This window comes from Rhinolophus ferrumequinum, chromosome 19, assembly GCF_004115265.2.
Source record: "Rhinolophus ferrumequinum isolate MPI-CBG mRhiFer1 chromosome 19, mRhiFer1_v1.p, whole genome shotgun sequence".
Lineage (NCBI taxonomy): Eukaryota > Metazoa > Chordata > Mammalia > Chiroptera > Rhinolophidae > Rhinolophus > Rhinolophus ferrumequinum.
Window position 1 is genome coordinate 25,061,794 of NC_046302.1, and position 144,179 is coordinate 25,205,972.

A 144,179-nucleotide genomic window follows, 5' to 3' on the forward strand; every position below is an offset into this window, starting at 1 on the left:
CCAGACCATCAGCTCTAATGCGTCTTTTGTAGCAAAAATTAATATAAGACCCAGTATTTTATATTATGTTATATTATATTATATTATTATATTAAGACCCAGTCTTATTTTACTATAATATAATTTTTACTGTAATTTTTGCTCTGTAAGATGCAGTAGAGCTGATGGTCTGGCTAGGTCTTATTTTCGGGGAAATACGGTATCTATATATTTATATTTACATTCAAAATGTAGCCTTCAGACTGGAGGTCATGAGTGGTAGATAAGAATATCTTGATTTGTGATGTTTGGCTATAACTAGGGAACAAATAAAATACTGCGACTGAATGTAAATTAGTCAGTAGATGTATTTAGAGATCGTTTTGTGGTGTTTTATTGAGGAACATGAAGGAGGAATAAAAAGTGCAGGTCACAAGTATGTATCCATCAATTACAACATGAAATATTTTCATACACATTATACATCTATACAAACTGTGTGTTCATTCCTATAATTATTTGTTGTTTTAGAGATGAGAAAACTAGCATTTGCTGAGGTCAACTATTTAGCTCATGTGACAGAGTTTGTGAGTGGTGGAACTGGAAACTGAGTCTAAAACTCTAGAACTCAGGCATTTTCAAGGTTATACCCACCACGGTGCCTTTTGCAGAGTCAATATGCTAGAATATAAGCATTCTCTCTCAGGAAAGCCATTAAAAAACGTAAATATAACTAACTGCCTTAAGTTTATAGATGGCAAAAGATTGAAGAAGGATATCACAGCCTATGGTTAATGCTTCTCTCTAACAGTTGAAAATGTAAATCTACACAGGGGTGGCTGGAAACAAAGTTTTAAAAAAGACATGCATTTTAATTTCTAGATGTGTCCAGGATTATAAATTTAGCAATTTCTAATTTTTTCTGGAGTTTCCCTGAGCTTTCAACCACTATATTTTGCTCAGACTTGCTATATTTTTCTCAGTTTTGTTCAGTCCTTTTTCAATCCCTTTGACGAGTTAAAATGCTATATTACCACAAGAAAACTTCATTCTGAAGTCCACTTGTGAACGGCATTACAGATTTTTAAAGTGCTAAGTAAGCTGTTTGAACAACTTATTTTGTATTATGCTAAATCTATAGTTATTTATTATGTGTGCATTCTATGACCCACTAAGATGACAATATCATAGAGTACCGGGGCTAACTCTGACTGCTAATTAACACACTAGACACTTAAGAGGTACTCTTTCAACATTTTCTAATTTTAATGATACAGTATTTTGCAGTTTTACATTGTAAATTTGTCTACAAATTTAGGAGTCCAAAGTTTACAATTGAACTCTCCTTTTTTCTTACTTTTGACATTAAATTAAATTAAATATATCCTCTCAAGTAATTCATTCTCTGGAATATTACTATGATATGGTTTGTAACTGAATTTTAAAATGCTATTGCAGAATGATAGATTTTACTTTCTTTCAAGCATGTTCCTAAGGAACAAAATCAATAATGCAACTACAATCCATTAAATTAATACTGGGTCTCTTTTGTAATACTCTACTAAAATATTCCCTGTAATTTTACAATGTTACCATATCTTTTCAGGTTTATGTAATTGACTGCCCAAACTGCAGCATTTAGGAAAGTTTTCTGCACTTGGCACCAAGATATCTCAAGTTCATTTCATTTGTGACTTTTGAAAGTTAACAGTCAAGTCGTATCTTTTCAGCATAAGACTCTAAGGAATCGCACAGATAAAGAACTAAAAAGGAAAGGAACTTGAAAAGAGTCAAAAGCAAACAGGAGTAGAAGGGGATACAGGCAGCATAGAAACAGCAGAAGGTATAGCTTCAAAGTGGGATAGGTGGATTCTCATGGTACACAGAGATATCAAAAGAAAAACAAAGGATAACATTTTGGTATTCACCTTACCTTCAAAAGGAAGCCTCCAGGGAAACTGGAAAAAAGTATTTTAAGCAATATTTACGTGTGGGATTGAATTGTTGAAAAGATGTAGACTGAGATCAATAACATTCTTTTAGAATTTGATTCTATTTTCTACCTGTGAAAGTGGTGCTATATGTGGTCTTTATATACACATAGGCATACCCCTTTGTTTTCATGAAGGAAGTTGTGATTTTGGGGAGACTGTGGCATAGATTTTTAGATTAGAAATAGTAGTAGTATTGTTTCTTCACTTATATAAAATGCACTTGCTATAGTGAGTTGCATTTAGTGTATGCTTAACTAAAATTGTGTTTCAACTTATATATAACTTATGAAATTTTATTTCATGAAGACATTTAATCCTACCATAAGTCATTGTTTCCATTAGTTTTAATTGGGATTTCTTAAAACAGGTTTTGAGATATTCAAGCCAATCTTCATACCAAATTATCTTATCTGATAGATTCTTGTCTCAGTGTAAGAGCACTGTCCTTTATTTTTTGAACGGTAAGACAGTCTTCAGGCGTTGTTTGGAATACTGAGATTGAGAATCAAAATAGGTATTCTAATATAGCTTTAACTTAAAATTTTATGAAGCCAGGGAGTTGGGGAATTTAGTCTGAGTACAAAAAATCATTGACAGTACTAATGCTTAGAAATCACATGGAATGATGGTTTGTGCGTACAGACAGATAACAGAATCTGTTCCCAATCAAATCACTTCTTTCAAGGAGAATCTTCATTTTCTAATAAATTCAGTGCTCTATATACTTTTAAAGCCTATATACTAATAAAATAGATATATCTAACATGGTGGGATTTCTTTCTGATACAGTGAGTTCTTTACTGGTAGCATATGTATGTAAACAATATTGGAGCATTTAAGTAAATGACAGGAAGCTTTCTGAAATAAATCAATGGCAAAATAAAACTTTTAGTATTTTTCTAATTAAACAGAATTTTCTTCATATTAGTTGTGATCATCATTTTAATAGCAAAGTTACTTCCCCTAGGTGATTATATGTCTTCCTATTAAGGCTGAAAACTGTACATTAAAAATTAAATATGTATTAACTGCATTTTTTTTTTCAATAATAAAAATATATCTGGGACTTTATCACTGGCCAACATGGATTTAACCTCCTATCTGAAACAGTCCAAAAATGACCAAAATATAAGAAAAAAGTGTTTTCACATCAAAATTACAACTAAACTACAGAACAACCATCGTTGAGACTGACCTCAAGTTTAGTTGAACAGAAGTCCTATAGCTAAGGATAAACAGAAGAAACCACCTTGAGACTACTAGAAAGGGCAGAGATATGGAGCGGGTTGTTCCCACACCCATATGTGGCAGTTAAAAATCACAAGGGATGTTTTGGCTGTGGATGGCCCTCTTGAGGAGCAAGATCCCAGCCCCACATGAGGCTTCCCAGCCCAGGATTCCAGTGCTGGAAAGAGAAATCCTCAAAAATTCTGACTGTGAAAACCAGCAAAGATTGTGGCTAAGTAAGACAGAGGGCTGCTGGAGTCCCAAGCATTCCACTTAAAGGGTTCATGCACAGACTTACTCATTGACAGACTCACTCACTCTAAGCTCCAGTGCTGAGACAGCCGCTTGAAAGGGTTTGGAACATAGAAGGAGGAAATGAATTGTCTGGCTTCAGGGTAAGGATAGAGGGGAAGCTTTCTCCCAGACAGAAGTACTAGCAGAAGCCACTGTTCCTTTGTTGAACCCTCCCCTCATGCAGACATAGGCGGTAGCCATATCTGAAGCTCCATCAACCTAGCTAACACCATTTGTCCCACCCCACCTTGGTGATTCCTTGAGACACCACCCCAGGCAAATTGTCCATCCAACCTAGCGACTTCCAGTAGCTTTTGCATACAAGTGGCCTCTCTTGACTCATGTTATGGACTTTTGTAAAATCTCTCAAAGGTTCATGAACCCCAAATAAGTAGCATCTGGCCTTGGCCTGCTTAATACCTTTTGCTAAACAGCCTCAAGCTTGGCACTAGTGGCAGTCAGCCTCAGTTCACAGATTAGCCTCTCCCAGACACCTCCAGGATCAGTAAAAGGGGCAAATATTTGCAGATCACTTTTTAGCTCATGCCAAGTGGCCATGGGCAGGGTACAGGGAGAGGATGACCTTCACCTGCACCAGAGTTCTTCCCAATAGGTCCCAGAACCAACATACCCAGTGGCCAGCTTCAGACCACACCAGAGCAACACCCAACCACCTCCACAAATGGCATACCCAAAGGGCAGACTGGGAAGGCACCCGAGTCCTGCTAAAGTGAATCCTGCTTCGAAGGGTCAGCCCCTGCACAACAGCCCCCACACTGTAGTCATGCCCAGTCCTCACAACCAATTAACCAGAGGGTCAATCCCTCCAACTGATGTACAAACATCAATCAAGACTCAACTACAACAGGAGGGCACAAACAACCCACACAAGTGCCACACCTGGAACATACCTGAAATATGTTCACAGAGGGCCTCATTCTCTTGGGCAGACAAACAACTTCATGATTCACAAGGTATTAAAAACATGATTTAGAAGACTCTAGTAAAAATAGTGAGGAGCATTATTTAGAGACTAAGCTATGGTCTAATCTAATAAACCTTAAAAGAAATATGTGAAAGGACCAAAATATTTCCAAATAACTACACAAGGCAAAGCTCAAAAATAGTGAAAGGAATACAAAAGATATCCAACCAACAAAATATTGATAATATCTGGCATTCAAACAAAAATACTTTACATACAAATAAGCAGAATATTGTAGTTCATAATAGTGGGAAAAAATAAGCAATCAAAACAAACCCAAAAGTGACACAGATATTAGAACTAGAAGACCAGGGTATTAACAGAGCTATTTTAATTGTATTTCGTAAATTCAGAACCTTAAGTAGAGCACTAGAAATATTGAAAACACACACAAATTCTACTGCTAGCAATGACAATTACAATGGATATGATGAAAACTACACTATAGAAGAATAATGGTAGATTGGATATTGTATGGGAAAAAAAGTTACTGAAGTAATAGACAAAGCAAAAAGAAACTATAAACTATCCATAAAGCTAAAAGAAATCAATAGCTCTACACTACAAGAATATTACAGTAAGTCTTTTAGGCTGAGGGAAAATAATATGCAGTCAAAATATAGATTTGCACAAAGGGGTGTAGGGCAATAGAAATGTTAACTGTGTATATGAAGATTCAATTTTTTTATTAAGTATATCTTACTAAAAACATAATTCCTTAAACAGAAATGATAACAACACAGTGTGGGGTTACAATGTACATACAAATAAAATAGATGATACAAATAGCAAAAGAGAGAAATGTGGAAATGAAAATATGCAACTATAAATTTCTTATACTGTACTTGAAATGGTATAATATCACTTAAAGGTAGCCTGTAAGTTACAGATATATACTAAAGAAACCATTAAAATGACAAAATAAAGAATTATACTGACTAAGGTGGTCATAAGATTCTCTTCAACCGGATTTACGTTTTAGACAGGTTTCTTACTTATTATAGGTCCCTGACCTCCCTTTTCTTAGAGAATTAACTCTAGAAAACTTGCAAATGTAAATTCTTTTCCTGTCCTTTTGAGATGTAAACATTCTCCTGGTACCTTGCCAGTTTTACAACCCAGGAGTGTCTTTCTCAATTTCCTGGGACTCAATCCTTTGAAATACAATCATCAAAATGCTAAGCCCAATAAGTCAGATGGAAAAAGTCATGAACCACATGATTACAGTAATATGTGACATACAAAATTGAAAGCAACAAAACAAATAAGACAAACAAACAAACAAAACCTCATAGATACAGAAAACAGTATGGTGGTTACCAGAGGAAAAGGGGAGTAGGGGAAGGTAGAAAAGGGTAAAGGAGGTCAAATACACGGTGATGGAAGATTTGACTTTGGGTGGTGAACACATAATACAATACACAGATGATGTATTATAGAATTACATACTTTAAACCTATATAATTTCATTAAACAATGTCACCCCAATAAATTTAATAAAAAATAAAATTAAAGAAAAACATAAGATAATATCCTATTTTCCATTTTCTATGGAAGGGGATAGGAGCCTAACTTCTATTAGCACTATTCAGCAACACACAGATGGCCTAATTTCATTGATCAGAGACTCCCCGGCTCCCTGAAAGTCCTCCAGTACTTTTCCTAGCTCATCCCAGTGCTTAAAAGCTCTCTCACTATTTGTTTCAGTGGACTTCAGTTCAATCTTTCTTCCCTCTTGCAACAATCTTGACTAAAAATTCAATGCCTATTTCACTCCATCCAGTCAATTGGCTGACAATAATTAATATACCATATAAGGAGATAAAATTTATCATAAAAAGTATTTAATTATCTTTTTAAAAAGAGACAAATGGGAGAAAAGGAATAAGAACAAATAAAATATATATACACAAATAACAAGAACAGAATTAACTGACCTTACCAATATCCACTTTATTTAAAATAGGCCAATTAAAAGGCAGACATAATTAGTTTGAATTAAATAACAGACCAGTTATATGCTGCCTACGAAAAACACACTTCAAGTATAAAGACACACATGCTTTAACATTAAAAGTATTGAAAAAGATTATATCCTGGAAGCAAATTACCAGGGATAAAGAAGCTCATTTCCTAATGAAAAAGGGATCACCAGTTCATCAACAGGAAATAAGAATCCTAAATATTTATGCACCTAGTACTAGAACTTCAGATGTATGAATTAAACATTGATAAGATTTCAAACAGAAATAGACAAATCCATGATTAAAGAAACAAATGTCAATATTCCTCCCTCAATAACTGATAGAACAAAAAGACAACAAATCACAAAATACTGATACAGGAAAGTTAGCATATCCCTAGGTAGACAGGGAGGTCCCTGGTGGAATAAACGAAGACAGCTATATCCTAAAACTTCAGGTTTTGAAATCATTCCTTCACTCCAGGACATAATGTAACAAGGCCTTGAGGTTAATCATAAAATTCCTTTTGGCCCGACAAATGGAGCAGATCTGATAGATAAGAGTGGGTTACTTTGCTAATTCCTTTTGGATGGGCAAGCAGAACAAACCTGGTAGACGAATTTCATTAGAAGGCACCAGTTCCCTTCTTCAAACAAGTTCCCTTCTTCAGACAGCTCCCCTTCCCCAAGCAGGCAAGGGAAGGTATAAAAGTAAGAATTTTTGCCTCAGTCATGGAGCACCCCCTATTTGGGACACCCTCCTACTCGGGAGCTGCAAGTTTTTCTCCTGCCTCTAATACACTATCCTCTTTTTAAAACTTTTTGCCTCTCCCTGGTCCATGTTTTCATTCTTCAGCTTCAAGAGACAAGATCTGGGCCCACACTCAGAAACTGCTAGCAGATCCAACATCACCTTCATCATTTGCGGGCTCCTCGGGGATCACAGGAAAATATCACCTAAATCAAGGCCGTATGTCGAAGAAATGAATAATACCATCCCCCAACATGACTTACTTAACATTTACAGTATACTTCATCCAGCAACAACAGAAAATACCGGGAGTGCCAAAAAAATTTATACAAGTAGACAGTATGGTCAACGTTGCTAAAGCAATAGTTCACCGTAATCAGAAGTGTCTGGACTCTGATGGTAACCACTTTGAGCACCTCTTGTAATTGCATAAGTCAAATGGGATTTGTATTCATCTTTAGTTATCGATATATATTGAGTATTACAATTTTAATAGTTTTTCTCTTTCTTAAAATGTATATATTTTTTTGGCACCCTCTGTACATTTTCAATTGCACATGAAACACTTACCAAGATCACTATTTTCTGGGCAATAAAATGCAAGCCTTAAATTTAAAAAGATTCAATGATACAAAGTATGTCTTCTGAAAAATTAATAATCAATGGTGGAATGATCTCTAAAAAACTTTTCTAAATTCTTTGGAAAATACATAACACATTTCTAAATATACCATGAGCCAAAGGAAAACTAAAAAAAGATAAAGAGAAAGTTATTTTAACGTCAATGAAAATGAAAACACAATATATAAAAATGTAGACTAGAGCTATACTTAGTTAAAATTTATACAATAAAATGTCTATAATAGAACATAAAAGCAGGTATCAAATCAATTACCTCAGTTTCTAACTTAAGTAACTAGGAAAAGAACAGCAAATTACAAACAAAATAGAAGAAACAATAAGGAAACTGAGTGCTATGACTCATGGAAATGTATATTGGCCTCAAATCTCAGTAGAGCACTTCTTGAAATTTTAGCTGTTAGGAAAAAAAGACATCTACAAAAGTCTAATCTGAAAATGTTCTGTTGATACTTAATGTCCGTTCACTGAAATACATTATTTCTACAACTTGAGAGATAAGAGACAATTTGCTCCTCTCTATTGTCTTAGTTTATGATTTGTTAAACTTGAAACTTCAAATATTACAGTTGTATTGCTTTTCCTTTCCACAATTGACTTACTATTCTAATTAGTAAAGATTTAGGAGCAGAAGACAAGAAAACTATTAACATAGAAATACTATCTCTCTATACATTACAGAATATAAAAAAATTCACTCAACTAGCTTTTTTTCTGATTAGTTACTGAATATTATTTCTATTTTGAGTGTAATTATGTGGATCGCTTGATAACCTTAGTTATGCCAGAGCAAATTATTCTGTTGAAATCCACAAATATCTTATACATAAGGATCTACCACAATACAACATAAAATGAACAGGTATTGCTTTCAGTTTTTCAAAACTTGAATCAAGAAAAAAATAATTAATAACAACAACAATAATGCGTTTAAGCTCTTTAAAATGCTTCAAAGTCTCCTTCAATAAATGTAAAAATGTTTTCTTCCATCCCCTTATTCTCTTCTCATCAGGTTCTAGTCATTTCATATAAGCATCAAGATAAATTTAAAATGAGTTCTTATTACATTTTATTGTTTTTTCTAATTAGTAATACTGCGTAAGAGTTGTTTTCTCCTATGTTTTATTACCGCATTTTAGATTAAGTAATGATTTGGGAGCTAGTTTGAAAACATGAATACTCTTAATGATATGACTACTATGGGGAAGTATTTTCTATTTTCTAATACCTACTTATTAAAAAACTTTTGGAAAAGAAAAACATTTAAAAGTTTGTGAATATGTAATATATAGCAGGCATTGACAAAAACAGGAATTATTTACTTATTTATTTATAAAGTTTTTCCAGCTTTATTGAGGTACAATTGACAAATTGTATATGAAAAAAATTGTGCAGTTAAAGGGTGCAAACTTTCAGTTATAAAATGAGTAAGTTCTGAGGATGTAATGCACAGCATGGTGATTAGGATTAATAATACTGCATTATATACTAACTTTGTTCAGAGAGCAGATCTTAAGTGTTCTCACCATACATACATATACACACAAAGATAATGTGAGGGGAGGGATGTGTGAATTTAATTGTAGAATTCATTTTATAATATGTACTTATATTAAATCCTCACGTTGTAGACCTTTAAAAAAACCTTGTTGTGCAATCTATAATTGGAATTACATGTTTCAATGGATTTTCACATATTTTGGAATAACATCTTGATACACACAAGGTAAATATGGCCATTGGGATACTCCTGAGTCAACCAATACAGAAACAGAAACAAAGGGTACAAATACTTGACTACTAAGTACAAATACTTGTGTTTTTATTTATTTATTATTTTTTTTTTAACATACCAGACTCAAAGATTCAATGTCAAACGAAAATTTGAAAAACAAGGTCTGTGTACCTTCCTACAGAATAGATAAAATGGATCACAAGAAGTAGAAAATGGGAAGAAACCACGTAGACGGTAAAGCATGAGGTTGCAAAGCTACCAGATTCCACTAGATCAAATTTCACCCTTCTCCATCATTGCAGAACTACAGGGAGGTTGAGTCAACACTGCCATTTATAAGCTAGTAATCAAAACACTGGGGCCATTATGGGGAGTGATTGTTTTATCTATGGCTCACTCTATTTAGAAACACCTCTGCCTCAATGAGGCAATTCTATCTCTTGTACAACCTCCAGCACATATGTAATCACTACCTTCCCTCCAAATAAATTTAGAAGATTTACATACTTTAAGAAGTTAAGTTTAGCATGAGGGGAAAATCTTTATCTCACCAAGAAAGGTTTAAGAAAACCCAGTCAGAAATGTCCCAACTGAGCCACTAGAAAAGTGTAACACCCTTCCATGTCCAAACCCCTTCACCGACTATCCCAACTTACTTTCCAAATGTCATATTTTCATTAGGGAGCATTCATCCTGACCACTCTTTCATATGTGAGGCTCCGAGTAAAGGTTTTGTTCTTTAACTTCTCTATAGTTTTCAGCACACTATTTATGCAAAAGCTAGCCCAGGGTGTTGCATTTTCTCTTAGCGTTTAACAATTAGCTTTTTCCTTATTTCCGTTCTCACTGCAGTTTGCCTATTCGCTTATAGCACTCATCTAAAACACTGTAGTTTTCTTTTATGTGTATATCTTCTCCATTAGCCTGTGTGCTTAGCTCTGAAATGATTAATCGTAGCAAATACTCCTATATTCAAAACCATACCATGCACAGAAAAACCAGCATACCATGTGTAATGATATCTGTTCAACAATATTTCCTACCATTTTTTTTCGACGTAATCAGGACCCAATATCTTTGAACTTCTCTCCAGTATTTTTAATTCCTCTTTTCTAATTTACAGTAACTGACAAATTTTGATTTGTCTTTTTTTTTCCCCCTTACTGGGTTAGGTCCCCAGTGAAAAACATTCATTTCTTTATGCTTCCTTTATTTCAATATCTTCTGTTCTGATTTTGAAACTTTATCATAGCCCTCTATTACATGATGGCCTATTTCCCTACCATTTGACAGATTGACTACAAGACAGGATTAAAATGTGAGATTAATCAGTAAAAGAATGTAGCATATTGTAAGTACCCAGTAAATACTGGATACAAAAATTGGTGCAAGATTTGTTTAAGGAAACACAATTTATTTGTGGTAAGCCAAAATTATAAGCAAACGTCTGGACTTAATGGCTTTCTACTAAATAAAGTGGTATTAAACAAATAATTATTTCTAAGCACTCTATAAAAATCCTAGAAAATGCATCCCAAAACAGCAGCTGCCTCTACCTCTAGGCCATCTAGCTCTACAATAACCAAATCCTCATGGAACATAAAGACATAGGAAAACAGTTTTTTGCATGTGCTTTCCTCCCTTTTTACATCAAATTATATTCCAATGTGAAGGAAAACAGTTAAGAAATTCTTTTGTCAAACTCTTTTATTTTTTGCATGGAATGATTAATTGGACATCAAAATTGCATTAAAGTTCCCAAGGGCATTAAAGCAGTTCAGATGTACTATCTTATGAGTAGTTTGAGCCAAACTATCTTATATCATCATATGTCATATATCAACATAATTTATAACTACAGAATCTTATAGCATTTTTTACTGAAATGGGAAATCCACTTATTATGACCAAGTCCAAAAATGGTAAAAATACAAATCAAAGAGAACTCATAAATGGCAGGTTAGGATTGATTTTATTTTTTTTTCTTGTGTTCAATTATCCTTTAAGTGAAGCTGGGCTCCCAAAACTTGACCTTATTTTCCACTTTTACCCTGGTTTGCTCTTAATGCTTTGCAATTGATTTGTAGAACATTTTGTATTCTTGAAATAGATTTCTTCACAGAAAAACCAGTATGTACTTGTGTACTCAAAGTTTAAATAAACACTTACTGTTTTTAATAGCCAGGTTGACTGTATGGAACATTTTAAAGTTAAAGAAGTGATCTCACTCATGTATGGGATATAAAACTGAAAGCAATAAATGAACAAGGCAAACAAGCAAAACTCAGAGACACAGACAACAGTTTACTGGATGGGGGGAGAAGGGAAGTAGAAGAGGGTAAAGGAGGTCAAATATATGGTGACAGAAGATTTGACTTTGAGTGGTGAACACACAATGCAATATATAGATGACATATTATGGAATTGTACACTTGAAACTTACATAATTTTATTAACCAATGTCACCTCAATGAATTTAATAAAAAATGTAGCCACTCAAAAAATAAAAAAAAAAGAAGTGTATCTTACTCTCTTTCCCTTCATTCTCCTATTCCCTATCTTACCCACTATCCCACACCTATCTCTGGTAATTCATAAATGTATAGCTGGATAAGGGTTTCACATAATATCTTCACTCAGGACAGATTTATTTCCTTCATATCCAGTTTCTTCTCTTCTTCTTACCTGTAATATTTATCTGTGTAATTTACCAGTCAAAAACAATAAATTTTATATACCTATCTACATACATATAAAACTAAAATCTCAGCAGCAACTTTCCTCTCATCCAGTTTATTTAGGCTGAGAATATTTAGAATAATTATTGTGTCATCCCTTCCAGAAATTTTATCAATTACAAATCTCAACCAAGGAACTAAAGTCTGCATAAACATTAGTTTATTTACCTTGAATAAGTTAAAACTGACACAAGCTCCTATTCTACGGAGTTGGCAGAAATGTAACCTCAGTCATCATCTGGGGTTCCCTCTCTTCACTCTTCTGGAATCACGCATTGAATGAAGTAAGCCTTACAGAGAGCCTGGGACCAGGTATGGGTGGTTCTCCTAATCTCTACTCTATTTACTCTATACTGATATCCCCACCAGGAAGCAATTCCTCTCTGAAGTTTTACCATTTTCTCAGGTACTTTTAGAGTTCTATGCATAGTTCACATTATGTAAGTATGTTGGGGTCCATAAACTTGTGTATCTTCTCTGAGGACAGGATAACTAAGACCATTACTTTTACTATTACTATTACTGTTAATGCTTGTCAACAGTAAAATGATCTCAGTTTTCAGGAACAACCAGGACATATATATGTTTTTCAGAAAGAAGGCAAACTAGTTTTTTTTCCCCATTCTAAACTTTAAATTATCCTGAGGCACAGGGTACACTTGAGGGTTTAAAATATTATGTGTTAAAATGTGAGTAGTAGTACAGTGAGTAAAAGTAGTTTGGGGTACCAGTTTATATTTATGGTGCAATAACTGTTATCAGAGTAACCTATCTCTGTTGATAACAATTATAAACTCAGAAACCAAAAAGAAAGAAAATGTTTGAAGGCTTCAGGGAGGTACCAAAAGAAGGTAAGCCTGGAAGGAATATGACTTTTGAGAGAAAGTAAACATGATCGATGAGATCCACATTCATCCATCTTCTGAAGACACTCTTATTTTCAGGGTGTTTGGGGGATGAGGCTGCAGCAGAATGCAGCAGTCACACAGAGCAGAGGAGTCCGAGGTTACAGTTTGAACCTGCAAGAACAACTGAAAGTATGGAGCTGCAAAGCTGGGAGTCCCAAAACCTGCATAGAAGCATACCACACATCCTTCCTTGACACACGACCTGCAATTCTGTGGGGGAAGACTACAAGCACTCCAGCAAAATAGTACAAAACAGAAGACTAGAAATTCTTAGCAGAGGTTTCATTAGCAGCCTGCCGCTGGGAATAACCACATTTGAGGTTGAAGTCCTGCCAAGTCAGAGGGAGCTGGTAAGCACCTCAGGCTTGTGATTAAAAGTTAAGAAAGCCCACATGTTAGAAAATAGGATCACATCCCATAACTAAGGAAAAGTTTCACATTAAATGCTAAAAACAATCATCTATAACATTGAGATCTTACGGCACTTTATGTGCTTCGTAGAACAAAATTCAGCACTTCTCAGAACATTAAAGTCTTCCGACTTTCCCTACACGGTATGATTGACAATTTCTAGTTTGCAATAAAAATTAATAAACATGACTTTACAATAAACTGTGATCCACACATCAAGGGATAACAGTCAAAAGAAACAGATCCAAAATGACCCAAGTGCTGTGTGTTTAGCAGAAAATATTTTAAAATTACTGTGATAAATATGTTATAATATCTACAAAAGAAAGTTGAAATGAGTGAGCACGTAGGATATTTCAGGAAATGTATGGACAGTTTTACAGAAGTTTATAAATCTTAGAAGTGAAAAACTCAATACCAAACATTCTCTCTCTCTCTCTCTCTCACTCTCACTCACTCATACCACACCTCAGTGAAATGGATAACAGCAGAAGGAACATAATAGAAGAAAGGAACAATACAAATAAAGACAAATCAATAGAAACCGTAAAAATGAAGCACAGACAGGAAAAACAGTTAAAAAAAAATTAAAGGGTTTTTAAAGACCTGTACAGGGTCAAGTATCTAATATATGTGCATTGTAGTCCCCAAAAGAGAAGAAAATGAGAATATGACAGAATACCATTTGAAAAATGTGGGCCAATAATTTTCTAAATTTGATTAAAACAAGAAAAATATCCAACTACGTATACAGGAATTACAGCAAACTATCACAGAATAAATATAAAGAAAAGCATACCTAAAATGTTATATTTAAAATGATGAAAAACAAAGCTGTAGAAAAAATATTAAAAGCAGTTAGAGAAAAAAGGAGATTATATATAGCAGATCAAGTTTCACATTGATAGATGACTTTTTTATCATAAAAAATGGAAGGCAGAAGACAATGAAGCAATGCCATTAAAGTGATGAAAAGAAACAAATAAAACTATCAATCTAGATTTCTATATATAGTGAAATTATCTTTCAAAACTGGAGATAAAATAAATTCTACATCAAATAAGTTAATTTTGAAAAATTAGTACAATAAATGATAGAGAAAAAAATTTTTTTTTAAATTAAAGTTTATTGGGGTGACAATTGTGAGTAAAGTTACGTAGATTTCAGGTGTACAATTCGGTATTACATCATCTACAAATCCCATCGTGTGTTCACCACCCAGAGTCAGTTCTCCTTCCATCACCATATATTTATTTGATCCCTTTTACCCTCATCTACCACCCCTCTCACCCCTTACCCTTTGGTAACCACTAAACTATTGTCTGTGTCTATGCGTTTTTGTTTCTCATTTGTTTCTCTTGTTCTTTTGTTGTTTTTGGTTTATATACCACATATCAGTGAAATCATATGGTTCTCTGCCTTTTCTGTCTGACTTATTTCGCTTAGCATTATATTCTCAGGATCCATCCATGTTGTCACAAATAGTCCTATTTCATCTTTTCTTACCACCAAATAGTATTCCATTGTGTATATATACCACAACTTCTTTATCCATTCATCTATCATAGGACACTTTGGTTGTTTCCATGTCTTGGCCACCGTAAATAAAGCTGCAATGAACATTGGAGCACACGTGTCTTTATGGATAAATGTTTTCAGATTTTTGGGGTAGATACCTAGGAGTGGGATTGCTGGGTCATATGGTAATTCTATTTTTAATTTTTTTGAGGAACCTCCATTACTGCCTTCCATAGCGGCTGCACCAGTCTGCATTCCCACCAACAGTGTATGAGGCTTCCTTTTTCTCCACAGCCTGTCCAACACTTGTTACTATTTGTCTTGTTGATGATAGCCATTCTGACCGGGGTGAGGTGATATTTCATTGTGGTTTTTATTTGCATTTCTCTGATGATTAGTGATGTTGAGCATTTTTTCATATGTCTATTTGCCATTTGTATGTCCTCTTTGGAGAAATGTCTCTTCAGGTCCTCTGCCCATTTTTTAATTGGGTTGTTTGTGGGTTTTTTTGTTGTTGAGTTGCATGAGTTGAGTTGCATGAGTTGTATGTTTTGGATATTAGCTCCTTATCAGAGGCACTGTTTGCAAAAAACTTCTCCCATTCAGTTGGTTTCCTCTTTATTTTGTCGATGGTTTCTTTTGCTGTGCAGAAGGTTTTAAGTTTGATATAGTGCCATTCATTTATTTTAGTTTTCACTTCCCTTACCTTTGGAGTCAAATTCATAAAATGTTCTTTGAACCCAAGATCCATAAATTTAGTATCTATGTTTTCTTCTATGAAGTTTATTGTTTCAGGTTTTATGCTTAAGTCTTTGATCCATTTTGAATTAATTTTAGTACATAGTGACACATAGCAGTCTAATTTCATTCTTTTGCACGTGGCTTTCCTATTTTCCCAGCCTTTTTATTGAAGAGGCTGTCTTTTCTCCATTGTATGTTTTTTGCTTTTTTGTCAAAAATTATCTGTCGACATTTATGGGGTTTTATTTCTGGGGTCTCAATTCTATTCCATTGGTCTACGTGTCTGTTTTTCTGCCAATAACATGCTGTTTAGATTATTGCAGCCCTGTCATACAAGCTAAACTCAGGGAGTGTGATACCTCCAGCATTGTTCATTTTTCTTAAGATTGCTTTGGCTATTCGGGGTCTTTTTTGGTTCTAAACAAATCTGATTTTTTTTTTGTTTTATTTCTTTAAAAAATGCCATTGGGATTTTGTTGGGGATTGTATTAAATCTGTATATTGCTTTGGGTAATATGGTCATTTTTAGCTATGTTGATTCTTCCAATCCATGAGCATGGACTGTCTTTGCATTTCTTTGTGTCTTCTTCAATTTCTTTTACAAAAGTCTTACAGTTTTCATCATATAGGTCTTTCACTTCCTTCACTAAGTTTATTCCTAGGTATTTTATTCCTTTTTGCTGGAATTGCAAAAGGAATTGTTTTTTTTTCATTTCTTTTTTTGAGATTTCATTTTTAATATATGAGAATGCAATGGACTTTTGTACATTGATTTTGTAGCCGGCCACATTACTGTATTTGTTGATTATTTCTAATAGCTTTTTGGTGGAGTCTTTAGGGTTTTCTATATACAGCATCATGTCATCTGCAAAGGGTGACAAACTTCTTCATTCCCAATTTGGATGCCTTTTATTTCTTTCTCTTGCCTGATTGCTCTGGCAAGGACTTCCAACACTATGTTGAAAAGCAGAGGTGATAGGGGACAGCCCTGTCCTTTTCCTGAACATAGAGCAAAGGGCTTCCGTTTTTCACCATTAATTATGAGATTAGCTGAGGGTTTGTCATATATGGCCTTTATTATGTTAAGGTATTTTCCTTCTATACCTATTTTATTAAGTGTTTTAATCATAAATGGATGTTGTATCTTGTCAAATGCTTTTTCTGCATCAATTGATATAATCATATGATTTTTGTCCTTTATTTTATTTATGTGATGTATCACATTGATGGATTTGCGGATGTTGAACCATCCTCTGCCCCTGGGCTGAACCCTACTTGGTCGTGATGAATAATCTTTTTAATGCATTGTTGTATTTGATTTGCTAGAATTTTGTTTAGGATTTTTGCATCTATATTCATCAGAGATATTGGTCTGTAGTTCTCTTTTTTTGTGTTGTCCTTGCCAGGTTTTGGTATCATGGTAATGTTGGCCTCATAAAATGAGTTAGGGAATACTGTCTCTTCTTCAATTTTTTGGAAGAGTTTGAGCAGAATTGGTATTAGATCCTCTTTGAAGGTTTGGTAGAACTCACTAGTGAAGCCATCTGGTCCCGAACTTTTGCTTTTGGGAAGGTTTTGAATGACTGATTAAATTTCCTTACTGGTGATCCATCTGTTTAGATTTTTCCAGTTCTTCATGGTTCAGCCTAGGAAGGCTATATGTTTCTAAGAAGTTGTCCATTTCTTCTAGGTTATTGAATTTGGTGGCATATAGTCCTTCAGAGTATTCTTGGATGATGCTTTGTATTTCTGTGTTGTCCGTGATAACTTCCCCTTTTTCATTTCTGATTTTGTGTATTAGTGTCTTCTCTCTTTTCATCTTAGTGAGCCTAGCCAACGGTTTGTCAATTTTGCTAATCTTTCGAAGAACAAGCTCTTTGTCAGATTAATTTTTTCTATTGTCTTTTTGTTCTCTATTTCTTTTAGTTCTGCTCTGATGTTTATTATTTGTTTTCTTCTGCTGACCTTAGGTTTTATTTGTTCTTCTTTTCCTAGTTCTTTAAGGTGTAATGTGAGGTTATTTATTAGGGATTTTTCTTGTTTCTTGAGATAGGCCTGTAATGATATAAATTTGCCTCTTGAAATTGCTTTCGCTGCATCCCCAAAATTGTGGTAGAATGTATTTTCATTGTCATTTGTTTCTATGTATCTTTTGATCTCTCCTCTAATTTCTTCTTTGACCTGGTCGTTCTTTAAAAGTATGTTGTTTAATCTCCATGTATTTGTGTTTTTTCCTGCTTTCTTTTGCAGTTGATATCCAATTTCAAAGCCTTGTGATCAGAGAATATGCTTGGTATGATTTCAATCTTCTTAAATTTGCTGAGGCTGATTTTATGTCCCAATATATGGTCTATCCTTGAGAATGTTCCATGTACACTAAAAAAAAAAAAAAAGTATAGTCTGATGTTTTAGGATGAAGTGCTCTATATATGTCAATTATGTCCATTTCCTCTAATGTGTCATTTAGGGCTGCTATTTCGTTATTTATTTTCTGTTTGGATGATCTATCCATAGCTGTTAATGATGTATTTAAGTCCCCTAATATAATTGTGTTTTGGTCAATTTCTCCCTTTAGTTCTCTTAGTAGTTGCTTGGTATATTTCAGTGCTCCCTGGTTGGGGGCATAAATATTGATGACTGTTATGTCTTCTTGTTGTATAGTCCCCTTTACCATTATGAAATGTCCATCTTTGTCTCTTGTTACCTTTTTCACTCTGAAGTCTGTTCATCTGATATCAGTATAGCTACACCTGATTTTCTTTGGAAACCATTTACTTGGAGTGTCAATTTCCAACCTTTCACTTTGAGTCTATGCTTGTCCTTGTAGCTGAGATGTGTCTCTTGGAGACAGCATATGGTTGGGTTTAGTTTTTTTTTTTATCCAATCTGCTACTCTGTGCCTTTTTATTGGTGAGTTCAATACATTTACATTTAGGGTGATTATTGATATGTGAGGATTTCCTGTCATTCTATCTTTAGTTTTCTGGTAAGGCTGTGTCTCCATTATTTCTTTGCCTTTTTGTTGTCTATTATTTCTGTGTGGTCGTATTCTATGATGTTTCCCTCTGTTTCTTCTTTTATTACAGTATATATTTCAGTTTTGGATATTTTTTTGAGTGGTTACCCTTAAATTTATGTAAAAGAAAGTTTGATATTTAGAGTATTCCATTTTCTTCAGCACATTTACTTTCTCCATTCCCATATTCCAGTTCAGGCCTTTACTCTCCCCCTTTTTATGTTTTGATTGCCACAAATTGTCCCTGTTGATGGTGGTCGAATAGCCTCCTTTAGTATTTCTTGTAGTGCAGGTCATGTATTAGAAAATTCCTTCAGCTTCTGTATGTCTGGAAAGGTCTTTATTCCTCCTTCATATCTAAAGGATATCTTTGCTGGATATATTATTCTTGGCGCATAATTTCTCTCTTTCAATAGTTTGAATATTGGTTCCACTCCCTCCTGGCTTGTAGAGTTTCTGCTGAAAAATCTGATGATAATCTAATGGGCTTTCCTTTATAGGTTACCGTCTTCTTTTCCCTGGCTGCCTTGAGGATTCTTTCTTTGTTGTTGATTTTAGACAGCTTCAATACAATGTGCCTTGGAGAAGGCCTGTTGGGATTTAGGTAATTAGGTGTTCTATTTGCTTCTTGGATTCGAGGATCCAGTTCTTTCCACAAGTTTGGGAAGTTCTTATCAACGATTTGTTAGAATATATTCTCTGTTCCCTTCTCTTTTTCTTCTCCTTCTGGTATGTCCATTATTCTTAAATTGCTCTTTTTGATGGAGTCAGAAAATTCTTGTAGAGTTCTTTAATTTCTTTCAAGTCTCAAGTCTCTTTCTTCTTCCATCCGTGTCATTTCCAGGTTTCTATCTTCGATGTCACTGATTCTTTCCTCCATCTCGTCCACTCTTCTTCCTAAACTGGCTATTTCATTCTTAATTTCTTCTATTGAGTTCTTAATCTCCAGGAATTCTATTTGGTACACTTTTAAAATTTCAATCTCTTTGGTAAAATGCTCATGTTGCTCTTTGATTGTGTTTCTGAGTTCATTAAACTCACTTTCTGTATTTTCTTGCATCTCGTTGAGTTTTTTCAGAACTGCAATCTTGAATTCTCTGTCATTTAAGTCACATATTTCCATATCTTTAACTTCATTTTCTGGAGACTTTTCACTTTTTTCTGAGCTGTCTTGTTGCCTTGGTTATTCATGGCAATTAATGATTTTTTATTTCTCTCCCTAGACATCTACAGGAGTGGGTTCTGCAACAGGTTGATAGGAAGAGGTCTTTCTTTTGTTTTCCAGTACGTGTTGGTAGAATGTTTATTTTCTCTCCGACTACAGCCCTTTTTTCTCTCTTACACTGTAGTGTCACAATGGGGGGGATTCCCTGGAAGGCGGGCTTCTCCTCTGTTAACAGTTAACCTGGATCATAGGGCGCAGCGTCCCTGTGGGGAAGTACAGAGCTTTTGAAGTTCCAAAGCTCTTCCTGCACCAGATTCAGAGCCTGTGTGTTTCAGCAGTTCTGTTTACTCCTGCAGGGATCCACCCAGACAGGTGGGGACAGGGGTGGGGTGAGTTGTGAGAGGTGGTCTAAAGTAATGGTGGGGATCACCACCACCACAGCCAGTCCTGCTTCAACAGCTCGCTCCCCTTTGCTAGAACTAGTTGGGCTGCGAATCTGTGTCTGCGGACCACAGTCTCAGAACTGCAAATATTCTGTTCTTTTGATCTGACACTGCTACTGTTCTGCTTCTAGCACTGGGCAGGTGGGGGTGGGGCGAGCTCTGGGAGGTAGGGAGGGGGCGGCTAGTCTCAGTGCCTATGGCTTCTGTTCTCTGCTCGGCAGTGAGGGCTTAAACCACCGTTTTCAGCCTTCTTCCCTCAGTCTTTGCTCCAAGGTCTCTGCCCTGAGCGTTGGGTTCAGCCGTGTTATATGCTGTCCCCTCAGCCCTGTGGTCCATAATCGGAGCCCTAGAAGTCCAAGTTCTTCCCTCTCCCACAGCTGTCGTAGTTCCGGGATGCAGCAAGGTCGGAGCCCTGAGCTAGGTCTGCGTCCTGCGCCCACGCGTCTTCGTCTCCGCACTTTTTCCTTTCCTCTTCCCCTGCTTGGGCAGTTTGCCCACCTTTAGGTGAATTCAGTAGCGAGCCTCGTCGTCTTGCTGTCTGCTGTGCAGGGAGTCCTTTGTGAAGTTATAGGTGTTTAATTTGTTGTAAATTCCAGGGGAGGTTTCCAGAGGCTCACCTCACACCACCATTTTGATGATGTCTCTTTGAGAAAATTCTTTATGTTGAATGAAAATCAACATATGCAAATTCAGATCTACAGCATGAAAAAAATACTAGTGTAAATGGTACAAATGTGAATAGCTTTTTAAAAGTATTTTTCTTTCTTTCTTCAAATATTTAATAGTTGATTTACAAAGGCAAATATATAATAATATACTACAGGGTTCCTAGCATTTTTAGAAGTAAAATATTTAACAAAAATAGCACAATGTACTGCTGGGGTTATAAGTAGAAGTAAACTGTATACAATTGTGTGATTCATATTATTTGAAATTCTGTAAGATGAATTCAAGTAGAGCACAGTAAGTTAAGAATGCATTGTATGTTATCTAGATCAACTATTAAATAAAAATACAAAATATTGTATTTTAAAACCAGCAGACAAGAAATAATATATTTTAGTATACTAAGATGTATTGGATTTACCTAAATGAAGATAGAGAAAAATAATAATAATAATAATAAAGGATACAATTAGCAATATGGTCACATATCAATATAATTAAAATGGACAACATCCCCCAAAAAGTAATTTTATTTTTTTTCTAATTTGGTGACAAAGCTTGAGTTAAATATATGGTGCTAACTACAGACTCAATTTAAATACAAAGATGCAAATATGTTGAAAGTCTGGAATGGAAACTTATGTTCCTTTTAAAAAAATAGCATGTCTACATTAATATCAGGCAATATAAACTTAAAAGGATTATTATTAGAAATGTAGAGTATATTTTATAATCATTAAAAGGTATGTCCAAAAAAAATCTTTGAAATTTGTATAAACTAATAATAGAGCTTCAGAATATTTGAAGATAAAATTGTCAGAACTCAAAAGATAAATTAGACAAATGCACAATTATATGTGGATATACCTTTCTCCAATAATTAGTAAAACAAATAGACAAAATCCTCTGAAAACTAGGAATAGATGGGAACTTTCCAAATATGATGAAGGGTGCCTTTGAAAACCATCAGGTAACATCATACTTAACGATAAAAATATTGAATAATTTCCCACTATATATTATATAATGTAGCCATTCCACTCCGAAGTATTTATTCAAGAAAATGAAAGCGCATCTACATACTTGCACACAAATTATCATGGAAGTTTGACTGGTAATTGTCAAAATCTGAAAATAATCCATGATTTTCAAAAACATTTGGATAAATAAACTAGGTATAGCCATATAATTGAATATTACTCAGTAACAGAAAGAAATGAACAACTGATATACACTACAAAATGGGTGAATATGAAATTTTTTCTAAGTGAATAAAGCTACTTCAAAAAGTACATACTGGCCTTTTGAGCCTCTTCTTTTGCTCGGCCCACTCTAAACCCTTTGGAGTGTACTTTTTCTCCTAATAATGCCACCTTGGGCCCTTGAGCCATTCCCTACTGCTCGGGTCCGCTTCTGTTTCTTTGAAGTACACTATCTCTTCTAATAAACTACTCTTTCACCACTTAAAAAAAAGTACATACTATATGATTCCATTTATATAATAGTGAAATAAATGTGCACTAATGCACAGTGACAGAAAAACTAGTTGTTGCCTGGGGATGGGGACATGAGGTAGAGGCATGAGGGATGAAACTTTTGGAGAGGATTAATATGTACATTACCTTGATTGTGGAGGAAATTTCATGGTGTGTGTGTGTGTGTGTGTGTGTGTGTGTGTGTTCGTGAAAAACTTAATTCATGATAGCCTTTTAAATACATGCAATTTACTGTGTTCCAATTATTCCTCAATAAAGATTATAAAAATATATATGGGTAAATTTATTAGGAAAAGTGCAAGATCTATAATTGCAAAGTAGAAAACTGTTGAGATAAGAAAAAGACCTGATTAAATGGAGAGACACTACAGTGACAATTAAATGGAAAACTCAGTATTTTTATGATATGAATTATTCTCAATTGATATAGAGTGGTGAAATCTCAATAAAATAAGCATAAAAACAGCATCCTGTTTTTAAAATTTATATAGAAATGCAAAGAAACTGAAATACACAAGAAATCTTTTAAAAGGTGAAAATTGAAGTACTCATACTACTTATTTCACATTACTGTGAATCAATTGTAATTAATAAATGTTGTGCTATCATCAGGTAGACATGTATGTCAATAGAACATATCAGAGTCTAGAAATAAGTTGTCATACATACAAAGGCAGTTCAATAGAGAAGGAAAAAGGTTTTCAAGTAAAGATACTGGAGAAATTAAGTGGAAAGTATGAACCATTACCCCATTTAATACCACAAACAAAAATTAATTTGAAAGCTATCATATACATATATATAAAGGCTAACCTTCTAAAGCTCCTAGGGGGATAAAACAAAAACAACAACAACAACAACAACAACAACAAAAAACAGAAGAAAAAATCTTAAATCTGTGGTAAGGAAAGATTTCTTTGACAAGACATAAAACAATTCATTCATATATTGGTGAGAATGTGAAATGCTACAACTCTGGAAACAGTTTAGCAATTTCTTATAAAACTAAACAGCAATCCTCAGATATCCCAGTAATTTCATTCTTTGGCATTTATCCCACAGAAATGAAAACTTATATTCATATAAAAAGTTATACATAAATATTCATAGCAGCTTTATTAGTAATTGTCAGAAACTGGAAACATCCTCAGTATCCTTAATTTGGTGAATGGTTAAACAAACTGTTAAACATCCATATAATGGAATTCTATTTATCACAGGAGCAAATTATTGATACATAAAACAATTTGAATGGATCTTTGGAAATTATGTGAAAAAATCAATCATATAAAAATCATACACTGTATAATTCAATTTTTAAAATGTTTGTGAAACAACAAAATTATAGAGAGGGTAGACAGAAGTGGTCCAGGGCATAGGGATGGTAGTGATAGGTAGTGGTTTCTCCTAAGCAAAAGCATGAAAAAGATTCTCTCTGTATCTTGATTATGGTGGTGGTTACATAAATCTACACAAATGATATAACCACATTGACCAAAACAGACAGACAGACACACACACACACAAGTGCAAGTAAAACCAGTAAAATCTGAATAAGCCCTGTGAACTGTACCAATATCAATTTCCTGGTTTTGATACTGTACTGTAACTACAAAAGGTATTTTCAGTGGAAGAAAGTAGATGAAAGGTACATGGGAGCACTCTACAAATTTTTCCAATTTTCTGTGAACCTATAATTATATCAGAATTTAAAAAAAAGGTTTAAAAAGCACTAAATAAAAATATGATAAATTAAATTCACCAAAATTAAACTATATGTTCATCCAAAGACAGTATTATTACATGATATGGCCAACATGGACATTAAAAATGTTCAAAATTATTATTCTTCAAGGAATTACAATAAATAATCTCAGTGAGGTAAACCACATTCTTCAGAATGGTTAAAATAAAAAAGCCAAACGATACCAAAAGTTAGCAAGGATGCAGAACAACCACGATTTGCATATATTGTCGTTAACTTATAAAATGATGCAACTACTTTCCAAAAATGTTTGGCAGTTTCATATACGAATAAACACTCATTTAATCTCATACATTTACCATGAAATAGACTCATCTATCCCATCCAAGAGAAATAAAAGTGCACATGTATACTAAAAGACTTTTATTAGATTATTGATAGTGAGTTTATTCATAATAGCCAAATGTTGTTATTCATATGTTATTCATAGTCAAATGTTTATTTGTAATAGTCAAAAGTATAGTTGTTGTATTGATATAAAGAGATTGGGAAGAAAAAACTGAGTTTCTGGTGTGATGGAAACATTCTATATTTTGATTGGAGTAATGGCTACATAGACATATAAAACTCACCAACTCTACATTTAGAAGTACGTATTTTACTAGATGTACATCTCGATTTTAAAAACTGATTTATTCAAAACAAATTTAGATGTAAAATTTTGGCATTTGATCAATGGTTCTCAACCCTCTCCACCTATTATAGTCACCTGGTTATTTTTTAAAGACTACTGATTATACCATGATTCCACCCCAAAAATATTTTACAATTTTTTTGTGCCAAGTCCTTGACATTGGAGATTCTTAAAATTTCCATGGTGACTATTATGGGCTAATAAGATTGAGAATCTTGAATGACACAGTGTTTAACATATCTGCTAGCAATAAATTTCAAGAACTCTTAGAACAAATAGCTTGGAAATAAATTATCTAATCATAATAAAATGTTACTTTTTTAATAGCTTGAATATTATCATAAATTCCAATAATTTACAGAAAATGTTTTCCATATCGTTTCTGTACCTGGTTCTATTTTTTAATAAATAATTAATTTTGCAAATAGTCCTTAAACATATGAAAACATATTTATCCTCATTTACTAAATGTAAAAGGCAAACTAAACTGAAATATCAATTATCAAATATTGGATTTGGAAAAGATCTAAAAGTTTGAATAAACTGTTGGCAAGGCAATATTAAAAATAGACTCAAATTGCTGGCTAATGTGCAAATTGGCATAATGATATATAAGCTAATTTGTCAGTGTATTATAAAGCTACATGTACATTTTCAACTGTAAGAAATCTAAACAAATACAAAACAATATAGTCAATGGTTATTCATAATGGCACTATTTTTAATATTATCAATTTGGAAATTACTCATGTATATCAATAAGGGATCATAAATACTTTATGAAATATCCACAAAATGAAATTGTATATATGTATGTCTAAAATAATGAGTAAAGTCACTATGTATTAATATGGAATGATCTCCAGGATATATCGTTTCAGGAAAATATCTAGGGGTAAATTATTATATATACTACACTACCTTTTTTAGCTGCGTGCATGAACACACATATGTGATATTTCAGTGGATGAAGGTAAGATAGACAAGTATAATTTATATTAAACATTCATAAATACATATATATTAAATATGTATAATTTACATTACATATAAATAATATAAAAATAACTACATTTTTTATTTGTTGCAGTTTTATATTTTTTCAACTTTTTCTTTTTGTTTAAGATTTTAATTAAAATATAGCTAACATACAACATTATATTATCTTCAGGTATATACCATAGTTATTCAACATTCATATACCTCCAAAAGTGATCACCATGATAAGTCAAGCAACCATCTGACACTGTACCACGCTATCACAATATTATTGACTATATTCCCCATGCTGTACATTACATCCCCAAGACTTATTTGCTTTGTACCTGTAAATTTGCACCTTTTATTCCCCTTTACCTTTTCTCACTTTTAAAATTTGTCAATTAAAGTTGATATTCAATATTATTTTATATTAATTTCAGGTGTACAGCACAGTGGTTAGACATTTATATAATTTAAGAGGTGATCCCCTTGACTAGTCTAGTACCCACCTATCACTATACATAATTACTACCATATTATTGACTATATTCCCTGTGCTTTACTTTACATCCTTATGACTATTTTTGTAATGGCCCATTTGTATTTTTTAATCCTTTCACCTTTTACACCCTGCTCCCCAACCTCCTCCCATCTATCACCCCGATAATCTAGTATCCACCTGACATCATACATAGTTATTACAATATTACTGACTATATTCCTGATTCCCATATATACTACTACATCCCCATGAATATAGTGTAACAACCAATTTGTACTTCTTAATCCCTTCCCCTTTCTCATCCATTCCCAAATTCGCTCCCACATGGCAACCATCAAAATGTTCTCTGTATCTATGAATCTGTTTCTGTTTGTTTGTTCATATTGTTCTTTAGATTCCATATACACATGAAATAACTTTGCTTCTGTCTTTCTCTGTCTGACACACTCCACTCAGCATAATACACTCCAGGTCCGTCCATGCTGCAGCATGCAGATGGCAAGAACCAATTCCCTTCCATGGCCGAGCAATATTCCATTTATACATATGAACCACCTACTCCTATCTGTTCATCCACCCACAGACACCCATGCTTGCCTCCATACCTTGGCCATTGTAAACTATCTTGCAATGAACATATGGATGCACATATTGCCTCAAACAAGCATTTATAGGTTTCTTCAGATAAATACCCAGAAGTGGGATTATTAGGTCCTTCTTTCTCTCTTGTAATAGCCTTGGATTTAAAGTCTATTTCATTTGGTATGAGTCTTGGTCCCCCAGCTCTTTGTTCGTTTCCATTTTCATGAAATATCTTTTTCCATCCCTTTACTTTCAGTCGAGTGTGTCTTTTTTTTTGAAGTGAGTCTTGTAGGCAGCATATGAATATGTAAGGGTCTTGTTTTCTTATCCATTCAGCCACCCTATTTTTTTAAGAAAATTGAAACATTTAATCCATTTACATTAAAAGTTACTGTCGATACATATATAGTTATTGCTATTTTATTATTCATATTTTTTTATCTTTTTTTTTTTCCTCTCGTATTAAAGAAATTCCTCTAAGATTCCTTGTAATACTGGTTTGGTGGTGATGAACTCCTTTAGCTTTCTCTTCTCTGGGAAACTTATTTCTGTCCTTTGATTCTAAATGATAGCTTGGCTGGGTAATCTTTGTTGTAGTTCCTTACTTGTCATCCTTTTGAGTATTTCCTTCCATCCCTTCTGGCCTGCAAAGATTTTGTTGAGGAATCAGCTGACAGTCTTCTGGTAGTTCCCTTGTAGGTAACTAACTACATTTCTCTTGTTGCTTTTAAAATTCTCTCTTTGTCTTTAACCTTTGGCATTTTAATTATATGTCTTGGTGTGGGCCTCTTTGAGTTCATCAGGACTCTGTACTTCCTAGGCTTGAATATTCGTTTCCTTCACCAGGTTAGGGGAGTTTTCTGTCATTACTTCTTCAGATAGGTTTGATGCAAATGTTGATATTCTTGATGTCGTCCCAGAGGCCCCTTAAACTGTCCTCATTTTTTCAGAATTCCATTTTCTTTTTGTTATTTTGTTTGGGTGTTTTCTTCTACCTTACCTTCTAAGTCACTGATTCCATCCTCTGATTCATGGAATCTACTGTTGATTTCTTCTAATGTATTCTTCAGTTCAGTTATTGTATTCTTGATTTCTGACTGGTTCTTTTTTTTTTATGTTTTCTGTCCCCATTTTTATGTTTTCTATATCTCTGTTGAATTTCTCCCTGAGATCATCGAGCATCCTTATAACCATTGTTTTGGACTCTGTATCTGGTAGATTGTATCCATTTTGTTTAGTTCTTTTTCTGGAACTTTGTTCTGTGCCTTTATTTGGGACATGTTTTTTTTGTCTCCCCATTTTGGCTGCTTCCCTGGATGTCCTTCTTTGTATTAGGTAGGACTGCTATGTCTCCTGGTCTTAGTAGAGTGGCTTTATATAGGAAGTGTCCTATGTGGCGTAGTGGCACAGTCACCTGAGCTGGGTGCTCCAGGTGTGTCCTTATGTGGATTATGTGTGTCCTCCTGTTGTAGTTGAGCCCTCATTGCTGTTTGCATGTAAATGAGAGGGGCTGCCCCTTGGATTGATTGGTTGTGAGGACTGGCTATGACTACAATGGTGGAGCTGTTTTGCAGGGGCTAACCATACAAAGCAGAATTCACATTAGCAGGACTGGTACCTGCCCAGTCTTCCCTTTGGGTGTGTCATCCTTGGAATCAGCCAGATGATGCCCCAACTTGGTCCAAAGATGTCCACATGGTATGCCAGACCCAGGGCCTCCTAGGAGGTGCTCCACAACAGGCCAAGTTCAGCCTTCAACTATGACCTGCCCAGGGCCACCTGGCACAAGCTACTAAGAAATCCACAGATGGCTACCACCTGTGTTCTGCTTGGAGGTGCCTCAAGAGGCCAAGCCACAAACCGAGGATGGCTATTGCTAGTGACAGGCTTAGGGCTGCTCAGCCAAAGGTGTAGGGCATGACAAAGTCAGAAGCTGCTTGTTTGGGCATTGTAAACCTTTGAGAAGTATAAGGAAAGTCCGCAGCATGAGTCAAGACAGGTTGTTTATATGGAAAAGCCATAGGAAGAGTCTAGGGTGTATCCTAAAATTGGGTGGGGTGGTGTCTCAGAGTCACCATGGCAGGGCGAATGAATGGTGTGACCCATGTTGATAGAGATTCAGATATGGCAGCTGCCCGTTTCTGAACACTTGAAGGTGGGAGGGCTCAAAAAAGAAACAATGACTTCCGCAAGCTCCTTCATCTGGGAGAAAGCTGCCTCTTCAGTCCTCGCCCTAAGGCCAGATAACTCAGTTTCTTCGTATATGTCCCTGGTTCCTTTCAAGCTGCTGCCCCTTCACTGGAACCCACAGCGAGTGAATCCATCAGTGAGTATGTCAAAGCACAGTCCCTTTAAGAGGAATACCTGGACTCCAGCAGCCCTCTGTCTGACTCAGCCACAATCTCCACTGGTTTTCACAGCTAGAAGTTATTGGGACTTCTCTCCTCAGCACTGAAACCCTGGGCTGGGGAGCCCAGTGTGGGGGCTGGGACACCTCACTCCTCCAGGATGGTGGGGCACCTCGGCAGCCAGGATATCCCTCCTGATATTTTTTCTTTTGATTTTTAATGGTCACATCCAGTTGCAGGACTAGCCTGTTTTACCTCTCTGACTTTCCTAGCAGTCTCAAGGTGACTTCCTCTGTATGTCTTTAGTTGTAGGGCTTTGGATCAGCTAGACTTCAGGCAATTCTCAACGATAGGTGTTCTGTGGTTTAGTTGTAATTTTGATGTGGTCGTGAGAGGAGGTAAGCAGTGTGTTTACCTACTTTTCTATCTTGACTGGAAATCTTACATTCTTAATATAAATTATGATTTGTATATTTATACATTAGATATATCCATATCCATGTTCATAGCAATAGCCATATATATATATATATATATATATATATATATATATATATATGAGGTCTGACAACTAAGTTCATGAACTGTTGCAATGATGTTGCTAATGTTTTTGATATCAGAGATTTACTCATTATGAATTTCTACCAACTGGAGAAACAGTTAAACAAGTTTACTATTTAGAAGTGCTGAAAGTTTACTATTTGGCAGTGCTGAAAAGGCTGCGTGAAAAAGTTAGACAAAAATGACCTGAACTTTTCAACAACAATTCATGGCTCTTGCATCACGACAATGCACCAGCTACATGGCACTGTCTGTGAGGGAGTTTTTAGCCAGTAAACAAATAACTGTATTGAAACACCTTCCCTACTCACCTGACCTGGTCCCCAATGGCTTCTTTCTTTACCCGAAGATAAAGGAAATACTGAAAGACATTTTGATGACATTCAGGACATCAAGGGTAATATGACAGAAGCTCTGACGGCCATTCTAGACAAAGAGTTCCAAAATTGCTCTGAAGCGTTAACTAGGCACTGGCATCAGTGCATAGCTTCCCAAGGGGAATACTTCCAAGGTGACTGTAGTGATATTCAGCATTGAGGAATGTAGCACTTTTCCTAGGATGAGTTCATGAACTTAATTGTCAGATCTTTGTATATCTACGTTTATATCTATTTCTATATCTATATCATCTACATCTACATCTAATCTATATCTATAATCTATGTATATTTATACTGAAATTGATACGAAGAAATGACACATCAGTAATAGTCACACTTTACATAAAGATGTTCATTTCACTAAAGTAAACTAAGGGTCTTTGGAGAAATTACTTATTGTAGGCCACTAGCAGGTATATTTTGTCAGGGCTGAAAGAAAAGAACATAAATACCAAGAAAATCTGGGCAAGTATCCATGAGCTAGCTTGAGGGGATTTCTCCTAGCTAAATTTGAGATCATCTGAACAAAAATTAAAAAAGGATTGTAACTAATTATATCATTTTGAATAAATAACAGTCATGAATCTATTGTTATATTCCCTAATCGATGTGGAGGGGGGAATCACTTAAATGCTATCATTAGAGGGATGGCTATTAAAATAATCCATTGTACTAAAAATTTGTAATACAAGAGAATAAAGTAACCATTTCATTCTGTTTTCTAGGAGCCATAGCACTCCTAGAAGTTGATGGAAAAATGTGTGTGTGTGTGTGTGTGTGTGTATGTTGTTTTTATTTATTTTTTTTTTTAGTGAAAATGAATAGAGTTTTTTAAAGCAATATTTTGGAATAATTGTTACTCTGTGCTTGATTTTTAATAACAATTTTGTTTAATTCACTGTTGGGACATACGTGTAAGATGAAGATTTCTTCTGACATTTCATCACTGATGACCTTAAAATGATGGGAATATATTGCCCATTAAAAAGAATTGCAAACTAATGTTTGGAAAGACTTTTTGTTACCAGAGCCATTTTCCCAGAAATAGTAATATGGTATTGATCTTCATTGTATTATAATGCTTAAGTCTCTTTTCCTATTTATGAGTATTACTGACTTTACCGATGCAACATTTAAAAATATATTTGTGTACTAAGTGGTTAGATGGTATATTATTGAGTATTTTGAATTCAACATGAATGCTAATGGTGTTATTTCCAACCACTTTTTATAGTTTTTATTTGATAAAACTTTTATACTGAAGAAATATTCTCAACCATAGGACCACTGCCTCTTGAATAAGTTCAGGTTTCAGCCTCTCCAACATTCAGTGTGAACTTCACTGAATGTACGCATATAAATATTTAAAAACATTAAAATCAAAAGTTCCTGAAAATACACAATTCAAGGTGAGGAAAAGCACCACACAAAAATTAAAGGGAGAATTTTCTGGAACTACCAAAGGTCAGGGACATTTCTATTTCCATCATTAGAATGGAGTATTTCATAACTGAAAGGACTTCAGGTAGTTTACTCAAAAGGGAGTTGCCTTACTGATGGGGAATATTGGCCAAAATTGAAACCTTCACTTGTTTCACCTAACAAAATTAAAATCAAGACTCAATTGCTGTTTTCACATAGCATAACTGCTTCTAAAGAAAGTGCAAAAGTATTTCTAGGAGTATAAAAATATTCATGATTCAACAAGGTAAACTTGGCATAACTTTGCACCCAATCCAAAATTACTGGTCATGGAAAAAAAACTGGAAATTATGATTCATAATTTAAAAAAAATAATAATCCATCAAAAATTGACTCAGCAATGACAAAGATATTAGAATTGATACAAGAGGACATTAAACCAGTTATTATAAGTATGACAGAGGTTTACGAGAAAGAAAAGATTGAACATGTTACATAGATGGAGACATAGAAGATATTAAAACATCCCAAATTGTATTTTTTTCAGAAAAAGAAACCAATAACCAAAGAAACACTCCAATTAATGAAAACAGAATCAATTAATTTATTATTGTGTAAAGCAAATACCTTAAATGTGGCATGAGTTGAATTTGATCCCCCCAAAAGTTGTTGAAGTCTTAATCTCAATACCAGCTCATATGATCTTATTTGGAAATAGGGCCTTTGCAGATGATCCAGTTAAGATGACATAATTAGAGTGGGCCTAATCCAACATGACAGTATCCTTATAAAATGAAGAAATTTGATGCAGAGACAGATAGACTTTACATGGTGTACAGGGAGAATACCATGTAAAGATGAAAGAAGAGATCTGGTTCATGCATCTACAAGCCAAAGAATTGCATACATTGTCAGAAACCACCAGACGCTAGGAGAGGGACATAGAACAGATTCTCCCTCTCAGCTCTCAGAGGGAACCAAAACCTGCTGACACCTTGATCTCAGAATTCCAGGCCCTAGAACTATGAGGCATTTTGATTGTTCTAAGCCACCAATTTTGTGGTACTTTGTTACAAAAGCCCTAGGAAACTAATATAGTCAACAAGTGGCTACAAAACTAGATTTTTAAACTCAATGGATATGGAATTAAAGCTACAGTTGTTTTGCATCATCCTGCTTTTAGGAAACAGCAGATATTCAATTTATGTTAGAACATATATCGAGCATATTTCGATATCCTGTTTTTCATTATTCATTATCAGGCTTAGTCTGACCTTGCGTTCTTTATAATTCTTTGTCAGTATCTCCAATAGTTGACTCTGACAGTATATCTAGCATGTATGATTTATCATATCCTTCATCCTTCCTTAGTAAGGTTACATTAACTTCATTTCCACACAATTATTCCTTTTTGATATTTTTCTATAGTTTCAGATTCTCCACAAATTCGCATTGCACTGTTGATTTTGCTTTAAACTATTCTTAATTTTCTATGTACCCCACAATTCCAAAGCAATATACATAATGAAATAATGACTAGTGATATGATAATATGAAACAAAAGTTTTCAAAGGATATTATTTTTAGGTAAATAGCCTTTGAAAATATTACCAGTAATATGTAGTTAAAGCACCTTCTTAATTAGCTACATGTAAGAATTGTTTTTCATCACATAAACAGCCTTCGAAATAGTTGATTGGTTTTAGTAGCTTATTTTTCTGAATGCTTTACAATTTGAGAATTATTCTTTTGTTCTAATCTTAAATTTTCCCAACATACCTCATGCATAATCAACATAGTCTAGGGAACATAGACAACCTAAATCTTTGATTCAAAATTTTTCCTGCATGGCTCAATATATTTTCTATAAATATTCACCAATTATGTGAATTTTTTTCTATTCTTACAGATTAAATCAGGGCCAACAGAAATAGTGCATCTCCCCAAATAATATTTTCAATATATGATAGGCACGTTGCAGCAAGCACATTATCCATTATTGAAGTTCCTTCGGGGATATTTATTGGAAGGTACGTTCAGAATTGTTGAAATGTTAGAAACAGAATTTAGTTTGTTCCAAATCTTAGGAACTAACTGTCCAACTGGCCATTTCTTATATCTATCATTGTCAATAGTAACATATGATTTGTAGCCAATTAAATCTCTTTGAATGTCTAGCATTCATCTGACATATTTGTTACATATCTTTATAGAAAAAAGCATATGACCTTTAATAAAATTCTGTTGGTTTGACTTTACACAAATTTCAGCTCTTCTATGTGTGTAATATGATCAACCTTCTTACATCATCTTTTAATCTTTCCATAGACAGTACCATGCCCAATATCCAATGTGTTGCTTAAGGAAGTACACTCATGTAGTTCAATACTAGTAAATATGTCCTGTGGTTTTTGCATAGCTATTTGTTCTATTGTTACAGAGCTGAGGGCTTGTGACAATTCTTGAGCTATATTTTGTTGCAACAGGATTTCATTTCAAGCTGTCCTATTCCTCTATTGGAATCTAAATGTTCAAGAAATTTAATGTTTGGGATGATATAATTCAGTAAGGCCTTGATCACCACTTGAGCTTCTGCGTTAATTAATGGGAACAATTCTGGCCATGTAGACAACATGCATACCCTTACTAACCAGTATTTCTCAATGGTGAAAGCTCTATAAAAGCCATCATCTCTCAGGTAATGTTGACCTTAATGGGCTTCCATGACTTATGTTACTGATAAAGAATTTATTTGACAAACAGCACACATTTCTATTGTTTCCAGAATTATTAGATTCTTATTATATATGTGGTAAGATTCCAAGACTTTCAATACATTCCTTTTGTTTGAGTGAGCTTTTAGTGGCATTAAAAAGCCATGCAGATATACAATTTAGGTACAATAAAAATCTCATTGGGTTACTCTCATGACTCCATGGTTCTCCTCAGCATTTGACAAAATCAAATTTTTATTTCCTATCTAAATTCTTAAAAGAAACAAATAGAAAATAAACTAATGGGATTACATCAAACTAAAAAGTTTTGCACCATCAACCAAACAAAAAGACATCCTACTGAATGGGAGAAGATATTTGCCAATAATACACCTCATAAGGTGTTAATATCCAAAATCTATTTAAAAACTCATACAACTCAATACCAAAAAAATCAAACAATCCAATTAAATAAAGAGCAGAGGACCTGAACAGACATTTCTCCAAAGAGGACATCCACATGGCCAATAGACATATGAAAAGATGCACGGTGTGACTAATAATCAGATAAATGCAAATTAAAACCACAATGAGATGTCACCCTCCTCCTGTCAGAATGTCTCTCATCAATAAATCAACAAAGAACAAGCGTAGGCAAGGCTGTGGAGAAAAGTAAACCCTCATTCATTACTGGCTGGATTACAAATTAGTGCAGCCACTATGGAAAACAATATGGAGGTTCCTCAAAAATTTAAAAAATAGAACTTCCTTCTGACCCAGCAATTCCACTGCTGGGTATTTATCCAAAGTAATCCAAAACACTAATTTGAAAAGATATATGCACTCCTATTTCACTGCAATGTTCTTTACAATAGGCAAGATATGGAAACAACAAAAATGTCCATCAATAGATGAGTGGATAAAGAAGACATGGTACATACATACAATGAAGTATTACTCTGACATAAAAAAGAATGAAATCTCACCATTTGCGACAATATGGATGGACCTAGAGGGTCCATGTTTAATGAAATAAGTTAGACTGAGTAATACAAATGCCATATGATCTCACTTATATGTGGTATCTGAAGAACAAAATAAATGAACAGACAAAACAGAAACTGACCAACAGATAAAAACCTGAGGGTTACTAGATGGGAGGGGGGTTGGGGAGTGGGTGAGAACCGTAAAGGGATTAAAAAGTACAAATTGGTAGTTACAAAAGAATCTTGGGGATGTAAAGTACAGTATAGGGAACATAGTTAATAATATTGTAAAAACTATGTATAGTGTGTGATGGGTACTAGACTTATCAGGGAGATCACCTCATAAATTATATAAATGTCTAATCACTATGCCATACACCTGAAACTAATATAAAATAATACTGAATGTCAACTGTAATTAAAAAAAATATTCACAGAAATATCTAGTACACTATAGGGAATACAGTCAATAATATTCTAATAACTATGCACAATGACAGATGGGTAATAGACTTACTGGGGTTATTATTTTGTGAAGAATATAAATGTCTAATCACTATGTTGTTTTGTACACCTGAAACTAATAAAAAATATTAGGAATAGAATTAAACTTGATGAACATTGCAAAGGACATCTACAAAAAAACTATAGCTGTTCAAGTCTGAAGGTACTCCCCCTAAAACCAGGAACAGGCATAAAATGTCTAATTCCACACTGAACTGGATGTTTTACTCACTTCGATAAAGAAAGAAAAAGATTAAATTAAATCTATCCAAATCAAAAATAAACTGTAAAATTGCTTTCCAAAACAGTTTTACCATTTCTATTTCCATTAGCTCTGTATGAGAGAGTTTCAGTTTTCAACAATCTTACCAAAATCGTGCCGCTATATTAATAATAAATGTGTTGTGGTATCTCATTGTGGTCTTGTATTTCTTTAATAACCTATGACCATGAACATCTATTCATGTACTATTGGCTATTGATATTCATTGGTGAAATATCTTTCAGAAATTTTTGTTCTTTTAAAAATTTTGTTTCTTTTTTTATTGTTCAATTTTTAGCATTCTTTTATATATTTTAGACGTAAAACTTGATCACGTAATGCTTTGCAAAGATGCTATCTCTGGCTGTTGATTGTCTTTTCATTTTCTTAATAGGGTATCTCAAAGAGCAGAAATTTTCTTTTTATGAAGTCTAAATAATCATTTCTTTAATGAATCTTGATTACATAGCTAAAATTGCCTAAGTCTAAGTCACAAATATTTGTTTCTAGAATTTTTATAATTTTTATATACAAGTATTGTTAATTATTCATATAGTGTGACTGTGGATGGATCAAAATTTTTTTTTATCTTCTTTGCATATGGACATCCCATTTTTCCAGATCCATTTGTTAAAAAGAGTGTACTTTTTTCCATCTCAGTGTACTTTCACCTTTGAGAAAAATCAATTACCCATTTAAATCTACATGTATTTCTGAATTGTCTCGTCTGTTCCACTGATCTATTTTATCTATCTACACAAATATATTATACTTTTAATATTTACAGAATTTGCAGTGATGTCACCAATCCATTCCTGAAATTGGTACTGTGTCTTATTTCTATTACCCATTGATTACTCTGGTTAAAGTTTTATCCATTTGATTGATCTTCTCACATACCAGTATTTTAAAAATGAATTTGCTCTGGTGCTTTTATTTTTCTATTTTCTATTTCATTGATTTACCATCTGATCTCTTTTATTTCCTATCTTCTACTTATTTGGGGATTTATTTGCTTTTCATTTTCTAGTTTCTCAGGTTGTAACTTGAGGTCATTGATTTAAAATAGCTCTTCTCTTTCAATGCAGGATTTTAGTGCAATAAATTATCCCCTAAATAATGTTTTACATTAAATTTATTACATTTTTATATTCTGTGATTTATTTTATTTATCGACTCAGATTTTATAGTAAATGTTTTGAAATTGTCAGTCTGTCTTCAAATGATATCTTAATGGCTCATGTTTAATATAAGTATAAAGTAGTATAGTTCCATTTATTATCTCCCAAACTTTCTGTTATTGTTATTATTAATACTCTGTTATAAAACTCAGAGTACATCTTTATCATTTTTATGTAGAGCGTCAATTACATTTTTATACATATAATTATTTTTACCTGTGCGCTTTGTCCCTTTGTATAGATTCATATCTTCTTGTGGGGTAATTTTCTATATACCTGAAGTATTTCAACACCTCTTGCTGGTTAGGAATCTCTTGGCCTTTATATATCATAAAAGTCTTTATTTTGATTTATTTTTGAATTATATTTTCACTTAATATAAAATTCTCAATTGATAATATTTTCCTTTCAGTACTTTGAAGATGTTACTCTAATATCTTCTCACTTTCATTATTTCTAATAAGAAACCTTCTTTCATCCTTATCTTTGATGCACTGTAAATAAAGTTTTCTATCTCTGATGATTTGAACTATTCTCATTTGAACACTACAGTTAAAACATTTTTGCCCTAATTTCAGGGTTTCCATTACCAAGTGTATTGGACTCTTGAAGTTTCCCCATAGCTTATTGATAATCTATTTGTCTGTTTGCTTGGTTTTTTGTTTTTGAACCGGTCTTCTCTCATTTTGAATTGTACTGCTGAGTATTCAAGATTGCTAATCTTTTATTCTACAATACCCAATCTATCCTTAATCCTCTCCGATTATTTTTATCTTGGCAATTGTAGTTTTAATTTCTAAAAAAAATATTTGCACCTTTTTAATAAGGCACTTGTCCCTATTTAACTTTTTGAATGTATAAAAACATTTTAAATAACTGTGCTAATGTCATCACTCAATTCTACTATCTGAGTCAATTCTAGATTGATTTCTGTTGGTTGGTTTTCTCCTTATATAGATAGTATTTTCCTGTTCTTTCCCTGCATGTTTTTTGTTGTTGTTGTTATTGTTGTTTTTGTTTTTGTTTATTTTTTGTTTATTTTTGGTACTGTTTTTAGATGCCAGACATTATAAATAGCTAATTGGGTGCTGGAGATTTATAATTACTACCATTAATTTTCTTGAGCTTGATTCTGGAATGCAGTCAAATTACTTGGAGAGCGTTTCATTCTTCCAGAGATTTCTTTTAATATTTGTTAAGTAGTACCAGAGCATTGAAATTCTAGAGAAAATTATTCCCCAATACTAAGGTAAGAAACTTCTGATTATACTATTCAATGTCCTGTAAATCATGGACTTTCCATTCAGAGCAGGGGGAACAAGTATTGTTTTCTTGGATCTGTGTGACAGCCAGACACTGTTAACTCTTTACAGATAGTTCCTAAGTCTGTCTCACAAGCATGTGCTAATCAGTAACCTTTGAATATGTGAGGGACACTCCCCTGCAGGTCTACGGCACTCTCTCTCTCCTCCCCAGTACTCTGTCCAGAAAACCTTAGACATTTTGGTCTCCCCAGACTCTCAGCTTTGCCTCCTCAATCAGGGAGTTTGCTGGACTTTTCCTGTGTTATCATCCCTTACTGACAGCCAAAATTAACCTTATGGTAGGAAGCTAAGCATTCATAGGGCCGAACTTATTTGTTTCCCATTTTTTTAGGAAAACTCTGTACTTCATTATCTAATATATAGTTTATTGAAAACCAGTATTTCAAACACATTGTCCATCTTTGCTTGTTTCAGTTTTTTTGTAAATTATAAATCAGAATATGTCCTCCTACATCTATAAATCTCCGTTACATTTTGTTTGGCCAGAGAAATATTCTATATACCTATAATATTGAGAGAAATTGTCTGGTAACATACTGAACACTCTGCTCTACCAGCAGTAATAATTTTAGGCTGAAATTGATGATCAAATACATTAGACACAATATGTTCTACCTCAGAGATGTTTATCTAACTTTAAAAATGATTTAGAATAGGTAACAGTAGGAATAGCAACAGCATACCAAAGTTCTGGTGACTCTCTGGCACAGTTTGCAATGTTCTCCACTTTGTACATGGGATGGGTCAGGTCAAAAGTCACAAAACTTGTAGGGTGCAGATGACCTCTAGTTCAGGAAAATAATAAACTCCAGTGTCCTTTGAGCTTTTGTATTTCCCCAGAGGTATGTGAATAGTACCCATTTTCTAGTGTAGATTCATATCATTAGTTATGTTATTAATAAATTACCACTTTTCCAACAAGCAATCAGAAATGAACTACATGCTCTTTTTCAGCACAGAGTATTTATCTTACACCTAATTTACTCTTTTAAATCCCTTGAGTTAGGCTGCAAAAATGATTCAGTGAAGGACTTTTCAATGAAGCTAAGGGTAGGGTCATAGAGCACCTGTTCACATTTCCCTTACAGACATCTTATCCAATACTTTCCTATTAGACTACTTATTCTATATGGATTCATTCATATTTAATCATTTCACGCTGAACAGTCTGTACCTAGCCGTATACACAAAATAAAGGAATACTTAAAGCAAGGGCTAAATGGTGGTAGTTGAAATGAAAATGGAAGGTGGAGTCATATTATTATGACTTCATGGATGTCTATATTAATGTCCTTGGAAATAACTTCCTACATGCACTGAAATGACAATGTATGTCATTTTGTGACTCTGAAAATTGGTAATCCATACTCTCCATTGTTTAGAAGATACAAATCATTTCAGAATACCAACAACTCAATTTTCTAACAGTATCACACACTTGAAGATCACCTGTTATGCATAAGGCATTGTACTCTACATATATCTGGTTAGGTAAATTAAAAATAATTAACAAGGCTACAGTGACTTCTTCCCATCTGACATAGACAGAGTAGCATACTGTCCAATGGAACTGAATTGACCCATATCTGTATTGTTCATCATGTACACATTATTGAATGTAATAACCTCATTCTATTTGATGGATGGTAAATACATTTGGAGACTGAGGTCTTTTGTAATTAATATAAATATAACCAGAATTTATTTGCTATTACACCAATTGAGATTTCTCTGTTAGATGTAAAATGAAAACAGTAACCCCTATGCATGTCCAGAACACAAACTGATGTGTTAAACAGAGGAAATTGAGTATATGAAAGAGCACTGTAAACTTACTACCCCTTCTTAAACGAAGGAAGAGCCAAATAACTATAAGGCTGTTTCTAGACAATTATCTATATTATTCAAGGATGAAAGTCTAAGGTTTTTAATTATCTTTATCAGATTCTTTAATTTTTAAATAGGCATAAATAATCTGATCCCACCTCAACTTTAAATTAATTACTGCTCTATGACATATTGATCCTATAGGATTACTATTCAATATTATATAATTTAAAACAAACTTAAACCATTTAATACTAAAAATATGACAACGTTATATGAGCTTTCACATAAATTTATATAATCCAAGAGCACTAGGAAAGCTAACATAAAAGAGAACAAAATGTTGGCTTTATATCTTGGAAATTAGTTGTAATTCAAAGCATGCTGTTGCAGAATAGAGTTATAGAAATATTAGAAATAAAAAATTCATGGTTGAATTATATTAAACAGAGAATGAATTAGCTGCAAAATATTTTAAAGTTAATTTTATATATAAATCAGAAGAAAATTATAGACAATTTCTATTTCCCTAGTAGGTATTCTAACTTTATTAGTTTCAAATTCATTACAAATGACAATCATTTGCATCTTTCAGCTTCATTAGAATTTATAATCAAATTTCATGCACTTGTGGCAAGTTTATCTTATGTGAGTTTATAAATTAAATTTATTTCTATACTGCAAATGATTCAGTTTCAAAATACTTCATTGATTATTTGTATTAATATTCACTTAGCAAACATCTATTGACACTCCCCTAGTATGTGCCAAACACCATACCAGAAAATGAGAAGACAAAGAGAAAAGAGTTTTGAGTTAAATTAATCCAGACTCTCCTCATATTCACAATGTTGCAATCAACAGAATATTGTTGAAGACACAAAACATGTATAAGATATTGGATGTGTCCTGAGGACACGTAAGACCTGAGAGCAGGTGGAGGCATACACGTGAAATTAATGGTAAAAATACAGTTTTGTAAGAATGTAAAACAAAGTTCAATGATTTACTCTCCATGCAATTAATTATAATTCTTTCAGGTGTAATTCTTTCTAGATATTCTAGAATTTAAGTGTGTTATTAGATTTAAGAGTAAAGCTTGCCTAAACACAGAAGAGCCAAGATCTCACGATCACTTTTTGTTTAGAAAGTACAGGACTCACCGACAGACATACTCAGTATGACACTGGGTCTAATCCTTGGCTAAAGCTGGTGGTCCTCGTGGTCCTTACCATGGGCAGGACAGATCAGAAATTGCCTTTCACTGAACTCTGACTAATGTAAGTAGTAAAGCCATGAGTAGCTTTAAATTAGTTTTTAAATATATTTTGCCCACATGTGTGAAATCATAAAACTGAAAGAAACCAATGAACAAGACAAGCAAACAAATAAAAACTAATAGACACAGACAACAAACAGTTTAGTAGTTACCAGAGGGTAAGGGGGAAGGAGGGTGGTAAAAAAAGGGTAAAGGGATTCAAATATATGGTGATGGACAGAGCACTGGCTCGGGGTGGTGAACACACAATGCAATATATAAATGATGTATTATAGAAATGTACACTTTAATCCTATCTATTTTTACTAACATATATATATAAATATGTATATGTTTCATTAACTAATATATATATAAAGGGTGAATATATATATATATATATATATAGTCACTTTTTCAATTATATATACCGTGTTTCCCCAAAAATAAGGCCTAACTGGAAAGTAAACCCCAGCATGATTTTTCAGGATGACATCCCCTGAACATAAGCCCTAATGTGTCTTTTGGAGCAAAAATTAATATAAGACCCGGTCTTATTTTTGGGGAAGCACCATATATATGTGTTCAAACAATAGGAGACTGAAAACCACTCTACAGCGAATCACTCTTTTTATACTATGTGTATTGAAATTGTATGAGGAAGGCTGAAGTGAATAGTCCTCTCTCTCTCTCTCTCTCTCTCTCTCTCTCTCTCTCTCATTCCTCCTAAATGGTGAACTACAGTAGTTCTTAAACCAGCAACTACGTGAATTTTTTTTAGACAAGATCTGGTAAACAACAACGAAACACTTTAAAAGGACATTCCACAAGGCATGGAGATGCCATCGATGGATTACTGTCTTCCACAGCTCTCTTGGATGTGGCCCTAATCAACATAGCAAGTCTTCAAAAATACCAGTAAAGTTAAGCAGTGTTTGACATACCCTGTGAATTTCTACCTTTGGTATTATAGATCTAATGAGAAATATCAACCTGACATTTTCCCTAATAATGTTTGCAGTAAAACCAAAAATCAATTATAGCTTTTTCAATATTAATGTGATATAGTAGTGCAGTGGTTAGAATAGTTGTAATAATGATTATAAAACTGACTAAATGCTTATACTCCAGGATGAAAATTTAGCAACATTTTGTATTAAAAAATAGAAAATGATGATGATAAATAACTACATTATATATTCATGTATATATATACGTGTATGTATATATCTATACCTATAGCTATATACGATATGTTTAGACTGACAATCTTCCTCTTGGATATGAAACTAAGATTCCTAGCTCCACTCAGTTTATTTTTCTGTGAATAAGAGGGCTGCATCATACATATAATTTCTAAGAGAAGATTACAAAATTCACTCTTTAAATTTAGATTATAAAAACAAAGATTAATAACCCAAGTGATTATAAAGGAATATTTCAAAGAAATGAATTACTAGTGTGATGTGAAGAAGAATCTGTTGCTGCTGAACATTATTTCATACAATTATGTTGTCTAATACTAATAAAACTAGGGTTGCTAATGTTAATTTCTATATTATTTATTTTAAATCTGAATGTATTTGAAAGAACCAGTGACACCTGACATGACACATTCTGAAAACATGAAAGACAATCTTATGATTAATTAAAAATTGCTTTCTGCTCAAAAATCTATAAGTCATTGTTTTAGGGAATAGCACCAAGTTGCAATTTCATTGTATTTGATTATGATAATGAATTACCATAATAGCATAAATATATATATCGACCTCTCAGGAAACAGTTAAAGAGATATTTCACTATCGCTCATTGTTTATTTTTTAATACATAAAGAAGTTTACTGAATGAACTAACAAAAACATAATGTACAAATTGGGCATGCACACATAAAAAAAATGTTTTCAGATGGCTTTAGCTATGCTTTCCATACATTATTGAAAAGATACATCCTATTTCTAGATAGTATACTTTACCATCAAAGGTATTCTGTTAGATTATTTAGTGCTTAATTTATATATTGTGCTAAAAAGAAATAAAAATTTCAGGTAGTACAGGGAAGCATACCATTGAAATATATGACCAAACTGACAAATTAATCTTCCCTGAAGAGAGGTACTTCTAAATGGAGCATCCCTCAGGAGCCGTCTGACTGACTGGCACTATTTCTTCACAGAGTTAACTGAAGGGAAGCATTTTTTTGGTGATGCTGGTGCCCCATCCATCTGTGCACAGCAGCTGCTAGGTAGTCTCTCCCAATGAACAACTTGTGACCCGTGTACCTAGAAATGACCCGTGCACTCAGCCGCTGTTGTTGGGTTAAGTTAGGAAACACACCTAAGAAAACTAGCTGGCGTAGAGAGATGAGGCAGAGGGTGTGACAGGAATTGATTCATTTTATTCATCATTAGGCAAAATTCTTGACTCACCAAGAAGAAAACATAACTGGGGTAAAGATTGTTTTTTTCCTTATGTACATGTTCACTCCTAGTTCTTAATAGAGTATTTTATGGGTAATTTCATTACCTAATATCCAATCATTCATAGTCATTAATACTAGTTCTCACAACTCTCATACGAGAATGGCAAATCTACCATTATCTTTCTGCGTTATTAAGGATGTTGCCCAGCTATGAATGGGGAACTTAAAATGCCTGTCAATGGGAGTGATTTTCATATTTGTTATCAATTTTGTTAATTATAACATTAAGTTTTTTAAAAAATAATTGTCTCATTGAATACAAGAAACCTTATCTCTTTTTAAAAAGTCTGTAAATATGGTAAGCTTAGTGTTCAGTAAAATATTTAATATAACGAACTTTGGAGTCAGAAACAATGTATTTGATTTTGCTGTTGACAATTTTAGCTGTACCATGTCAAGGAGATTCTTAACTTTCAGTGCTTCAGTTATTTTCCAATTTTTTTAAAAAAGAATAATAATAACTTGACCATAGATTTTTTTTTGTGATCAAATCAATTGGCAAAATAAATATTATTTGACAAACATAAATGTTTTTAATAGTAACTGGCATAGAGTAGGCAGTGACATAAACTGTATGTTTAATGATATCAGACATTTCCTGTTATTTCATCTAGTTCTTCCCTTTAAAATATTCTAATCTGGCAACCTAAAATAATTTTTTCCTCCTATTAAGAATGCCAAAAATATTTCTAAATATTCTCGCTCTCGTGATCAATAATGTCTATCAATATGCTCTGACTTGGTATATCATATCACACTGAAAACTACTCTTTAATCTGATATTTTTCAGACTCATGTTTTTTATGTCTTAATTTATTAATGATTTTTATAGACCTAGTGTTGCCAATAGTCAGAGAAGATGTGTTACTTCCCTTTCAAAAATATCTAGTATTTCCACCTCCAACAGAAAGGTGAAAGGCCAGATTACTATGCAAATATCTTACTCATATTTCTAACGTCTAGTCTTCATTCAGTTACTTTAGCTCTTTTGGACTGATGTTGGATTTCCTCACACCTTCGTCATCTAATACTCTGATATTCAGAAGTACAGAGATGAAAAAAATCCCCATTCCCTGCAGATGGTACTAATGCCTCCACCTTTGCCTACAGCGCTTTACTTTTTATTTCCAGGATATGTGAAAGCAAACCTTTCCACACTTTTGTGACTTGTGGTGGTTTCCATGTCTGAAAAGTTAATGAAGTAGAAATACTGATGGTGGAAAAGGAGGCATAGTAGCATGTAGCTCAAGATTGTTGTTGTTTAACACCCCACTCCCTCCTTGCCCTCTGGTAACCACTAAACTATTGTCTGTGAACACACAATGTGATATATATTAGGTTGATGCAGAAGTAATTGTGGTTTAAAAGGTTGAAAATTGCAAAAATCGAAATTACATTTGCACCAACCTAATAGATGATATATTACAGAATTGTACACCTGAAATCTACGTAACTCTACTAACAATTGTCACCCCAATAAACTTCAATTAAAAAAAATTCTAAACAGAAAACAAAAACAAAAAAGAAGATTGTCGTTGTTGACACTCTGGTTGCTATAGAACCTAATGTTGATGCGACTGATCCACAAGAACAGTGTGCATTCTTCTCTACTTTGTTTCAAGTTCATGGGTTTTCTCCATTTCATGGGACAAAACATGGATCTCTAGCCAAAGGCAGTAATCAGTCCAGTTATACTATCTCAATGGAATGAATTCTGTAACACTGAAGATAAGTAGAATGTTCAAAATAGTTTCTGATATCGCTATGAATATGTGTGATTTCTGAGTTTCGTCAGTATTTTAGGAAGGAGAAATTTCTTCTGAGATGAGTATATTGATGCTGTTTCAAACAAGAACAGTTCTTTGGCTGTCATTATAAAAACCATGAGTGATTTTTATTTTCCTCTGGTATCAATACCACATAAAGCTAAAAAGCTCTGGAAAAATCTGTGTGGGGTGTGTCTGTGTGTGCGTGTGTGTATGGCCTAAATGCAGTTTATTTTGGATCACCGTGAACATTTAAATGAATTTGCTCTTGTACATATATAATAATAATTTTAATCAGCACAAAAATAATGCATAACTGACATTGTGTTTTTCCTTTATTATGTTAGTATAATAAATGCTGATATATCAATATTAAAAGTTACAACTTTGATATTTGATGATTTTAGAGAAAATAAACATATTTGAAAATATGTTTTAGATGTGTTTCGTGCCAATTAAATTTTATTGGTGTAAGGATCATGGAAAAATAAATGGTGAAAACTTATTTGCACCAGGTATAATGGTAAACACAATCTTGCCACTATTGTTCTAGTAAATTTTTCATTTTTCTCTGCCTGATCAATAGCAGATTTGTGTTTTTTTTTGTTTGTTTGTTTGTTTGTTTTTTTAACCCCACTGATTTGGGTGGATGTATATTCTGAGAAGTCAGAATGAACTGCACTTAAAATAAAGGTAAATGGAGGGCGTGTTTTGAGAAGCTGCTGCTTGTCTTGGCTCTTTCAGCTTGATGCATACCATAGTCTCCTAAATTCTTATACTTTCTTCTCTTAGTTTCTAACAGCTACTGATCAACTGGGAGCGGTGTTCTTCAGACTTCTGTGGGAAGCAGTTGGTAAAAGGAGCATGTTCTGCATGCAAAATAACAAAATGTTTAAGTATATGGCCTTCAGGATCAGATAGACTGATTTTAATTTTTGGCTATGAAATTTATTGGGGATTTATTTTGTCCATATTTCAATTAACAAAGATCAGCTGCTGTTACCGTATTGTTTTTGTTGTGATAATTCTCTCTGATTGATTTTTGCCTGACTGAGATAAAAAGGGAATGGCTGGTATTATTCAATATCAGTATTTACATTTTTGCACACTATATGCCAGAAAGTATTACAAACATTTATTTAATTAATTTTACTTTGCCATGGTACTACCTCAAGCAGTAGTCAACACTACAAAATGTATGATGCATACTATGTATTCTGAATATGCAGTCCACAAAAAACCCTCTTCTTACAGAGAGCTGAGGAAGTTATAGAACTTTTAATTACAGCTTGGGCCTTATAGAAACTGCACTAAGCAACATCTCCCTTCAGAGTCATTGAATAATATGTGTATCACCTTTCAGTGACCTCACTACTTTGGGTGAGTCACATTACTGGGAAAGGCACTCTGAGCAAAAAATTATCTGATGGAACTGTCGTCTCTTTTAGAGGAAGAGGCTTGTAAGGCATGTGAGATCAACTGCCCCCTGGATTGAAACAGAGGCCCATTCCCATATTCTCCAAGCATAAATATTAATTTGAAAATGTATTGCATGATTCTGTTTTCCACTATTATACCCTCCTTGTTCTGTGAAGATAGCTAGTGTGTTTGTTAACAATTTCAGAAGTCTTAGAATAGTTGCAATAGGTAATAGCATAGACATCTGTTCTTGAATTCAACTGTTTGGCAAGATTGGGTCAGTGATAGCTGTGAGTTTGAATTTCTTAGAGATTATCTGGTTAATTAGGATTTGATCTCTCAGTCACTATATCTTGTGTGTATATATATATAGAGAGAGAGTACAAATAGAGTATAGAGTATATATATATATATATTTGTACTCTCATACAAGACAGCAAGAGCTGATGGGTACGCTTAGGTCTCCCTCATAAGGTTTCTACTCACCTTAGAGCCTTGGCTATTTTTATGTAATTGTTTCATATTTTAGGGTCCTCTCTACCTTAGTTATGAAGCATATATAAGAAATTTCTCGCACATACAGTAAAAAGGATCAACAAATAAGAACCACAGTTTTTTCTCAGTTTGGCCATTGTGACAAAAACAAAGATTATTTAACACTGTATCTACTGCCAGGAAAATTCTAAGAATCTTAAAGATTGGCTCAATAAAGTAAAATTCTTTCAGAAGCTTTATGAAATGACTCAGCATGATATAAGTCTATCCCATAGTAGACAGACTTCTTGCACAACTGAACATCATTCTGAGAGAGTTTGAAAACCATGAAGATAGCAAAGAGAATAAAATGTTCACTCTTATTTCTATTAAGTCATATATTTTTATTAGATACAACATTCTAAAATTATTGGCAGAATAGAGGATTTTATGTTTCCATGTAATTCAATTTCTAAAGAGGTTATATATGAGAAAACGGAGGTCTTTAACCTATCAGTTTTATGTTTAAGTCTCAGGAATTATATTTTTCTGAAAAAGGAAAGTTTGCAAAATTTCTGAGTTTGTTAACTTTTAGAAGTATCTATGTTGAGCCTTTAAGTGGATATGATTTTTTTTTCTTCCAGACATTAGGAGATCAGGAGACTAGTACAAATTGATAAGTTTACAAAAATGCAGTAACTGGAAAGCTACTGATGGGAATTTTAGGTATCTAAAAGTCTATTTGGCAATGCAAAGGGAAAACATATTGTGCCCATAGTGATACAAGAGAATGGAGTGAGATCTGAGCTCTGAGTAACCACAATTAAATAGATAAAAGTTTTGATACATCTTCTCAGTTTTATGATAAATAGCTTAACCATTGTATAGTTATTGGACAAATCATTGGACTCTGAACTCAAGTAATAGTAACTCCTAGTGACATTCCTTTATTTAAAAAATTATGTGCGAAATACATTTTAAGAAGAAATGTATTTTCTTCTTAAAATGAGAGAAAATTTTCTTCCTATAGTAATTATAATATTAGCCAAGGAACACTTCAAAACAACAAATCATTGAAAAAAATATTCCCAAAAGAAACAAACAAGACTGTGCTTTTAATTTCACCAACACATATAAAAATTAGAGTTACAAACAAAACTCAGTACTGATTTCCTAATGTTCTTGTTTTAAATAAAACTATTACTTGTTTGTGGTCATCTAAGTCTCAGTAATTTTTTTTTAATTGCATATCTTTCCCGCCCAAACAGACGTGTATGCAAAAATATATAGAAAAGGAAGTATAGTTTTATATTTTTCATTCTACAGTAGGAAGGTCTGAAAGAAGTGTTTGAGGATTTCTGGTCAGGACAAAATAGCTTAGACTCATCTCCCTGTTCCACCTGATTAAATACAACTATAGGCCCTGGAAAGAACCCAAGAGAAAACCAAAAGAGAACACTGAAAGGCAGTGAGAAAGTAAATTGATTTTGTTAAAGAGATACCTGAGAACAGCTGGAAGTTGTCAGCTAAGGCCTGGCATTTCCCAATCTCCAACTCAGCAACAGATGACAGCTTAGGTCAAGCAGGCTCATTTCTCTGCTGGATCAAATGGATTTCTGCTGACAGTACCAGAGAAGTATGGTAGAACCAGCATAGAAGTATCTATCAGAATTTCTGTTCACCATAAATGAACACAGTAAGTGAAGGGATAGTAGTTCGGTGGATTTCTTTAAGAGGATTATTCTTTTCTTTGTCAGGCAATTCATAGATATCCATTTCTTCTGAGTCAGTCACTGGAGTTTTAGTTTCCTTCAGTGGTGTCCTGTTTCCTTGAATCATGATTGTAGTACAGGAACTCAGCTCCCACTCCCCAAACAAGAACGCAGAATATGGTGAGGCCAAAAAGGAACAATAACGGAGCCATAGATAGGGGAGTCATACCTCTATATTCTCGGTGGTGGCTAGTCAAGACACAAAAGCAGACATCAGCCAGTACCCCAACAAAGGGTCTTCCTGCACCCCCATCTTGCTGGTGGCCAGGTGAGACACAGGAAACAGGGTCAACATGTTCTGAAATCTGCTGTCCGCAACTCTACCAGCCAACCAACTCCCTAGCGTAGCCACGGCAGTTATATGAGTGGCTAATGGCAAACCGGTAACAGCTGATGGCCACCGATCCACAGTGGATGGCCGTCTGATTACAGCTGAAGGCCATCTGATAACCAAGCCAGCACCTTTCCACATGAGGCCGAGAGCCTGGAAACTGCTCTCTGAGACTCTGTCCCCACAATGATCCTTGTGGCCTCCTCGCCTTGGGTAGGGTCTGCACAATTGAGGAAGTCGGTTCCTCTTCCAGTCTTTATACACTGGCTTCAGCAGGCAAAGCTCTTCACCAGAGAGGTCTCCAGAGATTCTGGTAGTGTCTAGGGCGTGGTTGCTGCTTGAGTCCTTGGACAGGTAGGTCTGGTGCTGGGGGTCAATAGATGAGCTGGCCTAGTGTTTTCATACATGGAAACGAGCCTGGAGCCTGGGTTCACTGGGATGGGCCTGGCACTTGAGTCTGTTATGATGGGTCTGGGACCTAGATGCTGGGTCCACAGGTGCCAACCAGGCACCAGAGACCATGGGTGGACCTGGCTTCTGAGTCTGCAGGAATCCATTGGGAGCATTGGTCCACAAGAGCTGTGGGAGCTTGCAGGTGCCTTAGTGGAACCAGGCCTGGGTTAGAGGAAATCCGGTAAGAACCTGCTGCTGAGGAAGCCACCTGGGGTCCCTGAGGCCATTTGTTGTTACTGGAGCCCACGGTGAGCTGGGGGCCTGTCCTCACTGGCTCTCTGGAAGCCTGGAACTGAGGAAGCCACCCAGAGCAGTGGAAACCACCTGTGGCCACTGGAGCTGGTAGGCACCTGGGTGAGCTGCCGGCCGGGGTTCACTGGAAACTGGAGAGCCTGGTGCTGAGAAGACGCCTGGAGCCACGTGACCCATATGAAGCTACTGGCAGCAGATGGCACCAGGGTGGGCTGGGGACCTGTGTTCCACAGAACACGCCCTATGGAAGCCTGGAGCTGAGCCAGAAGCTGCCTGGGCCGCTGGAACTGGTAGGCGCCTGCCTGAACCAAAAGCACTGCCTTTTGGGAAAAACACCGGAAGCAGTGCTGTGGGAGCAGCCTGATACCGCGAGACTTGCCTGGGGCCACTGTAGCAAGTCGCTAGCTACTGAGGTGAGCGGGGTTCTGAATTCACCAAAGTCCATGGCCTGGTGTCAACGACACTGTCTTGGTGCCTCGGTGCCTTATGTCACCGGGGGGGAGCCTGAGGACCTGTATTCGCAAAAGTTTGCTGGGATCCTGATGTCCTGTAGGCCGCCTGGGGCTCCCTAACCTTCTGGGGCTACTGGAAATGGCTGGCACCAGGGTGGGCTGAGGGCCTGGGTTCATGGGAGCCTGCTGTGGAAGTCACCTGGGGTCTTGGGTCTATAAGGCACTCAGGAGAACCAGCAGCTTGGGGCTGAGAGAGCCGGCAGGCTCTGGGTGAGCCAAGAGTCTGGGTTCCTGAGCCACCTTTGGCCAAAGCACTTGGCCTGGTGCTGGGGTGAGCTGGTTCCGGAGTTCGAGGTGGTTGTCTCGCGCTCACTTCACTCCCCTCACACCCTGAGTATGTCTCTCTATGCACCAGAAGGCCAGGTCTTGGAGCAGAGGGAGGCGAGGCGGTTGTGAATCTTTGTTTCCTATCCTCCTCAATACGTCCTTTCTTATTTCTGTTCTTTATCCAGGTGCTGCAATCCCTCACCTGCACTCCTTGGCTCCTGTGAAGGTAGTTGTTCAAATTGATATTTCTGGGGGAAGAAAGGGGGCTTGAAATCCCTATGCCTCCATTTTGGTCCATTTCTTTCTGAGTCTATTTTTTATTTTTAAGGAAATTTTCAATTTTATCTAAGTTACATTGGCATAAATGTGTGCATACTATTCATTTATCATGTAGTTAATCTTTGCTTTAGGTTCGGTTACATCATCTGTTTCATTCCTAGTTTCCCTCAGTTTTGCTAATTCTTTGTTTCTTCATCAACCTGAGAAAATTTAAGAATTTTATTGGATTATTTAAAGCAACTTTTGGCTTGGTTGTATTTCTATCTCATACACTAACTTGAGCTGTTATCCTTATGTTATTGTGTCTACTTTCTTTAGATTTATTTTGAGTTTCTTTCCCATTTTTAAATGTGCCATTTGATTACACGCTCTACAGATTGGTCCTGCACAATCTCTGCTTGCAAACCCCAGTCACCCTTTCAATCTAAGTGAGAATTTATCTCAACCACAAGCATCAGATTCATAAGCATAACTCTCAGTAAACCAATTATCTGCATCTTCTCCCCACTACATCCCCAAATCCCATGATCTAGTATTTTGGACATGAAAATTTGGGTATTTTCTTAGAATGGGATATAGAAAAATATTTACAGATAAAATATTTGTTTCTTTCTTTCACTGGAGCCTCTATCCTTACTGTAGCTTTTTAAAGAAATGTTGTTGTCGTCTTTTAATTTTTCAATTGCAGTTGTCATAATATTGTATTACTTTCAGGTGTAATATGCACTGATTAGACATTTGTATAACTTAGACATTTGTATAACTTATATCACCCTAATATACTTAGTACCCATCATACATAGTTATTACAATATCATTGACTATATTCTTTATGTTATACTTTACAGCCTCATGACTATTTTGTAACTACCATTGTGTACTTATTAATCCCCTCCCCTTTGTCACTCATCCTCCTAAACTGCCTCCCATCTGGCAACCAAGACAATGTTCTTTGTATCTATGAATCTGTTTCGTTTGTTTATTTTGTTCTTTAGAGTCCACATATAAGTGAAAACATATGGCATTTGTCTTTCTCTACCTGACTTATTCTACTTAGCACAGTACCATCTAGGTCCATCCATGTTGTTGCAGATGGCAAGGTTTCATTTCTTTTAATGGCTGTGTAATGTTCCATTGTACATATGTACCACCTCTTCTTTATCCATTCATACATTGAGGGACACCCAGGTTATTTCCATATCTTGGCTATTGTAAATAATTCTGCAATGAACATATGGATGCTCATGTCCCTTCAAAGTAGTGTTTTGTATTTCTTTGGATAAATATCAACAAGTGGGATTTTGGGTCCTTCTTCGTCTCCTAGTATAGCCTTTGTTTTAAAGTCTATTTTGTCTGATATAAATATGCTACCACAACATTTTTGTTTGTTTGTTTCTATTTTCATGAAATACCTTTTTCCATCTTTTTACTTTCAGTCTGTGGATGTCTTTTGATCTGAAGTTAATCTCTTTCTCTTGTAGGCGACATATGTAAGGGTCTTGTTTTCTTGTCCCTTCAGCCACCCTATGTCTTTTGATTGTAGCATTAAATCCAGTTACATATAAAGTGATTATTGATAGATACGTATTTATTATTCATATTTTTTTATTTTTTATCCCCTCATCTTAAAGAAGTCCCTCTAAGATTCCTTGTAATACTGGTTTGGAGGTTATGAACTCCTTTAGCATTTTGTTGTTGTTGGTGGTGGTGGTGGTGGTGGTTTGTTTTTTTGTTGTTTTTTTTTTGTCTGAGAGACTCTTTATCTGTCCTTCAATTCTAAATGATAGCTTTACGAGGTAGAGTAATCTTGGTTGTAGGTCCTTGCTTTCCATTACTTTGAATGTTTTGTGCCAATCCCTTCTGGTCTGCAAAGTGTCTGTTGAGAAATCAGCTGACAGTCTTATGGGAGGTCCCTTGTAGGTAGGTAACTAACTGCATTTCTCTTGCTGCTTTTGAAATTCTCTCTTTGTTGGGTGTCTAGCTGGAACCCCTCACTCAATAGGGGGTACTTTTACATCCAAGGTATCCCTCGCAATTTTTAACTGCCACACACAGGTATAGGACTAGCCCATTCTGAGTCTCTGCCCCTCCTATCAGTCTCGAGGTGGCTTCTTCTGTATATCCTTAGTTGTAGGGCTTCTATTACACTCGACTTCATGTGATTCTCAATGTGGCTGTTCTGTAGTTTAGTTGTAATTCTGATGTGGTAATGAGGAGGCAAACATAACATTTACCTTCTCCTCCATCTTGACCAGAAATTCTCTATAGTTTTTATTTTTTTTAATTAAGTATAAGTGTTTGAAATTATCAGTTTTATTTTGCACAACTATTGATATGATTAATTGATTTATGATTATAATCAATTATGGATTGAACTTTAGACCTTTATTTTCCTGAAAAATATGTCAGTTTTATGTGTTATGTTATTTTTTTGAATCAGGTTAGTAATACTTATTTAAAGTCATTCCTCTTCATTTGTAAGAGAGAGACACATTTTTCTTGTAACTCAAGCAGTGTATGTCTTTTTCTGCTTTAATGAAAATAAGTCCATGTTTATGTTAATGTCTCTGATAATATAATTTCACACTTCCCCTTTTAAATATTTAAATTGTCCACACTATTATTTACATATATCTTCACTTTACCACCTTCAATTGTTTTGATGAATTAAGTTTTTTATTTAGATTAATGTGATGATTATAAGGTGATGACAAGGATGAAAGATGATGATAATGATGGTGTTTATATCATGTGACATCTCTTTACATATTTTTTCTAATAATATGTAAAAAATAATATTAATTTCTAAAAATAATTTCTATATAAAACAACCCCATATTATACAAAGTTATTTCTCAAATGTGCAGCATCTTTCAGAGTTGTATTTTATTTTAATTTCTTCTCTTATTTTTTGTAAAATCACACAAAATAGTCATTGCCTATCCAAGAAATGATATTTGATGTGTTTGCATGTGAGCAAAAGCACAGCAATGTACAGATTTATAGGCGTACTTTCCCTAAAAATGTGTTGTTTAAATACTCTTTAATATTTAGATTGAGCCAGAAAAGCCTGATGATACCAAGATATTGCTTTCCTTTTTATGTAGTATATGTAGTTTTACTTTGAAAGGATGTTGGATTTTTTTCTTTATTGTTGAAATGCAAATACCATAATATGTTAGAATAAAAGTTGTTTTAAAATGTGTTTGATTCAGTTTCGGTGAATGCTTCTGATTTGTGTTTTTCTTATCCAAAGAGAAATATCTTCTACTTCTTTTATAACTAGATATTTACCTAGTTTACTTCATTTTATGATTTTTTTTTTTTTTAAAGGAGGGTGCAGCTCACAGTGGCCCATGTGGGGATTGAACTGGCAACCTTGGTGTTATTAGCACCAACTGAGCTAACCGACCACCCCCATTTTATGATATTTTAACACATAGATATTCTATTTCTTAAAATAGTCTCCATCACTTTTGTCTTCTTTCTTTCATTTAATTTTGGGCAGAATGGAATGAACTATTCTTCGTGATTCAGTAATAATTATGTTTTTTGCTTTCTTGCTTTTCTCGCAGTATCACAATGTTTTTACACTAAGTTCCTCTCTTCTGCTGAATGCATTTGTTTAATTCTTCAAGTGTAATTTTTATCTATAAACAAAACTTTCTTATGTCATTCCTTTTCATCATGACTACCTATATCAATACACGTATTTTATTGTGGTGATGTAATTGTAATTCAAGTTTACTTGGGAAAAACAAGGAATTTATTTATTATAAACAAAATATTCTATCATTCTCTTTCTAAGTCACTTTAATCCAGTGATTCCCATTGCATCCTTCTCTTTGCACTCACTTCCTTCTACTTGTAACTCTCTTCACCTAAGTATTTGTAAGATTTATTCCATCTTAATTCAAAACTCTGTTCAATAACCATAGTATTAAAAAAAAACAACACCTAAATTTGTGCCCACTCCTGTCACTGTTATCTCTTGCTCTGATATATTTTTCTTTTAGCATTCAACATAATTTGTTATAGTACATGTGCTTTTATTTATTATCTGTCTCCTAAGACTAGAGTGTACTAGTTGCATAAGATAACTTTCCTTTTTATTCCCTAATTTTATTCCAAGAACCTAGAATGATTCTTGTCATATGCGTCAAAAAAAAATATTTGGTGAATACCGAGAAAATACATAGTTTGCTTGGTTCTTATGTACTTTGGAATGGGATGCTGTCAAGGATCTTTCTCTCTTTCTCTCCCTTATTCTAACTCTTGTTGTTATTCATTTATTTATTTAAGTTTCTAAACAACAGAAATTTATTTCTCACATGATGGAAGAGGGTGAGGGATCTCCCTGGAGTCTCTTTTATTAATTGTGGTAAAATTGGTATACAAAACTATATGTATTTTAGGTGCAAAACATAATTCAGTATATGTGCATACTGCATTAGTGTTCACCATTGTAAGTCTAGTTATCATCCCTCACCATACCTCCCCTTCACCCATTCCACCTCCCCCAGTTTCCTTTCACTCTAGTAACCACCAATCTGGTCTCTGTATCTATGAGGTTTTTTTTTTTTCTTTTTTGTTTATTTTTGCTTTGTTTGCTCATTTGTTTTTTTTAAATTCCAGATATAAGTGAAATTATATGTTTGTCTCACTCCATCTGTCTTATTTCACTTAGCGTAATACCCTCAATGTCCATCCATGTTGTCACAAATGGCAAGATTTCCATTTCTTTTTATGGCTAGTAGCATTCCATTGTGTATACAAACCAAGTCTTCGTCTGCTTTATTCATCCATCAATGGGCACGTAGGTTCGTAGGTTGTTTCTATATCTTGGCTACTGTAAATATTGTTGCAATGAACATTAGGGTGCATATACCTTTTAGATGTTTTCATATTCTTCAGATAAATATCCAGAAGTGGAATAGCTAGGTCATAAAGCAGATCTATTCCTAATTCTTTGAGGAATCTTCATACAGTTTTCCATAGCGGCTGCACCAGTTTACATTCCCACCAACAGTGTATGAGGATTCTTTTTTCTAAACAAAAGACAATGTATAGTCAAAGCAAATTTGAGAAAAAAGAACAAAGTGGAGGTATCATGCTCCCTGATTTCAAACTATACTATAAAGCTGTAGTAATCAAAACAATGTGGTATTGGTATTAAAACAGGTACAGAGATCAATGGAACAGAACAGAGAGCCCAGAAATAAATTCACACATATGTGGGCAATTAATTTATGGCAAAGCAGCCAGGAACATACAATGGGAAAGGGACAGTCTCTTCAGTAAATGGTGTTGGGAAAACTGGACAACCACATGCAAAAGAATGAAACTAAATCTCTATCTTACATGACACATAAAAATTAACTCAAAATGGATTAAAGACTTGAATATAAGTCCTGAAACCACAAAATTCAGAGAGGAAAACATATGTTGTAAGTTTTTTGACATCAGTCTTAGCCATACTTTTTTCTTTCTTTTTTTTTTTTTTTTGGTGTGTTTTTTTGTTTTGTTTTGTTTTGTTTTTTTCCTGGATATAACTCCAAAGGCAAGGGAAACAAAAGCAAAAAATAAATGCAGCTGACTGTCAATTTTTAATGGCAGCTTCTCTCTGCAAGTTGGCTTTAATCTCTGAGATTGGCTTCATCCATTTAGTAGTGAAAATGGTCTTCATTAACTTTCAGCTTACATCTGATTATTGTCTCTGTTTCTAAGATCAAAACACTAAAGCCAGACTCTTTTTGGTCTGCCTTAGGTCATCTGTTATCATGGATTCAATCAACTGGGGCCAGAAAGCCAGACTACTGCAAAATTATGTAGACGTAAGAATTGTGAGAGGAATGAAATCCATGCACTTTGCTTGCCAAGTTGTATGTAATAATAACACTGTGTTTGCACATAGGTACAAATAGTTGTTATTGTTTTTTGTAATTTCCACAATAGCATTTTCTTCTTGCCAAGCTGTGCACTTATGGGCTGGGTTCTCCAGAGTGACACTTTTATCCTATTTGGGCAAAGTAACCATAAGCACTAGCAAAAGCTACTAGCAAGTGAGGTAAGGATAGCGTGGTAGGGTGGGAGTTGGCGGTATGTCATATCTACAGGATGATGAACACTTTCTTTACCTTCTCAAAATTGAAGGGAGAAAACATATGCCCCAGCAATAAAAAGGAAGGAGAAGCTTTGTGGGTAAATGCGTATATAGGTGTTCACCACAGTGTATATTCTGGTTTGTACTTGGATTTTCTTTGCAAATCTTATTAAAATAAATTTTATATGTATTCCATTAATTTTATTATGTTTAAACCATATAGGAATATTTGCCTAGTATTACCAGATTGATTAACTGTATTTAGAGCTTGTGAGTCTTTTATCTATCCTGTAATCTATTTGCTCATACAAGTCTGTGTTTATTCAGTGTTGATTGTTAATATGGGTGCTTTTCACAGGATGAGTTATCCCTATTCAAATTTTGTGGCTCAGGAAATTTAAAAAAATGAGAAGAGAAAGTCTTATTGCTACTGATACACTTTTTCCATGCTTTGGAGAGGGAGTATTAAAGAGAAAAATACAGGCCCCAAATGGCATCCCTTGTGCTTAAGCCCATGATACCAAACTTAGATTTAATACCTGACCTAATTGCTATTTATACCTTTCCTAGAAATATAATCTTAATCAACCAGTCTGGAGTTTTCTGGTCAAGCATCAATAAGGTAATCTGTTACATTGGCCCTCTCCTTCCCGCATAGAAAGAAGAGACATCCTGCATGATAAAAAACCCTTGCTCTTCCTTAACCCCTAAGAGAAGACATCTTGGTCTAAAAATATATTATTTTTTTCTTTTGTAATAGCTTCCTTACCCCACCTTTCTTCCTATAGAAACCTTCCATTTTGTGCAACCCCTCTGAACACGCTTTTATTTGATAGATGGGATGCTGCCCCATTTATGAATTGCTCAGTAAAGCCAATTATATCTTCAAATTTACTTCATTAAATTATTTCAACAGGAACTAGATACAGTCTGAATAAAAATAAAACATAAAATATTTTGCCTATAGCTGTCTTTTTATGTGCATTATGACAACATTTTAGTTAGGGCAGTGCCCTATTCTATTATCTATTAAAAGGGATGGATATTGTCATTAAAAGTTACAAGTGTCATTTTACGTATTATGCTGTCTATAGCAAGTGCAAATAGGAGAAACTATCATGAATTACTTCTCTTACCTTTTATGTATATAACAGGGAAGACCTAACAGAACTGAGATTTGGTCTCATCTAATAAAATTAGAGCTAGTTTTTGTGAATATCCTTTGTATTGCTAAATCATAAATCATCTGTATATGCTTCTGGGGCTTTGTTGATTTATTCCTTAATTCATTCATATCATGCATATTTATTTAGCTCCTTCTACATTCCAGGCACTATTTTAGGAAATGAATAAATAACAGAGAACAAAGAAGACATGATTATAGAAGAAGTTCACTGTCTGGTTGTAGAAACAGGAATTAAACCTATATCATCAAACCAACAAACATGTATAATGGAATTGTGAAAAGGTATAGGGATTATAAGAATAGAATGTTAAATAATGGACAATTGGGAGTCAAGGAAGCTTCTTTCATTATGGACTAAATTTCTATTTGCAGAAATAAGGTTAATAAATATGTTCCCCTTTCCTTTCCAAGTGGCTTAGTCTTAAAACAAAACAAAACAAAACAAAACAAAACAACAGAAAACTTCATGCAAAGGAGTTAAGAATGAGATGTAAAAAAAAAAAAAAAAACAAAAACAAAAAAAAACCAAACAAAAAAAAAAACTTTAATGCTGTTTTATTAGTCCCAAGATCATCTGAGGAAGAGAGGGTAGAAAAGTTACCAAAAAGAGAAGTTAAATTGTTAGTGTCCCTAATCACTCTAATCAAGGTATAGTGGAAAAGAGAATTGAAACTGTTTTGATAGCCTCTGTATCCTCAAGAAAACTGGGTTGTTACTTGTCCATTCGGAAGAAAAATTACCTCCCTGTGTGTCTTGGCGTTATAACAATATTGGCATTACCCAGTGCACACTCTATTATCGAAGGCTGTCTTGGACAGATGGCCAGCAGGCCTCTTGTACTACTTGGTTATAGTCATAATGACCATTAAGTGTGACCAGCTATTCAGGGTGTAGGCCGGCTAGGCTCAAGAACTCAGCAATCCTCCAGAAATATATTCTTAAGCATAATTGAATGGCAGCTTTAGGGATTTGAATCCAGTAGTCCAGCTCCAAAGGCTGTGTTCTTTATCCATGCTTTATACTGCCTCTCCAGTAACAGCTCACTCATCTCTAGATTCATCAATCCTCTAGATCCATCAATCAGTTGCTATAATTGAAATGAATAGAATGTAAGGTTAAATATATTTACTAACAATGACTGATCATTATTAGAGATGCAATATTAAGGATTATCACCATAGCATATCATAATGTAAACGACTCCTTTAGGAGAATATATATTCAATATAAATACTTAATATGATAAAGCTAATGTTTTAGAATGTAATAATCTGATTGGTTTAAGGCCAATTTTGTTTAGTTTGCTATAATAGTTGATTTAGTTTTCAAAACATGCTAGGGAAGAGTGATATCTATAGTAACTCAAAGAGATTGTCTAATTACTTAGTTTTATTGCCAAAATCAACAACGGAAATTATTTGCTGATGCTAAGGAAGGAGAAGGAAGGGGAAGTCTTAAAGGAAATCATCATTATTCAAATTTAATACAGCGAGTAATTGACTTACCATTTTCAAATTAGAAAAAAAATACAGAGAAAAACATAAAGATAAATGAAGAAACACTTCCTTTGGGAAATAATTATGTGGGAGAATTTAAAAAATTTATTTATTTTATTTTATTTTTTACTTGTATTTTTTTAACGTGAGGATATCTTTTAATTCATTGGCTCCAACCTAAAACTAGAGCTGAAAACTTGCATTTAAATGCTCAGTGTTCCCATGGTCGCTTAAAATTCTAATTGTACAAATCTGAATTTAACTTGCTTTCTTCAAATTCTCTTCGAATTTCTGCTATTCTCCCCTCTCAGGCCTCCATATAGTCCTGGCCAGCTACCAAGTATCCAATTATGAATATCAGAAACCTAATAATCAGTACAAATTCCTCTGTGTGTGTTTTTTTTTTTTAATTCACTCTCATTTGAATTTTTAACAAGTCTTATAGAATTTTCTTTCTGAATATGGCTTGAGTCCACTCCAACATTCTATCCCCATTTATGCGACCACTTAGTTCAGCCCCTATTTATCCATCATCTGAATCTTCCTAATCTATTCCTAAATGGTCTCTTCTTAGCCATTCTTGTAACTTTTAAAATGACCTTCCAGGTTGCAATTAGATTCATTCCTCTTAAATAAAATATGACTGTGTTACTCACTCCCTTGTTTAAAAATCCTCAGTTGCTCTGCCATCACTAAAGGGAAATGTTTAATTGCCATTGTCTGGCATAAAGGCCCTTGATGAAGTGACCTCAGACTACATCTAAATTCAACATTTTCCACTCTATATCCTGCACTTTAAACTGTAGTTCTCAACACATACTATGCTATTTTATAGGTTCATAATTTATTCACAATGTGCTTTTGATTGAGAAAATGTTCTCTCAGCCTTCATCTGGTTAACTCCCCTCAGCCTTTTATGTTAGTAGTCAACCATTATTTTCACCAGAAAATCTTTCCTAAACAATAAGAGATAGAATAGTTATTCTTTTCACTTATCTTGTAGTACCTGGGATATATTCACAGCATAACATTTACCCCAAGTTAGTGAAGTTATCCTTTCTTAAAACAATTTAAATAATGTCTCACCCACTTTTGGATGCAGCCTAAAGGACCAAATAATATCTCTTTAAAGATAAGACCTCAGGCAGTGCCTGAGTATAACTGATATACAATAAATATTGTTGGAACTTAAAGATGGTCACCTATTTATTTCTATTCATCTCTATGTATATGACATTCTACTTGGGCCAGGTAAATAATTTAATGTCAAGCCAAATTTTAATGAAGAATATCATATCATTGATACACAAATTAAGATTTTTGATATTATATTTGTATTAATCTGTATTTTAAAAAAATAATGAGAACAATGGACTACATATGGTAGATTAGAATATATTTAAAGTTGATTTTTAAATGTCAAGAAATAAAGTCAATGTGTATGTATGTATATACATTTAATATATACATATGTATAATATATAAAAACACTTTTGTTGGAAATGAAGTATATCTTTTTAATAAGAAGGAAAATAAAATGACAGAGTTCATCATGCTAGAGGGAAAATGGAACAATTTGATTAATTCTCAAAAATAGCACCCCAGGCCAGAGTCACATTAAAAGAATTTGTGGTAACTGTGTGTGTGTGTGTGTATATATATATATATATATATATATATATATATATATATATATAATATATAACAAATATATATATATTTGTGTGTGTGTGTGGTAACTATATTTTAAGTAGAGATATTCAACTACATAGCTTTCATTGTTTTAAGATCTTAGATAAGTTATTTTTTAAGAGAGAGACTCCTTCCCTAGGGGTAGGATGTTGAATGCTTTAAAACTGTATCATACTCTAAAAAATACTAAAAATTGTTTAGCATATTTAATTCTTCTCCTGTTTTGAAGAAAAATTCAAGCATGAAGGTCATTTGCAAACCAGATATTTGCAAGAATGACCCATCTAACCACTGAGGATTTTGTCTTGAAATAAATGAGTACCATAAACCTAAATTGGTGTTTTTTTCAGAGAGGTACTGAAAAATAAACTGTTATAAAATTGTCAGCAGCTGACAACCGGAGAACTGATTCTATAATTTAGTGAGAAACTGAAAAGATCAAAATCACATTTCTACCTTTTAACGGGCCTTTGGCTGTTGCACAGAACCTGCTAATAGCATCTTACAAGGGAAGGAGGAAGTAGAGGTCAGAAGGCCCACTTTACACTGTTGGGAAAATGGATGTTCTTATTCTGAGGTTGCTAAGTTCAAAGAAAAGAAGACTTAAAGACGTACTGGTCTCGTTCTGAGAGAATTAACCCGAAGAATTCACATAAGGCATATAGCTATGATTAGAACAATTAGTTTAATTGCTAATTACAAGGTGTTTACCTAACTCTTTATTCAGATGCAGGAAACAATACATATTGTCTAACTTAACCTTGGAACTGGATTCAGAAAAATTAATCAGGCTTCTATACATTTTTACTATTTTAGCCTGTTTGGTCAATGCATCCCCAGCATCTATTGGATATCATAAAATCTTTTTTTTTTTTTTTTGTATATTTTTTGTATACGTATTTATATTCCAATATTCCAACAACTTTCATTTGACTCCAGATATTTGACTCTAATTCTAATCGTGACACCTGGCAGCTGGGTTAGAAAGTACTTTTTAGCTGGTTTGATCTGAAAAAAAGACCACACTCCTCATGTGGTTAGTTAGCTGAGAAACACCATAAGAAAACAATCAGTAGTGAACATTTTAAAAGCTAGGAGAGTCTATGTCAAATACAGAAAAAAATGTACTGCCCTCCCAAGAGTTAGGTATTTGTCAGTATTTAGTGACTAATCCCAAAGAAGTTCACAATAAATAACCATAGTACTCAGTAGGTTACCTATCTACAGGCAAAGGGATGATTAATCCCCTATAGTCATGTCCTTGACATACAGCCTCAAGAACAAGCCATGGAGACAGTGCAAATGCTGCTGACTCTTATTTTGCTTTAATTATTATTGTTTTTCATTGTAGGTTGACAGCTCTTCTCTCCCAGGTACACTTATTACTCAACATGTCCCATCTCCTTCAACTCACTTTCCTTTGATGTACTTTTTTTAAAATTCAAAGCCCCTTCTGAATTTCTAATACTGCACACACTATTAATAACTATGTTTCAAATAATAGTCCGTAAAGTTTTCTTTTCCCTAATGGTTGAGATCTTCCCAGATACAAATTAAAATTTTAGAGGCATGAAATACAAGCCAGTAGAACCAAAGGTGGACAGAAATACTGGGCTTAAAATAAATTGTATAATTTTGAAGTGAAAGTTTTATCTAAACATTAAAATTGAATTTTACAGACCTATCGGAGTTTATTCATATTGCTCATCTCACAGTGTTTATTCACATTGTTGCTAAATGATTTTTCGAAAAAGTTAGGTAAATATCAGTCTTTTGTCAACTGAGGCATGTTTTTACAGGGGCCTTCCCACAGAAAAGGAGCTTATACCATTTCTTTTTTAGAATGCAAGTAAACCCTGATATGATATCTTTGTTTCTCACTTTCATTCTGAGTGCATTATTTAATTTCATTCCCAGTCACTATGGAGATACATGAACCCATGTGATTGAATTTCAGCTTAATAAAATATGAGTGTAAATAAAGTCCACCACCTCCACATCTATCCTTTAAAACATCTCACCATGATCCTCCATGCTGTCTCTACCCTACATACTGACAAATACAGAGGATCTAAGGGCAGAATTTCCAAACCCCTAGCTTCTAACCTTCTAGCTCAATGACCTCAGTGAAAAAGAAACAAACCCAAGTTATGTTTAAGTTTTTTTTATATTTGGGGTAGGGGCAATTGCTGTTTTTATTAGTTTTTTGTTCAGAAATTTAATTCATCAATTTCTTAGGCAAAGTGTTTCTTCTTTCTATAAAAAATAAAAATAAGAGAAAGTCTCATTCTCTTAGCATATCCTTTTCTCGTATTTCTGTGTTTTACTTGGAGTCCTTAAGAGTTCAGAGCCCTAGAAGTTCAACCTAACACTATGGATATTGGCTTCATACCTTGACTTTTTTTTTTTTTTTTTAAGTCCTTGTCGTGTATCTAGTGTTCCTTGAATTATTCTTAAGTTATTAGGACCAGATAAACTCATTTACTTTAGGAAAAATAACTCATTGACAATAATGCTGCCCTATAAGTAGCTTTCAGGAATTCAGGGAACTGATAATGGATGTAGACTTCAGAGAAGGAAATGGTTTCTTATGGCAGGATGGCATCTGGATGTGTCTGGAATGATAGGAATTAAATAGTAACAGAGAATTGGGAACAGAGTCCATTACAACAATAATCCATTACAAGTTATAATGAAGACTCTAAAATTCATCAATTTGTAGCTTTGCCTAATTTTCAGTTTTGTAATATTCATATTTGACAAATTAGTAACCCATGTGTATATATCAAATAAAATCTTAAAAATTTAGTGATTCTCTGTACAATGATTTACATAAATGCATTTTCAAAAATAATGCTTTCTAGTGTATCAGCAGTTATTTTTGTTAATATAAAAGTATAATAATCTTAGGAGTATTTATTTGCATTTTAAATACTTTATTTTTTTGAGTATTTTAGGTTCACAGCAAATTTGAGTGGAAAGTACAGAGATTTCCCATATGCGCCCTGCCCCTACACATGCACAGATGCACTTATTATCAACATTTCCAGTCAGAGTAGTACATTTCTTACAATTAATGAACCTATATTGATACATTATAATCAGCCAAAGTCCATAGTTTACATTACAGTTCATTCTTGGTGGAGTACATCTGTTGGGTTTGGCCAAATGTATAATATGGTATCTATTATTGTGGTATTATACAGGGTATTTTCATTCCCCTAAAAATTCTGTGTTCTACCTACCATGTTTCCCCAAAAATAAGACCTAGCCAGACCATCAGCTCTAATGCATCTTTTGGAGAAAAAAATTAATATAAAACCCAGTATTATACTATACCCAGTCTTATATTAAAATAAGTCTGGGTCTTATATTAAAATAAGACTGGGTCTTATATTAATTTTTGCTCCAAAAAACACATTAGAGCTGATGGTCTGCTAGGTCATATTTTCGGGGAATCACGGTACTCATCCGTACCCCCACAACAACCCCCAACTTCTGGCAACCACTGATCTTCTTACTGTCTTCATAGTTTTGTCTTTTTCAGAGGGCCATCTAATTGGAATCATACATATGTAACCTTTTCAGATCATATAAGATTGAGTCTGAATACTGCCATTAGTACATTTGACTAAACCTGAAGATTGAGAGTGGTAATTGCAATAAAAGTGTTGTAAGACCAGCCAAACAGCACAGACTTATCAAAGCAATTGACTGATAAAATGGGTTCCCCAATCACGATGGAGTTTAAGAGGGGGGGTCTCCAGGTAATCTTTTCCAAAAGAACTTTAGCCACAGAAGAGCACTACCCTACAAAGGAAAGTTTCAGTCCAGTGAGAAAATATACAGACAATGACTAAAACATACTTATATTCATGAGATGGGAGACACTGTATGAAATCCATTTGCCAACCTTGAATAGCCCATTAGGCAATTTAAAATATTGAGGAGCAGTGTGAACAGACTTCCCTGGGTTGCTCTTTGAGCAAATCGGACAAGTGAGATAGGCTGTATTTGCAGCCTTATTAATGTTTCCCCACAAATATTGATGCATGAATATTCTCACTTTGTCTGCATGTCAGTGGTTTAATGCAGGGGTGTCCAAACTTTTTTCAACGGTTTTCACCAAGGGCCATATGCGGTAAAATACACAAACAGCCGGGCCACTCACTCGAGGTGAAGTACATATTGTCTTACCTGGTTTATTTAAGTAAACTAAATATATTTTTGGAATTTGCTGCGGGCCAATTAACAATGGATTGCGGACCACAGTTGGCCCTCAGGCCGCAGTTTGGACACCCCTGGTTTAATGCATATACTTAGGAATGGGAATTGTAGAGTCTCTGGTAGGACTAGGTTGTTATTGGGCCTGAACCAAAGCTTTGTCTTTCTAGTAAACCAACAATTGTTGGACTGCCGATCTTGTTTTTCCTTTTCTGAGTCCTGTTGTGGGCTTTAGACTTTGAAGGGCTATAGGGACAGATCCAGGTGTGCAGTTTCCAGGCTCTCAGCCTCACGTGGAAAGGTGCTCGCTCAGGTAATAAATGGCCATCAACTGTGATTGGATGGCCATCAGCAATGGCTAGTTGGCCGTCAGCTGTAACCAGTGAGCCATTGGCCACTAATATAACTGCCGTGGCTATGCTAGCAGAAAATGGGGGCTAGCAAGAAGATGGTGGTTGGCAAGCGCAGATTGCAGTTAGCACGGTGGAGTGTGGGTTGGCAGAGAGAAGTGGACAGCAGGTTGCGGATAGTGTGACTCCTGCTTCCTGTATCTCTAACCCAGGCACCAGAGAGAATGTAGTGGTATGACTCCCCTATCTATTCTCTGTGGGTGTTCCTTTTTGGCCTCGCCATATCCTGCGTTCTTATGTGGGGAGCAGGACCAGAGACCCCGCATGCCACCCTGCATGACTAGGGCCTCTTTACTTATAGGATATTAGTTTATTCTAGGAAGGGGTTTTGAGGGATCTCTTTGAATCGTGATAGGAGATGCACTGTGGATTCTGCCAATGTCAGTTGCCATCAGACATGAAACAAACGAAAGATGTTAAAGTGTCATTTATTTCACCTGATTGTCTATTGTGGGGACAGAGTCCCATAGAGCAGTTTCCAGGCTCTCGGCCTCACGTGGAGGGTGCTGGCCCAAGTAGTGGATGGCCGTCAGCTGTGGCTAGTTGACCATCAGCTGTAACCAGTTAGCCACTGATATAACTGCTGCAGCTGCGTTGGTTGGTCAGTCGGTGGGTTGGCAGGCAGAGAAGCGGACAACAGGTTGCAGGTCATGTGGATTCAGCCTCCTATCTATGGCTCCATGGGTGTTCCTTTTTGGCCTAGCCATATACTGTGTTCTTATGTGGGGAGCGGGAGCAGAGACCCCACAGGCCGCCTCACCCGACAAATAGCGCAGCGAGCAGGGTCTCCCGCGTGACATCTATTTTGATGCCTTCTATCAAATTCTAGAATTATTTCCCCCTATTGGGAGAAAGAAATTTCAGCATGATGCTTGTCGAGGTAGTGTCAGCCTAACAAATGAGTAGGAGTGGAGGAACTAAAGAGAAAAGAGTGAGTATCTTTCAAAGGGCCAAAATAAAAAGGGAGAGTCAAAAGATAGTGTCATGTGGGGTGTCATGCAGGGTCTCCTCTCCCGCTCCCCACATAAGAACACAGGACATGGTGAGGCCAAACAGAAACATCCACGGAGCCATAAATAGGGGGAGTGTCGTGCGGGGCGGCCTGTGGGGTCTCTGGTCCTGTTCCCCACATAAGAACGCACCATGTGGCTAGGCCAAAAAGGAAAACCCACGGAGCCATAGATAGGGGAGTCATACCACTATAGTCTCGCTGGCAGCTGGGTTGGAGACACAGGAAGCAGAAGCCTCACTATCCGCAACCTGCTGTCCACTTCTCTGCAATCTGCAACCCACACTCTGCCGTGCTAACTGCAATCCGTGCTTGCAGGCTCAGCCACCCTCTTCTTGCTAGCCCCCATTTGCTGCTAGCATAGCCACGTCAGTTATATTATTGGCCAATGGCTCACGGGTTACAGCTGACGGCCAACTAGCCACAGTTGATGGCCATCCAATCACAGTTGATGGCCATTTACTACTCGAGTGAGCACCTTTTCACGTGAGGCCGAGAGCCTGGAAACTGCACTCCTGGCTTTGTCCCAACAGATAGGAACCTGCTGACGTTTAGTAGAAATTGCCACTATCTGTATGAACTGTTTCAGTGCTCTGAGGCAGGGGCTGATTTCTAGCGGTGGTGTTGAGTACCGAGAATGTAGCTCTGGTGTCAGTAAGGACAGAGAGATATCCATTCCCAATTTACAGCGTGCTTTCTCCAAGTTGATTAAGAGGGAGAATTGGGAAGAGCCCCTTTAGTTGCTCAGATTCCCATCATTGGGAATTAGGGGGGCATTGGAAGGATTGATAAAGAGGCTGAAGTTGCCTGAAGCACTTTTTGATAATCTCTTTTCCAATGTCCTGGCTCCTTGCAATAATAGCAGAAACTGTGAGGTTTTTGGTTTTGCATAGTGACCTTAATTTGCTGGAGTTGAAAATTAAGAATTTTAGTAGTCTTCTAGGCGGCTCATCTAGGGTGTAGGCAAGCTAATTTGCCAAATTAATTAAATCTGGATTAGCCATAGTTGCCCATTCCATTCTGGTCCTTTTGACTAACAGAGAAAAGTCTTGGTTCAGTCTGTTAAACATAGTTAAAAGTTACCCAAGTAGCATTAATGAAGACCAGACTTTCCTTGGAAAACCATTTGAAGTTGATTATAATGATTATGAACAGGTTTATCTGTTCTTTGTGTGTGAGCCTGAATTTTATTCCAATCACTAGGCTTTGGGACAGTCCTAGGAATTGCCTGATAAAGGGGTTTAGCAATTGCATGACCCTGATCATATAGTAAGTCAGTGGGGCAGTCTCCTTGTTGTAATTCTAGAGACCTTTCAGGATTTTCCCAGTCAGCAATTTTCATCCAGTTTTTATCTGACCCTGGCCTTCACTGACAAGCATGTGAACTATCTGACATAAGTCAGATAAACCAGGTTGGTAAGGTTGAATGACTCTATTAAATTCCTAAGCAATTCTCTGGGGATCTTCAGTTATTTGGGGAAAGTCTTTGACTACAGTGTGAAGGTTAGGTTAGCTTTAGTCCAGGGAATATAAGAAATTAGGCGTTTAATCTTTTCATCCCCTTTAATTTTAAAGGGACAGTCTCTAATAGGGCCAGACAGGAAGGAGTGGAGAGAGTTTCAGGGAGGGAAAAAGATGGCACTGAAGGCAAAACCTGAGACAAAGGAGGAGAGGGCAAGGAATACAAGCCTTAAAAAGCCATTTTGTCTTCGAATTGTGTGTTTGCCTCAGTTAATCTTAAATTTTATTTTGCAAAGAAGTAATTTTAGACACCTGGTAATGTTTGGAAGCCTCAAAATACCAATCAGTTGCAATCAGTTTTGGCCAGTTTCAGAGTTATGGCTGTCCAATTTAGGTTTACGAAAAGTAAGTTTAGAGATTTCAAAAGTTCCTCAGAGTAGCCAGTGGTATTCTCAATTACTTATTGTCAAATCAGTCCTTCTAAGTGGAAATGGACATCAGTAGGGGAACTGCAGTTTTTAAACATAAAATTGGCCCGGGTCCTTGTAGTGGGGCTTGCCCTCACAATGTTTTGGTAACTAGGATCCCATTTTTCAGAGGTTTTTCTCTACAGCAGAGTCCCAAACAGACTGAAGGCCAAATACCAGCCAATTCCATTGGGAACAGTCTGATCCAGAAGACATCAAGCCAAAGGCTGAGTAGCACAGAGGAACAAACTATCCATGAAGGAAGTCACACTAAAGTCTGAGCAACATAATTCCAACAGGGTAGTCCAATTCCAAAAGGATTTGAACTGAAAACTGAAACAGCAAAATTCCAATGAAACAGTGTGATCCCAAAGCAGTCAGGCCAGCGGCTATTCCAGAAGGAATCTGCCTGAAGGCTGAATAACACAGTACCAGAGTAACAACATGGTCCCAAAGGAATCAAGCCAACGGCCGAGCATCACATTTTCAGAACAGCCTGGTCCTGAAGAGTCAGGCTCGAGTGCCAAATGAGTACTCACAGATAGGCAAGGCCTGAACCAGAAAAAGATCGAAGTTTTAAATTACATCCCAAATATTGCCCGGAAAGCTTCAAAATGCAAAGAGAGCAGAAGCTTGGGTCCAGGAGAAACTTACCTTAAAACTCCAGACAGCAACAAGCAGTGATCTCCATGAGCTCTGGGGGTGCTTACCAGTTTTGGAGTTATTGGGGGTCTTCTCTGGATCCTATTACATGCTACCAAATACGTTAACCTTAACCAAAATGTCAGCCAGATATTTCTCCAGAAAAAGGGGTTTATTCAGGAACAACAAAGAACTGCAATCCAGAACATGCACCCTCTCCTTTGTACAAGTCTGCTAAAACAAGGAGAGGAATCTTTTATAAAGGGGAAAGGCAAGTTGGGAAGGCTATTTCAGAGTTCTTCCCGTTGTGCTTCACAAAAGACATAGGGCATGACAGCTCCCCCTTCTGGGCTCCCTACTTCATTTAAAATGAGGTTTCTGTTTAGTATTTTTTGTTTTTACAATCTGATCTATAATTTACCAAATTTATATTTTGAATTATTAATGAAAAATTTATCTTATGGAATATTTACCATAAAATGCCTCCATTGTTATTCAAAATTGACAGTATGCATGATGAATTTTCTTGATATTGAATCTTTTTGTTTTCTACAAAGGCAGATGAAACCACAAAGAGCCTTTTCATTTTATTTTCAAATGTGTGTAGCTACTGTCAGCTGGCTGATACAAAGAAGAACATATCTGATTTTGGAGCCATATCTTTGTTTTGGGTTCTCTGTCTTGTTCCCTAAAAGCCAGTGACCAATGTAAAGGCAGCACATTTCTGGGATCCAAAATTTTTCCATGAGTTTCTTGATGAAGGAAATACCTCTTTATAGATTTATAATTTGAATAGTAAAATTTCCATGAGTATAATTTCCATGAGTAAAATAGGTATTGAACTGACTGCCTTCCCAATTATGTGTAGTTTGTAGTAAGGATCAAATAAAATAATATACATGAAAGAACTCTATAACTAATAAGTCACTCTTTAAATAGATGCAGTCATTCTTATTCTGCGTTATATAATTCTAAATGACTTATTGCTGATTTTGTATCATGGTGTATTAATATTGAGATAGAAATAATATGCAAACCTCAAATAATAAAGATTTTGAAAAGGTAGGTAATATTCTGGACATGTAAGAAAACAATTCTTAATTCATTTAGATTTCCGTGAATTGCACTGTAAAATTGTGAAAGTAATGATTAAATGGCAATAAACTAGCAAGTAAATATATGTTATGAGTCAGTCAATACCAGCCTTATCAGAAGGATATGAGTTTTGAGCCCATAATAAAACAAATATAAAACATGTTGATAGGGAACAAAATGTGTATTTCCAGGTATTCCAAAATATATTTAATTTCCAAGGACTTCTGTAAACAAGGTTAATATGACAATGACTTGGCTCAAATAGTATTAAACATAATCTTGCCTTTTTATTTTTAGGATTTCTTTTAGACTGTATTTAACATGGGAATCATTAAATCATGGCATAAAAATGAATTGAAAAGATATAATATAGCTCAATACACATATATTTATCACACCATTTTTCATATTCACTTACAAAGTTATAACATGCAAATATTTAATTGCATCTTAAAATAAACATAAATATGTAGTCATTAGCTTGTGATGATTTGAGAAATGCAGCATTATTCCAAAGAGAAAACTATGATTCATATGGCTGTACAGTCTCTTTGAAAGATTCTTTACTTAATGATGAAATAACGATATTAAAATATAGGTTAAATTAATAGAGTGTTAAGAATGCTACATTTGTGATTAGAAGTGTTATGCATAGTTTGATTTGCTGTTTTGCATTGCATATCGACAAAGGATTGTTAACAGAAATGAAATATCTAACTGTAAGCAAATGCAATTTACCAGGTTACATACACTAGTCAATTTATTTTGGAGCTAGTAATAAAGCAGAACCTATCATTTGAAAAAACTAATAAAGATCATAAGCAATTTTGGCACTCAATAATTGGAATTCAGTAAAATAAACTTGCCATTTGGATAGAGATAAATGGAACAGCACGGAGTTTATATTTTAATTACTTCAATATCTCACTGACATTAAAATGTTCCTGTTGACAAAGGATGGGTTTCCCAATGCACTTGTAATAAGTAATACACCAGTTGCAGAGCTGGTATTTAGACTGAATCTAGTTCATGGGAATGGATGCTACAATACTTTTAGATGAAGGAATAAACATATTCTTACTTAATCACTTTCCCATCTGATTCATAATTTGCTGTGCTCTTGCCAAAATTAAATTATGTGTTTCTTGATGAAGGAAATACCTCTTTATAGAATTATGATTTGAATAGAAAGAGTGAGATTGGGGGTGGGGGGATACACAGTTCCTTAGAGAAAAGTTTGATGACTACACAGGATTGATAAAGTGCCTCTTTCACATCATTTTCAACAAACACCTCCTGCTTACACCCTCTGAGCACTTACTGTAGTATATTTTAAGTATTTAACTATCTCGCAGTGTTTAATTGTGAAATAATTTGATGATATCTGACTTGTAATTTGTCATGCACTATGTCAAAATATTAATGAAAACATTTATTACATAAAAAAATCTGCATTCTATCATGTGTAGAAAAATCTGCATTCTATCATTAAAAATTGATACTACACATCATGGATTTACTAGTGATAAAATTAAGAAGAAAAAAACTCTACAAGCCAATTTTTAAAAGATGGGTAAAAGATATGTACAGGCATAAGATGTGTATTGGGAGTTCACAGAAAATGAAATAATAATATAAAAATATAGTCAATATTATATATAGCAAGACACCAAAAAAACTACTAAAATTGCATTTTTACCTACCAGATTAAGAAAAACTCAAAATTATTTGTCATATATTTGGAATCATACAGTAAGCAGTGCTTTGAGTTTGGCTTCTTTCATTTCTCATACTTTTTGGATTTATCCATGCATGTACCACTAGTACATTCATATTTTTTTCTACGTAGTATTCCATAATATGAAGTGCCCCAATTTATCCATTTGTTGTTTTTTGGACATTGTGCTGTTTCCAAGTTTTGGCAATTATGAAAATGTTTGATATAAACTTTTATTTACTAATTTTTCTGTTGACTTATGTTTTTATATCTGGTGAGCAAACACCTATGAATGGGATGAGTGGGTTGTATCTCAAGTGTATGTTTAAGTTGGAAAGAACTGCCAAACTGTTTTCCAAAATGGCTGTCATTTGCATTTTCAGTAGCAATTTAAGAGAGTTACAGTTGCAGTGATTGTTGACAATACCAGGGATTGTTAGTTTCTTCATTTTTTTGTTGTTGTTTTAGCCATTCTAATGGATTTGTAATAATATCTCATTTTTTGTCTTAAAAAATATTTTTCTTCAATGCTTAAATGTTGTGTGTATCTTTTTGTGTGCTTATTTGCCATCTATATCTATTAAGTAGTGAAGTATCTATTCAAATGTTTTGACCATTTATTAATTGAGTGGTTGATTTTCTTATTATTGACTTGAGTGTTCTTATATATAATTGATGTGAATCCTTGTGTTTAGATACTGTGTTTTTCATTTCTTCCAATCTGTGTCTGGTCTTCTCATTTTCTTTTCAGTTTCTTTCAAAGAAGAGGATATTATAATTGGGATGATGTCCAATTTATTTATGTATTTTTAATTATTCATGATTTTTGGGACTTACATAAAAATATTGGTCAAATGTAGGCTCTATAAGATTTTTGACAATGTTTTCTTCTAGAACTTTTATAGTTAAAGTATACACTTAGGTCTATAGCTCATTTTGAATTAGTATTTATATACAGTGTGAAGTATGGGTCAAAATTTCTTTTTCCTTTTTCCTTCCTTCCTTCCTTTATTCCTCCCTCCCTCCCTTTTTTTTTAATTTCTTTCTCTGTGTGTGTTTGTGTATGTGGATATCCAATTTTCCTAGCAACAATTTAAAAAACAACAACAAACATTTTTATTCATTTAATTATCTTAACAAGTTAATAGAAAATTCATATATACATCTATAATCATTCCTATATATATGTGTGTATATATATATATGTATATGTGTGTATTTATATATATATGCTCTTAGACGTTAGGTCTCAAGAGAGATGATAAGATTTTGTCATTCTCTCTACTTTAGGGTGGGAATGATGCCCTTTCCAGCTTTCTGCATCCTAGGCAGAATTAGAACCCCTTCCATGTTTCTTGTCTTAATATTTCCAACTCTTAGACGTGAATGAATTCCTTTGTCTGTTCTTTCAGCTGATCACTTTGCTCTCCCCCTGTGTACAATCTGCTGTCCACCCTAGTTATTGAAAATTGTACTTAAATTGTTATTTTGAAGAGTATGACTTCCTTTTTGTAATGTAGGTATAATAATATTACTTTTCTTTTTGTTTATATATATTTAAATTTTTATTTTACTGATTTTACTCTTAAAATGTAAGGAGTAATGTTGCTCCTTAAATAACTGCTGATATATATATATATATATATAGACACACACACACACACACACACACATATGTGTGTGTGTGTATCAATTTTGTTTGGAGTTAAGACATACTGCATAAGAATATAAACTATGAGAGGAAGAGTCAATGGCTATGTTCCTAGTACAGCCCTTGATATTCTAAACATGGTCTGTAAACCAGCATACAGAATCTCAGGCCCTGTTCCAGACCTATCAGATCAGAATATGCACTTTAACAAAAACCAGGAGGTGCATATACGCATTAAAGACTGAGAAGCACTAGTTCATACCATTTTCAGTAATAGTGAGAAATGGAAGGTATGCAAATTTGTAAGTTCTTCTCGTTTTATCTCCGAACCTTGACTTTCTCATTGACTCAGACATTTATCCAATTACCCCAGTTTAAATTCACTGAATTCCCCAACTCCTGGAAGCACTACTTATATTGTAATCTTGGAGTTGTGTTTCAAAGTGTGCACATAGAAAAATACCTTGTAAAGTGGTGAAATGTGGTGGCACCGAGCTATTCTACTGCATCAAGTCGTTGCTATAATCACTGACCTCTATGAGAGATAATTTGACCATCATGATTGCTAATACTGTGATATTCTGATTATTTCCTCCTTGGCTTGTGAAAAATAGACATAAGTGAAGCCATTTTAAAATGGAGCCAGAGCAGCCATTTCAGAGGAATGGCTTGCATGTCTTGCTCCTTGAACCTTTGGACTATTTGAACTGGGCCAGACCTTGGAGGGGTCCCAACCCACATTGTCTTCCAAACAATTGTTAAGCTAACAGAAAAACAGACATCCTGACCAGAAGAACTGAAGCTTATGGACTTCTTTCTGAAGATAGAATCAGTAACCAGTCGTGTATAGCTAAAGAGTACCTCAGCTTTTAGCACCAATAGGAATCTTTTTAAATTCATGTTAAATATTCCTTTCCTTTTCTCATCAAAACCCCTTGCCCACACCCTGTAATCAGGACACTATGCGTAATTTGGGTTTCTGCCTAAATCAAACTGCAATTCTTTGATCCCAAATAAACACTTAATGCGTCTCATTTGGCTTTTTATTTTCAGATTGCAACATCTAGTTCCTATACTCTTCTATCTCTATTAATAGTTACAGCTTACCTTTGGAGCTGGCCACCCACATTTCAAGTGTGTTCCTTTGCACATTTTGGGTTTTAATCTTGTTCTTAAGTATACTATTTCTGCTGTTAGTTGGTGATTTCTCAGTTTCACTAGTCCTCTAATAATGTTGGTTCCTTTGCAAAATAAGTATGAATTTTATTTTATATATTTAATATGTGTTTGCTATTTTCACAAATAATCAATTTTGGTTCGAGGAAGTTCCAGTATAGCATATCTATTTTCAATAATTTAAAAATCAAATGCAGAACTGCATCTTTCCCTCAAAATTTTTCAAACAGGTCGTGATGAAATTCTTAATTTTGCTAAGAAACAGGAGAAGGCTTTGTCTCTTTATTACTCATTTATGATGAATCTATTACTACTCTCTTTAAAACCCATTAAGTATTTTTTCTTATTTTTGTTCTTGTTGTTTTTTTTTTTTCTCCTTGGTTTTTTTTTCCTCTTCCTGCTCTTCTTCCTACTTCTTGTTCTTCTTCTTTTCATTATTATTATTATTACTTATTTTAGTATTTATAGATGGATTTAGCTATGCTGGTTCCTTTTTGATTACTGTTAATCTAATCCAGGTATTTACCTCTAGATTTAATTCCTCTAAATAACTTGTCACTATGTAAGCTATTAAAATTGTGGCAATTATCTAACCTGTTCCAGAACTGAGGAAACATATCGATCTCACTTGTTTTCATCACGCTTACTACTAGATTTGTGGAACATGTTTTCCTACATTTGTACATTGGTGATTTGTGGCTTGGCTTTTGTCTTGTTCTATTGAAAATGGCTATTTCTTTTCTAATTTTTATTATTTTAACAATTTTCAATATACTGATGTGGATTATAAGAGAAGGGAGGAATATAAAATTGCCTTTTCCTGCCATATTTAAAGAAAAGCCTCCATCAATATCTTTTGAAGGACCTCATAAATTAATATATGATTCCCACTGAAAATAGAACAATCATCCTTCATTTCAAACATGACCAGTAGGGCAAAAAAAAGGTCTTTTTATTTTATTTTATTTTTTTGGCAGGTTCATTTCTGAAATGCTTTGACTATTTAACATTAAAATTGTAAAATATATTTTTAATTCTTTGGAAGACTGTAATTCAATTGTTTGAATATGCATACCACTTTAAATATGTGTAAAATACAACCTGTCATACTAAATGTAAATTTATTAAATAAAACACCATTGTTTATTTTTTATTATTGAAACAATAGTAATTTAGAAGACTCAAGTGACATTTGAAAACATGAATATAAAGTATATAGAAAATGAAGTACTTGTCTTCTTAATAATATAATAAGAGAGTGAAAATAAATGGGAATGTTTTTCTTTTCAGGAACTGAGGACTCTCAATCCGAAAGTTTAAATAAGTAACAAGATAAAATGCTATCTCTTTCCTAGGTGTTGTGTCTCTTATTATATCTTTTCAAAATACTTATTTTTCTGAGGTAAAGCTGTCAGTTTTGCTCCCTTTGGAAGTACTTGAATCACTGTAGTCAATTGCTTTTTGGCAATATAACTTAACAATCTCAATGATAGGGAAATTCTTATTTTACACATTCTATTTCTCACAAGCAAAATAGAATGAGAATATAAAATGATCAATAAGCAGAAAATGAATTTAAATATAAAATGCTTGATATGGTTTGAGTCAGGCTGTATTGTTTCAGTATTGTCAAAGATGTGACTACACTGAATCATTGCTGGGGAATTCATAAATGAGTATAGAATTTCTGAGGTACAGTTTGCCTTTGTACTCCAAAACACATTGAAATGCATAAATCTTTTGGATCAGAAATTTCTCTTCCAGGAATTCAATTATACAGAAATAATTGCAGATGTATATAAATATTTGTTTACAAAGATGTTTATTACAGCATTGTTTTTATTAGTCATAAATTGGAAACCAAGAAAATAATGATAGTCAATTGGTTAATGATTATAAATAGACGTGAGATGGAATCCTTTCAGATCATTATACATAATATTGTAGAAACAAAGTTAATAAAATATATTAGATTTTACATGGTAAGTTTTAATTTTAGAGTAAAATTATGACATAAATATATATTAAGGCTATGAACTGGTTACATACCATGTACCAGAAACGTGTCAGTGATAGGGGTACAGCATGCAAAATAACAATAATAAAATAAAATTAAAATTAAAAATATATGCTTTTATCTCACATATTTTTGCATTTCTCTGAAAGGAAAATTATTAACAAAATAATCTAGATATAGTATCTATAAACAGATACTAGGCTTTTAAGGAACTGAATAAATGATCCCCTTTTCTTATTAATAGAGTGTTTAGCTAGAACCACCTGCAGTTCATTTTTTTTTAACCACACATAGTCAGAAGAGAAGTAATATGCCATATTCAGGCTGAATCATTTGTGCAAAGTTTGTGTCATAACCTTAAGGGTGAAGGCATGCCCTCATTTCTCTTCCTTTTTATTTTTCATCTGCCAATATGGGAATGTGGCTGGATGGCCTGTCCAGTACCATGGAGATGAGAGTAATTCCCTTGGTATTGAAGAAAGCATACTTAAAGGCTTTGGCTTGACATTGTGGTTTACACACCCAGCTTTGAACTACTTAAACCTGGATTTACATGTGAGAAAGCATAAATTTTTATCTTGTTTAGATACTGTTTTTCTGGTTTTATTATTCAGTGAAACATTTATGCATACAGATTATTTGTTGCAAAATAGAGAAGTTTGGGCACTGAAAGAACAATATAGCATAGCTCAAAGGAAAGAGTTGTGAGAAAGGAGGCTAATGTGTTAAGCAAGAAACACAACACCTGAGGACTGGTTTTGTTTGGTTGGTAAGATAATCAAAGCCAACTGCAGGTGATTATTTTATTGTCCATCTTTGAAGACATCAGCACAGCGTTAAAACTCAAGAAATGAGTCAAAATGACCCCAGATTCCACCTATGATTCTTGGGATCAGTCCTCTTACTGGGTACGTAGAATTGTATTGACGCTTGCACTGACTCAAGAAAACAGAAATCACTCCATTTCTTTTGTTTCATTTTGAAATAATTTTAGTTATTCAAACGTAGTAATGATAGTACAAAGAGTTCCTGTATATCCTTTACCCAGCTTCCCCTAATGTTCACACCTGTATAATCTTGGTACATTAATCAAAACTAATAGTGTTGGTTCACAACATTATTGATTAAACTATAGACTATTTAGATTTCATCAGATTTTCCCCCCACCTCTGATATCCTTTTTTTTCCTCTTCCATGATAACTTCTATACATGAGACCACATTGCACATAATAGGAATCCTTAATCTCCTCATACTTTTAAGTTTTCTCTTTTTTTTTCATACTTTTCAAGTCTTTTCTTGTTTTCATGACCTTGACACTTTTGAAGAGTACTGATCAATTATTATGTAGAATGGCCGTCAATTTGGGTTTGCATGATATTTTCATATGATTCTGGGCCATGAATTTTGGAAGAATATCACACCAGTGAAATGCTTTTATATCATGATATCAACAGGGTCTGGTGGTAATGTCAACCTTGATTACTTGGCTAAGGTGGTGTTTCCTACATTTCTCCACTGTAAAATTCTTTCCCTTTCCATACTCTATTAATGAACAAGGAAGTGAGTCACTACACTGTTCCACTGACAATCAACGAGAGGGAAATTAAATTCTACGTACTAGAGAAAGAGTATCAATGATTTGTAAATATATGCTAAACCAACCACAGTAATTAATAAGTATATTGGAGGAGGTATCTACTAATTTATCATTCATCTGTGTACCTTGGATACAGTATTACAATGGATTTTTGAAGGTGATTTTCTATTTCCTTCATTCTTTCTACATTTAGTATTTAGAATTCTTCTATAGGAAGTATTTATTCTTTCTACTTTCTCATTAATAATTTATTCGTGTTAATATAAACTCATGAATATTTATTTTTGCTCAAATACTTCCAGTTTTGGTTACTGGACTCTCATTCAATTTGACCCCTGTGCTCTTTGGGCATGCCCCCTTATTCATTCGTTTGTTTGTTTGTTTATGTATTTACTCATTTAATTTTTCCATATTTTTTTGGTTAGTTTCAAACTTACTTTGTGGTTTCTCTGTCCCAGTCCTAGATTCAGTCATTTCTCCTTGGAACCCTGGTTATTAAAACTCATTTTTTTCTGCTGTTTATATGTTGTATAGATTTATGTTTACATTTAAGTTTATGAGACATTTGGAGTTTGCTTTAGCAAAACGTCTGAAATGTATGTTGAGGTTTGGGGATTTTATTTGCCTACTTGCCCTTTGTTAGGCTAAGGATGTTGTTTCCTTTTGTTCTTTATTGTCTGAGATTTGTTTTTGTTTTTTTATTTGTTTTTTTAACCAATAAAGGGTTTTACAGTGCTTTTTCTGCATCAAGTGATATGTTTGTATTTGTTGTCTTTTAAAATGGTGAACTACATTGATTGATTTTTTTCAAATGTTGAAGCAGGCTTTCATTCCTGAGATGAAATCCTTTTGATTGCAATATACTATTCAGGCTATATTTTACTGTTGACGATCTGTCTGTGTTCATTTACTTAGTTGTTATAGGTCTCTTCAGATTATCTTTTTCTTTCTTGAATATGCTTTTGGTGGTGTATTTCAAGTATTGACATATTTCATCCAGGTTCTCACATTTATGAGCATAAAATTATTCATAGTATTCCCTTATCATGGTTTTGAATGTTTGGGCTCAGCAGTGGTATCCCCTCTTTCATATCTAATTCTGTGAAATATATATTTGGTGGTGACAGTCGTGGTGTTCTTATGGTTGATCAGCCTAAGTAGAGGTGGTCAGTTTTATTCATTTTTTCCAAGAACCAGCTTCTGATTCCATTAATTTTTTTCCGTTTCGTTTTCTCATAAATTTTAGTCTAGTTGTTATTATTGTCTTCTTTCTGTTTCCTTTGAATTTAATTTGTTCTTCCTTTTCTAGTTTCTTAAGTGGGAAGTTTTGCTTAGTAACTGGAAATCTTTCTTACTTTCTACAGTAAGGATTTTGTAAAGCACCCTGTAAATATTGATCTGGTTTCACACCATACATTTTAATCTGTTGTATATTCATTTTCAGTTATTTCAAAATATATATTTAGTTTCCATTTGATATCCTTCTTGACTTATGGGTTATTTGTAAGTGCATTGCTTAGTAGTATCCATGTATTTGGAGATTTCTCAGGTATTATTCAATTGATTTCTAGTTTAGCTAGCTATCTCATATCTGATGGGTTACATTATATAATTTCTATTATTTCATATTTGTTTAGTGTCCATTGCCCAGAATATATCTTGGTGAACATTAATGAACCCTTACAATAATGTATATTCAGCTACTTTTGGGTACAGTGTTTTATTCATGTCAATTTGGTCATATTGTTTGATAATCTTATGTAATTTATAGACATACTGATATTTTACCACTTGTTTTATCAATTTCTCATATAGGAGTGTTAGTGCTTTAAACTATGATTATATATTTTTCTACTTCTCTTTTATATCTGTTATGTTTTTGCCTCAAGTATTTTGAAGCTCTCTTGTTAGATGTATACACATTTAGGAGGATTGATCTATTTATCACTATGCAATACAATTTATTATCGCTCATAATATTTCTTGTTTTGAATCTTCTTGATATGAAATTAACATAGCTACCCCACATTTCTTTGATTAGTGCTAGTATGTCTTTCTCCACCTTTTATGTTTAATGGCTCTGTATATTTGTATTAAAGGTGTATTTCTTATAAGCAGTGTATACTTGTCTTGCAGTTTTATATAATATGAAAATCTCTGTCTTTTAACTAATGTATTTAGAGCATTTAAAATAATTTTAATGTAGTTAGATTGAAATATACCATCTTGCTAGATTTCAGATTATTTTTGTTTAATTAAAGTTTATTGGGGTGACAATTGTTAGTAAAGTTATATAGGTTTCAAGTGTACAATTTTAGATTAATTTTACAATTGTTCTTTGTTTCTTTAGTCCTCTTTCTCTGCTTCCTCTGTGTTCACATGAGCATTTTTCACAATTCAATTTTATTTTTATTTTTTCTATTGAATTATTTTACCTTTTTCATAACTTTTTAAGAAAGTGGTTTTTCAGGATTTCCAATATAAATTTTTAAATAATCTAGGTCTCCACTTCACGTGTAGTATAAGAACTTCATAGCAATATATTCCCAATCTCTCTCACCTATCCCTTGGATATTTTTCATCCTTTTCACTTTTATATATGCTATCAGCACACACTATGGTATTACAAATTTTCTTTTAAAAAGTTATCTTTTAGAGTAATTAAAAAATGAATAAAGATCATTTTACTTTACCTTTATTCTATTTTCAAAATTCTTCATTTATGCACATTAAAGTCAAATTTCTGACTGTATTAAGTCCCTTTGGTCAAAAGAACTTCCTTTTACATTTCTAGTATAATCTTTCTTCTACCAATGGGTTTCCTCAATTTTTGCTTGTCTCAGAAAATCTTTATTTCTTCATAACTTTAATGGATGTTTTCATAAAGTATAGGATTCTGGATTGGCAGGGTTTTTCAAAGCCTTTAAAGTTGTTACTTTATTATGTTCTTGCTTGCGTGATTCCTGAGCAAGTGGTCAGCTCTAATTCTTATGCTTATTTTTCCATGAGTAATGTACTTTTAAACTGGAGATTTTTAACAAAGAGAAAATAATACGGTGAGAAAAGAAAACTGAAACACTGAGGCAACACAAAAGTAATAACTTCAGAAAATAGCTACTACATCTAGGGCTGGGGAACAAAAGGAAATGGTTAGAGTCATTAGAACCTACAATGTTAGGAAAGTGGTCCCATAGATACAGGGCTCAGCTCTGTAAGTAGAGGACACTGCCAGAAAGTGCTGTTGTCTGAGCAGCTCAGAAGTACCCATGTGGAGCTTGGATTTAAACCTTTTAGGATGAGGCCCAGCTGGCCAGTGCTAACAAGAAATTGAAAACTGCTACCACTTTTAACTCCCTACCCATGGGGAGTAAGAATTGTTGCTAGAGTGATGCTGAGGATAGTGAACAAATTAGATATATTATGACCACTCAAACTCCTTCAGATTTTCAGTCTCTCTTCCTCTAGTGTTTGCTATTGGTTAAAGGTAGTAGTAATGCAGGTAGCAAAGAAACACAAATGCAGATTCCCTTTTCCAGCACTGCCAGAGTATTGAAAGATGGGTGTGACACTAAGAAAAGTAGCTCTATATATTTGTATTAAAGGTGTATTTCTTATAAGCAGTGTACACTTGTCTTGCAGTTTTATATAATATGAAAATCTCTGTCTTTTAACTAATGTATTTAGAGCATTTAAAATAATTTTAATGTAGTTAGATTGAAATTCTATTACACCTGAAACTAATTAAAATAAATAAATAAATAAATAAATAAAAATTTAAGACTATTAGAATGACCAATCACTTCAACAAATGCATTCTCTAAGGGCAGGGTTCTCCATGGCATAATTAACACAGCTTTGGAAAGCATATCATTGGAAATATCATATCATATTTTCGGTACATCATGTGATATTATGGAATGCATTATCCTTCTGCTGTGTGAATTTTTTTCCTATTACCACGAAGAGAAAATACAAAGAAAATTAAGAGTTTGCTTTGTTTTAGGGCATATGAGTTATCATTGCTAACGAATTTTTATCAATATTACATGGAGAAAAAAGAAATTTTATGTATCTGTTGTTCTTCAATTTTTTTACATGCAATGAATTTTGAGTTACTGTTTCTAGAGCCATTTTATTACAGTTTTTCTCTTAAGAATAGTTTGTTCTCATAACAAATCATTTAAATGTTACTATAGAAAAAGTTACTATATAAAAAGCTTTCCCAAAATTTATATTGTGAAATTGTGTACATAATGGTACTTAATATTTTTTTTAGAAAGGCAAGTACATACTTGCATAGGAAGTAAAACGTTCTTGAGTTGCATACCATGCTTCAGTAGCTGTCTTTGCTCAGGACATTAGCATACTAGCAGATCATTTACCATGTGTCTGATTTACAAAACCAGCTCAAACTTTCTTTAAGCTGCAGCCATGATTTGGTGAGTAATCAAGTTGCTAAAAATGACATAAAGGGGATACAGATGAAGGATTTTTACCCAAAGATTTGTTCCAAATATTACAGCTGGAAATCTAATTATGCTTACATTCGTGTATCCTTTTATTATACTTTAAAATTTACCATCTGTGTGAATTCTTGTTTTTATTATAATAAAATGTAATTCTTATGTTTTTATTCTTATGTTTGAGACTTATAATTCAAAGACAAAAATCAAATCACAAGCCAAACGTAACTGAACATTTTGTTTCAGTGGCTATGAGGGGATAATATTATTTGCATTTTAAATATATAAGCTTCATTACTTTAAGTTTTGTGACCCAATTTGAGTGACCCAACATCAATTATATTTTAAAAAATCATTTTTTCTCCATTCATATGTGAAAAAGTAAAAATTTTTATTTTTAAAAATGAATAACTTATCTTTGAACAATTTGAGATCTTATATTTGCTTTTGGAGTTAGGGAGAATTTAAGAACTCATACCTGTCTGCTTATATGTGTCAGAATACATTTTTCATAAATCATAGATCATAGAGGAATTTTAAAGAGTATGTGGATATGTGTACTTGTGTATATAACAATTAATGTTATATCTTATAAAAGACTTGTTCACTGATGTATTCCTCCAAGAGGTAGTCTTGTAAAAAAATAGAGTATATACATGCATTTAAAATCTAAGTAAAGAAAATGTTAAGTTTGCATTAGTAAGGAGTGCTAAAATATACTTAAAATATATATGATAAAATGTGCAATAAAAGCATGTACTTTGAATTAAAATAATAAACGATCAAAACTATTTTCAAAGATAAAGAAAGATCCATAATTTATGGTTTTAGAACTGCTTTTCAGTTTATGCTGTTTATCTCAAGAGATTTTATTGTAAGTTGTTCAGTATATTGTAAATACTTAATACATGCTTGTTGAGATGAAACAAGCTTTTTAAAATTGTATATTTTCACTCAAGAACAATAGTAAAATTCCAATGTATCACAGGCAACATTTCAAAATAGTAAAACACTTAATATTAGAAAAAATGGTCATTTTGTTTTGGGCAAAGTGGCTTCAAACCCTCAGTTGAAGCTGTATTCTTATTGAAAGCTAACAAAGCCGTTGATACCAATACTGTTGGGTGAGGGAGGAAGGAGAAGCAATGTCTGCAGATCCTTTAAGAATACTTCAGTGTTATGTTAGGAATACTTCAATGTTATATTCACTTATCATCTTCCGTGTTTTCATAATTGAAGTTGTTAAACAAAAAAAAATTGAGTTTTGTTTTTGTTTTTGTTTTTTTTTTCCTCTGTAATGTTGGAGACAGTAGAATTAGGGATGATTCCTGCCCATTATACTAGAAAACTACTAAAAAAGTGACTGACAGTGACACACTCATCTCATTATTTGATAATTGCTGTCATTAATACTTGGTAGTTTTTTCATAATCATGTTTAACCATACGTAGTATTAAATGGAACAGATCTGAACAAAATGGCCAATGAATTTTTCTCATGGCTTGTAAATGGGTGTACATGGAATATGAATTTGATAATTATTGAAAATAATCAATCATGATATAGAATATAAATTTTGATATTTTTTCATTTGTATTTTGAATACAAGCCTTAAATGCAGACCATGGTTGGGACTAAAATTCCCTACTTATCTTAATTCTCCTTTGGGTCACAGGATACTCTCTACTTGTGCCCAAAGCACAGCAATATTAGAGATACTATATCATAGACTGTATCTCCCAAAGTCAACAAATATTCACCTGACTCCTACATAGCAACTGAAAAGTAGCTCCTTGCTTTTCTTTCTTGTGAAAATAATCAGATATAATAATACTTACAATTGTCTTAGCATAGTTTAATTACCCACATGCCTGGGATCTTTGTGCCTTTCAACTGTTCTCTGGGTTACATCTCTAAAACTGTGTAACCTGAAATCTCTGCCCTTATTAGGAGCAGACATTGCCTTGTTTCAGTTACTTTCCATTCATAATTAAAGCAGAGGACCCATCCTGCTTCCAACTAGAGGCCCTGTCTACCATGCTCCCTTTCCCACTGTAGTCCTTGTAACAGTAAATGTTCTGTTTAAGTTAAAAAAAAAATGTATTTGAAGAACAAGTGGCATAACTCAAGCATTTATTGCCTTTGGAAGTTGTTCCACTACAGAACAACAGAAGTATGGTCATTGGGGGACCAATGACTTCAGTAAAGTGATTTGGGCAGAGGGACTAGCTGGAAGGATATGGATTTCAAAATAGAAAGGACAGCCAAGAAAGCAAACAAGAAGTTTGAAGTTGAATGATTACAGAATATAAAGCTTCATCGCACAGAGTGTCAGGTCAGGAACTAGAGTATCAGTCACGTCACATACATATTTACTGGGGATCTTTACAAAAAGTGTAATATTGGATGATGACCTCAATGTAATACCTTACTTTAAGTATTATACTCATTTTATAGAGAAAAATCTACTTACTTTCTAATTAACAGAAACATAAAAAAAAATTGCCTTAAAATAATATTTTCAATTATTTGTGGGTTGTTTTACTATTCAAAACACCTTTTTATGGTTTGGAAATATCTGCAGTTATTAAAAATACGAGGTACACTTTACGTGGGGAAATGCATTAGTTAATTTTTAGGAAAATCTACAGATAAAAATAGTGGGAAAGTATAGTGTTCATTGAGAATATGTTGAATTTTGTCAACTTGAATGTATAATTGCTGTTTGTTATAAAGAATGCTTATTTTTCTGTACTTTTACTAACACTGTAACTTAAAATGTCTCTTAAACAAATATTTGAAGAATCACGAGATATAGTTTTATTAAATTAAACATTTTTCTAGATAACAGGGAAACATAACTTTCTGATTTATCAAACCTGACTTAATGGATGTATGGATTTTTAAATGTAACCTCTAATTTATATTTCTAACAAAAATTTTTGAAAAGATTTTAAATTACAAGTTTGTATTTTTCACAACCAGTAAATATAGTTAAATGTTTATAATTTTTATATTTTCTAATGTTTAAAATTCGATGTTTATTTCAAATCTTCTCTTTTACCTGGAAACTTATAGTGAAAATTTATTTTCATACCCTGTGAAACTAGATTTCTATCTGCTTGTTAAACAAAAGTCAGTTGTATCAAATATTTTAAAATGCTCTTGGCAGGGATTTAATTTGAAATGTAGGCTCATATCTAAGTAGGAGAGTCAAATAATACATGAAAAACTGTAAGAAGAGGACCCTTCTTTCCTTCCTTCCTTCCTTTGTTTCTCTCTTTCTCTCTCCCTCCCTCCCTCCTCTTTCCTTACTTCCTCTTTCTTTTCTTTCATTCTTTCTGTTTGTCTTTCTTCTTCCCTCCCCTTTTCCTCCTTCCCCCTCCCACCTCTCAACCTTCCTTCCTTCCATCCTTCCTTCCTTCTTCCTCTCTCTGTCTCTCCTCGCTCTCGCTCTCGCTCTCTCTCGTTTTATAGAGAACCATTGTGTATTTTCTAATTAACAGAAACTTTAAGAAAAAGCCTTAAAATAATATTTTCAATATTTGTGTGTTTTTTTTCTATCCAAAACACATTTTTATAGATTTCAAATATTGTTAAATTCTACAATTATAAAAAGTATGAGATTATTTTTACATAGAATGTTTTAATTAATTTTTAGGAAATTAATCTCTTTTATTCAAGGATATGATTATAGACCACCAATATTTAAACTAGTTAAAAAGGAAGTGGTAACATGACAATGGAAGACAGTGAAAAGTAATAGGATTTCTGAATTGTAACTCTCAGTGAAGGTCGATTAAATTTTCCATTACTGGTTACTAGAACAAGTGTTTTTGATAGATAAATGGTAGAAGTTTCAGAGTGAGATGTTTCAAATTGAGACTGTGGAAAAGAGTCTGTTTTTGGTAATGACAGTATCTCAGGCATTACCATAAATGACAATGACTAGAGTTAGAAGGGTTACAAGATTGTTCAAAGAGAGGAAGTGAAGGATCTCAGCTGCCAAAGTGTAAGATTATCTCTGAAGAACAGATCACCAAAAGCATTAACAATAATATTAGACTGAGTGAGAGTGAAACAGAGTATAAAACCTTTAAGGAATTTACTGGCACATATCAAGTGCCTTTATATAAATCAGGGGAGTAGTGGGTCAAATATTGTGATATGAGAGTCAAATTGGTGTTCAAGATGATGGAGGCCTGATTGTCTAGAATTTGCAACTGGAAGCAAAAAGGACATGTACTCCTGTGGTAGACAGAATAATAGCTATCGAAGGGGGTCCATGACTTAATTCTTGAAACCTGTGAATATATCCCCTTTAATGGCAAAAGTGACTTTCCAGATGTAATTAAGTTATAAAATTTGAGATGGGTAAACTATCCTGTATGGTACCAGTGAGCCAAATCACAAGGGTCCTTATAAAAGGGAAGCAACAGGGCCGGAGACAGTGAGGGAGATGTGAGGACAGCAGCAGAGATCAGAGTCGGCAAGGAGGCTTCTAGTGGGAAGCCTCTAGAAGCTGGAAAAGGAAAGAAACAGATTTTCCCTTTGAGGCTCCAGATGGAACCCAGCTCTGCCAACTTATTTTAGACTTCTAACCTCCCAAACTATAAAATAATAAATTTGTGTTGTCCTGAGCCACTGAATTTGTGGTAATTTGTCACAGCAACAATGGGAGACTGAGAGAACTCCACATGCAAGTATAGTGGAACAGAATTTGGGAGAGAATAGATACCACCTGAAAAAGCTATGAAAGAGGCATTGTCCTCCAGAGACAGCTGGATTCAATTACAGCAATAACATGAAGATTGGTCATATAGAATATTGAGGAAATATTTCATGAGCTCAGGAAGAGTGGAAAAGTGGACTCACAAAGGGGGTATGTACAGTCTTGTATGGAGTAAGAATCTAGGCCAGGGGTGTCCAAACTTTTTTCAACGATTTTCACCAAGGGCCATATGCGGTAAAATACACAAACAGCCGGGCCACTCACTCGAGGTGAAGTACGTATTGCCTCACCTGGTTTATTTAAGTAAACTAAATATATTCTTGGAATTTGCTGTGAGCCAGTTAACAATGGATTGCGAGCTGCAGTTGGCCCGCGGGCCACAGTTTGGACACCCCTGATATAGGCGAATAGGGATGAACTGGAATCCTGGGCTTCTCCTGCTGCCCGACAAAATGAGGATAAAGGACAAATGAGATTAGTATTGATGATCACAAAACAACAGTGGTGGTGAGGTGAAGGTGGCATGGAAGGCACGGTGGCCTGAACAATTACATCTGCCAATGGAGTCATGAGGCAAAGAGAGGGGAGTCTTAAATGGAGCACCCAGAATGCTCGGGCTCTCTTCTTGTTACAAAAATATGCAAAGTTCTGAGACTTGCTCTTCATACCTGCTGATAGAGAGCATAAAAGACGAAAGAGAAACCTGATCAAATGAGCAATGCATAGGCACCATAATCTAAGGAGCATATATAAATCAACCTCAGCATCTGAGTTTAAAAAGGGGAATGGAGTGGCCTGGTGGATTTGGGGATAAAATAGTTTCCTGATGCATGTATATTATATGGAGGCTTATATGAAGAACTAGAAGTGATATACATTTAAATTTGTATTAGATGTTTCTGCTTGAATTTAGAAGACAAAAAGATCATGAGGTGTTGTGTACAATTATATGAAGTGATAGTTAATAACAGTGAGGAATTCATCAATAACAATGAAAAATTCCCATTTCGGGAACTAGGACGTTGGGTAGAGGTTTAGCTGTTTCACATTGAACTTCAGAAAAACTTGATTTATATATATATATATATATATATATATATATATATATATATATATATATATGAATGTTATAGGGCAAATTCCTAAGTAATATGGATCACTCAAATAAAAGATAATGTTCAAAGAGCTTTAAGTAAAATTGCATGCAAGTAAAATTGCACTTTTAGCAATAGTGATGAAAAAAGAAAAATATGTGTTTGATGATTTCTCATATTCTTTCCTTTTGAAAAATGAATGCCTTATATTACTGCATACTTTCAGTGCAATATGTTAGCCCATGAATTTTGTAGAAAATGAATCCATAGGAAATTATCAGAGCAGTGATACAAGTCCCCAAGCCTAAATTCAATAGTAGTTGTACATGTATTAGTTCAGCAAGGAGTACTGGATTTTCACAAACACACTGACTTATGATGACCGAAATGAGAAAAGAATAACCAGCAATGGAGCCTGGATAGCAATAAGTGGAAGTTGGCAGATGGTGTGTGAATATCACATTGGCACTGGCAAATAGCAGAACAGACAGCCATGCTTACTATTATGACAGATTGACTGATGAAAAACCTTGAATGCACTTATGGTGTTTTCCCTGGTGTTTAAATTGGAGACATAAAAGTTCATATTATACTCTATATCAGTTATAAATGATAAGTCAAATTTAACTTAGTGTAGGCTTGGTGTATCATTGTGTGTGTGTGTGTGTGTGTGTGAGTGTGTGTGTGTGTGTTCTACATACTGACTAATTAGCATAGAAGATGAACTATTTTTACATCATGTAACAGATACCAATGGTTTAGTGGATATCCTTTGAAATAAAACTAAGTTACTCCAGAAAAACATGAATATACTAATAACTTTATATGACATACTGCTTATGATAAAATTTGTGAAGTTTAATTTTTTTCAAAGAAAATATAGCCACTAGGGTGATTTAGGCAGAAGCATCGTTCATCTCTAGCTTACTTCAAAAGTTTGCATTAAATTATCAAAACAACAGCTGTCTTTATACTGCAATGATATGTCAACTTGTCTATAAATTATAGATGAGTCAAAGGTGAATTAAGAAATGCAGGCTCCCGTATAAGTAAACATCATGGTGCTTGAATTTAAATGATCAAGGACAAAATAAAATATATTAGGAACATAGGACATATCCATTCAAGGAACACATTGATAATGTAATTTGAAAATATGATATAGAGATGGAAATAATATATCTCTTAAATGTTTCAATATTGTCATCATAAAAGAAAGTTCAAATAATTCTGCAGGAAATTCTTGACTTTATACATTTACGATATGAAGTCTCTTATGAGACTTTGTATAGTACAGATATACTATAAAAAAATGAGGACAAAAAAACAGATCTTCAAATGTGATCAAACTATGGTAGAATATCAATATTATGTAAAATGTGTGATTTACAGTGTATGAGCTTACCTACGTGAGATGCACAAACCCCCTTGGTCATCAGCTTCCTGAGCCACTGACAATTTACAGATATATTTGTGAAAAAGTCTAATTCACTTTCCTACATGGATATTAGTAGAATTAAAAGTATTTTGAGTAAAAATTACATAATCAAAGTCTGAGTTAGTTTTAAGTAATCTTTGTTTTGTAACCAGTGAATTATCCAGTATTTTTCATTATTTTGATGAACATAGGCAATACTTAAATTTCAGCAACATTTTTTTTTTTTTTTTGCATCATACTGAGCAGAAATATGGTTGTGAAATGTTTAGAGATATTGTATCAGGATTTGCACCTTTCAAGGTGAAAATTGTAAAATCTAGTCCATGATTCCAAGCAATATATATTACATGGACTCATTCATTTGATTGTGTTGTTAAATGCTTTTTTTGGATCCCACATACTGAATTATGTACACATAGGCTTGGCCAAATCTACAAAGCCAATTTGGAAGTGTTAATAAGGATGCTCAGTAGTTGACCATAAGCTCCTCTCTCAGTGTTTCGGGACCTTTTTGATGTGCAATCCTTTTATAGCATCCAGTATACTTGAATCAATTATGCAAGAATTGCCTTTTTTGGAGGAATTCAGTAAAAGTCCAAAACAGCAAATTTAAAAAATATTTTTCTAGAGCAAGAACAAGAATCAAAGCATTGTTCACTATTTACTAGTAGGAATATAAAATTATTACCAAATACTTTTGTCATTCTCACTGTTTAAAAGAGAAATGAGTGTTTTGCAAAAAGTATCTAATTTTGTATGCAGTTGATCATTTGTCTTCATATCAATTGTAATTTCCAAGATATTCATCTGTGTCACTCTTACTGACAAACGTCATAATTGAGTCAACAGCCACATGTATTTTACTTAATTTCAAACTAATATTGGGCGTCACTTTGCTTCAGTGTGCTTGCTACATTTCTTGTAATTGATTCAACAAAATACCCAATCCTTTCTTGTTATTGAGGAAAAGTGAAAAGAGATCTAAAGAAAAAATGGTCATATGAATTACTTTAAAGATGGTCAAACAAAAGAATGTTATTTTTTATTATTAGAATGTTAAAGTAAAAGTAAGATCAAGGGAATATCCTCCAAACCAAAATCAAGTGACTTAATTTTGAGAGTAACGGAGAAGGATACCTTTCAAGAAATAAATTAATCCCAGGATCGACTTTTTAATCAATTCTTAAATCAGGAGCATCATCTATCTTCTTTATATGAGTAAACTAAGGAGGGAAAAGAAGGTCAAATAAGTGGTGATAGAAGGAGAACTGACTCTGGGTGGCGAGCACACAACGTGATATATAGATGATGTATTATAGAATTTTTTATTTGAAACCTATGTAATTTTACTAACCAATGTCATTTCAATAAATTTAATAAAATTTTTAAAAATAAATAAAATCAAGAAATTTATTGAAAAAAGGAAAAAGAAAATGAAAAGGAGAATGAAATAGTAGTAATGCTACATCAGTATTTTAGTAAAATTATTTATTCTCTGAATACAAATAGAGCTTAATAAATAAATATGAAATATAGAAGGCCACATTTGAACACACACACACCACACACACACACACACACACACACACACACACACACACACACAATTAGAAAGCTGAGTTCTTCCCTGGGATTTGGAAGATAAATCTAGAGATAATTTTTAACATTTGAACATATTTAATTCAGGAAATTAAAAAAAAAAATGAATTGTCAGTGAAAAAGGGTACAGGATGACCCCTTCTGAGTAAAGAATAAATTTAGTTGCTTAATGTTCAGGTGGGGCCCAGGGAGGTACATGGAGACAAGTTATGGAGACAAGTTGCAGCTTTTCAACTAAGTGTGTGGCAATATTTCAGGATTCTAACAAGTAGTACAGCTATGTAAACCTAGAACTAGGAAAAAGGATTTGCTCTCCATTGGAAGTGTCAACATGTATAACTTGGGAACTACGTACAAGGAGTCATGTTTTTATTATCTAAGAAAAGGCAGTCTATTCTAAATGGGAATAAAGCCAGAGAAGGCAGACAATGAGATATACTCATGATGCATGCATGTTCTTATTTGCAGTTGTTCCTGAAGCCCAGTTGCATTCCTGCCCTTTCTGGGAGGTTTAGTTTTTGACTCCTTCCTGTGATCACAAAGTATGTACTCATATAAAAGTACTTCCAGATGGGGAGAAACTAGAACTAAGGATTATGATTTATTATTATTATGTAAGTACTGGAATAGTGACATCAATAATGGTAGGCAAAACATATTCTATGGCAAAGTAACATTAGAAGAGTTTAATGATATTTATAGAAAAATACCTAATATAAGTAAAATTTGACAAAATAGAAAAATTTAATAAGCCTTTGGAGAAATTGATAGATTTTCTAGATACCTCCCATCAAAGAATAAGTATGCAGAATTTGTACAACGTATTTAGTACATGTAATCCAAATAAAATATAATAGAAAGCATCAATTGGGACACACCAAAAAAATATAAAAATTACTCTTTTGCAAAAAAAGTGTCAACATAGTAAGGTTTCATTCATACTACTTTTCTGACATTAAAATAGTAACAAAATCAATACAAAATAAATGTAATGATAATAGTAATCTCCATACTAAACAACCCATGATGCAAGACGAAAAATGATAATGGGAAGTTTGGAATACTTAGTACTGACAGATAACAAAATTATTACATATCAAAATGTAAGGAATAAATCTAAAGAAGTAATAGAGTAAACTTTGATGTCTTAAAATTATGAATTATTTGATGAAATGGAAAATATCTTGAAAAGATAAACCCTCACTAACTCAAGATAAATATGCATTCTGAACTATTACAAATTAAAAGTTTAGTCTAAAATACTCCCACATATAAAACATTATCCCTGATGGTTTTGAGGTTATTTGTATTCAATAAATAATTCTAATATTACACAAATTTAGGAGATATAAAAATAAGGTACATACCAACTCATTTTTTAATTAAATTTATTGGGGTGACATTGGTTAGTAAAATTATATGGGTACATTTCTATAATACTATAATATATAATCTATATACTATATACTAAATTATACTATTTCTATAATATATCATCTATATATTGCATTGTTGTTCACCACCCAGAGTCAGTTTTCCTTCCATCACCATATATTTGACCCCCTTTTCCCTCTTCCACCACCCTACGCCATCCTTAATCCTCTGGTAACCAGTAAACTGCTGTCTGTGTTTATGAGTTTTTACTTCTCTGTTTGTTTGTCTTGTTCCTTTGTTGCTTTCGGTTTTATATCCCATATATGAGTCAAGTCATATTGGTTCTGATTTTTTCTGTCTGACCAATTTAGCTTAGCATAAAATCTCAAGATCCAACCATGTTGTCACAAATGGCAGTATTTCATCTTTTCTTATGACAGAATGTTCCATTGTGTATATGCATCACATCTTCTTTATCCAATCATTTATCAAAGGGCACTTTAGTTGTTTCTGTGTCTTGGCCACAGTGAATAATGCTACAGTGAACATTGGAGTACATATATCTCTATGGATAAATATTTTCAGATTTTTGGGTTAGATACCCAGGGGGAGGGATTGCTGGGTCATATGATAATTCTATTAATTTTTTGAGGAACCTCCACACTGCCTTCCATAGAGGCTGCACCAATCTGCATTCCCATCAACAATGTATGAGGGTTCCTTTTTCTCCACAACCTCTCCAACGCTTGTTATTATTTGTCTTGTTTATGATAGCCATTCTAACAGGTGTGAGGTGATATTTAATCGTGGCTTTGATGTGCATTTTCCTAATAGTTACTGAAGTTGAGCTTTTTTTCATATATGTTTGCAGTTTGTATGTTTTCTTGGAAAAAGTGTCTGTTCAGGTCCTCTGGCCATTTTTTAAATTGGATTTTTATCGTTGTTGTTGTTGAATTATACGAATTTTTTATATATTTTGAATATGAGCCCCTTATAGGAGGCATTGTTTGCAAATTATCTTCTCTCCTTTTGTTGGTTGCCTCTTTGTTTTGTTGATGCTTTGATTGCTGTGCAGAAACTTTTTAGTTTGATATAGTCTCGTTCATTTATTTTTGTTTTTACTTTCCTTGCTTTTGAGGTTAAATTCATGAAATCCTCTCTGAACCCAAGGTCCATAAGTTTAATACCAAGGCTTTCTTCTATGCAGTTTACTGTTTCATGTCTTATGTTTAGGTCTTTGATCCATTTTGAGTTATTTTTTTTTGCCATCTCATTGTTGAAAGAGTTTAGTATATATTTTGCTATAAAACACAGGAAATAACAAGTAAAGATAGTACAATTAAAGTCTAACCTTACCAATGAAAAAGAAAATTTAAAAAAAAGAAAAGCAAACCAAATCCAGTACTAACTAAAAACAACAATAGTGCAATAGCCAGCAATGGTTCCTTACTGGACTGTAAGGTTAGTTCATTATTAGAAAATGAATAATGTAAATGTCCACATCAAAACATTAAATAGAAAAACATGTATGAACTATTTCAGTACATACAGGAACAGCTTTTGATAATAGTTAACAGCATTGGTTTAAATGTCTTTGAAAACGAAGATTAAAAATCTTGATAAAGAACATCAAAACTTACCACAAAGAAAATGCCCAAAGATGAAAAGTAACAAACAAAACATTCGTTGTAGTATCCAGAAGAGGAAAATATAGATAACTGTCACCATGTCATTCAACATTGTGCAAAAGTTAGCAGTCATAATTTAATGGATAATAACAGTAAAATGTAAAAGAATTGAAAGGGAAGAATTCTATCAAGGAACACTTAAAATATCTACAGAAAACACATGAGTTAATGTATTAGTATAGCAAGATTTATAGTATAAAACCAATGTTAAAAGTGTTTTACTACATTTCCATACCCAAACAACAGTTAAAATTTTTATTTAAAAATGCCTTATACATAATGAAAAAAGTGTAATACGAATTGAAATAAATATATTTCAAAAGAAGATTAAGAACTTAAATGTAAAATAAAAAGCTATATATATTTTTTAAATTAAAAGAAGGCATCAGGGGTAATGTTTTAAAATCTCATGATTAGAAAAACTTTAAAATATGATACAAAAAATATAACCCACAAAGGAAGTGATCGATGAATTTGACTACATTAATCATGAAACTCGAACCTTGTGGTTGTTATCAAAAGACACATAAAGTTAAAAGAAATATTTAGTGCAAAACGAGTGAAAGAATCATTAGAAATTTCTAATGATTCTTTCACTCGTTTTGCACTAAATATTTAACCAAAATGATTAGTTTTTTTTTTTTTAATACACGAGTAACTTCAATTAAACACTGAGAAGTACATAATCCAGTAGGCCAAAAACATGAATTGACACTGCCCAAAAGAGGAAATAAGAATGGTCCATAAAGATAAACAAAGATATTTAAGCTCCTTAACAATCAGGTAAATGCAAAATAAAGTAAATATAATTTTAAGGATTCTGTCTACCTAATGGAAATAAGTATTGGCAAGGAAATGGAGCAAACAGAACTCTCAATATATATCCCTAGTTCTAGTATAAATTGGTACAAAACCTTTGGAAAATGATTGGTATCACCTACTAAAATTGAATACATGCATATCCAATAATCAGCAATTCCATCCCTAAGTACATTTCCTATACTCACATTCTACAGTAATCCACCAGAGGATTTGACAAAATTATCAATATCAGCATTATTGATATAATGAAACCAACAAAACAACACAATTGTTCATCAAGAAGAAAATTACTAAATATTAGTAACAGGTTCATGTAGCTAAATACCATGTGATGAAGAAAGTGAAATAGAGTGTAAACAAATGTTAGAGGAGTATATGCATAAACTCATTTATATAATGTTTAGCATAGGCAAAACTAAATATATAGTCAGATGGTTTATATCATACATTGATAACGTATCTAATATTATATGAGGTCCGACAGATTTACAAATTTGCCACCTTGTATTTACATTGGCAGCACTGAACAAACAGCTTGGGGAGGTTTCATAACCATGGTATATCAGTGTCTCACAGTCGTGTTCGTGTTGACCTATGATGGTATCTTGCTGAGTAGCGTTCATTATTGTTGTTGCGTGTTTTTGTGTCGCAAGAATTTTTTCTGTCGCATTCTTGTGTCGCAAGAATGTCTGAGCTTGAATTAGAGCAATGAACAAACATTAAATTTCTTGTTAAACATGACAAAAGTGAAAGTGAAATCAGGTACATGTTAGTCCAAGTTTATAGGGATAATACCATGAAGAAAACGGCAGTGTACAAATGGATTAACCGTTTTTCTGGAGAGAGAACTAGTCACTGATGAAGAGAGGTCAGAGAAGCCAATAATGAGCAAAACTGACAAAAACATGGCAAAAATTCATCAAGTTGTGCATCAAAATCATCGGCTGACTATGAGAAGCATAGCAGACCAACTCAACATCGATAGAAAAACAGTTAGGAAAATCTTAACTAAAAATCTTGGCATGAGAAAGTTGTGTAAAACAATGGTCCTGAAGGAGCTCACCAATGAACAAAAACAAAGGAGAGTTGAAGTTTGCCAAGACCTTTTGGAAAGGCAAGATGTTTTGGGCCATGTTATCACTGGCAATGAAACGTGGTGTACCAATATGACCCTGAAACAAAGTGTCAAAGTGCACAGTGGAAGTCAGCCAATTCTCCAAGACCAAAAAAGTTCCATCAGTCCAAATCAGTCCAAAACGATGTTGCTAACCTTTCTTTTCTTTTTCTTTTTTTAATTGGGGAATATTGGGGAACAGTGTGTTTCTCCAGTGCCCATTAGCTCCATCGTTGCCATTCAGTCTAGTTGTGGAGAGGGCAGCTCAGCTCCAAGTGCAGTTGCCATTTTCAATCTTAGTTGCAGGGGGCACAGCCCACCATCCCATGCTGGAATTGAACCAGCAACCTTGTTGTTGAGAGCTCGCGCTTTAACCAGCTGAGCTATCTGGCTGCCCCTCCGGAAGCTCAGCGGCAGCTCATTGTCTTTAATCTAGTTGTGGAGGGTGCAGCTCACTGGCCCATGTGGGAATTGAATCGTCAACCCTGTTGTTCAGAGCTCGAGCTATAAGCAACTGAGCCACCTGGCTGCCCCTTTTGCTAATCTTTTTTGATGTCAGAGGGATTATTCATTATGAATTTGTATCAACTGGACAGTTAACCAAGTTTACTCTTTGGAAGTGTTGAAAAGGCTGCGTGAAAAAGTTAGACAAAAGTAATGTGAACTTTTCTACAACAATTCATAGCTCTTGCATCACGACAATGCACCAGCTCACATGTCATTTTCTATGAGTGCGTTTTTAGCCAATAAACAAATAACTGTAATGGAACACCCTCCTTACTCACCTGATCTGGTCCCCAATGACTTCTTTCTTTACCTGAAGATAAAGGAATTACTGAAAGGAAGCCATTTTGATGACATTCAGAACATCAAGGGTAATACGATGACAGCTCTGCTGGCCATTCCAGAAAAAGAGTTCCAAAAATGCTTTGAAGGGTGGACTAGATGCTGGCATTGGTGCATAGCTTCCCAAGGGGAGTACTTCAAAGGTGACTAGTGATATTCAGCAATGAGGTATGTAGAACTTTTTCTAAGATGAGTGCGCAAACTTAATTGTCAGACCTCGTCTATAGACATGATAAAACAGCCAGTTTGCCTCAGTATGACAATACTAGTTAAAATTTTGAAATACTTCCAGACTGTTTGATAAGCATCCATTGTCCTCCTCACCACAGATGCTCCCCACCCACACCGTGCCATTTACCCAGAATGCTTTATCCTCTATCCTAAGACCCTCTGGATATATTTTTCTATTAACATTTCTCAGCGGAGGCAGATTTGCTATGAAACAAATGAAATTTATGCTCTTGGTCCTTTACATGCAGGGCCCCTTCCTGGGTTCCAGCTTATATTTTCATTGAAAGAGATCCTCCCTACTGCTTTACCCCAAATTGTACTAGCTTCAGGCCCCATAATACCTAAATGCATCTATGCCTGTCACAAATGGGGGTTCCACAATACTACTCCATTGCTACCCAGCAACATCCATTCTGGTTCCTCAGTTACATCCATTCTTGATTTTACACATTTTGAGCACCATCCATACATCACACAAAAAATATAAGCAAAGGAATAACACCAAATTCAACATACTAATTAGTTCTGGGAAGAAGGAAGGATGATTGAGTTCTCCAGGGATTGCAGGTGGCTCAAAAATTCAGATAATATTCTGTCTTTGTATAAATTGTTGGTATATTAGTATTTGTTTAATTACTCTATAAATTATTAATAAACATTACATACTGTCTTTTGTGTAATTTATTTTAAGATTAAAAATATAAAAATATAAGGTAAGTTGATAACCTCTTATAAAAATTAAATGGTATGGACAAGACATGTATTTGGAGATATATTTGGCCATGAATATATGAGCTTGAACTGCTTATAATAAATGAAGTATCAAGTGTCAAATTATCTACACAAGGGAAAAATCTTTTCAGGAAGATATTTCCTTTAAAAATAGTCACATAACCTGCTTATAGCTAAGGCATTTTTAAACATGTTACAAGTTAGTTTTGTTGTCTGAAGAGGTAGATTTACATAAGGAAGACCAGGTATCACCGAATAAGTTCTTAAAAATATGAATTCTAAACTATTTCCAAGGCCAAATGTACAAGAATGTCTGGATTGGCCATGGACGAATCAGTATTTGACAAGATTTCTATCTGATTCTGATGAATGCTCAGGTTTTAAAGTCAGTGTATGTTATATTTATGGAAAACTATTTTTTTACTTATTACATTATAATACATTTAATTTATTCACATAATAGTATACCCTTGTCCTTACAGAGTTATGATTTAATCCAAAGGACTGACAGTAAAGATGTTTTTCATCTTTCTTTAAAGTAGCCATTATATAAACTCTAAAAGGATTAAAATTATTATATTGGTCATCGTATAGTGTAACTATATTTTTAGATTTTTGAACTGTTTAGGGAATATTAAGATTATAATAAAACATCTAGCAGTAGTCATATTATTCTAACTCTAAAATTGTACACCACATTTTGCTGCATATAATTTACACAAGAGCACTGAAATTTATGATGCACTTGTTTTATTTCAACAAAATCTTCTAAATGAAAATAATGCATAATAAAAATATTATGTAAGGTAATTGCCTCCAAAATGACTCATTATTGCCTTTGTCACATTATATGCTTCAGAAGCCATAATCATCTCCATTTTAATTACAGAAATATATTTAGTTTATACTTTGGCATTATTCTGATTAAAGTCCCATTAAAATTAGTAATGAGCAAAACTGAAAAGGTACAAATATTTTAGCTGTATGCATGTGGTAACTTTTCTTAATGGAAATGTAATAAAATGTGTAGCTCTTTGGCCTGGGAGATTTGTAAATGTGTTCTGATTTGGCTTGAGAGACGTGGCTGATAGTTACATAAAATTAGTTTATTGGTGTATAAGAAATTACAGTGGATGGTAATGGAAGATTGTTAAGACATATGTTGATTTTTCTCATTATTTATAGATAAACCATTATCTATATAGGCACCACAGATGGATAGATTTAAGAATCATATGTACTGCTCTGCTATCTTCTGAGAACCCAAAAAATTTCTGAGAAAATGAGTGTCCACTCAGAAATTTGGAGCTACAGGGAATTCAGAGAGCTCCATGGAATTTTCATCTTATCTTTAACTGTCTTTAGTGATGGAATCATGCTAGCATATATTAATTCTGTGTTAGTTCAGCATTGTAGTCTATTCTGGAAGAATGAGTGAAGTGTACATCACATTCTGATTTCAGTTGCCTTCTTTCAATGAACAATGTATCAAGAAACTCACAAACCAACAGGAGACCATAATGAGCGCTCTTGTTGTATATGCCCAAGTCCAAACACAAAACAAAAATAGCCATTCCTAAAATTTCATCTTTTCTCTCTCCAGTGTAGGGTTGTATTTCAATGGCCAGCTGAGATAAAGAAATATTGAATGTAAAAATTAGGCTGGATGATTTATTTATTTATTTATTTTACCCAGCCATGATTAAATGGTCCTTTGTGTCTATACATAATATAGTAAAAGCTATACATATACTAGGATGGTACTACATTTGCCATATTTAAAATTATTAAAGAAAGTTTAATTGCTAACACTAGTATTTTGTAGATTTTACTTTTTAACAATAAAGTTAATTTATTACACAGTCCATATATATGAAGATATTTTAATTGGCTACTGGCCAAGAGAAAACACAAGGAAAAGTTTGAAAAAATTCAGAATAATTTGCTTAAAATGAGGGAAGATATAGAAACCTGTGATACCTGACTTCAAACAGTTTAAGAATATGCATGTGAAAAACTGGAGTTTGTTTTATCAATCATTAGATTGCTGGATTGAGATCAGTACTTCGAGTTCCTGAGATGCCATATTTTTTGCCTGAAGAAGGGTCATCTAGAGTTTTGGACATTCAAGGACTCAGGCCATATAAGCAGATAGCTGCTTAGTCTGCATGGAACTTGAGTTCTTATTTCTTCAGGTACACTATATGTATGTGCTAGAATGCTGTGCTTCATTCACTGCAAAGATGTGGGCTAAGGGGGAGGATTTGATTTTAGAAGGATTAGTAAAACTAGTCTCCAAAGACAGTTTTCTTAAAATCTGAGAGTTCTCATTGCAGAGACGGAGTTCGGAATGCAAAAAATATTTTAGTTTTTACACCTCTCACAATTCAGATGCAGAAGTACAATGGGCAGAAGGACAGAAGTGGGAAGCGCTATTAGACCGGGATGCTGACCTGACCGTTTCTAACAGCTCAATAAGAAGCTCCAGAGTCAAGATGCCATTTTTAGAAGTGTCCCATACTGAATGGAAGAGGCGAGGTCCCTGAATGACTTTCTCATTCCTCTGGAAGTTGCTCTAAGAAAAATCTGCACTTGGCACCGTCACCTTCTTTAACTGATGTGCTGGAGGCACCCTGAGGAAAGGATGGCTTTGGATTGAAAGCTGAAGCAAACCCTGAAGGAACGACAGCTGGCTGCCATCAGCTAGCCACATTCCTCAGAGCTGGGCTGGCCTCTTTCTTGAAGGGGAACCTGAGAGCCCATCTCTGTGCCCTCCGCACCATGCCCACCCACCTGCTCCTACGACACCTTCCACTTTGCAGAATCAGGCAGTCACACAGGGTAAAAAACTTGGGGTCATTATTCACTCCTCTCTTTAACATCCCCTATGTGACCTATGAGTAAACATCCTATTGACTCTACCTTCAGACTCATCCATGTCTCACTGCTTTCATGCCTACTGCCCAAGTTCAGCCCATCATCATCTTTTTTCTTGGATGAATGTGATACCCCCTCACTAGTCTTACCTAATTACAAGCTTGTTCCCTTCAGTCTATTCTCTGCACAATATATCATATCTCAGTTTTGTTCTCAAATCTTTCTGTCTATATCCTTCAGTCATACCATATCCTACGTATACTCAAACTCTTCAATGGTTCTCCCTCATTCACTAAGTAGAGCAAAACTCGACATCATTGAGTCTTTTTATTACTGTTATTATTTACCTTTATTCTGAACTGTAACCCTCCACATTATTTTCTTCCAACCTTAATATTCCTCAGATATGACAAACACCCTTCTGCTTCTGGGCCTTGAGCTTGTTACTCCCTCTTCCTTGCAGATATATTCAGATCTTTGATAAAGTGCCCCTTTTCAGAAAAACTAAAATAAAATTCCCTGACAACTGTTAAAAGTGTAATCCAAACCATAACTCCATGTTGAAACATGGCACTATCATTTCTCTGTTCCTGCTTTATTTTGCTTCACAGCACTTATCAACCATATCTCCAGGGCTTAGACAGACCTTGGCTGTTGGTATGTTTTTGTATGAATTTTTGTTGTGTGGATGGACTATCAAAAGGTATCCTTTTTCTAGTTTCAGTCTCTTGTGAGTAATAGGAATTGTTCATACTTATACATTATTTTATATGATTATCAGTGACAGACTAGCTCAGGCATGGATCCAAAAATAGCCAAAAGATTATAAGGAACAAAATCAACAACATAAAAGAGGTCCAAAACATAAGAAATATAACTCAAAGTAGTGTTTATTAAATGCCTGCTCTGTGACAAGCACATGCCAAATATTTAATTTCTGTAACTCTCACTATGCCCTTAAATAGGTATTCATATCATGTGGTTTACTGATAGAAATAGATTCGGAGAAATAAAGTACCTAACCAAGTGTTTTGTTTATATGGAGAAGTAAGAATTATCATCCCCAAGCCTTTATCATTTCCACTGCATTGTGAGAATGAAATAATCAATTTTCAGGAATCATGCAATAACTTCATAAACTTCATCTAAAAATTCCTTAATTTCATAATGTCTTATGAACATCCCACAAATGTACATGATTTTTATCCAAGCCTTGATTTAAAGACATAACTCAGTCTTTAACATAGATTTTATTTAACTCTGCGACCTCAGATTTTTTTCACAAAATAGAACATTCATTCATTTACAAATCTATCCATCCACATCTATCAATTCTTTTATCTACATATTCATTCATTTATTAGATATTTTCAAATCATTGTGTAATTCCCTGATGGTTCATTTGCAAGTAACAGAAACAAAGTTTCTACCATCATGGGATTTAAATATATATAAACATTTAATATAAACTACGTGACACCAGTCTTAAAAATAAAATTTTAGGATTAATGGGTACAGATATTACGAGGATCTAATCTAGAGATTACAACACACATAAACACCTACATACACCACATGCGCACAAACAAAATGACAACAATAACATCTCTGAAGGATGTGGTATTTTAACCAGTCTTGATGGGGGAAATGAAGAATTTAAGACTATTCCAACCCAAAGGAATAATATGCATCAGGAGCCAGAGTCAAGAAAAAATGGTACATATTTGAGGGAATGTATTATGCTTAGCTTAGCTTTCTATGCTAAGTATACCATACCTTGAGTGAAATTGGGAGCTATTAAAGTATTTTAAGTAGAGGACTGAAGTTATCAGAATTGTGCTATTGAGGAATTACTCTTATGGTAACGTCGGAAGAAGGATTGAAAAGGAATATCTGCTGATACCTGATTCGCCACGCCTTGATAATTAACTAAAACTATTTTCACTAAGGTTTTCAGTGACCTACATGTTGCTAAATATAGTTTTCATTTCTTGTCCCTTATCTTGCTTGATTTCTCATTATCACTAATACTTGTAACCAGCAATACAAAAAGGTTAAACATTCATGTGATATACAGAATAAAAAATAGACAAGATCCTAAATGAGGCGTACTGCGATGGTTCAGAACCCAGTTAGCGAGACTTATCTTTGATACAAGTAGGAATGACAGAATCATAGGAGAAAAACAGCTTTAAAAAAAGTGTAAATTTGTGTTGAATCATTCATTTTAGAGAATAGCATTAGATGTTGATTATTCAACCTAATTGGATTCCCAGGCATATTGGACCCTGAATCGACACTGACACAAATCTTGGTTATCATGTCATTTCTTCCCATAGATCTCAGCGAACGAGTGCAAGAGCCAAGTACTAGCCATTGGAGTTCATACGTGATTCTGATTTTGACAGACAGATGCAGAGAAGAAAAGGTAAGAGTTTGGAATACTGACAGTTTGGTTTACTGTTGACTAAAGTTTGGGCTTGACTTCTAATAAAGTAAAGAGAGATTTATTAGAGTTAAATGGGTAATTGTTAAATGATGTGGTTGTCCTAAGTTGACATGTTTATGTACAACAAAGTAAAATTGGTATTTCATGAAACGGTAAGTTTCATCTTTTTCTTTAAAAGCAAGGTTATTTCAGTAAATTTCTGGAATTCTTGAGGTTAAGTGAGTACTTATGTCATTCCAGAATTTCTCAGACCTCAGGGGCTGCATTCAGCCCAGGTACCTCTTTTTGTTGGACTAGCAGAATGTTAAAAAAAAAAAAAAAAAAAAAATCCCAATATCTTTAGTTCCAAAACCTGACCAGGACTATTGCTTTACACCAGCATCTTTGTCTATAAATGGAAATTTCCTAATCTCTAAGAGCATTTGAGTGTATAACTCAACAAAACAAAGCGAAACAAACAGAAAAGGTAAAACGTGAACTATAAGGCAAAATATCAAGAGTATTTTCATGAATATATTAGTTAAATATCATTCATATAGCTCATATTATTGTGAGATAGATTTTGAGGTGAACATAAAGTATTTTAAACACAGCATTTTCTTAAGTTTTGCTATGAAGTACGAAATAATGCAAATGTAGCTATTCCTTAAGCAAAGGTAACCAGTTCTCAGGGCATGCTTTCAAGGATTTTGAGATCTTTCAATGACAAAGAAGTGAGGAATTCAGATATCATAACTGCCTGGTTTAAGTGTGCTTCCATGTAATATGTTTGTCTTCTTCACCCACTCCAAACTTCACACCTCATTTCACACTACCCTATATACTTGGAATAGCATTCTGATTAATGTTCACTCTTTTTCTGTCTGAAGTCATTGTTTTTCTTTTTTCTCTACTCTTTCCCAAGCCCATCTGTTTAGTGGCAAACCCACCTGTTTCAACTGCTCCTTTGTCTTTTTTTTCTTTTTTTCTTTTTTTTTTTTTTTGTCAATTTCAATAGCTGCTAACAAAAACTCTCTCCATTGGAATTGAGAACTCATTTGAGTGAAAATTCTAATGTACTTGACATATTTTCCTTCCTACACATTTCCATATGAAAGCCAGACACTCATAAATAATGTTAGGAGTAATAACATAATTGAGAATATTAAACAAAAGATTTATCCTCTCAAATCTAAATAGAGATACATAGAACTCTGAGATGTATGTTTTAGATTTACAGCTGAAAGTCTAAAGTGCAGAAAAATATATGAAGACATAGCACTGAACATAGATTAAATATTGCTTTTACATAGCTCACCTAAACGATAGGATAAAATTTTCACTTTCCTTGAGTGACAGCAACTTTAAAAGTATTTTAGAGGATAATTTTAATAATCATTTGCAGTGTACATTGTTGATATATATTTTGTGTTAGAGATACCAAGTATTGAATTACAATATTTCCACTTTCTGTTTATTTGACATACGCTTTTTCATTTAAAACCATGAAAACTCAGTCATATTCGGAAGACTGTCATTTTTTTCCTCAACATCATTTATAAAAATTTAAAAATAGTACTCTGCCTTTCTGAACATATACACACACTGTCTTTATTGAAAACCAAAAAAAAAAAAAAGGTGTCATAAGTTTAATTTTTAAAATAATAAATTACCTGGGCCATTTTTTGTTGCAACATATAACTTTAGAAGGTTAATGCTTCTTAACAATAACTTTATAGTTGATTATAAAATAGGAGTTCCATTTAAAAGTGATTACTGTACTGTCCTGTTTTGTGTTTATTATATAGTAGAAGACTCATGTTTGCCATGAAATTTATATCTTACAACTGTCTGGAATAAGATGTTTTCTTTTGTAAGTCACCTACAATTATATTCCGGGATGACCAGATATAAACATTTATTAATTCATAATAAATACAGTACATAGATGACTTCACTTATTTTTAAAATCATAGGCAATATGTAAAAAGAAGTCTTCAGTGATAGATCCGTTTCATATAGATATTATTTTTCCCTCCCCTTTGTTCAAATAGACTTTCATGTTTCTGTGATAGCACTTAACCATTCTATTTCTTGTGTTAGGGGTATATGTGCATTTATTCAACTTTTAAAGTATATTTAACTCATACATAGGGGTAAATTTGTTTCCATCTTTGCATATGCTGTTAACACCTAACATACTGTTTTTGTACATCAGTCGGTACATATTTATTGAAGTAAATGCTTAAGAATACACAAAACATTCAAGTTTTTAAAATTTTTAACACATATTTAAGAGTTTAATTTTAATATATTTTATGTTAGTTGTCTTTTTTATGTAGCAGTTTAATATTATAGTATGTTACCTTTCAAATGTAAAATAGGTATAATTACTATAGAAAATATATTAAGCATTGTGGTAAACATAACATAATATTATATATTAAAATATGTAACATATATATGTCTATTACAATATATAAATTATTTTTGTTTTAAGAATTATTTAGTTAATTATCCAATTCTTAGCTATGTAGGAATTTTTTCCATTAGAATAATCATTTTATGTTTCATAGGTCAAAACTACCGTTTAGAGAAACATGCATTTAGCTTTCAGCAAAATGTTGGGGCTCTCCTGGTGAGAAGTACTTAGATATAAACTGTGAACTTAAAACTACACTCTTTTCTCTTAGCTCATAACATGAGAGTTCAAAAGGAAAGAAGCACTTCTCACCAAAAATAAACTGTAAAATGCATTAGAAGTAGTCTCTAGAGGCTGTGCAATGGGATTTGTAGGAGCAAGTACCTAGAACCTCACACTATTAGTAGTTAATTCAAAGGTGACTTAAATCAGCAGTGACTAAATATAAATAGCATTAACATTACATCAGCAAAGTGAACTGGAAGGATAAGCATCCTCGATTTTCCTGTGGCGAATGATTTCTGCTGAAAAAAAGAAGTACATGAAAGTCTTGATCACAGTGGTTGTTGCTCCAGAAAGAAGTGGAAAATAGCCTTGCTTATATTTTTTTCAGCTGAGCATACTGTGACAATCACAAGGTCATTGGTTCAAAAGAGGACCAGGGATCAGAGTTTTCATTAAGTAAATGAGACAGTGAAGCAAAGCAGGGGTTACAATTTGGCCAGACTCAGTCAAGCACAGGGAACTAATAACTATGGAATATATACATTATATTTGACTCAATTATTGAAACTGAAAAAATTGATCAACTGTAATTTCATGAATTTAAAACAATACTCTTAAGACTAGAAGCACTCTTTTAAGTTTGTAGCTACAGACGTCAATGAAAACATTTGAAATTTTTCTTTTTTATTTCACAGTAGTCACATATATGCAATCCTATATGGTTTACCCTAAATACGTATAGTTTTACAGAATTTCAGCTGCAGCCATTCAAATGTGAAGAAAAATATCCCATTTTTAAGCATATTGATGTATGAAAATGTTATTCACAAAATAGATCATGAATAAATGCACAGATGAAATACTGTAAATATTTGTTAGATCTCTTCAATGAAGTAATTAGGTTATATTTTAAAGTTGAATAAAATTATCATAACTCGTGTCAGTAAAATGGTGTATGTGACTGTTACCCTTGACAAAATTACTCCTTCTTTGTCTAATTCAGTGTGGTGATTTCAAGGGTATTCTTTGCTCATTCCTAAATATGAAAATCATTTAATTACTCAAAGAGGATCATATGTCATTTTTTCAGAACCTGATCCCAAATTAATTCTCTACATCAGCATATCTTCCCCCTCGATGATTTTATTACTCGAGCATTACTCAGAACCTTGAAATTTTTACTTATTTCTTCCTCCTTTAAATGATCATTATTGTATTTTAACACATTTTATTAATACACAGTAGTTGGCTCTCCGTGTATTTAGGAATCTTGTATAACATTTGAGTAGTTTATTTTATAATAATTATTGAGTGCCTAACATGTGGCTGGTCTCTGCAAGTTGCTGAGGAAATAAGAGGAAAGATAAAGCCCCTTTTTCCACGGATCACACATATAGTTAAAACAAGAGCTAAAGTTTTTCATTGTTAATGTTATCAAAATATCCTTAGTCACATTATTAAAGAGGAAAACGTAAAGTACACTTAAAACAAAATTAAAATCAACAACTTTAACCTATAGGCAATTCCCTTAATAGATGAATTTGCAAATGGAAATTAGGTTTATATTTTCAGAAAACAGCACTGTTGGGATTTAAAATGTGATTTGATATTTATCAAATCTGAGGAAGAAAAATACATTCTGTAGGTAGTTTTTAAACTTGTATTTTCAAGTTGAGACTTTAAATGGGATGTTAAATCTACCACAAGAGATTTGTGCTGAGAGTGTTTACATATCTCTGCCATGAAGTACATCTTTACTCTAGAAAGTGAATCAAAAATGCTCACATTACTTTTAGATACTGACTCAGGAGCCACTCTCTCTTATAGGTTATTAGATGACTTTCTGTGGTAATCAATATGCAGCATACTTCTGTATAATCTGGAAAATCCCTAAAGATGTTTACATATAAATTGCCTGTTTTCAGCTGTGAAGCAAAATAATTCTAGTGGAGAAATGTTATTATTTTTGTTCAGAGAAAAGGATGGGCATACCCTAAATTATAGAACTTTAATGCCAACTAAATATTTGGTAAATTGAGGAAAGGAGGAGCTGAAAGTTAGTTTGAAAAATATGCAATAGATTTACATGATACTAATATATATGCAATGGAAATATAAATATGTAAATATATGCAATGGAAAACTTGCTAAAAATCTACCATGTGCCTAGGACAGAGCTATTAACTTTCCAGTCATTGCTGGCATATGTATATTTTATTGCTTAGGATATATGTAAAAAGTAATTTTAGTTAGTTTAATTAGTCTAACTGCTCACGCTTCTATTCAGTATGTGATGTGCACTGTGGAAGGGAAACAACCAGTATCAGTCAACTTACTTCAATGAAAGGGGAATGGATGAGCCTTGAAAGAGTTCAAACCTCTTACAACCACTCTGCCAGGCAGTGTTGAGTTGTAGAGATTTACACAGGCTCTCAGAATTTTGGAAGGTGGGGTGGTGAGTTTGTGGAGAAGAATGCTAAAAGGTGTCCTTAATGCAGCAAAGTTGACTTCTAAATGTCTGAGGTGATTGGGGAAGAAGCAGCAAGAAAATGTAAAATTTGTTTCCTTATTCTCATTGCTATATCTCATTGCTTCTATCCCAAGCTCCATTAATTTTCATATATATCAATTTATATTATCCTGCAGAAGCCCAATAGATTTCTCATTTTGGCTGTAGTTGTTTTTAAATCTTTATACTAATGTGTAAGTGCCTTTTACTTCTAAAATTTTTCCAGGGATGATGATGTTGAAGAATGTCAATAGTTTCTGTAATCCTCCATTTTTGCAGAATTATGATATTGTAGGCATTTTTAGATAATGAAAGTAGTCTACATACTCTGACCATCTTCACTATCCTCAAAGAATACTAAAATGTATACTCTCTAGATAATACTCCATTTTTTTAGTTATATCAGATTACTCTGTTGAGTGTATAAAAAAATTGTGTTTTTAAATATCACTGTCAATAAATATAACATTGATTTTGCTAACCAATAATATAATGTAACTTGAATATTGTAAATAATTGTATTATTTTAAACAAAAGTAGCTCTCTTAGCTGGAAGATTTTACTATGCATACATACTATAATACATTTGCATTTACAAAAATAAGAGTATGTGGCTTTTATTTTATACTCTACCATATTTCTATTAATCTGATTTTAAATGTCCAATTTTTTTTCAGAAGTAATCTTTGTTATCGTTGTCACGTTATTTTCATGAGAAAAAAATAATTTTCTTTTATGACTTTAAGCACGTGCATTGTACATTTTTAAGTAGCCCAAATGTGTTATTGGTTTTTTGTTGTTGTTGAGTTATATGAGTTTTTTTAAATATATATATATATATACATATATATATATATATATATGTATATATATATATATATATATATAAACAATCCAAGAGGGATGGATAAAGAATATATATAGGTGTATATAAATATATATACATATACATAAAATAATGAAATATATATTCTTTATCCATCCAGAATACATATATATATATATATGTGTGTGTGTGTGTGTGTGTATATACATATATATATGTATGTGTGTGTGTGTATATATATATATATATATATATATATATATATATATATATATATTTTCTTTATCCATCCATCTCTATTCATTGAAGGATATTCAGGTTGCCCCCATACACATATCTTGGCTGTTGCAAATATGCTGCAATAAACATGGATACACATGTCCCTTTGAATGAGCATTTTAGGTTTCTTTGGATAAATACCCAGCTTGGGGTTACTGGGTCCTTCTTTGTCTCTTGTTATAGCCTTTGCTTTAAAGTCTCTTCTGTTTGGTATAAGTATTGCTACTCCAGTTTTTTCTATCATGAAATACCTTTTTTCCATTCCTTTACTTTCAGTCTGTGAGTGTCTGTCAATGTGAAGTGAGTCTCTTGCAGGCAGCTTATGTAAGGGTCTTGTTTTCTTATCCCTTCAGCCACCTTATGTCTTTCGATTGGAGCATTTAATCCATTTACATTTAAAGTAATTGTTAATAGATATGTTCTTATTGCCATTTTATTATTTATATTTTTTATATTTTTCTTCTTAAAGAAGTTTCTTTAACATTTCTTATAGTACTGGTTTGGTAGTAATGAACTCCCTTAGCTTTTTCTTGTCTGGGAAGCTCTTTATTTGTCCTTCAGTTTTAAATGATAGCTTTTTGCTGGGTAAAGAAGTCTCGGCTGTATGTTCTTGCTTTTCATCACTTTGAATATTTTGTGCCGATCCCTTCAGGCCTGCAAAGTTTCTGTTGAGAAATCAATTGACAGTCTTATGGGAGCCCTCTTGTAGGTAACTAACTGCTTTTTCCTTGCTGCTTTTAAGATTCTATCTTTTTCTTTAACCTTTGGCATTTTAATTATGATGTTCTTTGGTGTGGCCCTCTTTGGGTTTATCTTGTTTGGGACTCTGTGCTTCCTTATGCTTGTATTTCCTTTTCCTTCGCCAGGTTAGGGAAGTTTTCCATCATTATTTCTTCAAATAGGTTTTCAATTTCAATCTCTTCTCCTTCTGATACCTCTGTGATGTGAATGTAGGTATGCCTGATGTTGTCACAGAGGCCCGTAAACTCTCCTCATATCTGTGGATATTTTTTTTCCCTGTGCTGTTCCAATTGGGTGTTTTCTGCTGCCTTATCTTCCATAGCACTGATTGAGGTATTCGCTTCATCTAATCTACTGTTGATTCCTTCTAATTTATTCTTTATTTCAGTTATTGTATTCTTCATTTGTGATGTTATTTTTTATGTTTTCTATCTCCATTTTTATGTTTCCCATCTCTTGTTGAAGTTTTCACTGAGATCATTGAGCATCCTTATAACCAGTGTTTTGAACTCTGCGTTTGTACATCACTTGTCTCCATTTGTTTAGTTCTTTTTTTCTGGAGCTTTGTTCTGTTCTTTCATTTGGGACATGTTTCTTTATGTCCCCATTTTAGCTGCTTCCCTATGTTTGTTTCTATATATTAAATAAGACTGCTATATCTCCCATTTTTAATAGAGTCACTTTATGTAGTAGGTGTTCTGTGAGACCCAGTGGTGCAGTCTCCCTGGTCACCTGAACCAGGTGCTCTAGGTGTGCCCCTTGTATGGATCCTATGTGCTTTTCTGTTGTAGTTGAAACTCAGTTGCTGTTTGCATATCATGGGAGGGACTGGCCCTCAAAATTATTGGTTGTGAAGACTGGCTGTCACTACAGTGGAGAAGCCGTTATGTAGAAGTTGTCCTTATGGAGAAAGAATCACTTTAGCAGGGCTCTGGTAACTGACCAGTCTGTCCTTTGGGTATGTTGTCTTTGGAGGCAGCTGGGTGGTGCTGTGGCTGGATCAGAAGCAGGCAACCAGGTAGGCCGGCCCCAGGGCCTTCTTGGTGGACCACACTGTAGGCCAAGTTCTCATGTAGCCTGTGCCCTTTCTGAGGCCATCTGGCTTTGCCAGAAAGCAATCTACAGATGGTTACCACGTGGGCTGGGCCTGAAAGTTTCTGGGAGAGGCCAAGCCTGGAACCTAAGTTGGCTGCTGCCAATGCTAGACTTGGAACTGCTTAGCAAGAGGTACAGGGCATGCTGAGGCCAGATGCTAGTTTTTTTTTTTTTGGGGGGGGGTGGGGGGGGTGCGGGGGTGTGTGTGTGAACCTTTTAGAGATTTTAGGAAAGTCCACAGGATGAGCCAAGACAGGCTGTTTGTATGAAATAGCCATTGGAAGTTGCTTGGGTGGTCTTGCAAGTTGAGTCAGGTAGGTCTCAAGGAATCATCACAACGGGTAGAGTGGTGTTAGCCAGGTTGATGAAGACTTCGATATGGTGCCTTCCTACTTCTGCTCGTTGGTTTGGAGAGGGCTCAATAAAGGAACAATGGCCTCTGCCAGCACTTCGGTCTGTGAGAAAGCTGCCCCTCCATCTCTCGCCCTGTATCCAGACAATTCAGTTTCTCCTCGTTATGTTCTGGTGCCTCATGCTGCTGCCCAAGTGATGGATCTCAGAGCAAATGAGTCCATCAGCAAGTAAGGCCATGCGTGGGCTCTTAAGAGGAGTGCCTGGGACTCCAGCAGCCCTCCGGCCCATTCAGCCATATTTTTCACTAGTTTTCAAAACCAGAAGTTATGGGGACTTCTCTTGCTGGCACTGAAACCATAAGCTGGGGAGCCTGGTGTGGGGCTGGGAGCACTCACTCCTTAATGAGGTAACCTCCACAGCAGAGATTTCCTTTCTGATTTTTAACTGCCACATGCGGATGTGGGACCAATTTGTTTGGCATATCAAGATCCCTCCAACAGGTCTTGAGGTGGCTTCTTCTGTATGTCTTTAGTTGTAGGACTTCTGTTCATGTAGACTTGAAGTGATTCTCAATTATGGTTGTTCTGTAGTTTAGTTATAATTTTGATGTGGTCATGAGATGAGGCAAACACTTTATTTACCTATTCCACCATCTTGATTGGAAATCTCAGTTTTTAAATATATTGGGAATCTATTTTATTATGTTTCCATAGATTATTTACATAATTAGAGCACTAATGAATACCTAGTTTGAAATCAACCCATTTCTATTCATAAAATGTAAAAACACAGGTAGAGAGACTTATAATTGTAGTATTTTGTTTAAATCCAACCAAGAATTTTGAGAAATTTATAGAATAGTTCTTACATTTCTAACTGGATTCCTTATGTTCAATAAACATCTATAGATATATTAGGTTGGTGCAAAAATAATTGCGGTTTAAAAGGTTAAAAATAATTGCAGAATCCACAGTTACTTTTGCATTAAACTAATATCTTCTTAAAAACATGTTTCTGAAACATTTCATTTTTTAGTCTTTTTGAAGTTGAAATAAAAATAAATCATATATAAAAAGAAACTATGGATATTTTCATTAAATTTATTTTGTAAAATTAATAATTATCAGTCATTTTTAAAAAAAATTTAATAATATGTTTTCCTGATACAACAAGGGAATGTAAGAAATCCACCAAAGTTCTTGATAGATTACAGATCCTCAATAGATGCTGTACTATTCTCTTCTTTCTTAGAATCTGCAATAAGGCATCCAACTATACAGAACTGCTAAACATTTATTCAAAAAATTGGTGTATCTTTTCTAGCCTAACTGGACAAGAGCAATAGGAAAAAAATAAAATAAACTGTATTTTTAATCAGTTCATAACCTGTGATGAAATCAGTAATAATGTAGGGTAATTTATTTTAATAGTTTAGACTTCTGAATATGCATAATGTTTTCAATCACTTATGCATATATTTAGTCAGTGACTACACTGTGCCAAGCTCTGTGGAAGAATTGTGGGTCAGTAACTGTGATCCCTAGTATCAAGGATAATGCTGCATGAAGGGCAAGAAAAATGGGCAAATATTTATTTACATTATGAAACCTGTAAAACACATGAATAAAGTGATATATAATCACTCTTACTAGAGTGTCAAGAAATACTTTCCTGACAGCAAGATCTGAGCTGGGCCATGTTAACCAACGTGAATAGTCTAGTAAAGAAGTGAGGGAAGAGCAGAATATCTGCCTGACAAATGTGTGTCATAAAATAGTGATTTTCCCCCCCAAAATATTAATATGCATATATAAAGCTTTGGTGATACTAGGTAAGGAAAGAGTAATATCTCTTCATTGTTCAGTAAAAGGTTACCCCTCATGGCGAATGAATAATAAGTTATTCTAGTGTTTGAAGAAACAGATGTTGTCATGGGGATAGACATTTTTTCTCAACAGTAGTTCATTTCTAGTACCCCAATTACAGTGTGTTGGAATAGTCTAATTTGAGTCTTGGCACATCTTCTCTTCCCACTCGGTTTGTATTAATTCTTCTAGATGAATTGTTGTTATTTTGGTCATTAGGGACAATTGTATCACTTATATAACTTGTCAAAAGAACTTGGAAAATTTCTACATGGAAAATTTTCAGCTACTTATTGTTCAGTAGAAATGACACGTAATATATTAAATAGGCATTTAATAACAAAAGATAAGGTATTAGTAGTCAGTTAAAACATAATACATTTTGATTGAGAAAATTAAAAGTATTATATTTTCAAGGACTGTATTTAAGAAATGTTTCTCTTTTAGACTAATCTTGATGAATACAAACTATAGTTAAAGTAACTTCCCTTGAGAAATGGTGCATAAAACTAAACAAAACACTTCTTCGTGGTATTTAAAGTTGTCTTTTTGAAGTCTCACATTATATTCTACATATACTGCAATGTCATGTGGAGTGATCTGACTTCAAAAAATCCCCAACCTCTAGTAGGTGAATCTTTCCTTACCTTCATGCCTAAGAAAATTTGAGCTCATGTTGTATTCTCAGAGACAAAAAAGGAATGGCAATGCTTTGTTCACATTAGTTTGTTCTAAATCCAAGGGACTAAAAGCGTACTTCTGAAAAACTGGATTTCAGTGTGGCTAACACTTCTAGGGCTTTATTTTCCACTCCTGAATGTAATATTAACATCACTAAATTTGTTTGTTTGTTTGTTTTTTAGTTCTCACTACAGATTTACCTTTTGAATTCTCTGAACTACTTTGAATCAATTACTATTTTTGGTAGTATTTCTCATTTTTTAAGCGTTAGATAATGCACTTATTATGGTAATTATAATACAAAATAAATTTTATTCTATCCATACAAATTGATAAAGTCACATAATGATTTAATATAAAACATCCCATACATTTAAGAAATTTTGTACTGGTGTTAAATTGATAAGCTGCAATGGATATTTCATATTTGATAAAATACTGATGTAAATACACTACATTCCAAGTTTACTGTTTCTTCATATCTTTCTTCATTTCTATCACACACACACACACGTCATTAGTTTAAAAAGTAAAACTGATTATTTCTGTTTCTTATTTCTTCATGTGATAATGCAGTAAAGTTATGAATGTCAGCTTACTTAGAAGAAGAGAAAGGAGACAGATGAAGACCTGTGGGCTTGCTAAATGTAGGATTCTATCTCTAAAGGATGTGATGCAAAAGTTCAATCCCTAGAACCAATGATAAACCTGATGTACATTGTGTGTGCATAGTCTTTTGAAATTTAGCTTAAAAACAGTAAACATGTTTTGTGTATTTTTCTACACACAAAAAAAATAAAATCACAAAATGATTCATGGCTATTACCTACATCAGTTAAGTTAAAACACAAAGGAATTAGAGGGGCATGCGTGGCCTGAGGTTTTAGTTCCTTAACAGACAAAGTCTGACAATTAAGTTCGAAAACTCATCCTAGAAAAAGTGCTACATTCCTCATTGCTGAATATCACTACAGTCACCTTAAAAGTATTCCCCTTGGGAAGCTATGCTCCGATGCCAGCGCCTAGTCTACCTTTCAAAGCAATTTTGGAACTGTTTTCTCAAATGGCCATCAGAGCTGTCGTCATATTACCCTTGATGTCCTGAATGTCATCAAAATGTCTTCCTTTCAATATTTCCTCTATCTTTGGGTAAAGAAAGAAGTCAGTGGGGGCCAGATCAGGTGAGTAGGGAGGGTGTTCCCTCAACAGTTATTTGTTTACTGGCTAAAAACTCCATCAACAGACAGTGCCGTGTGAGCTGGTGCATTGTCATGATGCAAGAGCCATGAATTGTTGGTGAAAAGTTCAGGTCGTTTTCATCTAACTTTTTTATGCAGCCTTTTCAGCATTTCCAAATAGTAAACTTGGTTAACTGTTTGTTCAGTTGGTATGAATTCATAATGAATAATCCCTCTGATATCAAAAAGGGTTAGCAGTATCATTGCAACAAGTTTGCAAACTTAATTGTTTGACCTTATATCTAAGGGGCAGAGAAAAACTATTATTTGATTTATTGACTTAATTCAAATTATCAAAAGCAATCCAAAGAATGAATTCCTACCAGTTTTAGATTTCTTTAGGAAAATATCTGGAAAGGTGTTATTTTATTGTCATTGAGGAATTCATGTATTTAATCCTTAATTGTGAAAATCCTCCCTAATCTCAATTTGTGAGTCCCTTAATTAATCATTTTACAATGTGAACAATGCTATGTATGGTCATTAAAGAGCTTGCTATTAATATATACATGTGTTGATCCCTGCTTCCTTTTAAGTAGCAAGCTACATAATATATTTTTCACATATGTTGTTATTTAATTTACACAAAATTATCAGTTTACAGTGAGGCTCAGTAACATGCTAATGGCATTTTGAGGACATAAGAAAAGAACATGATCCCAGATATTCATTGCTTTTTTTTTCAGCAATATTTTCTTTCCATCTATCTATGCAAGATTATTCTCTAACACCAGTTTAGGCAAATAACAATAAAAATCATAATAAGATTATGTGCACAACGAGATTGTGTACCCCTTTCTGTGTAAACCGATAAGAGAAATAAATTTTCGAGATGGAGGTTTTTTTGCTTGTTTGCTTTATTTTGTTTGGAGTTAGAGTAATAAGAAGCACAAGTTTGTTTTGGTGTTTTCGTTTGTTTGTTTGGTTTGGTTTGGTGAGCGTTACTACTGCTTTGGGAAAATATGTCATTTGTTAAGAATGTCTAAATCTTGGTTGTATACTAATCAATTCCATATTTTGTACATAAATTAACTTAAAAGTTTTCATGGGTGTACTGCCCTTTAGTTAGAGGTTTTAGCTTTACTGCAAGTCAGCAAGTAATTTAGAAATAACCTGCTTTCCAGTGAGTAGATAAATGGGTACATGGAGTGAGAGAGTTTTAGAGTAGGAAAAAATAAATGGCAAATAGGCTAGCACTGAGTTGGATGGCTCATAATTTATGGACACAATTCAATTAGATATTTTTTGACATGTTAACAACATATTAGGATTTTGCTTGGATTCACTAGATTTTCATTTGAATTCTTTTAGAATCTTCTTTGCAAAACTGTTCATTTGTATTTAATTGTCTCATTAAAAACACTGTGGTTTAAGGTTTCCTTTTGATGCTTAGGTGAACTAATGTATTCATTTAGATATTTAACCTGTCTAAAGTTGTTTGCATAATAACACCTATGATTTGATTAATAGGAATAAATGACTAAAGTTGGGAAAGGACTTTAAAGTGTTTTAATAGTCTAACAAAAGAAATTTAGTGCTGAATTGTAATGCTTTTTTGCAATTCTTATCAGCTTAATTATACCCTGTGCTTTTCCTGTCTCAGAAATCTACACCCATTCAATATCTATGTGATGAGGTGGATTTAGAGTAAATACGGTACAGAGTTCAAACTCATTATATGTCCACAGAACATTTAACTATAGGCTCCCAAGAAAAACTGATGTATTACATTTTTATTTATGAAATGCAGAGTCATTTGGAGCTATATACAGTTTTATTCTCTCACGGTGAAAGCTTTTTATATTTAATAGAATTGAATTTCTTAATTTAAGTTTGTCTTTAAACACTATTAAGTCTTTCATTATCATTTCATTACAAATAAATGACTAAGAACAAACCATTTCCTTTTTTGTAGGTCACCAAACTAACATGTATCTCACTCAGTATGTCCAGGTGCAGCTATATTAAATAGCATCCAAAAATAAATACTTGCACCTATAAGTAGATGCATGAAAGGTGTGTTGTATCCATCATTCAAATACCCTGAGTGCTACCATTATCAGAGGTAGTTTTCCAAAATAGTGTATATGTACCTCTTGCTAAAATTCACATCCAAAAATTTCAATCTTCCTTCAATTTATAGGATAGTCACATACTTAAGAAATTCAATGTATTATAACCACACAGAAAATACTTCACTATTTTGGTAGGTCTTTTTGTATCTAAAATATTTTGTTGTTTTCAACAAGTCTTTAGCCTTAATAACCCAGTTAATTATATTTCCAAATACAAACATGTTTTTTCTGATATATTTCTGAAATGATGAATTATATAAATGAACTTTTAATTTTCCACAGAAATACATCATCTTTGAGGTATATTATAAAGCAATGCATGTGAAGTTCAAGGAAAACTTTCAATATGTAGAGTATAAAAATTTGTCTTTCCTAGAAAAAAATTTCCAAAAGACCCTATTATAATATTTATGAGAGAAAGGAACAGTCGGAAGGAAAAAAGTTAACATGGTTGTAGGAAAAAGGTAAAATAAATAGAGGTCTAAATATTTGAGAACTAAGCAAGGATGATTGAATATATGTTGCTGGCCTAAAGTTCCTAAGTGAAACACTTATACTAAGTTCAGGAATATTCGCAAAGCAATTAAGATTTGTTTGAGGAATGTCTGAAAGGCAGACATTGAACGGAATCACCAGACTGAGGACATGTTGCTTTTGTTTGGATTTCCACAAAGGAGGCTTCTGTGCATATATTTCAACATTCAGACATTCAGAGAATTGTTTGACCCTATTAGGGGTAGGTTACAAAAAGATTTCTAGATCTACCTCTGGTGGAGTCAGGAGCACAGGTCAATTCAACTCTCATGAAGAATTTCATTAAAAAAATTTCCAACTTTAGCCTGTCTCAAAAGAGATCTGACATAACAGACTTCTAATTTTAACAGAATAGACACTTGGGATTTTACTCTTTGAAAGCATTGTATCTACTGTGGAAGGGCTTAAAACAAAACAGAACAAAACAAAACAAAACAAAACACAGACAAAAATCCAAAAACCAAAAAACAAAAACAAGATGAGAATGACTGAAATATGTTCAATATTGAAAAACAATTCTGACAGCCTTTGCATGGGAAGGAAACTCAGCATTTTCTGAGTAACCAGTGGTGTCCATAACACTTTGGGTATGAAAAAGAAAATGTAAATATCCTGGAATCTCCACAATTTCTCTGAATAAATAGGAATCAGTTTTTATTTTTACACATTCATAGAACCCTCAGCTATGTGTGAAGTTAATAGAGCTAAGTTTTTACTCACTGCTATTGTGTTACGTGGGTAAATTTTAGTAATTTTGTAGGGGCTAACAATTTCTACCAAAGCGTCTAGGTTCCTCAAAGTATGTGATGAAAGAATCAAATAAAAAATATATTAGATTGTTTATTTTTTCTTATTTGTACCAACCTAGTAGGTAAATCTAAACATGTTTCTTGTGTAAAAGGATAATATATCATTTATTAATATCTAATTTTGTTGTTTTGATAGTAATGAATACATGTGTATCTACTCAATATAGATTTATAATCCCATAACCATAATAAATTATGGTTAGTTAAGATAAATTATACTTTACCTCTAGACATTTTAATATTAACCTGTTATGATTGCGTCCAGTGTTATTTTAGAAAAAAAATTTGCTTATTTTTTGTTTGTGTATTTTGTTATGTTTGGCTTTTTGAGAAAAATCTGTGCATTACTGAAGAAAAAAACATTGGAAAGCTGGACTCTGTGTGGATGAGTACAGATCAAAATAAATTTCTCAGAACTCAGGATATATGACTTCTAAAAACAAAGCAGTGTGTGACAGCTAAAAGGAGAAAAGACCAGGAAAATAGTGGGACAAATGAATAAAAAGTAAAAAGTATTTAAGTCATATAAATAAACTGTATCACTTCTATTAAAGGATTTTTTTTATGTCTAAGGCAAATTATAGACAAAACATGAAGCAAAAGGAGAAAAGATTAGAAATAAAAAAAATAATTCAAATTTTAAAAATGTAACATGTAAAAGGGAAAAATGTAAAAAAGGATTATAGAAGTGAATCATAAATAAAAGTTGAGGGAAATAATATTGCAAATATTTGGAGCACTAGTTAAAGAATGTAGTAAAATATGAGAGAGCGATTATTTAAGCTTTTTCAGTAACCAAAAAGGAAACCAAGGAAAACATACTAGAAAGAACAAAAATTACCTAGGAATTAAGGCAATTGAAGGCAATGCTAAAGATAATAACAATGAATATATTAAGGACAGGATAAAAATCAAGTTTTCTCAGTTTTAGTGGGTATGAACCCTCAATTCTGCAGATAGTTGGGATATCGTGTTTCCCTGAAAATAAGACTGGGTCTTATATTAATGTTTGATCCAAAAGACGCATTAGGGCTTGTGTTCAGGGGATGTCATCCTGAAAAATCATACTAGGGCTTATTTTCCGGTTATGTCTTATTTTCGGGGAAACACGGTAGTATCACTACTACAACTAATAGTACTACTCACAGCTGTTAGTTAGAACACTGCAAGAAAGTCATTATTTGACGAAATTTAGCATAAGCAATAGACTTTTATTGGTCAGGGATGGGTCCTCAGTTCTGTGAGGTAGTCTAGGACCCAAGCCCTTCTTAGATTTGGGCTCTGCCATAGTCAGCGTGACAGTGACCGCTCTCCCAAGAAGAGGGAGCAGTTCCCGGCATCAAGTCTTCACACAACCTTGTCTAAAAGCAGAATGGAGAGGATAAGGATTTTTGTTCTTTTGCTTTTCTTTCTTTTCTTGTTGGAAAGAGCGGCATTCCTTAGAATTCCCAGCAGCGTTTATATTCCAGTGGCTAAACTAGGTCACATGCACAATGCTAAGTGAATCTATAGCAAAACTAGGATGGCAATCCCTCAGTATCTATGACCAATTTCAATTCATCCCGAGGTCTGATTAGCAAGGGGGAAAGGTAGCGTTAAGTGGTAATAGCTACTGGGATATAGGTGTATCTATTCCAGTAGTAAATGTCGATTGTAAGTTTTCTCTTTACCAGGCATACTGTATACATTTTATCTTCTAATTGTGTTATATAGTTCACAGTTTTGTCCCTATTTAACATATGAACAGATAAAACTATGATTAAGTAACCTGCCTGAGATACCATAGTTAACAAAATGATTTAGGATTTGTAAAAATTCTCCTTATCCTTCAAGTCTATAAATAGAACAAAAACTACAAAACACAAAACTATATATCCTCATGAAATATGAAGTTATATTTTGAATAAAATATTATATAATAAAATCAACATTTGGAGCTTTATAAAAAAGAAGTAATTATAAGTTTTGATACGGAAAGAAAAACTTAACTCAGTCTCTAGATATCTGCTAACACTTTATTATGTTCTCTCAAAGACCTTGCTGTCTACGGGGAAGTTAGGTACCAACATCCAAGGATCATTAGTGTGTGTGTGGGGGTGTGTGTGTTTAAAGATAGAATCTTTTCTTGCCTAAACTAAATAATGAGAAAAAATCGAATAATGTTAATCTTAAAAAAAAACACCACAAAGAAACAGAAATGCATGTGGATTGAATAAGGAGGTAGTTGAGACAGATGTTAAAGAGAGGCAATAAGTTTAAAGCTCACCCTGTATTCATTTTAGCGAGAATATCACTGTTCATTTTTCACTTTGATCCTTAGCTTTATGATGTATTAAATGGCTAAGAGTGAATCTCCAAATTGTTTATTAACAATTACTTAAGATTTTCTATTTATTGAGAAATGATTAAAATTTCTCTTTTCTTTTTCAATGAGCTGCTTTTTTTGGGGGGGGCGGGGCAATCTTCAATAAAATCTTTTACACCATATAAAGCATCCACTGAAGTTTCCATTAACTTTTAGAAGAAGACTCTAATAATAGGAATATCTATATTAAAAACATATTCCTTCCTAGAATTAATTGCTTTTCCTATCTTGGAAATGCTTAATAGAGCCTCCTTCTTGGATTATAACTGTAGGTGGGAGGAATGTTTACACAAAATATTTTGACCAATCCCACTTTATAGATGATAAATTTAGGGAGATGATTATTCAAATATTCTAATATGTATAAATATGCATATTGGAAAATATGTATTCAGAAACATATATTGGTATACATGTATATACCTGTATATATACATGTATATATACACACACACATATATATGCATACATAAAATCAGAAAGCTCAAATGATATAGAAACAAAATATTTTCTCAAAAGCCCCACAACTGAATCCAAATCCACTGTTACAAAAATGTGGCTGTAGTCCTAAAGGATGAATTTTATCAGTGGACAATATATGACCAGAACAGACACTATTACTTTTTGGGATTTGCTGGCTTGTGAAACAGTTTTTCACTCAAGTAGAACTGATTCGTACTGAATTCCATGGGCATCTGAACAAGTATTTGGTATAAATAGGAGTGTAGTAAGTCCTGTTTAAGTTGCCTCAAATAAAGTTGCTGAAAAACAGCAAATGTGTTCTATAAGTATGGCGAACTAAACAATATAATGAAATCATTGACCAGTCAGTTCTGCAGAGCATACATCTTATGAAAAAAAAATATTAAGCTGAAATATCGATATCATTATTTTCCATAGAGAACGAAAAGCTAAACTAGATAGCTTTGTTTTCTTTTTTGCACATTAGGACATATGATAAAATAAAACTGCCACTTATAAATTGATGAGAACTTAAAAAAAAAACAAAAAACTGAATTTAGACCAATTGGAAAAAAACTTTCTAAAATACATTTCCATTTATGGAAATACCAGTAAACTACAAAATAGCTTTTGGGAATGGACAGATAAAAGTATTATAGATTTATGATTTGAAGAATCATGTTTCTCTCCATGCCTTGCTTTTTGCAAGCAGATAAGTGAATTGTATTTCTGTTTGTGTTAAATCATGTCTATTTATAAAAAATGTTTCTTTAGAGATTTCTTAATGACATTCATAACTGAAGTTCCTGAGGGCAACATCAATTATACTTTTGGTCCATGACATTTTTATTCTCAAAATAATCTTGACATATTTCTTTTGTAGCGTTTTATTCCTCTGTCTGGTCATATACAAAAGCATTTATGCGAAGGGGAAACTCAAGAGAGACTTTACTAATAGCTGGAAAAAAAGCCAGCTTATGTCAGTAATTTTTCTTGTTAAACTGTGATGAGCAAAGAAATTGAAATCATGTTAAATTTCACAATTACTTATTGATTATTCAAGTACAGTTATGAGAAAATATATTATTGATTTCTGTGCATATAAATTTTATAATCATAATTTGCTGCTGAAAATTTAGACACTGATCCTCTGGAAAAAAAAATAGTGGCATCTACTTATGACCTATATTAGCATTAATATTTAGTGAGAATTTATGTTCAGGGACTAGAGAAAAAATTATATTTTTCATTTCTTCTGTTATTGCCCTAAAGAAAATGGATTCTATGTTCTCAGGCAAATAAAAAAAAGAACATTGTGGACATAATACTTATTCATTCAGTGGTAAATTATTATTGACTTTCAGGCAATTTTTCACAACTTTAGAGAGATTTCTGTCCCAAGCTTCAATGGAATCATCATCTTCCCTCTGATGTGCATGTTACTAATTCTGTTAACTTTTGGAGGAAAGAAAAGCTTCACTTCAGTACCTGAAAACTTAATTCCAGTATCTGATTGAACTTTCCAAGTGGAAAAAGTGAACCTGAGTGTGCAACTTAAGTTTTGTACAGTTCAAGTAAAAAGCAGCCCTAGGCCTGACAGTAATCTTTTAGATATATAGATTTCTTACTTGGCTACATAAACTCCATGGCTTGCTTTGCTCTGCTCCTAAAATAAGCTGCCACTCAAACCATAGCAGGAGACTCTAGTCCATGAAAGTGTTTTACTGCTGAAACAAAATGATTTCCAAACTCTAAATTTCATATTTAAATTAAAATTATTAAAAACAAATTATTTGGCAACTACTTATATTATGCTTTCATGGAGTTCCTTACTTGTATCATAATATCTATAATAATCTCTTCAATAATTTATATCTTTAAGGAATAGATGAGAACTTATTTATGGGTATATCTCCAGCACCTTGGACAGTGCTCGTGCATAGGAACGCCATAAATCTTGTTGAAGCAGTGAGTTCAATAGAATTTCTTATGGACCTGGGGCAATCAATAAGACACAGCACATAGATAGAATAACCAGAGGTGGCATCTTTCAAGTATTTTTATGTTTTTATATCTTATTACTTTTATAATATGCTTTTTAAAAAATTAAATGTGGCCATAAAAATGATCTAGTAATTCAACCATGTGTCATATTATAAAACAAGAAACTGAGATTTGGAATAATATCCTATAATTTAAACCAAGAAACACTTAAAACACAAACATTTTCAGCTTCTATATTCAAAATACTGAATGGCTAATTCATAAGTTCATGAGATGTCAAGCTGAGCTTGGCCAAACAGATTTTTGCCTACATGGATTTACTTAGGTTCAGCACCAAGCTAGCAAACAAGTAATGCAAACATTATAATAGATAAGATCTACACAGCTCCTTGAAATCTCTATTGTTTTCCAGAGAAAAGATGCTACCCAAGTCAAAAGAACCAAGAAACTGAGGCTTTGTTTCGTAATTTTCTTTCCTTTTTTTTGTATTAGTTTCTGATGTACAAAACACTGTAATAATTAGACATTTATACCCCTCACAAAGTGATAATTCCCCTGCCCCAATCTACTACCCCTCTGACATCGTATATAGCTGTTACAATTCTGTTGACTCTATTCCCTACGCTGTACTCCATATCCTGGGACTATATATGTTAAATTATAGTTGACATTCAATATTATTCAGCTTCATCATCAAGTGTACAGCACAGTGTATGACTCTTATACTATTAGGGTGTAGAGAAAACACCAGAATTCAGGGCTCTTTCTATTACCAGAGTTACATACACATTCTTGTTTCATATTTCTTACTATATGGTCATGTGGAAAAGTGACCTACCTGTGGCCTGACACCAGCTCATCTTGATAATCCTGTAGATACCTACCTCTTAGACTAAAGCAAACCAACTGCTGGCTTTTTTGTTGTTGTTTTTCTTGTGTGTGTGTGTGTGTGTGTGTGTGTGTTTTCCTTTTGACTGAATGGTGTATGTCTACAAGAAATCTGTGGGTTAGGATTCAATTTCATCTGGAAAATTGATCTTTCACTTAAGTTCCTTTTGTGGAAAGATTAGATTTCAAGGCTCAGTAGCCTTTTATGATCCTTGAGAAATTTACCAGAGTGCTGCTCTATCATTTGATGAGAGATGAGCTTTGATCATTGGGACATTTTGAATATTTTCCACTCCTGTCCTCTTGGAACTTTTCAGAAAGCTATGCTTTTTATTTAAATGTAGAGAAGCTGTTGTGGTGGGTATCTTTTTTTTTTTCCTAGCTTTTATAAAATATTGAGAAAAGTAGGTACATTAAGATTTATTCATAGAAAAAATCCCATACAAATGAAGAATGTATTATTTTGAACTGAATTGAATCAAGGCCTATTTTAAGCAACTGTGGTTGATTATCTATGGATTGCCTTTATTCTCTACCTATTTAAAACATCTCTCTTAACCTCCAACATCTCCCCTTTACTTGGAGTAAACCTTCTCCACTCAAACCACTCTGCTCTTTCTTGATCATTCCTACTAATCTGACATCTGATTTCGTATGTTGCCTAAGGTAGTGTATTAATGCATACACAGTCTTGTAATTCCTTACCAGCCAGTTCTACCCACCAAGAAAACTTCCAGTCTTGTATTTTTTCTTTCAGTCAGGGTTATTGGATTTCCCTACAGTAAAGAAGACAAAGACAGGAGGCTCTTTAAGAAGGAGGGTTATGAGTTCTGTTTTACGCTTACTGGGTTAATAGTAATAATGCAGTAGCCAGTCAGGCATGCCCAGTACTAAGAACCAAGGAAAGATCAGTTAGCTTTATAGATTAGCAAGTCCTTTATGTTGCAATTGAAACCATGATGATTTTCAAAAAACAATATTTTGTAATCAGTACAGGCTAAATTTACATACATTGAATCCTGAGTGAGGATGAATTCTATTAACATAAATTGAAAAATATGGTAAAATAAAAATTGAGCCGGCAACCAAATAACAAAGGAAAATAGGTTTAAACTATTTTCAAACGTGAAATAATAAAGTGAAATAATTTGGGGTACTTATTTTTATTATAACTATATAAATCTAAAGTTTATTTAAATTATAAAACTATTTTTCTCCTAATTCTACATTGAAATGAATGGTGAATTGCAAAGAAAATTATATTTCCATTTTTAAGAACTAGGTTCTGCTATTTTTGCCACTCACAACATATAGTATTTATACATTTGTTTATTAACATAACGACAATTTGATGATCACCTAATATACATTATCCAGCAAAGTGTTTACAAATCTAGGCTTATTTTTCATTTTTAAAAAGTATAGGAGTTGATATATGACATAAGTCATGTGATAACAATCATCATATTACCTGCCAAATAGTAATTTTTATTCTAAATACAAGTTAATTTTGGTATAATTTCTAGTCATTATTTAACTTATTGTTTTCCATCATTGTGCCAAATATTATGTTATTCCTTGTTCTCCAACCCCTATTTGTTAATCTACCAGATATAAAATTCCCAGGTGGTGCTGAGTGCATGGAGCCATTGCCAAAAGCTGAGAGACTATTGATTTGTTCGTTGTTTTTGGATCAGTGTGTGTCTGGCACTTCTAAGGACCTTTTGCAGCCAACCCATCTTGGCTCACTGGGCAAAATAAACTCCCAGGCCAATAGGAGAGACCTGCTGAGTAAAATAAATCACTTAAAATGGCACAAAATCAAGTTGTTTTTCATTTTTCAGTCCCAAAATGTGTTGATCTTCTTCCCCCGAACATATAATGCTATTTTGGATTCATAGGTGACAGAAGGCTCTTTAAAGGCTACAACAGAAGAATAAACAGCTATCCATTTATTTAGGTGAGAACATAATGTCAAACAAAGAAGATAAAAAAGGTGGCATTATATTTTAACCTTAATGATAACCTTCCTGATTTAATTCAGATTCCATCTCTATGCATCTAGGTAGGAATAGGTATATACTCTCAGATCTTTTTTCCTTAAAATACATTCAATAATGTGCTTTAGAACGATAAACATTTCTCTTATGGATAACTAGGTTATTTCCATTGCCTTAAACAGAAATCATTTCATATCTTTGTCTATTCTGAATGTGAATGAAGAATAAATTGTTAGAGATGCATTTCTTTAAAAGTTTCCTTGATTTTAACATGCTTGTTGATTTCTTTCTGATATTTCATTGGCATTCAAAAAATACATGTTTCAGAAAGGGAAGAAAATCTTTGTTAAAATAGTTAAGTGTGATTTGCTCCTGTCCTAAAAGGTCAAAAGTTATGTTAAAAAAAAAATCAAAAAAAAAAAAAAAACACTTATCTATATACAGCTTAATTCCTGGGACAGATTTATGTTTACAACACAAGCTCATTAAAAGTCTGTTGGACTGAATTAATTTACTATTTTAAATTAATCAGTACTATTTTCTTTGAATACTGTCCATTTTGTGTATAATTTGTAAAATTTGCCAGCCTTCCACACTGACCAAATGATGTAACAACTGTCGGTGTGATTGCTATTAGAGTAAAAAGCCCAATATTTAGAAGCAGAAAATTCTCCTCCACAGTAGCCTTGCGAAAACTAGACCCCCTGAACCTCATTTTTTTTAATCTATGTAATTACAATGATGATATTTCCTCTATCCCTCATCAGTATTGTTACGGTTATCATCCTGAAGAGGATTTTCAGCCAATTGAATAAACTTTGACACAAGGATAATGTTGTAAAATCCCCTTTATACTTCTCTAGCAGTTCATCTTCTTAGCACAGGTATTATTTCTTCACCTCTCACTCATTATCACTGACCTCTTTTGGAACCTCTTCAAATATCTACATTTCTCATAAATACTTTGGTAGAGAAGTGGACATGATGTATCCTGAATTAGTTGGAAAGTTTGACTCTTCTGTATAGAAAGAACTTTACCTCAATGCAATATTCTTAATATTGTCATCAATCAAAAATATTTTTAATATCATAACCAAAAAAATGTACTTTTTAAACAGTACTGTGTTAAGGTTTATATCATTTTATTTCTCGGGTATAGTGACTGTTGTACACTTGTTTTCATTATGGGAATGACACGAAAATGCTGTCTTTTTCAAAATGAAGGGACTCACAACTATACAATTTGGGGAAGAAACATTAATACTTTTTGAGAAAGTTAGTACAATAAATCATAAACTCAAGGTATAATTACAGTCATCAATAAATGTCATTGTTGTCATGACCAGAATGTGGAATCATATAAATAAGCATAGTTGCAAGAATAGCCCATATACTGTGCAGTGGTCTAAGAGGATAGATTGTGATGCCATTCCATGATATAGGAAACTCTTGAAGAAGACTGATTCTGGTGGGGAGAACGTGAGTTTGGACTTAGATATACTGAGCATGAGGTATGCTTTTTGCATCAGAAAGGTGGTGTCAATTAGACTGAAAGAATTCAAAGCATGGAGCTCAGAGACCTGGCCTGGACATGAGCATCATCTGCAAATAGAGGGAGCCAATTGAAGCCAGGCTTGTGAATGAAGTCTCCCAGAGAAAGGATATCAAGTGAGAAAAGAGGACCTGAAATCAAGTCTTTAGGAAATCCCAACATTTAAAAGACAGACATGAGAGAATGAGCCAATTAAGGACTAACAAGTGTAACTAGGCAAGAAATCAAGAATGTTTTTTGTAATAGTAGTTTAGGAAAAGGATTCAGAAAGGGGAGTGATAAATAAGACTTAGAATGCTGAAAACAAAAGGCAAAAATCTTGAAAGCAACACCTATGTTACTTCAGCTGCACTCTATTAGCAGAAGCACTCATAAGCATAGCAGTTACTAAGTAACAACTATTTTATGTAGAAACCATTGCATACTCAAATTGTTTCAGAAATTTAAGGTTAAGATTCCTAATGTGCCAAATTAAGACTCAAAAATATTAATCAGTACATGATTCTTTTTTATTTTTTATTTTTGTAGAGGTTAACTCTATGTAATGTCTTCTATCAAAGGCACTCACCAATCCTTCTACCGTCTGCTTTGATTGACTGGCCTAGTACTGGCCCTTCTTATAGGAAGTACTGTTAGTCTATCACTTACTATTGGTAGTTGAAACAATTGTAATTAGCTGTTAGAGCCTGCTAAAATAGATACTAGTGGTACTGGAGCAAATCCAGGGCTCTAGAAAATCTTATGGACTGTGTTGCCTGAACCAATCAGAATATAGAAGAAAAGTAGGTAACTTACCCACTCTGTGACCCAAGATGGCTAGACAAGTTGTGAAGATTCTAGGGTAGAGATGCTCAGGACATTGTCAGCTTGCCGGTTCATGATCGACTACTGACTAGATTCTAGGTGTTTACATGAAGATTTGGGACTCCAAAAGGGAACTCTCCAGTGAAAAAAGCAGAAGCTATATGTCTTTCTGTAGCGAGACTCAGAAGGCACACAGTGTCTCTTGTTTTTTATTCTATTGGTTTTAGCAGTCATAAGCCCACCAAGATTCAAGGGGAAGTAACAGAGACCAACCTTTCAATGAGAGGAGTGTCAAAGAACTAGCAGCCATGTTTGAAAACCACCACAGCCTGCCCTCTGACTTCAATTTATTCACTTTCCTCCTCCATGTAAAATACAAATTTCTCCTCCCAACATGCAACACCCATTTCACGTTGTATTCTGTTATAGCATTGGGCTGAAGTTTAGGACCAGGATCTTATCATCTAAATAAAGTCCAGGTGCAGAGGAAGTTCCTTGAATTTGGTTGCTTAACTATGATTTCTGTCAATATTAATATCTGTGAATTAAAGAGATAAGCCATTCAGCTCCATGCTCCCAGCAAATAATGGTGAGACAGACATAGGATAAACTTAATAAGCAATTCTATACACAAAGGGGTAAAGTTAGGAGACATCACATTCAGTGTCAACATCAATTCTGAAGCCATGAAGGCAGGTATGCCAGTTTCTTGATTAGCCTTAGTGCTGTTCCCTGAAATTATGTTTTCAGTGTATCTGCTATTTGCAGGGGAAGTCAGGCTTGGAAAAACTGTAGACCCAAACTTAGATACTCTCTGTTTGACAAAACAACTGATTGAATTTTGAATAGATAAACATTATGGCTGTAACTGACTAGGGTGTTGTAATAGAGATGACAAAATAGAATTATTTAAACAAAATGAAAATGCATTTATCACATAATTGGGCAGTGGTGCAGAACTAGTATAGTAGCTTGATAACAGTGAAAACCCAATTTGTTCCAGCCTCTCTCTTTAACTGCCATTCTTAGAGTGTTGTAAGTCCTTAAAATAAATAAATAAATACAACAAAATAAAATAAAAAGCACTATGAAAACATAAACCCCCCCACAAAACTCACATATATAATCAACCTTTTCCCAGACCCATGGAGGATGACTCCCTGATGATACAAAATTGTGTTTTCAAATATTTAGTTTTTTGAAAAACTGACTCTGTTAAATTAAATAGAAAAAGAATATGTTTGCATTAGACCATAATCTTTACTAAACATACATAAATCTCCACATATACAAAATAAACTAAAAGCACTAAAATTCACAACTGTTATTTGTGGGCTGGGAAATTACAGGATTTAATTTTTAATAAAAATATACTAATTAAAATATGGATGCCCTACTTCCTAATTTTATAAGCTCTTCAGGCATATGTAGATACCAGTTTTAAGTGATGTTATATCCTTTTGCTTAATTGATGCTTTGGTAGTATATAACTGGTTAGAAAAAAGTATTTTATGGGTGTGGCTTCAAATTAGACATGGGCCCTTTCTTCCTCAGATAAATTCCTGAAATGGTTTAATGATAGACTACTGGAAGCAAAGTCTGAGTCCTGGTCACGGACTTCTACATCATTGTTTTTTTTTCCCCTTCCTTGTTGATCACTCGTAAATTAAATCACTATACTAGTTGATTGTGTCCATAAAACTTGTGTCCACTTGGAATTTCAAAAGGTGTCTTTATTTGCATATAGGGTTTTTGCAGATGTAATTAGTTAAGATGAAATTACACTGGATGAGAGTGGATCCTAAATCCAATCATTGGTATCTTTATAAGAAGTGGACAGAATATATAGAGACATAGACACACACAGAGAAGGCCATGTGACAATAGAGGCAGGAGCTACAGTCACACAGAGGTAAGTGAAGACAAGGATTATTGAGAGATACCAGAAGCCAGCAAGAGGCAAGGAAGGATTCTTTCCTCGAGCCTTTAAAGGGGGCATGGCCCTGATGATACATTGATTTCAAATGTCTACACTCCAGAACTATGAGAAAATACATTTCTGTTGTTTTAAGCCACCCAGTTTGTGGCAATTTATTATGGCAGACCTAGGAAACTAATATGATTACTTTCCAGCAAAAGGTACTTATTGTATTAAAATAAGCTGAGTTAACAACAATATAATAAACATATGAGGTCAGACAGTTATGTTCGCAAACTCATCCTAGAAAAAGTGCTACATGCCTCATTGCTGAATATCACTACGGTCATCTTTGAAGTACTCCCCTTGGGAAACTGCACCGACACCATCGCCTAGTTTACCTTTCAAAGTAATTTTGGAACTCTTTTTCTGGAATAGCCATCAAGGCGATGTTGTATTACCCTTGATATCCTGAATGTCATCAAAATATCTTCCTTTCAATATTTCCTTTATCTTTGGGTAAAGAAAGAAAGTCAGTGGGGGCCAGATCAGGTGAATAGGGAGCGTGTTCCAATACAGTTATTTGTTTACTGGCTAAAAACTCCCTCAACAGAGAGTGCCATGTGAGCTGGTGCATTGTTGTGATGCAAGAGCCACGGATTGTTGCCGAAAAGTTCAGGTCATTTTTGTCTAACTTTTTCACGCAGCTTTCTCAGCACTTCCAAATAGTAAACTTGGTTTACTGTTTGTCCAATTGGTACAAATTCATAATGAATAATCCCTTTGACATCAAAAAAGGTTAGCAATGTTGTTGCAAAAAGTTCACAAACTCAATTGTCAGACCTCGTGTGTGTGTGTGTATTACTACATATGCCTAAGAAACGCATAGAGTTTGAGATATAGAAATAAAGATTCCACAAAAAGAAAAGAAAAAAGGTCAATATAGCTTCTAGTCTAAATATAATGTTAAGAAAATGTTTTTAGTTATCAATTGTTATGCAAATATAAGTTATACACAAGTTTATGCATTTTAGCTTCTGATAGCATCTATAATATAAATTAGGATGATTTAATTTTCCCACCCACATTCTAAAACCATCATTAGCAGAGATTGAAATTATTCCACATACTTTACACAATTCATCTCAATGAAGGATGAAACTTAAAAATTTGGAATCATAAATCAGGAGCATTGCAGAAAACATGCCCCTGACTAAATATACGAGAGTTCAATATAAGTTTCTCTTATCTGTATTTTTTCTCGGAATGCAGAATTAATTACTAAGTTAAATAAATCCCAACTAATTTTGAGTGAACATAATGTAAATAATTACAATCACATGTTGGAAACCAATATTGCATTGCAAAAAATTTGTTTGCTTTCATTTAACCACTAGTTCTTATTAGAAAAGAACAGTGGGGGTATTTGGAGTCTAAATAATGTCTCTGAAACATAAAAAATACTAATAAATATTGAAATACTGTAAGTTAAGATAAGAAATTTAAAGTAATACATATTCATTGAATTTTAATTTAGTTATGTAGCATCCCAGAACACATAGTGAGAAAAAAATAAGACAGTTTATTCAGCTTTCATTTTTAGTAAAAATGGAAATAATGCCTTCCCCTTAGGAGTGCAGTCGGTTTAAATGAGATAGCACAAGAGTGTCTGTCACATGTTTACAAATGCATTCCTTTCCTTTCATCTGTTGTGCTAATTATTTCGGGGGCTAAACCTCTGCAACCTGTGTTTCTCAAGCTTCCATGATCCTTGGCTCCCAGCAAGGATGGCCCTGCTGGGAGACTGGAAATTGGTAGTAAAGTATAAACAGGATATATCTCCCTCTTTTCCTCTGCTTCAGTCAGGAGTTTCAGAAGTGTCTGTTTCCAGAGTGGTTTCAGTTCCCAACGGGCATCATTGTGTTCTGTGGATCCTGAGCCAAGAAATCATGTATAGAAAAATGTCATTATAGTTATAAATTGCTATGCAAAACATTAGTTTATGCACCAATGTATAGAGTGTAGCTTTTAATTTCATCCATAATGTAACTTGGAAATATTATCTCTCTCCTGACTCCACATTCTGAAACCAATCATTACCAATGTGACATTTTTCCAGGCCATTTATCATTCTAATCACCCTTTCCTTATCCGTTAATGTTCTTTTTAGATAGAAATTATTATTAATAGAATTAAATCAAGTACTTCAGAATTAATGCCTATATTTTAGCATCTCACTTAATTCCCATACAATGAGTAGATAATGTGATTAATATTTAAACCAATATTTTACCCTCCTCCTTCATGATCTTATCCTGTCCTGTTTCCACTTCCTATTCATTTCCATTTTTCACTGCTGTTTCTCATATTCTCCCACTTAGTTTCCTTGCTTATAAATAAGAACTATTGCCATCTGTCTTGCAAACTTAACAGGGTTTCTGTGAAGGCAAAATAAGCATCTGTATCTAATAGTGTTTTGTAAACTGTAAAAAATTGTTCACATATTTGTGTATTATTTTGCACAAGCTCTTCTTTTTACTTTCCCCATGCATATCACTTACTCTTTCCAAGGTTCATTCTTAATGCTTTTGATTTTGTCCGACAAAGTATCTTAGATTGCACATTAGTTTTATGTGGATGGTCTAGATTCACTTTCTAATTCTGACATAGTTGGCAACTAGCTACTAACAATTTTTACTTCAACTTTCTACTGTCACCTCATCCTCGTCAGATCCTAAAGCAGCTCATCACTGTTGCTGAAAAAATAATTTGTTGGGCTCTTATTGACTGTCTTCATTTGCTCTGTGAATAATTTTTGTTTTCTCTTATGCCAAGATCTAAAATATTGACATCATGTTTACTCCATTTTCCTTCTATTCTTTATTCTTACTTCCAAACACCAGGCTTATTATGCATCTTTTGTCCTGTCTTCCTGTTGATATTTTCAGAGTTTTGCTGTCATTGGTTTTGAGTTTTTCCTTTGAACATTTAAAGACTTCCTAAATTTCTACGATTGTTTTGCATTTATATCAGTCAAGATTAATCGGAAAATCATAGCTGATATTAGTTTTGTTGTGGAACTTTAAAATGGGATAGCAGGTAGGGAGAGCTGAAAAGACAATAGAAAATGTAGACACAACCCAAGAATTAGAACAGAATGATGCTGCCACCACCCTGTTGGCTGGAGGAAAAAGGGAAGTAGGGTCCTGTTTTGTTAGTATTGTAACTGAAAGTCCTGAATTTAATTTTGGCACCATGTTAAAAGAAGGATGTTAAAACTTAAGAAGATGGCTATTGTGATAGTGAAAAAGTTGGAAAATGCCTAGTAAATAATCATTGAGAGAACTATAGTCACTTTGCCTGAATAATAGGTCAAATGGGTGCAACAGGAAGGATATATCTAGAGTTGTCTCCAAAAATTTATGACATTGATTTTGGTCAATGTGAAGCCCAATTTTAGAGTAATTAATGTTGCCCAAAAAATATACTTTGCCTTGAAAAAAATGAGTACACTGTCACAAACATGACATCATTAGAGTATTAACCCAGAAATTGACTTTGAGGCTAAGGAAAAAAATGCTATTGTGAAGGAGTAAAAATGATATACACGTAACTTCATAAGTTCTTGTCAATTTTTAAGGTTTAACATTAGATGGAGAGAATATCAAATAATGTCAGGAAAGGGTGGTTAAGATATTCACATGCTATTGAAAATAAAAATGAAGATGATCCAGGTCTTTGACATATGATAGTTTCACCAATGACCTTCATGAATGCATTTATTTATGCATCTATGTGTACAAAACTAAGTTGGTAAATAGAGCCATTGCTATACACTTAGGAGAAAAATAAATCAGTATAGGAAAGTGTCAAATTAATGTTTGCAAGCTACAGAAGTAGCCAATTATGCTTATATGTTTTGGAGACAGAATATTGTATTAAAGAGAGAGAGAAAGATTTGACTATGAAGTACGATAATTAGGTGATACAAATGATGGAAAGAAGAGTGTAAAACCTAATCATGCCAGTCAAGAAGAGAGAGTCCAAAAGGAAGAAGATATATGGCTGTAGTAGCAAAATTTGAGTCTTGTGATCCTTAAAATTTCTCACCATAAATAAATAAGGCAATGAAGCCAAAGCTCTTCCTCCCGTTTACCTTAAAAAGTGGACAGATAACATGGGATGACTTGGCAACCACGTAAACGTAGGGAAGCCAGAGGAAGATAAAGGTAAGAGCCTTGTGATTCCAGGAGGAGGGTGCCTTCAAAATTTTGGATGGCCAGCAGAGGGCTGTGATGATGTTGATTAGATTGTAGCTCTCTTGCTCAGTAACTTGTGTAGGATGGAGAAAAACAATGAAACTGAAGACAGGGCAAAGCTCGATTTCTGTCATGAGCAAAGCGCAGTATCTAGAACCAGAAGCCAAGGTAGGAAAAAAAATAAGAAGAATCAGGTTCAACATCAGTAAAAGTTTACATTTCTTTGTCTATAAAAGTGAAATAATTTTCAGACTTATAGAAACTGATACATCTTGTATAATGATTTAAAATTATTGACTCTAGATAGAGTATCAAAGACAGTTAAATTACAGGATGTAGCAATATCTTTTTTGTGTTTAAATGACATTTGTTTATACTCCCAGAGTGTGTGATCATCTAGAATTATGGTCATGCGTAAAAATTAAGAAATTAAATGTTTTTAACCAACAATGGTATGTCTTTAATGGACTGTTTTCTAAAAGAACAGACTAGACAAACTAGAGGGAAGCCATTTTCAAAACTTATCAAAAATAAAAGCATAATTATAGTAACTTCTATTTAGAATGTAAGGGCTAATTCCAAAGATCCAAAACTGCTGCTGGAATTTATCTTAAAAATGTCAGACAGTCTGTTATGCAACAGTATGGTTGCCTACGTGAAGAAATATGTTCATGCCAAACCAGCTAGTGGGCAGATAGATCATTAACAAACAGTATAAACAGAAAAGGAAAAAGATGGATCCCCTAAGGAGATTAAGTATTTATGAATCTTGGCTGACAAACTCACTTGTGTTCGGCCTAACAGGTAGTCTCATACAAAGATACCATCTGCTCAGTAAAGTTAAACAAATTTTGGGTTTCAAATATATACTACAATAATCCAAATTCATGTGAATGTATAAGAACATTTTCTCTTACTAACTCAGAAAAGAGAAAAGGTGTTTTCCTGAGTCAATTAGTTCTGATGAATATAGACTGGCCCAGAGTCAACAGGTTCGTACAATATGTTAGAACATGTGAATGAGATTAATTAAATATCCCCACCTTTCACCCTAACTACCCAGTCCAGTTAGAACACAGTGCAAAGGATTAAGTTAATCATAGTCCTTTGTTCTATGTACAATATCACCATAAGCCCCTTCCTGGACCCTCTCCTAATTGTTAATTTGATTCTATCTCCACATAAATCTCTCATTCATTTCTCATCCTACTGACAACCATTCAGGTAGATATCAATTGTTCATATAAAATGTGTTATTAGCACACATTAAAGTAATTTCTAATATATCTCACTAGTTCTTTTTTATTTCACTCAGACTTATGTATTTTATGTTTAATTCACGTGTTTAGATTTCTGTCTAGTGAATTACCTTACTTCATTGTAAATTATGATGTCCATCCTCTACATTTTACCAAGTGTCTTTCCCAATGACGGAAACCCGGATTCTCACCATATCTAAATCCCTACCACAATCATCACTGCAAGGAACATTCTTGTGTACAGCCCTTAATAGACCTATGTGAAAGGAAACAAAACAAAACTATATGATGGGCTTGTTTATAGAATATGAGATAATTTTATTTTTAGCTTGACTATTGCCATATTACTTGCTAAAATGACTACAACTCTTAACATTACAGATAGATATGAATGTTTGTATATATCAATATCCCCGTAGACAAATAGCATTACCCAGTTTTCTAATGTTTTTCAAATAAAGTTAAAAAGTGTACACTATGCACTTGAGCACGCTCTCTTTTCCTCTCTTATTCTGTCTCCCTCCCTCTCTCTTTCTATCAATTCACTTTTTTCCAATTACTAAAGAGTTTGATTGTCCCTTTTTATGCCAGTTAACCTTGTGGCTTCAGTCACCTATTTGCTACATCTTACGTTGAAGTTAAGAATGTAACATGGACGTTAATGACAATTCTAAGGAAAGGTTGAATGTATGTGGATATCAAAGAGAGCATCAGTGTTTAAAACAATGCAGAGCCAAAGAGGATGCATCGCCTAGCTATGAGTCACACTGTCTGAGTTGAGAATCCTATTCTGTGTATTTACTGGTTTTATCATCTTTGTGCCACTGTTTCACATTTGACAACTATGCATCATAGTGTTCTTGGGAGATTACGTGAAATTCTGTAATACACAGGAAAGACTAAAAACAAAGCCCAATCCTAATGAGCAATCAATAAATAAATGTTGTAAGAGCTATTTCCCATTAATTTTCCATTAATTTTAGATTTGTCTAATTTTGTACAGATAATTTTACTTATTACATAATGTTATTAAGTAAATTTAATATGAATGAAGGGATACAAATTGCATTCAAATAAGCTCTAGATATTCACATCAGCCTACTTTCACCATTTTGCTGCATACACATTCTATCTATCTATCTATCTATCTATCTATCTATCTATCTATCTATCTATATATCTATATAACTGAGATGAACAAAGCTCAGATCAGAACAATAACTGAGAAGCCAAAAACTTGTTTTGTCAGCATCTTCCCTACATTTATGAGATGTTCTGATTAGATGCTTGAAAAGGTTACCAGGACAACAGATGCTATCTGAAAAGTTAACTAAATAATATACTCCAGAAAGGCAAACCATTCACCAGCCATTTGTAAATTCATGCATCTCATCCCCCTCCAACCCTGTTTCATTTATCTTCAGCCATTTTTAATCTATAAGCAAAATCTTAGTTATAAAGGTTAATTAATATCCCTCTTGTTCCTAATTAGATGAAATTTGCTACCTCTAGCTGTGAGTTTAGTTCAAATATCTCATGTCTTATGGTGCTCATAAATGAAATGTGTTCAGGGAAAACAATATAGAATTATGGATCGCCCTACAAAAATCTGTTTACATAATTTTATGAGCAGCTATTAAATTTCTAAAAAAAAAATCATACTTTTAATAAGGGCAAAGGCTTTTTCCCTCAGTGTTAGTAGGTTTGAATTTCTGCTTATAAATTTACCTGACTTTGGGCTGATTACTTTTATTCTCTAAACTTCGGTAGTCCAAATACACATTGATATATCAGTACTTGCTTCACAGAGATGGTGTGAATAACAAATTATAAAATATAAAAATGCAGTTATAGCTGTGTCTAGGGTATAGTGAGTGTTTAATATACTAAATATGATCATGGTGATAATGCCTTATACATCTCATAGAGGGTTTGACTTTAAGTTTTATTGTGACAAAATATTAAAATATTTTAAAAATAATAAGATTTATTTTTTTTTTAATGAAATCAAATGTTATGACAGTCCTGGTGAAACACAACTGTATTCAATAAAACAATCAACATTCTTTAATGAATTCTCACAAATAAAACCAGTGATAGCTGTTAGGGGACTTATTGCAATAACACTCCTTGCTACAAGACTAATTTAAATTTTGTAAAAGAAAATGGGAGTGGGTTTGGTGGGAAGATTTAAAAGAATAAAATATCTTCCAAATATTCCAATTAACAGATTCAGTAATTCCAGAGAGTCATCATAGCTTATGCAAAAGAATCGATAAACAGTTTTTTGCTTTTTTTTTTTTTTTTGAGGTTTTTGGTAGATATCAATTGGCCAAATATTTCTGAGATTAAAATTTTCTGGTAATCATTGAAACTATGTTGTGATCTCGTGTAATGCCAATGTATAGGCTTTAGTGTTAATCAGAATAGGTAAGGTAGGCCTAATGTTAACCTAATATTTACAAAAATACCAATTTGTGTCAATTTTAAAATAAAGTATACGATCTATATGCCCCTACTACTCTGTCTTCCATCACTAAATGCACATTAATAGCGACCCTCTTTCCCCTTCTTCTTGCCCTTTGTTTTCCTTCCCCTGGAGAGAGAGAGAAAAGAAAATAAGGGTGAACAGATGCTCATAGAGTTATAGAATGTTCTCAGAGGTACAGGTAAAGCTTGTTAGACATCCTGGCCTCATAAATTCTGTGAACCACCAAAAACCATTCAGAGATGTTGATGGGTTTTGACTTAATCAGTTCTTCCAAGTTTTTTTGTTTTTGTTTTTGTTTTTCTTTTTCTCTTTTTCTTTCCTTTTTTCCTTTGTGTGTGTGTGTGTGTGTGTGTGTGTGTGTGTGTGTGTGTGTGTGTGGTTTCTCTGAAATGGCATAAGTGGTTCACAAGTAGGAACATCAAATTTAAGTCATTTTTAGTGCCAGGGGAAAAAAAATTAGGGGTACTTGGAGAACTATTTAACATTTCAGCATTCTAGAAATCTGTTGGGAGTTTTGAATTATCCTAGAAGAATCTGCGGTAGTAGTAGCAAAGCATTAATGGTTTATACTGGTTTTTGGAGGACTATGACATCAAGGAAACCTTTAGTTCCTGTCAAGAGGAGCAATGGAATCCAAAGGGATAAGCAGAGGTTACACATTATTGCAAGTAGATGTCAAGGAAATGGATACTGGGTTGTACTGCGTGAGTTTGAATCATGATATCCCATTCATGAGGTTTGAGACCTCAGTTACCTTAACTGTCTTCTAATTTTTCTCATCTTTAAAATGCAACTAGTATAGATAAGACACATAGAATTGTGCCTGGCACAAATAAACTACATGTACAGGTTTGTTAAACGAATATACACTGTGATGTATCTTCACGTATTTTCTTGTTTAATTATCCTTAAACCTTGCTTAAATAGGTATTTATTGTCTATAGTTCAAAGTGGAGGAATTTGAACTTTGAGCAATTTGAAAATTGCCTAAATTCACAGTAAATTAGGATTTAAACAAAGGTTATTTTGATTCTGTGCCCAATACATTTTGTTGTTTTTGTTGTTGAATCTGGAAAAGGTATGTCCTGGAGTCAGATTTTTTTTTTTTTTAACTTAAGGGTGAGTATCCATCTTTCCTCCAGCAATACATAGACACAGGCTGCTAAACTAGATGGCCAAGTTACCCCCAAATAAAGGAGGTCTGAGGGAGTCACAAAGTGGTAGCATAAGTGTGCATGTGCATATAAAAGTGAATGTTATGACCTTATTCTTGCAGGCACTTTGGACCTCTTGCCTGAGAGATCTCTTACCTGCCTCACATCCTTGGAACATTCGAAAATACACCCAACTCCAAGTTGTAGCCCACGATTATGACTTGGTCAGCATTTTTTTCACAAAGATAGTTTTTAATTGTAGTCCCTAGGTTGAAATCATGTAGGTGACAATTTGACAATGGCTTTTCTGGACTTAAAATGCTTGGAAAATGTCTTTGTAAAAGGAGTTTCTGGGGGAAAAAAATTCACCATGAGGAGAACATAAAAGAAATAATTGTCTTTCATTGCCTCAGGCATGCTCTCACCAATCCAATTTTAAAGTAGAAGCACAACACAGAGCAGAGGGATAATAAGAGTCATGTTTTAGAAGATGAGACAGAAATGTTAGGTGATTTGGAGAAAGTCTGGAGATTGCGTTTTTTCAGCTGTCCCCAAGACAGGAAAAACATGAAGAGAAAAAAAAAAAAAAAGAATGAGATGGATATAAGCAAGTATCATCTCAATAGGCTGAAGCCTGGCACCAAACAAATGTGCAGTAATAAAAACATAAAAAGTAAATAAAATGAATAGCTTACTAAATTTAAATATAAAAGAAACATCACTATAAACATTGTATGACTTGATTTTATATAAGGAATGCTCTTATACTCAATCACTTTCCAGAATACCGAAGCTAGTTAAAATATCAGATTGAACTCAGCCTAGTCTGCTTTTATATATGAGGTCATGAACAGAAAAAAAAAATGTGCATCTATATATATATATATTTTTTTTTCTATACGTAGAGTTTTCCATTATTGGAGTGCGGTGGAGCATTAGGTCTGGTTCCTAGTGGTAGTGATGGCAGTCTTATATTTAGATAATAAATTCACCACCTTTACCTATGTAAACTGACCCTTTGCCTTTATCAGGTGCTCTCTTCAAGGCAGATCTTAAAAGTTTCAATCATAAAGCTGTCCTTGGGCAGGAAGTTGTGGAAACATCAATTCCTAAGCTTATCTTCTAAAACTACTTCCTCCAGCTTCATTGCTATTGAAACTCCTTATTCTTGTTCAGTGTCACTACTGGATATATATGAGGGAGGAAACTGGAGAGTCAGAGAAGGGCCAAGGAAGACTATACAACAGGTTCCAGCACTCTGAGCAGAGATTTGATAGGCAAGACTTTGGCTTCTTTATGTACTGCGTTCCCACAGCACAGTGTAGGCTCAGCATCAAAGGTGGGAGGTTAGGAGAATCAGGTACAGGACTCAGGTCCAGAGATTAACTGATGAGATTTGTAAACTTAAAGTAACTATATTCAGTCAGAATAGTGGCAATTAAAGATGAGGAAATCAGTCCAAACAAGCATAGGAAACAATCTGCCCAGGGTCACCCTGTGCAGAGTTAGACCAGATCTTAAGTTTACCAGTTCATTTCTGGTCCAGTTCATTTACCACCGATGTATTATCTTTCCTTAAAGAAAGCCTTAGAGTTCATCAGTTTATGACTATCTTTCGAGGTGGGGAGTCTGCATGGTATATTGCTAGAAAGTCTAAATAAAATAAGAGAAGACATGGGTAGAGTTCTGGCTAACAACAGTGTTCTTCCTCTAGCACCCTGTGCATACGGGTATTTCTACTCGATTACTTTCCACGTTGCATAGAAATTATTTTCTTGTCAGTGATTAGGTCAGTTTCTGAAACATCCATGTATTTTAGTTGCATTGAACTGTATGATCTTGAATTGAACTGTATGAACTGTAAGAAAATGACTTTTTCTCTTTCTGCTTTTCCTCCTCTGCTTCAGGAAAGAGATATTAGTAATTATTTGCCTGTTTAGGTGGCTCGTTACAATGACTAAACGTTAAAATGTATGTGATGCACGTTACACATAGAAATTAATCATCCAAGGAAAATAGTAAAAGTAGCAGTGGTAGTAGAATCGTAGCAGTATCCATCATATTAGTAATCACTATCCA